The sequence below is a fragment of the Meles meles genome, chromosome 21, assembly GCF_922984935.1.
Source record: "Meles meles chromosome 21, mMelMel3.1 paternal haplotype, whole genome shotgun sequence".
Classification (NCBI taxonomy): Eukaryota; Metazoa; Chordata; class Mammalia; order Carnivora; family Mustelidae; genus Meles; species Meles meles.
Window position 1 is genome coordinate 19932087 of NC_060086.1, and position 119814 is coordinate 20051900.

The 119814-nt window shown below is 49.7% G+C and overlaps 6 protein-coding genes and 1 non-coding gene across 13 annotated transcripts; 2 read left to right on the plus strand and 5 right to left on the minus strand.

The window, feature by feature from the left end:
- Positions 1–19269: 19269 nt before the first annotated feature.
- On the plus strand, positions 19270–25991 carry ZNF629 (zinc finger protein 629). Of its 2 annotated transcripts, none has more exons than XM_045993724.1 (3): positions 19270–19425; positions 21974–22081; positions 22237–25991. In XM_045993724.1, exons 2-3 carry the CDS (start codon positions 22009–22011, stop codon positions 24768–24770), a joined length of 2607 nt encoding a protein of 868 aa, XP_045849680.1. In that variant the 5' UTR covers positions 19270–19425; positions 21974–22008; the 3' UTR covers positions 24771–25991. The 2 variants fall into 2 exon arrangements, with proteins under 2 accessions (XP_045849680.1, XP_045849679.1); XM_045993723.1 differs by lacking the exon at positions 19270–19425 and adding an exon at positions 19570–21180.
- Positions 25992–31199: 5208 nt separating this feature from the next.
- RNF40 (ring finger protein 40) lies at positions 31200–43129 on the minus strand. Its single transcript, XM_045993728.1, has 20 exons — positions 43077–43129; positions 42764–42967; positions 41940–42107; positions 41664–41805; positions 40784–40990; positions 40120–40241; positions 39872–40018; positions 39704–39778; positions 38666–38785; positions 38391–38570; positions 38063–38198; positions 37097–37218; positions 36587–37014; positions 36388–36505; positions 36116–36265; positions 35736–35948; positions 35530–35655; positions 34407–34547; positions 34196–34297; positions 31200–32473 (listed from the first exon to the last, which is right to left on the minus strand). The coding sequence occupies exons 2-20, from the start codon at positions 42893–42895 to the stop codon at positions 32297–32299; spliced, it is 3006 nt and encodes a 1001-aa protein (XP_045849684.1). The 5' UTR covers positions 42896–42967; positions 43077–43129; the 3' UTR covers positions 31200–32296.
- Positions 43130–43508: 379 nt separating this feature from the next.
- CFAP119 (cilia and flagella associated protein 119) lies at positions 43509–46920 on the plus strand. Its single transcript, XM_045993747.1, has 9 exons — positions 43509–43858; positions 44177–44208; positions 44737–44802; positions 44964–45133; positions 45692–45762; positions 45963–46079; positions 46159–46228; positions 46308–46400; positions 46740–46920. The coding sequence occupies exons 1-9, from the start codon at positions 43655–43657 to the stop codon at positions 46916–46918; spliced, it is 1002 nt and encodes a 333-aa protein (XP_045849703.1). The 5' UTR covers positions 43509–43654; the 3' UTR covers positions 46919–46920.
- A 113-nt stretch (positions 46921–47033) lies between these two features.
- Positions 47034–56417, minus strand: PHKG2 (phosphorylase kinase catalytic subunit gamma 2). Of its 2 annotated transcripts, none has more exons than XM_045993746.1 (10): positions 56300–56417; positions 55785–55897; positions 51255–51430; positions 50929–50983; positions 49847–49912; positions 49597–49760; positions 48158–48248; positions 47906–48059; positions 47708–47833; positions 47034–47601 (listed from the first exon to the last, which is right to left on the minus strand). In XM_045993746.1, the coding sequence occupies exons 2-10, from the start codon at positions 55877–55879 to the stop codon at positions 47308–47310; spliced, it is 1221 nt and encodes a 406-aa protein (XP_045849702.1). In that variant the 5' UTR covers positions 55880–55897; positions 56300–56417; the 3' UTR covers positions 47034–47307. The 2 variants fall into 2 exon arrangements, with proteins under 2 accessions (XP_045849702.1, XP_045849701.1); XM_045993745.1 differs by having other exon boundaries at positions 56227–56319.
- Positions 56418–60292: 3875 nt separating this feature from the next.
- TMEM265 (transmembrane protein 265) lies at positions 60293–64142 on the minus strand. 2 transcript variants are annotated; one of them, XM_045993748.1, is made up of 3 exons: positions 63711–64142; positions 62469–62639; positions 60296–60815 (listed from the first exon to the last, which is right to left on the minus strand). In XM_045993748.1, exons 2-3 carry the CDS (start codon positions 62634–62636, stop codon positions 60654–60656), a joined length of 330 nt encoding a protein of 109 aa, XP_045849704.1. In that variant the 5' UTR covers positions 62637–62639; positions 63711–64142; the 3' UTR covers positions 60296–60653. The 2 variants fall into 2 exon arrangements, with proteins under 2 accessions (XP_045849705.1, XP_045849704.1); XM_045993749.1 differs by lacking the exon at positions 63711–64142 and having other exon boundaries at positions 60293–60815; positions 62469–63702.
- Positions 64143–64288: 146 nt separating this feature from the next.
- On the minus strand, positions 64289–97350 carry LOC123933950 (Snf2 related CREBBP activator protein). Of its 4 annotated transcripts, none has more exons than XM_045993743.1 (34): positions 97025–97350; positions 95497–95570; positions 94418–94680; positions 92923–93174; positions 91068–91253; positions 90678–90818; positions 89642–89864; positions 89249–89526; positions 88527–88617; positions 88301–88390; positions 87619–87807; positions 87196–87533; positions 86915–87092; positions 86247–86383; positions 85836–86005; positions 85528–85720; positions 83824–83960; positions 83548–83734; positions 81943–82112; positions 81288–81553; positions 80794–81081; positions 80130–80291; positions 79666–79851; positions 79181–79447; positions 77328–78835; positions 73284–73549; positions 72945–73147; positions 70082–70251; positions 69739–69935; positions 69529–69643; positions 68985–69104; positions 67724–67918; positions 67485–67568; positions 64289–67372 (listed from the first exon to the last, which is right to left on the minus strand). In XM_045993743.1, the coding sequence occupies exons 3-34, from the start codon at positions 94469–94471 to the stop codon at positions 64682–64684; spliced, it is 9732 nt and encodes a 3243-aa protein (XP_045849699.1). In that variant the 5' UTR covers positions 94472–94680; positions 95497–95570; positions 97025–97350; the 3' UTR covers positions 64289–64681. The 4 variants fall into 4 exon arrangements, with proteins under 4 accessions (XP_045849699.1, XP_045849697.1, XP_045849698.1 ...); XM_045993741.1 differs by having other exon boundaries at positions 80130–80294; XM_045993742.1 differs by lacking the exon at positions 97025–97350 and adding an exon at positions 96731–96899 and having other exon boundaries at positions 80130–80294.
- On the minus strand, positions 88708–88836 carry LOC123934280. Its single transcript, XR_006816763.1, has one exon. It is a non-coding gene; the product is annotated as a small nucleolar RNA SNORA30/SNORA37 family (small nucleolar RNA).
- Positions 97351–119814: the final 22464 nt, after the last annotated feature.

A 119814-nucleotide genomic window follows, 5' to 3' on the forward strand; every position in this document is an offset into this window, starting at 1 on the left:
CCTCCTGGGCTACGTCAGAGATGACAGACAGTGTGTGAGTAGCTTTTATCCTCGTCTGGGCTGTCTCTCTCCTGGAGGAGCTCTTGGAGGGAGCACCATGTGGTGGTAGAGAAGTCCCCTCGGTCTCCCCATCTAACACTTCAGCACCTTCCCTGTCCTCCACACTCCCTAGCTCACTTTGTTTTTTCCTTCTTTTTTTTTTTTTTAGATTTTATTTATTTATTTGACAGACAGAGATCACAAGTAGGCAGGGAGGCAGGCAGAGAGAGAGAGGGAAGCAGCCTCCCTGCTGAGCAGAGAGCCCACCACGGGGCTGGATCCCACTGGGATCATGACCTGAGCCAAAGGTAGAGACTTAACCCACTGAGTCACCCAGGTGCCCCTGTTTTTATCTTCTTCTTAGTTGTCTGCCTTCCTTAGAATTTAACCTCTGTAAGGATAGCGATTTGGGGGTTTGGGTTTTAATTTGTAGCTGTTTTGTTCACAAGTGTATCTGCAGTGTCTTGAAGAGCCCCGAGTAAGCACTCAGTATTTACTGAATGAGTAGGTAAGTGACAGAATGAACTACAACATGCTGGGAAGGTCTCAAGCGTGTATATTATAGATCTGACAGCTTCATAGCTTCCAGGCAAGGGACAGAAAGAAGCCTTTTTTCCTCATTTGGACCCATCTTTAAGTGTGGGCAAGTACACACACACACACACACACACACACACACACACACACACCCCTCTAGAGTTCAAGGAGAGAGGTCCAGAATGACATCTGAGTGGTGAGGGACTAGCGTGATGAACTCGTAACTCATAAGTTAAGAGGTTTTTTTTTAAAAAAACTGGATCATTGGGACGCTTGGGTGGCTCAGTGGGTTAAAGCCTCTGCCTTCAGCTCAGGTCATGATCTCAGGATCCTGGGATCGAGCCCCACATCTGGCTCTCTGCTCAGTGGGGAGACTGCTCCCCCCGCCCCACCGCCAGCCTCTCTGCCTACTTACTTATGATCTCTGTCAAATAAATAAAATCTTTAAAAAAAAACCAACCTGGATCATCGATATAGAGACAGCAGAGAGGATGAACGCCAGACACCTTTTTTTCTTTTTCTTTTTCTATATTTTATTTTATTTTTTATTTTTTTTAAGATTTTATTTATTTATTTGACGGAGAGAGATCACAGGTAGATAGAGAGGCAGGCAGAGAGAGAGAGAGGGAAGCAGGCTCCCTGCTGAGCAGAGAGCCCGATGCAGGATTCGATCCCAGGACCTGAGATCATGACCTGAGCTGAAGTGCGGGACTCGATCCCAGGACCTGAGATCATGACCTGAGCTGAAGGCAGCGGCTTAACCCACTGAGCCACCCAGGCACCCCTCTATATTTTATTTTTTAAAGTGCTCTCTACACCCCATGTGGGGCTCAAACCCACAACTCTAAGATCGGGAGTCACATACCCCTCCAGTCACCTTTCTGACTACCGGCACTGGTTTCTGATCCAACTCCAGCTCTCAGAATCAGTTTAACGTTTGCAAAATTACGTAACATTCTAAAGCTTCACTTCCTTCTTCTGCACAATAGGAAAATACTTTCATAGTTGTAAGGATTCGGTGAGTTAAAATATGAAAGCAGGTGTCAGTCCCTGATATGCAGTAGGTGTTTGATTAATTGTTGCTTTGGGGGGGGGATAATTTCTCTCCTGTGACCTTCTCCTTGTGACTACAGGCTTATTCCTCAAGAGTGTAAAGCTACATTGTCAATTTGATTTTTTTTTAAAATCTGGTTGTCACTTTGGACTTTTAAAGAAGTTTGAAGGAGGCACCTGGGTGGCTCAGTGGGTTGGACCTCTGCCTTCGGCTCAGGTTATGATCTCAGGGTCCTGGGATCGACCCCCACATCAGGCTCTCTGCTTGGTGGTGAGCCTGCTTCCCCTCTCTCTCTGCCTGCCTCTCTGCCTACTTGTGACCTCTGTCAAATAAGTGAATACAATCTTTTTAAAAAAAATAAAGAGTTTTGAAGATATATATTAGTTCTAAAAGTGTACTTTTCAATTATTTAAGAAAGGACTTAAGGATGTGAGAGAAAGTTAGAGAATGGGGAACTGGGTTTGACTTTTGCTTCAGCTCTACCAAAGAATTGGAATGCTGAGTCCCTGGGCCCTGCCCCAAATCCCTCTTCAGCCTGAGTTTTGTTTTTGCTTTGCTCTTAAAAGATGGAATTGGTGCTCGCTTCGGCAGCACATATACTAAAAGATGGAATTGAAGGGCACCTGGTGGCTCAGTGGGTTAAGCCTCTGCCTTCGGCTTGGGTCACGATCTTGGGGTCCTGGGATTGAGTCCCACATCAGGCTCTCTGCTCAGGAAGCCTGCTTCCTCCTTTCTCTCTCTCTCTGCCTACTTGTGATCTCTGTCTGTCAAATAAATAAATCTTAAAAAAAAAAAAGTTAAAAAAAATGGTTCTCTGTTTGTCAAATAAATAAAATCTTAAAAAAAAAGAAAAGAGACACAGACACATAACGTAACATTTGCCCCCTTAATATTGTCCAGGGTCCAGTTCGGTGGTATTAGATACTGCCTCAGGTGTCTGGAAGGAGCACAGAGCTAAGCACAGGAGCGCGGGATTCAACCCACATGGACTTGAACTCCTGGCTCAGCCCATTACTACGTGGTCTCAGGCAAGGCACTGGTACTTCAGCCTTGACATCAGCAAAGAAGAGATATTCACAGTCTTGACTCCAACGTTGTAGGGCTGGATGGCGGCCACGGGGATGAAGCCGTTGGCAGTGCTTGGCTCAGAGAGTGCCTCAGTGCATGCGAACCATTGTTGTTATTCTAGAGCTTGGAATTCAGAATCAGAATCAGGCTGGGTTTCACGCACAAGGTCACACGGGCACAAGGTCACACGGATACAGCCGGGTCCTAGACACAGCTTCAGCTGAGTCCCGAGCAGAGCCTCCAGGTCGAAGGGTCTGTGCAGTGTTCCTGGCTCTCAGGACTGAGTAAGGCTTCTGTTCTCCATTCTCTTGGGGCTGCCTCTCTGTTCCACTCATCCACTCTGCATCACTCAGGATTGGGGGACGATGGCGGGGGTGCCGTCTCCAGCCACAGGATTGGACTGAAACTCAGGATCTATAGCCTGTCTGGGACCCCTCCTTATGGCACGTTTCCTTGGATCCTATGTGCCAGGCAGTGTGCTAGTCACTGGGGCAGTGCCAAGATGGATCCGATTCGGACCCCTCCCTCTGAGATCTTACAACTGCACTAGGGGGATAAAATGGGCGTGACTATGCCACTTACCCAGTTGATAAGTATTTATCAATCACCTACCATGTGTATGACATCGTATAAGATATTGAGTCACAGTTGCAAAAATCCCCAGGAGGGAGAAATGATGCTGGTTGGTTTGGTCCTGACCCAGCTAACCCAAGCCTGGCCTCCAGAAATGCTGCCGAGATGGATGGATGGACGGATGGATGGATGGATGGATGGGGGGGGGGGGGTGTGGATGGAAGTTGGTTAGATGGCTGGTCGTTAGGGAAGGTTCCACACGGTAGGAGATCAAGCCGCGGACCTTGCAGAATAGAGGTTACTCACTGGAAAAGATGGTACAAAGATACCGTGCTCAGGTTCATTCGAGAATCTGGGAGGCCATTAATCTGTGAGGGTTCCTTTAGGGCCTGAGTAGAAAATTCAAACAGCTATAGGGTCCAGGAAAGGACAGGAGGGCACGGAGGCTGGGTGCTTACTCTGGTGTCTTTACATCCGAATGCCTCTTGGCTTACCTTCCGTTTGTGCCCTTTTCATAGAGACACAGGAACCAAAACCTGCTTCCCTTACAGGAAAAACATCAGCGCGAGCAGAGCCGCTGTTCCTCAGGCTCAGACAGGGAGGGCTTGGGAGTGGAGGGTGAATCAGGGGGTGCAGTCCTGCTAAGCGGGGCGCCAACTCTGAACCAGTTTAGTGTAAGAACATGCAGTCCTGCTAAGGGGGGCGCCAACTCTGTTTGAATCAGTTTAGTGTAAGAACAAAAGGTAGAAATCTGGTTGTTACTGTTTTTAAGATGAAATCTCCCACTTCTAAAGTAAGTATCAACTCGAATTTTCTAAAGAAATTGCCCACCAGTTGAAACACACTTTGGAATTGTAGCTACTAGTCTCTAACTCAGGGCACCCAGAGACAGATCAGGTTAGAAGATGGGCCGAAGCTAAATTTTTAAGGGGCCTTGAATGCCGTGCTAAAGACTTTTGACTTGAGCTCAAAGTTTCAGTTTGGGGCCAAAAAGGTTTTTTGAACAAGGGTGTGGCATGAGGCAAGGGTCTGGGGGCCGGTGGAGTGTACAGTGGCATATGAACCAGCGGGGAAGCAGTCAGGTTTGAAGGTCACCGCAGTAAGGAAGGTTTGTGACAATGCGATCGAAAGATGGTGGCAGTGGGAACGGAGAGACGGAGCGGACAAGAATAAGATGAAGTGGAAAAGGGTCCGGAGAGGATGAGGGGAGTCGCGGGGAGCGGCGGGAGAAAAGAGAAGCGAGGTTCCACCGTGACCCACGTCTCCCGCAAGGGCCGGCCAGGTCGGGTGGAGGCCTACTGAGGTCCCAGAAGCCGGCCCGCATCCCGACGGGTCAGCGGCGCCAGGTCCAGCCTGCGCCGCGCACTCCGGCTCCGCTCCCCGCTCCGCCGAGCGTCTCCAACCAGCCCGAGTACAAAAGCGGCGGCTGCGGGGACTGAGGGGGCACCTGGGAGCGGGCGAAAGGAGCGGGCGCTCGCTGAGCCCGGGCTCTGGAAGGCTCGAGGTCCCTCGGGGGAGCACCGCCCGCCAGCCGTCCCCGTCCCCCGGACCGGCCCGCGGGGACAGGCCAGGGGCCCCCCGGCAGCCACGATCGGAGACACCTCCCGCCGCACGGCCGGGTGCGCCCGTGCCCCGCGCGCGGGGCTCGCTCTCTGGAGCTGGGGGCGCAGGAGCTCCTGGAGCCCCGCCCCATCCTGTGCGCCCCGAGGCAGCCGCCGAGCGCCCCGCGCCCGGATCCCGCCTGTGGGGCGCCCGCAGTCCGGCCGCGGCCGGAAGTGCGCGCTGCTCCCGCCGCCGGCAGGGCCTCTCTAGCCGCCGCGGGCGCCCGCGTCTCAGTGGGAATAACCCCTTCGGCCCCAGCGGGCCCCAGCCGCCGCTGGAGGGAGGGGTGGTGACGGGGGAGGGGGTGGGAGTCGTCCTCTTGTCCCTGCGGAGAGCCGACTTGGCTTGTGTCCTCCCCGGACGACGGGTGACCCTCGTGCCCATATGAAGAGGATAGCGCCCAGCTCGCTGGGTTCGTGCGCCCACTCAGCTAAGGCGCTGAGCTGCCTCGGGCGGGTTCTTGAACCTCTCTGAGCCTCGGCCTTCCGATCTGTAAAAATCACCGTGTTTACCTCAAAGGCTTGCTGTAGGGATTCGGTGAACATGTGAAGGATTTAGAAGAGGGCCTGTCGCCTAATAAGTGCTCAGGCAATGCTAGCCGTCACTGTCAACGATTTTTACTGCTACCTTTTGGTAAAAGGACAGGTGCCCGAGGGTCGGTTTTGTGACAGGACAATGAAGAACATGACAGACAGGCTTGTAAGAGCTGCTATCTCTTGACCGCAGCCTTTGCGCTGGGTTCCTGACACACCTATCTCTACAGCCTTAGGCCCATTCTGTGAAGGCAATACTACGGTTCCCATTTCATGGATGGGGTTAGGAACTGAGTGGATGTCCACGTGGGATTTGGGCTCAAGGTCCTCTGACCCCAGAGCGTATGTTTTTTCTTCTCCTCCACAGGGCAGCCCTGATTTGGTTTGATTTTATTTTTAAGAGTTTATTTGAGAGAGAGTGCCTGTGCGCAAGTAGGAGGGGCAGGGACAGAGGGAGAGGGAGAAGCCAACTCCCCGCTGAGCAGGGAGCCTGATGTGGGGATCCATCCCAGGACCCAGGATCATGACCTGAGCCAATGGCAGACAGATGCTAAACCGACTGAGCCACCCAGGCCCCCTGCAGCACTGATTTTAGGAACCTTTTCTGGGAATTCTGACCTGAAGCTTCAACACCAATAGGGCTGTCAGACAGGAATGTCCCGTCAGTCCTGGGCAAAAGTACCCAATTCCTACACCAGGCTAACACACGGTAATGAACAATGCTGGCCCAGCATGGACGCTATACTTGCTTAAAGACAAGGATCTTGTGACCTTCAAAAGAAGTAAGTTGCAGACATCCCAAGAGAGAAAGACAATGGGCACCTGGGTAGGTCAGTGGCTGAGCGTCTGCCTTTGGCTCAGGTCATGATCCCAGGGTCCTGGGATCGAGCCCTTCATTGGGCTCCCTGCTCTGCAGGAAGCCTGCTTTCCCTCTCCCACTCCCCCTGCTTGTTTTCCTGCTTTTGCTGTCACTCTGTCAAATAGATAAATAAAATCTTTTTTAAAAGAGAGCTAGAGGGGTGCCTGGGTGGCTCAGTGGGTTAAGCCACTGCCTTCGGCTCAGGTCATGATCTCAGGGTCCTGGGATCAAGTTCCACATTGGGCTCTCTGCTCAGCAGGGAGCCTGCTTCCCTCTCTCTCTCTGCCTGCCTGTCTGCTTGATCTCTCTCTCTCTGTCAAATAAATAAATAAATAATAAAATCTTTAAAAAAGAGAGAGCAAGAGAAAGACACTGAGTAAATATATATTTCAAAGTTTATTTTTTAGCAATCTCTACACCAACTTGGGGCTGGAACGCACCACCCCGAGATTGAGGGTCACATGCTCTTCCAAATGAGCTAGCCAGGCAACCCCCCCTTTTTTAAAGATTTATTTATTTTAGAGAGAGAGCGTGCCCAGGGGGAGGAGCGGAGGAAGAGAGAGACTCTCTAGCAGACTCCACGCTGAGCGTGGAGCCCCACGTAGTGCCTGATCTCACGACCCTGAGATCACGACGTGAGCCAAAACTGAGAGTCAGATACAATGGACTGAGCCCCCAGACACCCCTATTTGTTAAGGATAAAATATAACCATGTTTTCAGGTGAAAAACTGACTACCAACCAAGTCCAACCTTTGACATGACCCGTGGAAACCTGGGGGGCCGGTCCAGCCGGCCATTTCTCCCTGTTTCCACTCTCAGGGTCCCTCTGGACAGTTCCAACTGGGTTCCAGCGTTTATACTAAACTCCCTTTGTTAGACTTCGTGGAGCCTGGAGGATAGGGTCAGGCTGTGCCCTTGCCTTTCATTCCCTAGGCATTTAGCAACTTGACAATCATGCAGGAAGACATGGGGGAAAGCGAAGGCACGGCAGCTGTGAGGAGAAAGGGTGGGCGGCCATGAGAGATGGGGGACAAGAAACTTTCTCACCTTCACGCCGCTTGGCCATGCTGCTCCCTCTACCTGGTGTAAGCTTTGGGGCGGCAGGACCTTGTCCATCTTGTCTTCTGCACCCTAATGCCAAGAGAGTGTGAGGCTTTCCCTGAGTCACTCCACAAGTTACTGGTTTGTTAGAATAGGGCACTGGGGTGTCCCACGCCATGTACCCAAGGGCGGGATGAGGATTATGGCGCCACCCAGGTCTAATGACCACATTTGCTTTCTCCAGTGAGGAAAATCATGCCCTTACAACATAGGGTGGAGGTTTTCTAATAAGATTCCTTTTTACATTTTTCCTTTTCAATTCCTTTTATATTTGGGGGGGGGAAATTCATATGGTATAATAAGACAAAAAAGGGAAAGCAGGCTGCTCTCCTGCCTCTGCCTGTCCCCAGCCCCTGTCATCATCTCCAGAGCACTGTGACTGATTTCTTGTGTCGTTCTAAAGATAGTCTATCCATATGCAAGTGTCTCCTTCTAGAAAAACACAAATACGATAATGCACACTGTGGTCCCTTGCTTTTCCCCTCCTTTCATGTACAAACATATTGTGGAGACTGTCTCATGTCAGTGTGTAGGTATCTGCTTCCTTTTTTTCACAGCTGCTGAGTATCCTGTTATATGGATATGCCGTAATGTATTTAATCGACTTCCTTGTTAGTGGACTTGTAGGTTACATTCAGTCTTTTGCTGTAGAAGCAACACTTTGCCGAATAGCTTAGTACGCAGGTGCCCCCATGCCTGTAGGACCTTGAAGTGGAGTTGCTGGGTCAAAGGGTGTGCCCATGTTGAATTTTGACCCATGTTGCCAAATTTTCCTTCCTCCAAAGAGACAGTGCATATGTATGCTTTCACTAATGATGTTTGAGAGTTCCTGATTCCACGTAGTCTATAAGCAAATTATATTTGCAAACCTCTTAGGTTAAAACTTGTATTTCATGGTTTTTATTTGCATTATGAGATTTATTTGATAACAAACACTGGTAAGGGGAAATTGAAACCTGACGGTGGAGGTTAAAAAAAAATTTTTTTTTAAAGCATCGTGTGGTTTTGAATCAATCCTCACCTCCTGATCTGACTTGGAGAAGTAAAAAGAGAAAAATTGCCAGTGAGTGCTCTGAGCCACCTGACTCACTGGAGGAGAGATACCAAAATCTAGAGACAGACAAATTGAAGTCCCAGTTTTCCAAACAAGGGAAAGGTATTAATAACACAAGCCAAAGGCCAGAAAGCTTGATGCTTAACTCAATTGGGATCCTAAATCAGAGTATCAAACAGGTGATTTGCAAGATGGCTTGGTGCAGGGAGGAATAAGGGTCCTAAGTCCTACAGGAAGGCATTGAATCACAGCTCATACTAGCAGGGTGACCTTGGGCAAGGTACTTCCTATATCTCTGAACTTCTATTTTGTCAGCATAAAGCAGGGGCACCAATACCCACCTGCCAGAGTTATGGTAAAACTAAAATAACTCATGTCAATTGCTTGGCACAAAAGATATTAATTAAAATGGAAGAAGGTCAGATCCAAGCCCTCTAGGGTTACAGGCCCTAAACCCCTGAGAAAAAGGAAGGTGACCTGGAGACAGAACAGCTAGAAGCAGGCACAGCTTGATTGCCCCTTTAAAAAGCAGGCTTGCTCCAAACCTAGTGGTCAGATCTCAAGGGTGAAACACCAAACAACAAAAACTCCCTATATTATTCCTCTAACAATATGAAACAAAGCCATCTTCTTGCTCGTGTGTATTTCCAGGGCCACTCTCTTCCATTCTTGGTGATGGCTCTTAGAACTGGCAAGCTAGAGATACTGTGTATCTACTAAACCCCAGAGCCGAAAGATACATGTTGTAGCTAAGCCCCTTATTAGGATTGCTTAAGCCTGGGATGTGTGATTTGTAACAATGGCTTTCAAAGCAGACTGGCTGAACTTGCGAACCTAGCACAGGCATGGGCCATCTCCCACAGCACTGGGGCGTTGCCTGCCCATCTATCTCTGTGTTGGACCAGATTCCGAACTAGGGGGTAGGGTTGAAGACATGGTCCTCCGCCTCACGAAATGTCTTTTTTTTTTCTTTAATCAGAGAGAGACCGTGAGCACAAGCAAGGGGAATGGCAGGCAGAGGGAGAAGCAGGCTGCCCGCTGAGCAGGAAGCCTGATGCGGGAATCGATCCCAGGATGTTGGGATCATGACCTAAGCCAAAGGCCGATGCCTAACTGGCTGAGCCACCCAAGTGTCCCAAAATGTCATTTTGATGAGGACTCACAGAACTTCCTCCCGTGTCTCATATGAATTACATAACCAATATCTGCTCAGGCCTCTAGAAAGTTCACCAAAGGTGTGCCTCACTTTTAGCAATTGTTTTGGGGATCAACCCTGGATTCATGTTATCATTTCCCCCTATGTTTCACCTTTGCCTTTTCTGTTTTGGGTTTGTTTGGGTTTTTTAATGGTCTTGTTAATAACACTTTACTACTGCTGCTGTCATCAGTGATAATGGCCAGTGCTGAACAGCTGTGGGTCTTCCTAGATGCCAGGCACCTATTGTAGAATATGTGGCTCTGTAAATGCCCCAGGTCCTTTTTGAAACCAAGCAAGGTATAAATAAACAAACAAACAAGCCCAACTGCCAGCCTTGCTCTTAAAATTTTCTTTTTAATATCTGATTTAATATCTTTTTAATATCTATAATATCATACATGCTAGAGAAAGACTGCACATCTTTGACTTCATACTTCTCTTTCTGGACCTATATTTGGAAATGAACAAGTCCACACGGCAAAACAAAACCTCTCAGCAAACAGAAGCCATTTGTCAAGGGGCGCCTGGCTGGCTCCGTCGGTTAAGCCTTTGACTCTGGTCATGATCCTGGAGTTCAGGGATGGAGTCCCACATGGAGCTCCCTGCTCAGGGAGGAGTCTGCTTCTCCCTCTGCCTCTGCTGCTCCCTCTGCCCCTCTCCCTCTCCCCTACTCGTGCTTGCTCTTTCTCTCTCAAATAAATAAAATCCTTATTTAAAAAAAAAAGAGAGACCATTAGTCAAGGGATGATAACCTTACAAGAATCAAACCCTAAGAGCTTGGTAAGGAAAGCAGTGATCCCTAGAAGGCCACCCACAGAGTGCTGCAGTCCCAGGATACTCTCACATCCTTACAAGGATAAAACAAAATAGGGACTGACCAGTCAAGGGCTCACTCACACGGGGCCCTGGTCTGAACGGTCATGCCGTGATACCTTTAATCCTCACATCCACCCTATGAAGTAGGAATTATTTTCTATGGTTGCAAGGTTTCTTACTAGGTTCACAGACCAAGGAAATTTTCTAGATTTCATTTAGATGGATTTCAGCAAGACATGTAATCAAATCTTTCCTCACATCCTTTAGACAAGACAGACAGACAGAGACCGACTATCATGCACTTAGAGTTACAACTAATTACAAGGTAACACATCACCAAAGCCAGGGAAATGCTCCTAGATCTGGCCCAATATTTCTATTTCTGGAACTTTCTTTTAATAAAACAGTCAAAATTGCGGAGACATATACTCAGAGATGTTCACCGAAGTTTTATTTATAAGAACAAAAACGGAGGCAGTGTAGATATTCAGCAACAGGGAAATGACTCAACAAAATATGGTGTATGTAGAAAGAATTCTGCAGACAGCCTGTAAAATTATGGCCGTGAAGACAATGAAGCACCAAAAACATATAACTAAGTTTAAAAAAAAAAAAGTTTTGAAAAAAATTCAAGAAGGAAATACAACAAAAGGCAAAAATAGTTGAACTGGGAGAAGATGCAAAATGCATGATTTTATTTTTTTATATTTTCGTTGGTATGGTTATACTATTTTTCTGTGTAAAAAAAAAATGTATTTAAGCCAAAGATGAAAGCTGAAGCTAACTATGGGGGAAAAAACCAACGGTCAGTGTGAGCTCACACCTCATTCAATCCTCACACTCTGGAAGGGTTGTTTTCCTATTTTACAGATGAGGAAATGAAGAATCAGAGAAGGTCCAGGAATTAGAACAAGGTCTCACAACTGAATGTGATAGGAACAAGGACTGAAACAAAGTCTGACTTTGGTGGCCGCTTTGCAGGTGTCTCACAACTGAGGAGGGCTGCCAATCTGTGGATTGGCAATCTCCACAGGAATTTTAGCAATTTACGAGGAAGGTGCCCCCTCGGGGCAGACAAATTGCAGAAAGATCCCTTTTCTGGGCAGGCAGCCCCTGACCCATGGCCTTTGGCTGTGGGATTAAGCCTCGATTGAAGTGTCATCGTATGGGTCCCCGTGGCTGATTCCTTTGCATAGGATATAACCTGCACCAGCACCTGTATGGGGAGGCAAGGTGACATCCTGGTGATTGATGTCAAGGTCTTTGCCAGTGCGCTGAGATGGCACCAGGAGCAGGGCAGTCCTTTCTGTTCCCCTTCCCAGGAGAACCCTTTGAGGTCACCCAGGGGAGAGTCTCAGGTTGGTGCAGAGGACTTTATCTCTGCCTCTGTCTCTGTCACTCCTTCTCACGTACACACAAAACAAGCCCCTTAGGCCCTTATTGTGCAACAATATATCAATGGCACTTATTAGCATAATTTAATATTGGTTGAATTTTTTTGTTGAATTTTTTTAAAAGATTTTATTTGAGAGAGAGAGAGAGAGAGATTGAGCACGAGCAGGGCAGGGAGGGGCAGAGAGAGAAGCAAGGATTCCTATGAGGGGGCTAGAATCCAGGCCCCCTGGGATCATGACCTGTGCTGAAGGTGACAGGTGCTTAACCCACTGAGCCACCCAGGTGCCTCTGATGGAAGTTTTTATTGTAAAATTCACATAACAATAATTTCAACCATTTTGAAGTCTACGATTCAGTGATATGTAGTACATTTACAATGATGTGCAGCCATCACCCCTGTCTAGTTCCAGAACACTCTCATCACAACAGAAGTCTTGTACCCATTAAGCCGCCACTCCCCATTCCTCCCCGCCCCCCACCCCTGCCCCTAGCAACCATTCATCTGCTTTGTGTCTCTCTGGATTCACCTGTTCTGGATACTTCGTATAAACAGAATCATAAAATATGCAACCCCACATATCTAGTTCCTTGCACTTAACAGTGTTTTCAAGTTCAGGGGTGCCTGGGTGGCTCAGTCGGTTAAGTGTCTGCCTTCGACTCAGGTCATGATCTCAGGGTCCTGGGATCGAGCCCCTCATTGGGTTCCCTGCTCAGCCGGGAGTCTACTTCTCCCTCTCCCTCTTCCTCACCCCTCCCCTGCTTGTGTTCGCTCTCCTAATAAATAAAATCTTAAAAAAACAAAACAAAACAACGTTTTCAAGGCTCATCCACATTGTAGCACCTATCAGCAATCTATTCCTTTTTCTGACTTAATGATATTCCATTGTATGGATACACACCACGTTTTGTTTATCTCTTCATTCCTTGATGGACATCTGAGCTGTTCCCACTTTTGGGCTATTATGAAGAGTGCTGGTATGAGCATCTGTAAACAAGTTTTTGTGTGGACATATGTTTTCATTTCTCTTGCATGTACACCCGGAGTTGCTAGGTCATGGTTGGTCCTCTGTTTAGCTTTTTGAGGAACCACCAAATTGTTTTCCACAGTGGCCACAGCATTATCCATTCCCATCAGCAGCGCGTGAGGGTTGCGAGCTCTCCACATCCTCATCAACACGGGTTACTCTTGGGTTTTTAGAAAGTATTATTATTATAACTGTCCCTGTGGGTGCGAAATGGGATCTCACTGGGGTTTTGATCTGCATATCCCTCATGACCAATGATGCTGAGCATCTTTTCATGTGTTGTTGGCCATCTATAGATCGTCACTGGAGAAATGTCCAAGTCCTTTGCCCATGTTTTAATTGGGTTGTGTTTATTGTTGTGTTGTTACAGTGACTTTTTTTAAAGAGGGGGTTAGGCAGAGGCAGAGGGAGAATCTTAAGCAGGCTCCATGCTAAGTGGGGAGTTTGTCATGGGTTTGATCTCATGACACTGAGATCACGACCTGGGCTGAAATCAAGAGTGGGGCACTTACATAACTTGAGTCACCCAGGTGCCGCTACGGTTCTTTATATATGCTGGATACTAGTTTCTTATCAGATACATAGTTGGCTGAAGTTTCTTCTCCCATTCTGTGGTCGTCTTCACTTTCTTGACAGTTTCCTTTGATGTACGATATTTTTTAAATTTTATGAAGTCCAATTTACCTACTTTTTTTCTTTTGTTGCTTGTATTTTTGGTATCATATCTAAGAAACCATTGCCAAATTCAAGGTCATGAAGATTTACCCCTAAGTTTTCTTCTAAGTTTTGTAGTGCTAGGTCTTTGAACTATTTGGAGTTACTTTTGCCTAGTATTTATTTTTACACCTACAATTAGCAATTTTTTTTAAGTCTTATCTATTTAAGTACTCCCTACACCTGACAAATTCACAACCCCGAGATCAAGAGTTGGATGCTCTTCCGACTGAGCCAGCCGAGTGCCCCGGGAACAAGCAATTTTCTATGTATCACACTGACATTGAGTTTCTGTCTCAGATATGTTTTATTCCATGAAGAAACATGCGCTGAGGAAAAATATCAAATAACACTAGAGAGGGTACCCCGATGTGGCCAAGATGGCGAGTAAAACATAGGAATCCCCGCAGTCAGATTGTGACAAAAGAGGGCAGTTCTCTAGGAGACAATGTCGTCTGGGAAGGACGGGTTAGGATTCAGTGGGATTCTGAAGGAGGGAAGCCCCAGACCTGCGGTCAGCAAATCCAAGGCCCACAGACCCCAGGTTCTCAGGGTTGTTCTGTGACCTGAACATGTTACCTGTCCGAAGTCCTGTAACCCCAGGAGTAAAGAAGGTTGAGGATAACCGCCTTGTACCAAGAGACACAAATGTCCGAATGTGATTAAAGTATAGGTTCTTTTTTTATTTTTTACGATTTTATTTATTCATTTGACAGACAGAGATCACAAGTAGGCAGAGAGGCAGGCAGAGAGGGAGGGGGAAGCAGGATCCCTGCTGAGCAGAGAGCCCGATGCGGGGCTCGATCCCAGGACCCCGGATCATGACCTGAGCTGAAGGCAGAGGCTTTAACCCACTGAGCCACCCAGGCACCCCAAAAGTATAGGTTCTAAAGCACTTGCTCAGTGGGGCTGAGTGTCAGGGTCGAGACTTGCGATGACTGGGCTCTGAACAGGACCCTGAAGACAGGACTTGGCTGTGTGGAGAGGAGACAGGGAAGCATTCTAGAGGAGGCAAGGGGAGCCTTGCTTGGTGAAAGGCCCAAGGAGCAGGACAGACAGTCCTAGGTTGGGGGACCGAGTGGGCGTGGAGCCTGTGGCACTATGTGACAATGGGGATCACCTTGGGGGACACTGAGGAAAGAGGCAGAAAGGTAGGTTTCAGATGGGCCACTTCTCTGGCATTTACACGTCACTCCTCCAGCCACAAGTCCAGGGTCCTTGGGAGTGTGGTGACAGTGGACTCAGGCTTCAAGTCTCTGGGAGCTGCTGACTTTTTTTTTTTTTAAAGTATTGTAACCGTGTGTGACAATATAATCCTCTCTTCCATCTGTCTTCAATCTCCTTTCCCGTGCTTAGGGCGCAGTCAAGCATCTGTTCCAGGGGAACGGGGACCTCTCTCGAAGGTTACTCTACGTGTCACATGTGAGTAGGAAATCAGCTGAATATGATTTAATGTGACTTGGATCAGGACAAACCCAAAAGGAGATCAACCTGTTGTTTTAACCCACACTCTCCACTCCAACCTTATACTCTAAATATTTACCATTTAAAAAGTAGAAATTGGAAATTTCCAATTTACAAATTGGAAAGCATCAAACAGAACCAAAGAATCCCAAGTTAAGTCTTCCTCTTACCGCAAATCCTCAGTCTTTCTCCCCAGAAGTCACTGTCCTTTCCAGGCACTTATGTACCTCCCCAAAATGTCAAATATGTCGAAAAGCTTTCCATATGGCCAGACCCTTACTGTTGAGAACATCTGATCTGATGGGTCACTCTACGGGTAAGGAGATTGAGGCCCAGAATCGTGATGACTAGAGCTATTTTGGTTCACGCCTTTATGCAAATCCTGGTAACAAAACAGTATATGTATATTTTATTTACTTTCATGTTTTTTTTTTAATTTTAAAAGATTTTATTCATTTGTTTGACAGAGATCACAAGTAGGCAGAGAGGCAGGCGGGGGAGGGGGGAGGCAGGCTCCCTGCAGAGCAGAGAGCCCTATGCAGGGCTCCATCCCAGGACCCTGAGATCATGACCTGAGCTGAAGGCAGAGGCTTAACCCACTGAGCCACCCAGGTGCCCCGTGGCTTTCTATAGCTCAACCAAAGTTACTGTCAAAATATAAATGTATAAAAGTTCTTAATTTCCAAAAATTAAAAAAAAAACGAACAAACAAAAAAACTTCCCTATTGATGATGAGGTTGGAGGAGGTGTTCTGACAAACGGGGTGCGGAGGAGGGCCCTTCAGGCCTTGGGGAGCTGGATGACTGGGTATCAAGGAGAGAAATGGAGCTGGCAAACTCGGACAACCGTGATACACACAGGTCTGTCAGGCAAACGGACAGAAGGAACAAGGCCTCAAGGACAGGGACAAGGCTAAGTAGCTGACACGGAAGGATTTCTGGAACTGACCACATGGAGCAGGAAATGTTCAAGGAAGAGAATGTAAAGCAAGCATGTGGCTCTGAGCCTTAGGGACATGGTGGTTAGGAGGCAGCAGGAGGGTAGGACTTGATGTGAAAAGTCTTAGGGAGCCACTGCAGGTTCTTGAGCAGAGGAGTGACTGCTCCTGGACTCTCCAGAGGCACAAGGGATCTCCCAGTCTTGGGACTCTGCTCTTATTCCACACTTGAGGACCACATTCCTACAAAGCAGCCCCTAATACATCCTGTGGGCAGGCCCATCCCCAGGGAAGCGGGCCCAGCCTGTGCACCAGCTGGAGGCCCCGTGCCTGTGGGCGGGCAGCTGTCCTCGGGAGAGGGGTGGGGAGGAAGCAGCCCTCCCCACCCTTCTCTGGCTGTACCTTCTGAGCTCTCACATCCCGCCTGAGAGTGTCCTCCACAGAGCGGAGGGTTGGAGTCTCGGGTCACCGCCCCAGGTCCTCCCAAGTTACATACTCCCTGTGTCTCTCAGGACACGCTTTCCAGGCTCCTGGCTTGCCTGCCCACTGGGCCGAGGACTGTGCGCTCTGATGCGAAAAAATGAGACAGCCATTTCTAGAGCTGGTCCGCTCTGAATTCTCGTATCATCTCATTTTACCCTCCCATCCCTTTGGGAACCAAGGCCCATCCCCTTTCCAAAGAAGAAGCCAGATCTCCAAGTGGCAAAGTGAGTTAGGTGCCCAACACCACCCTGAGCAGTGAGGACAGAGCAGGGCCCACCTCCAGGACCTCACAGCCCTCACACAACCTGGGTCTTGGGACACGGAGGCCTGCGTTAAGGGGCCATGTGGAAGGCTGCTGAGCGGCAGCCAAGAAGAGCCTGACAGTGGGCCATCCATAAAAGGCAAGGGGGAGGGGGGACAGTCATCTTTCCAGGAGGGTCTCCTTTATGGCCACTGTGCCAGCTGACTGTGGGCAACAGGACAGTGCGCAGTCACCCACCAATGGCCTGGTCTGGGCAGGGGCACTCCACCCTTGCCCGCTCCTCTCTCCAGCTCCTGGAGCAAGTTGGGGGAGGGGATGGCGGGGCTGAGCGGCTCAGGGGCTGCCCCCAGACACACGTGAGCTATTCTGAGAGTTGTGGTTAGAGGCCGTGTGGCTCTAAAGGCAGCGTGTCTGGATGTGAACCCAGTTCTGTCACCCCGTTCAGTCGTGTACAAGGGACTTACCCTACCCTCGGGACAATAATATTGGTTTAGTGAGTTGTCATCAAGGTCTGTGGAGCCCTTGGAATAGCACAATAAACGGAACTCCTCAGAAGACATCCTCCTCATACCTGTTACTCTGACCTGGGGGACACACCAAGGGGTACAGAACTCTCATCAAGCGGGTATTGGAACACCAACAGTGAGTGATCACAGATACACTGAAACCACTTCTCAGCCTCCGGGTTGGAGACACAAGAGAGTGACAGAGACTGGCACACTGGAAAGCCAGTAGCCTTGTAATGAAGGAAGCTACTGCCCAACCAGAGGCTGCCACGTGAAAATTTGGGCCTTGCTGCCACATCTTTGGATTTTCCAAAGAAGCGGGAAATTTGGATCTGTATGTGAAATGGGCTGATTTTTTTTTAAGATTTTATTTATTTATTTGTCAGAAAGAGAGAGAGAGAGCGAGCACAAGCGGGCAAAGTGGCAGGCAGAGGCAGAGAGAGAAACAGGCTCCCCACTGAGCAAGGAGCCTGATGCAGGACTCAAATCCCAGGACTTTGGGATCATGACCTGAGAGGACGGCAGCGGCTTAACCGACTAAGCCACCCAGGCATCCCGAAATGGACTGATTTTTAAAGGTGCCGATTAATCTGGTTAAACACACGTGCACACAAACCCCACCCCCACCACCGAAAAGGGTGTAGGCCAAATTAAACCCTTCTGAGAGCCTCCAGGATGCAGTTTCCAACCCCCACCCCGAACCCCTCTCTCGACTTGTTGCCCCCAGGCCAAGTCAGGCTTTTGCAGGGAGGAGGCAATAGTGTGCTGTGAGAAACAGAGCAGAGAAAGGTAGACCAGGAGGGGCAAAGGCCCTGAGGTGGGATGGAGGTGTCAAAGGTGATGGGAGCCAGAGGTAAGACGGGGATGCACCTGGCTGGGAAGGTGGGTGAAGGAGACAGCGCAAAGACGTGAGCAGGGGCAGGGCCCAGCGGTGGGGGGGGGGGGGGGGGCTCTTCTGGTGGCCACACACTCTGCACCCCAGATGTAGGCCCAGAGGGGCTGCATCCTCTTGAATAATTTCTGACACACAGTTTGTTCCTGTGCTCGCTCCTTCACATCCCCGGACAAATAACCCTGTTCACCTTCTCCTGGGAATCTCCTGTGTCTGTCACTTACACACTGTCAAACTTCTTGAGTTCTTGAGGGTAGAAAGCCTGATTCTTGTTCCGCTCTGGGGTCTCTCCACCACTGTTCTCCCTGCAGCATCCAGGCTTCAAGAGACAAATGTGCGATGGAAATAATGACGACCGTGGCCTTAAGCACGTTGCCTCACTTCCCACAGCTCAGTTTCCTCTCCTGTAAAACGGGGATAATCACGAATTGTGGTGAGGAGGAATAGATAAAGGGTGTAAGAATTGAGAGTCCAGGTAACCTGGGACTTGGGAAGCCACCTGTGTTCTCAGGGGTTTAAAGGTTTCTCCTGCTATGAGCTGGGTACCCCCTGAGCGGCTGGGAAAGGGCCCTCCCTGGTCAGTGACCCCCCCGGCCCGCCCCCTAACTGACTTCCCTCCTGCCACCATGGCAGCTCAGAGGAGAGCCAACTGGGCAAGAAGCATGCTGCAAATCTCTCTTGGCTGCCAGGGTCCCCTCAGCCCAGACTCCTGCTGTCATGACTTATTTCATTTATGCCGTTTTCAGTCTGTAGGATGTTCCCTCTTGGCATCTGCCCAGCCAGTCCACGCTCCCACCCCACAACCCAGGCATCTGAGCCCCATCCCTGAGTCTGAGTCCCAACAAAGGCAGGCCCCAGGGGACGAGCAGCCACCAAATCCAAGCTCGGGGTTGCCGGGAGTGGCCGGCAGAACCCCCTTCAGATGGAGAGTGGCCAGCAATCCAGAGACCCCTCACTGGCATCTGGGCTTCCCCCTGAGGACCCGCTCCCGCTGGAGACCGAGAGAGGGGCGTCTCAGCCACCTCTCCCGCTCCCCGTCCTCTTTTTTTTCCCCAGGCTGCGGGCGGCAAAGGGTTAAATCCCATAGAGCTGATGCTCTGACTCCAGGCTAGAGGGGCCCGGGAAGCTGGGGTCACTTCCTGCTCCGTCCCAGTCACCCTGAACTGGTCCCCGGGTCCTCAGCCTGGGATCACCCCTTGAGAAGGACCCCAGAGTCCTCGGCGTCCAGCCCGCCCCCCGAGGCAGGGCATTCAAGGGGTTAAGTCCCCTGGGGCTGGATTCTGCCTTCCGGCCTTCCCCAGACCCCAGAGCCGTGAGTTGGGGACGCCTGGGTTCCTGGGGGGTGGCCCGGAGGGCCCGGGACGGCCGCCGGGAACAATGGGGCGCGGGAGGCGGGGGCGCGCGGGCCTGCGCCCCCTCCCCGCCCCGGGCGCCGGTGGGGTGGGGGCCGGGCAGGGGCCGAGAGGGGCCGAGGATTCTGGGAAGAGCGCGAGGGTCTGGCTGTGGGGGAGGGGAGGGAGGGCGTGAGCATTCTGGGAAGAAGGAATGGGGCCGCCGGCGGGGCCAGGGCGCAGCGGAGCGCCGCAATCCTGGGGGCCCGGCGGGCGGGGGTCTAGGATGCGGGGCTCCGGCCCGGGAGCCGGAAGAGGGTCGCGGGGACCCACGCGAGCACAAGTCCAGGGTTTGCGCTGGTGCGGGCGTTGGGGAGGGGGGAGGCCGGGGCCGGGTCGGCTGTATTCCCGCAGCTGCCTCCATGTCAGGGTCACCCTGGGCCGCTCTCCACCCGTTTCTGGGAGGCAGCCTCCTCCTCCTGTCCTTCCCTCCCACCTTCCCTCCGCGGTGGGGCCGCCCGAGGTCCAAGGCCTGTGCCCCGCGGCCTGTGCCTGGGTGGGCTCCCAGCACTTCTTGCCTCCCTCCGTCTTCCTACTTTCCTACTCCATGGCGGCCTTGGCTTTAACCCCTTCCCTTCTGCTCGGGACCGCTGAGTTTGAATTTCTTGGGACAATCAAGGTACCTGAGGTCCTACCTGCCCTAGGCAAGCCCAGCGGGCGTGTTCAGAATAGGCGGAGGCCCCTGCTCCGATCGCTCCAAAGACACTTACAGGTGGGGGAGGGGACATTTCATGGCCTAAGGAGCTGCAGAGATGAAGAAATTAAATTTACTTCCCAAAATCCAACTCCTGTCTCCCCTACCGCTGTTTGGCAGGGTGCAGCTCGCTCCTGCTACACTTTGGTTGCCTCCCAGCTGCCTCCTGAGTCCTGGCCCTGTCTTCTGCACCACTGCCCCCCTAGGCACTGTGCCCCTCCCACACAGCCTCTGGAAGCCAGGACCCTCCCCAGGAACTCTGTTTAGGCTCTAAACATTGTGGGAGCCTAGAATTTAGCTCCTGAGGACTTATTCTCTCAAGCTGGAATCCCGTCACCCTTTTTGGAGGGATAGCTAGCTGTAAAGTTTTACCAGGAGGCCACTCTGAACTCCTGCTCTTCTGGCGCCAACCCCGTTGCAAACTGACCTTTAAAGGCATTAGACCAGACAGGTTTTCCAGGAACGAGGGGCATCCCCCTCATTCACCTTCATTCATTCAACGAAATGTCTAAGGCACCTCTTATGTGTCAGGCACTGCCCTGGGCACAGGGTACAGCCACAACAAAACAGAACAAATGAAACAGAAGAAGGGGTGTTAGTGGGGCGGCCTTCAGCGGGGAGTACTGTTTTGAGGTCATCGGCGCAGACTGCCAGGCCTAGTCACCGGATCTGACAAGCCAAGGAAAGCGGATGGTCCTGGGAATTTCTCCGTGTCATGGCCCGCAGGTTCTGTCTGAGCTTTCCTCATCACCGGTCTCCTGCCAGCAGTCCACATTTATGAGTTTCACGTGACTCCCAAGGTCATCTCCCTCCCAGAGGCTGGGGCGAGCCAGACCTAGAACCTTGCATTTCTGGTCTGAGCTCTGGCACTTCCCAGCCTGTGACCTTGGAGAAATCTCCCTGAGTGTTGATTTCCTGATCTGTAAAATGGACAGCCTGACTCCTCGGTCCCCTCACGGGCCTGTGGGGAGGATCGGGAGAGGTAAGGACAGAACACAAGCCCGAGCAGCGACTAGGCAGCCTACACACATTTTTCCCTTCTCCGCTTTCCTTTTCATTTGCCTCTCAAGGTCATCTCTGCAGAAGTCCCCCATGGGTTCAGACTGCCCCCCCACCTCTGGCTTGAACTTTTTTATGTGCTTGGATAACGGGAAAGTGCTCCAGTCCTTTTGGAGGGCCCCCACCCCCTCAGGGAAATCTGATTGCTTTCATGCTTCCTTGCTTGCTTGCTTGCTTGCTTTCTTTCTTTCTTTCTTTTTTTTTTTTTTTTTTTTTTAACTCTTCAAGTGTTCCAGGCACTGTAAGTTCTCTGGGCTCATAAGGAAAGTTTATTGGTCCCAATTAGCAGCCCCATTAAGGAGGAAAATTAGAGTCTTAATGAGCTTCCTCTGATTAGCAAAATAACAGGTTTCCCAGCCTCTGGGCATCAGAGGGGTGGGGTGAGAGCCTCCTTCCCCCGTGGGTGTTAGATACTTCTCTAGCCCCCAGTCTGGGTTCAGAGGGTTATGACTGATGAGCTTTTAATTACACACTTAAATTCATCTACCGACTTAGTTGTGATCTTAAGAGCTGGAGCAGGAATCGGGCCTGCAGGGGTAGGGGGGCCGCTGTGAGAACAGAAGCCAGGAAAAATGGGGAGGTGGGAAACTGAAGTTCACCAAAGAGGAACACGGCCTGGGGCCAGCAGGTGAAGGAGTCGGGCTTGGGAAGTAAAGAAGCTTGCAGATCAGCTCCGATTGTGTGTTCCTATCTTCTCCCCTGTCTCCCTCCCCCAGGGTCCCTGGAACACTGGGCAGTCCTGAGCTCTGGGATGGAGCCTGAGACAGTGCTGTGGGGCCCCGATCTGCAGGGTCCTGAACAGAGCCCCAACGATGCTCACAGAGGTGAGGGGCACAAGAAGGGACTGCAGTCCTGACAAGACAGTGGCCCCAGTTCAGGGAGGGGCCCAGACTCTGGGGGACACCCAGGGGAGGGAAGAGAGCCCCGGCCCTGTGTTCTGAAAGGAAATGGGGGCTGGAGACTCCCTTTCTCTCTGTAGGTGCCGAGAGTGGGAACGAAGAGGAGAACCCTCAGCAGGAAAGTTCTGGGGAGGAGATCATCTTGGGAGATCCAGCTCAGAGTCCAGAATTCAAGGACCCATCAGAGATGCCCCCGGAGAGACCCTCCCAGGATCCGACAGTCCCTCAGGACTCCCCAACCCCACTGGGTCACCCCAACTCCTTGGACCAGCAGACGGCTCTGGATCCCCCTGCCCCTGAGGTAGTCCCTACGCCCTCGGACTGGACCAAGGCCTGTGAGGCCAGCTGGCAGTGGGGTACTCTGACCACGTGGAACAGCCCCCCGGTGGTCCCAGCCAATGAGCCCAGCCTCCGGGAGCTGGTGCAGGGCCGCCCTTCTGGGGCCGAGAAGCCCTACATCTGCAACGAGTGCGGCAAGAGCTTCAGCCAGTGGTCCAAGCTGCTGCGGCACCAGCGCATCCACACGGGCGAGCGGCCCAACACCTGCTCCGAGTGCGGCAAGAGCTTCACGCAGAGCTCGCACCTGGTGCAGCACCAGCGCACGCACACCGGCGAGAAGCCCTACAAGTGCCCGGACTGCGGCAAGTGCTTCAGCTGGAGCTCCAACCTCGTTCAGCACCAGCGCACGCACACGGGCGAGAAGCCCTACAAGTGCACGGAGTGCGAGAAGGCCTTCACCCAGAGCACCAACCTCATCAAGCACCAGCGCTCGCACACGGGCGAGAAGCCATACAAGTGCGGCGAGTGCCGGCGCGCCTTCTACCGCAGCTCGGACCTCATCCAGCACCAGGCCACGCACACGGGCGAGAAGCCCTACAAGTGCCCCGAGTGCGGCAAGCGCTTCGGCCAGAACCACAACCTCCTCAAGCACCAGAAGATCCACGCCGGCGAGAAGCCCTACCGCTGCACGGAGTGCGGCAAGAGCTTCATCCAGAGCTCGGAGCTGACCCAGCACCAGCGCACGCACACCGGCGAGAAGCCCTACGAGTGCCTGGAGTGCGGCAAGAGCTTCGGCCACAGCTCCACCCTCATCAAGCACCAGCGGACCCACCTGCGCGAGGACCCGTTCAAGTGCCCCGTGTGCGGCAAGACCTTCACGCTGAGCGCCACGCTGCTGCGGCACCAGCGCACGCACACGGGCGAGCGGCCCTACAAGTGCCCCGAGTGCGGCAAGAGCTTCAGCGTCAGCTCCAACCTCATCAACCACCAGCGCATCCACCGCGGCGAGCGGCCCTACATCTGCGCGGACTGCGGCAAGAGCTTCATCATGAGCTCCACCCTCATCCGCCACCAGCGCATCCACACGGGCGAGAAGCCCTACAAGTGCTCCGACTGCGGCAAGAGCTTCATCCGCAGCTCCCACCTCATCCAGCACCGGCGCACGCACACGGGCGAGAAGCCCTACAAGTGCCCCGAGTGCGGCAAGAGCTTCAGCCAGAGCTCCAACCTCATCACCCACGTGCGCACGCACATGGATGAGAACCTGTTCGTGTGCTCCGACTGCGGGAAGGCCTTCCTGGAGGCGCACGAGCTGGAGCAGCATCGGGTGGTCCACGAGAGGGGCAAGACCCCGGCGCGCAGAGCTCAGGGCGACAGCCTGCTGGGGCTGGGCGACTCCGCCCTGCTGACACCGCCCCCAGGAGCCAAACCACACAAGTGTCTTGTCTGCGGAAAGGGCTTCAACGACGAGGGCATCTTCATGCAGCATCAGCGGATTCACATCGGAGAAAACCCCTACAAAAACTCGGATGGCCTCATCGCACACCCAGCCCCCAAGGCGCCTCAGTTCCGATCCCCCAGGCTCCCCTTCGGAGGCAATTCCTACCCAGGAGCTGCGGAGGGCCGAGCTGAACCCCCCGGACAGCCCTTTAAAATGCCCGAGGGGCAGGAGAGTTTCAGCCAAAGGCTGGGCCTGCTCTCTTCCAAATCCTATATTTGTTCCCACTGTGGAGAAAGTTTTCTGGATCGGGCTGTGCTCCTCCAGCATCAGCTCACCCACGGCAACGAAAAGCCCTTTCTCTTCCCTGATTATAGGATTGGTCTAGGGGAAGGGGCCGGGCCCAGCCCCTTCCTAAGTGGAAAGCCCTTTAAATGCCCTGAATGCAAAAAGAGCTTTGGCCTCAGCTCTGAGCTGTTGCTGCACCAGAAAGTCCACGCAGGTGGGAAATCCCAGAAGAGTCCGGAGCTGGGGAAGAGCTCTTCTGTCCTCTTGGAGCACCTCAGGAGCCCCCTGGGGGCCAGGCCCTACAGCTGCTCAGATTGTGGGGCCTCCTTTCTCGATCGCCTGGCGCTCACCCGGCATCAGGAGACCCACACCCAAGAAAAGCCCCCCACACCTGAGGATCCCCCTCCAGAGCCAGGCACCCTGTCCACGGGCCAGGAAGGTGCGGAAGAGGCCCCCACCCCCACGGGGAGTGGCCACCATGGGGACGGGGAAAATCCCAAGACCCTCTTGGAAGAAAAGCCCTATTTGTGCCCTGAGTGTGGAGACGGCTTCACGGAAGTCGCAGCCCTCCTCCTCCATCGGAGCTGCCACCCCGGGGTCACCTTGTGAAATGGGTCTGGAGACCAAGGGCCTCTCTCTCCTGAGAGGAACACTGGCTCTCCCCAGAGATGGTGTGGGGGAAAGGAGGGAAACCCTATCAGGTTGTAGAGAAGCGGAGGATAAAGAACCCGGGGTAAAAATAGTTCCTTTACATCAGTGACGAGAAACCCTATAAAAATGTTGGTGGGAACCACTTAATAAGGCAGTAGAGAAAAACTGTTGGGTTAGAAACCCTATAAATATGTAGGAAAAAAAAAAGCCCTTTAAGTCGTAGCAGAAAAACCCTATAAACCATAGTGGATAAAAGCCCTATTAATTGTAGGAAGAGGTCCCAATACGTCTCTAGACAGCCCTATAAAACTGTATCAAAATCCTTGTGAAACTATAGGGTCGGGGAAGTGCAGGGAATCCAGTGGCATTGACTCAAAAGGAGTGATCCTCAGAAGGTGTAGCAGAGCCTTCCATGAACTCGTCCCACAGTGTTCCCTCCCCCTGGAGTTCGGAGGGGGCCCCTCTCTCAGAAGCCTTGGACAGTGACACTGAGGAAAACGCTCAGCTGGGGACTAGTATGGGGAGAGATGAAAAGGGAGGAGGAGCCCCCAGGCCCACAGAGAAGAAACAACCCAGGGAACTAGGAAGAGAAAGTTCAGCTCGCTGCCTCGGGGGATGAGGCCAATCTTAGGTGATCGCCTGTTAGAGGAAGAGGCCCACGGAATTCCTTAGGAGGAAGAACCCAAAAATGGGGAAGGAAAAAAAAAAGTGATGTCAAGGCTTTTTAAAGGCTTAAGTTTGGGGTGCATAGAAACCTCAAAGAATACTGGGAAACCACCACAATAGGGGGCAGGGAGGGATTTCTGTTAGGGTGCTTTGAGGAAAGCAAGCCAAGGTGAAGCAGTGTCCGGATGGAGGCCAGCAAACTCGGGGCTGCCCAGTGCTCCCCGTTTCCGGGAGCTTGTTAAGCTGCAAGTGCAAGCAGATCCCAGCTCCGGCCACCAGGGCTCTCCCCCCTTCTCATCCCCCGGGAAGGGGGACTTCGACTCCAAGAGGCCTCCCCGGATGGAGGGTCCCGCCTACCCATTCTCAGGTCTCACCGTCAGGAGCTGTCTCCTGCCATCTAACTGCCACCAGACTCGCTGCTGTGGCAGCTCGCGTCCTCGAATTCTGTCCTCAGTGGAGAGGGGGAACCGCTGCTAGTCGACCTCCAAAGAATAAAGCCCTTCAGAGACTCAAGGCTTGTGTGTGGTTAAATCCTCCCTAGACTTCTCTTCTCCGAGTCAAAGGAGCCACGTGTCGGTTCTCTGTGGCAACGAGGGACAGCCAGTCGACAGAACAGAGCGCTCGGATTGGCCGGCAACCTGCTTTTTTAAGCCTCACTCTTCCATCTGAGCTGTTAGCCAGGCTGCTGGCGGGATGAGCCAGCCGGCACGTAGTGGTGGGCCTCCAGACACCCCACAGATGGGGCCACGGGTCCCTGAAGAGCATCCGGAGGCCTGACCACCTTCCTCACCCTGGTACTTGGAACGCTCTGAGGTGGTGATGACCCAGCCCGATCGTGGCCTTGGAAGGGGGACAGATCCCACCCTCCTTGGCTCCTCTCCTCCTTAGCCAGAAACCTCCAGAGGGAAATGGAAGGATGAGAAACCCGCTCCCCTGCCAGGCCCATCTCCCGTCCTCGCACACACACAGTAACGCTCTTCCATTAACCCAGCCCAGCCCCCTAACATGACTGGGTGTGTGTGCGTGGCGGCAGGGGTTGGGGGAAATACAGAGACTGCTGCCCTAGGAAATGGTCGAGTGGAAACTCTCGCGACAACCTGTAACAAGAACCACCCTCTAACCCAGGAGACCCTTAAAGGAGAGGACTCCGTCCAGTGCTGGGTCCAAAGGAAGTGCCCATGGGCCCCACGCTGGCATTGTCCTCGACTCAGAGAACTGAGATGCTAGGTGAGGGGGCCTTTCCCTGGAGAGGGCGACCCGCGTTCCTCAGAGCTGTGGAAGAGACCTCTAATCCCGCGACCTAAAAGCCCAAAGGGTGAAAGCACTTCACCCTTCATCTCTCCTGCCTGCCCGAAGGGATGACCTTAAATTCAAAGGATCAAAATCTAGAACACTGTAGGGGGAAAAACCCAGGCCTGCTGGGGAGAAGGGAGAGGCAGGCCTTGGATAATTGTGGGGAGACACTTGTCACCATCTGCATAAAGCCCCAGCCCACCCAAGTGCCAGGTCAGAATGCACTACTGAGAGGGGAGAAGGAATCTGCCTGAATCTCTACTGACAGAGGCATCAGCAGAGGGGGTGTCCCTGTGAGACTAAGGAGGAGGAGACAGTCCTCCAAGTCAAAGCAGATTTGTTCTAAGATGGTAGTAGAAAGAAACCAGTTGTAGAGACAAACCCCTTGTAAAGCTAGAAACAGCTCCCCTTGGAAACAGGTGTGAGGACTCTGTCTTCGGAAGAGTCCTGGAGAGCAGCCTGTGGGGCTCCAGGGCCAGTCTGGTGCGGTAGCGGGGGAGGTGGTCAGTGTGGTGGAAGGCCCGCCGTCAGCCTGTTAAGGACTAGGGTGTAGCATACATAGCTTGCATGTGTAGGGATGGGTGAGGGCCAGCGGTCTTGGCCCCGGTACTGAATGGATGACGTGGGCATGACTAGTTGGGGTCCGGGGTTTTGTAGCAGGAAAGGGGCAGAATCGGAGACCTTTGGGGCATGACCTGTTCTCTCTGGCCCACCTCCCCAAACTTCTTTACCCAGGTGCCTCCCTCCCAGAGCGAGCTGCATCTTGGGAGGAACTAAGCAGGGAGCTGGCTTGGGGAGGTGGCAGTGTCCAGACTCCCTCTGGCCAGATGAGGCAAAGGCCCAGGGGACGGTCGTGGCACATGCCCACCAGAACTTAGTCCAAAAGGTGCAGCATAGCCAAACCCTCTTGTCCGGCTCCTCGCAGGCCTGGCTCCAGGCTTCAGAAGTGCCCTGGTGGAGGAGCCCAACAGACCAGTCGCAGGGTCACTGGCGAAAGCAGAGGGGAGAGTAGACGCTGATCTGAGCTTAGGGTGCAACTTGAAACCTCTATGGCTGTGGAGGTCACGTGGGAACTTGACAGAACTGGGCATGGATCCTGAATGGTGGGGACACTTGAAGCGGTCACAGCCAAGAGGGGAGATTCCATGACACCTGCTCCGGAGGCGAGCAGCCCCCAGACTCCTTTGCCCCCATTAGAGAAGCCCCACTCAACCTGACTTGTCCCTGTGGAGTGAAGAGAGGCCCCACTTTTGAATGTTGTGTGTCAATAACAGTGTTGTGTCACCGGTGGTCATGTTGATTAGTTGAAGAGAATAAAGGGAATAAGATTTCCCAGGTGTTTTCTGCCTTGTCTTTCAAGCCTGGAGCAAGCCGAAGGAGCTTGTCTTCTCCCAGAGCCAGGGTCTGTGTGTCTGCTCAAAAGCTCAGCCGGGCCCATTCGCACAGATGCCCTCAAATTCCCAAACACTGCTTACGGGTAGAAGCCAGACGATTTATGGATCGTTAAAATCCCCGTCCTAGAGAGAAACGCGCTGAGATGGCGGCAGAGCCAAGCAGCTCTTGTGGGTGTCTGGCTTTGACCACCAGCGAAATGACCGCTGGGCGGCTGCCTGGTGATTCTGGCACTCACTGGCTCTGGTCCAGCCATGTGGCCCCAGGGAAGCCTCTCCCGTCACAAAGAAAAGTCCGAAGATCTAGTTCCAAAAGCCGGCGGCACCTCCCCTGGTCCGTCTGGGGCCCAGTCAACCTACCTCTGGAACAGAGCCTCCTAGACCCTGAGGAGGCACGAGTGGAGATCTCCCCCCAGGAGGTAGCCCACAAGCCCTCACTGTGTGGAGAGGCTCGGAGAAGGGCACCACTTGCCCAAGATTCACAGGAAGGCAGTAAGGGAAACAGAACGGCCGGGAGCAGGCTCCGTACCCAGCCAAACCTGTCCCCCCCCAGCCTGGGACCTGCCTGGGCCTGGCCTGGGCTCCACACTGTCTGGCCAGGCGGGGCTGCTCTCGCTGAATCCTCAGTGCCAGGCTTGCCTCAGCTGCCATCTCCTGGGCCTAGGCCGGGCCATGGCCCCCTGAACAGCTACCCGAGATCCACACTTGCTTTAACCTGTAGCCTGCCTCTGCCCTGGCCTACGGGGAGCCTCCTGCCCCAGCCAGGAAGCTTTCTCTCCACTTTCTCTGCACCTCTCTGACCTAGACCTCCAGAGCAATCTTGCTGTCTCTCCTTCCCCTTCCCTATGGGGAAAGCAGGAAGTGGGGTAGTAAGTAAGGAAGAAGGGACTTGCCTTTCATGGGGAGGTGAGCAGGGAAGGTCATCCTGCATTCTGTGTTCGCCATCCTGATCCCAGCGCAGGAGTCTTCAGTCAAGTGAGGGGACTTCAGGGAAAGAACAGGCATTGGAGCACAGTGATCGGTTCAAAGACTTAGCAGAGAAGGCTGTGGACCCAGACATGGTGCCTGCCACAGCAGAGGGTCAGGAAACTGGCTGGAGGAAGTGACCTGAGGCAAAGGGCAAGGGCCAGGGGTGGGGTGGGGGAAAGAAAGTATGGAACATTACACTGGCTGGGCAGTAGCGCATAGACCAGTAGAGACTGAGGTAAGGCAGAGAACAGAAGCCAGAGTGTGGGGCATCTTGTCTGAGGAACTTGGGGGTAGGGCACCATCTGGAGGAGAGTGACGACCTTGCCCTCCGCCCTCCCCACCATGGTGGTGGTTTTGTAGGTCTGGAACTCAGGAAGGAGAACTGGACGGGAGAACTGGATCTCAGCAGCTTAGCTGTAGCCAAAGCCATGGATAAAGACACAGTGAAAGTAGTGAAAAAAGGAGAGGGTGTAGCTTAGAGTTGGAGGAGCAGGGCCAGCAGAAGACAGTATGAGAACTATCCGGAGAGTGTAGCACCACGGGCCAAGGAAGTTTCAAAGAGAGTGGGCAATGTCACATACTCCACTGGATTCTGCGGCCAGTCATACAGTAGTAGCTCTAGTTCTAGCTAAAACAGGCACATTCACCATGAGGCTTGCTAAGGTGGAACCTTGGCTTGCCCATTCTAGGGGCCCAGGGTATCAGACAGCCACTGAGGCCACTTGGGGTTACTGGGGGTTGTCAGGGGTCAGACCTCCTGAGTGAAGGAAACTGATCAGCCCCTAAGGCAGAGCCTCCCAGAAATTCTGGCATCTTTATCCCCTGCCCTTCAGCTTGAGAAAGTAGTTTGATGCCTACCAGACAACTAGACGTGAGTTTTTACTTCTCTGAATCCGGACACCAGCCAAACAGACATTTGGGGAGGTGATGTGCAGTTACTAATATTTACTGAAAGAGCACGAGTGGAGGACTCCCGAGAAAGACTGCTCACGGAGGACTGGCTGACCCTGACCCGCTCCGGGGGCAGCCCTCCTCTCAGAGCCGGCCCGCGTCTCTATGATGCAATATGCCACGTTTTCCCCAGCCTGACGTGCGCTGCGCTCCGGCGGTGGACACTTCCTCAACGGCCCGATGCCATCCCCGGCCGTGGCCCGGGTCTCGGTGAGCATGCCCACCGCGGCCAGCCCAGCGCCGGAAGTCACCGTAGCCCGCGTCTCCGCCTCTACTCCGACCTGGTCCAGCCGCCTCAACCCCGCCGAAATCCCGGACGCCAGGTTGAGCCCGAAGGCAGACAAGGCCACAGGGCCGCGCGAAGGCCCGACTGCTGCCAAGCCGGCGGCAGCCACCACAACCATGCGCCCGACTCCGGCCCCTAGCTCCGTCAGTACCGGCCCTGGCATGAGCCCCCAGACGACTGCAGTGAAGGCTCCACCCGTGGATCCGACAGATAGCTGAACCCACAGACACCAATCCACACGCGGTTCCCGAGAACGCGGGCAGGTGCCCGCACAAATTGCAATAAAGGAAGTCACCCGCTGCGCTGCTCTCATCTGTCCGCTCGCGAGGGAGGTGGGTGGTGAAGCCGGCGGGAAGGGACAGCTCGAAGATTGGGTCCAGGCCGGGAAGGCACAACCCGGGAACCCGCTAACCCCACGAAGGAGCCTTGTTGCCGGGTGCTAACAAAGGACTACATTTCCCGGGATCCAACCCGAGGCTCCCAGCATCCCTGCAGCCAATGACTGCGAGGGGCGTGGTGAGCCCGAGCGGAGGGGTTCCGGCAGGGTCGCCAGGATCCTCCCGGAGTGTCAACCCCACAGGATGGGAATCGGAGGGACCGGCTAGCGACAGTGGACGATGGGTGCTTTCTCCCAGCAGACATGCTCCTCCTGCGAGCAGTCTGGGATCCGAGGCAGCAGTTAGGTCCAAACGTAACTAGATGCTGGGTGGGAAGGATGAGGTCTCTGTGGAGGCCCTTGGGGGTTCAGGTGTCAGCCAGGGCAGCGATGGGAGAAGTGTAGCAGCTAAAACCTGGGACCACATTTAGGGCAGGAAGCCTGGCTACTCGGAGTGTAGGCTGAGGGTTGGACGTTTATTCGTAACAATTAACAGCCTGTACAAGACATCTCTAGAGCAGGGCCTGCGGGTCTGAATGGACCCTTCCACCTGTCAGCAGCTCCACCTTCCAGGCCCCTGCCTGCTGCCTTCACATCCCATGGGAGTTTGCCTGGGCAGGCAGCACAGGGAGCATCATGGGGACAGGCTCAGTCACAGGGTGTTAGATGAAGCTCCTCTACCTGGAATGATTGGAAGTTGGCCCAGCCACCAGTCTGTCCCTTCCCCTCCTGGGAAATTTCGCCTCCACTGCAGTTAAGGCCATCAAGATAAAAGCAGGGTCGGGCTGGGTACCCAGTGGAGTCTTGGGAAGCATGGGATGGGGGCAGGTAAGTGGGTTTGGAAAAGAAACAGAGATGGTGTGGGGGAGGCTGATTAGAAACTGATGATCTTGGTTCAGCACTCCTGAGATGAGGGCAAGGTGACCACAGCAGCCAAAATTCCCCCCCAAAAGAGGATAGTGCCCCCCCACCCAGGGGGTACCTCCTTAGGCCCTTAGCATTAAGAGCCAGACCAAAGAGCCCAGGGAACTCCACAGGAGGGGAGCCCCACCCAAGCATGGAAAGTCTCCCTGGGCCCTAGAGTTTAGGGGCTGGGGAAAGTGGCCCACCCTTGGTCCTCACTTATGGGTAAGCAGGTAGCGAATGAATCTTCTCTTGGGTAGGAGATCACAGCCTGGGGGATCGCACCCTTTGGACTAGATAGGCCCGCGGAGACAGAGGACTAGGAGTCAGCCTGTGGAGAAGGGGTAGGGCCAGCTTCCAGGAAGCTCAGGTGAGTGCTCCAGGCTCCGCAAGCTGCTCACAGAAGACCCCTCCTGCAGGGCAGCTGCGCCCCAGGCTACAGCTCTGACTGTGGGGAGAAGACGGAATGGAACGTGACGGATCTTACTCCCACCAGCATGCACTGGGACCCCCAAACCAATGAGGTGGAGAGGGGCTGGACCCACAGGGTCTGGAATGGAGCATAGGGGTCACTGAACGTGGGGTAGGGAGGGACTGGAGGCACAGCCCCCGGGTCCGTGGGTGTTCCGAAGTCCCCTGAGTTGCGGGTTCAGCTGATGTAGACACGGTGGAAGTCGTGGGCACCGAAGGCCGCGTTGCACTTGGGGCACTTCCTCTGGCGGGCTTCATAGCGGCCCCGCACACACTCGAAGCAGAAGACGTGGAAGCACTTGGTAAGGACCGCGTCCTTCTTGCGGGTGTTACAGCAGGGGCAGGTCAGCCGCGCCTAGGCCAGGCAAAGGCAGCAGCTTGGGCCCAGTCCTGATGGCACCCAGACCCTGAGCTAAGGGCAAGAGGTGGTCCAGGCCACGCCCACCACATACAGACTCCCTCTAACTCTCTCCAGAACCGAGAGGTGGGGCAGAGCACTCTGCATAAGGACTGAGCAAGCTCTCAAAACTTGACAAAAGCAGAGTCTGGATTCTACCCTGCTCACTGGTACCCGTGAACAACATGTCCCCCTCAAGGCTAATAATCTACAGGCTCAGCCTGGGCTCCTTTGCCCTGGGGCTCGATCTCTCACTCCTCTGGCTTTCTCTGGCAAAACCCCAATCTTAGCTGAAGCTTTCTGTCTACCTTCTCATCTGCACCTGCTAAGTCACAGCTGGGCAGAGCAGTGCCACTAGAAATCTGCCCTCTCTACCCTTAACTGAGCACACGCCTACTGCCATCCAGAGATCTGGCTGGGTCCCTGGACTCACTCTTCTCTACAAAGGTTTTACAAATCTCCTCCTATCCTGAAACCTCCCACTGGCCACCAGATCTCACCTCTAAGTTCAGGAATTCTGTCAACTCAGCATTCCCCAATATTCTTCCTCCACTCGCCCTCCTTGAAATCCCAGCCCAGCCTACTGCCCCAGCATCACGTCTGCCCTAGCTCTCAAACCACACCCATGCAAGCCCTCTCTTCTGGAGAAAACTTCCTCTCCCTCCCCATGGCTGCCTCCCAGCTGCCTCTGCTTCTTCAGGGCCAAACCACAGGCTTCTCTTCCTCTATCACTGAAGCTTTGAGGCTCCTACGGGAGGTCTGTGCCACAGACCCTCCCTGGGGGACCACAGTCGATGGAACACCCACTGCTGCCTCTACTCACGAGCCCACAAGCCCCTGTTGTCCAGACAGTCCTTCTGCTTCAAGTGCGTTCCCAGCCAGCTTCCCACAGGCACCTCATTTTCACCATCCTGGAGACACACTGTCCACCAAAACCTGCTTCTCCACAGTCTTCCTAATCCCATCATGTGCCACTTGTCACCCACCTCGTTTCTCCAATCAGGAATGCAGTTACTCTCGGTATCTCCCTCTTCCTCACTCCGCGCATCAATCCATCGCGGAGTCCAAGCACTTCTGCCTCCTGAGCTCCTCTACTTGTCTCTATCACCCAGGCTAGCTCCCTGTCCATTTTTTGCCTCAGTGACTCCAACAGCTTAACAGACTTCTCTGCCTCTAGTCTTCACCTCCTCTGTACCGCATCTAACAGCACATCAGACCACATCACTCTCTGGCTTAAAACCCTTTGATGTCTCCATGAGGCCTACAGGATAAGCCAAGCATCTCAGCCTCACTCACCACACCCTCTAGGATCTGACAGTTCAGGTTGTCCTTGGATGACATTCATTCCAGGAAGCCTACTAACGCCCGGAGCTGCCATGCGCCCTGGCCTCTGCCATCACAATGCTCATCACTCAGAATACTCCGCGGCCTCCTCTCGGTCAGCTTCAAGAGGTCTGACACTAAGTCGAGCCCCCAGCCCTCCCACGCCTAGCCGTGCACTGTGCCTGGCACAAGCACACACACAGTACCTGGTCAGTTGTTCGAGTCTCCACAACCAAGGTGCTGCCCACTTTTTGCTACGTATTTCTGGGGTCCCCAGACTATCCACTACAGCTCTCACCAACCCCCCATCTAGGATTTCCTGGGTTGATGGGGTGTAACTCAGCCCCATAGCCCCACCTTGTACTCCTTGATCTCCTCCTGGAGGATTTCATCGGCGTCCGCATACACCTCCACCTTCCGCTGCTTCTCCAGCTTGCGCCGCAGCCGTGAGATGTCCTCCTGGAGCAGGAGGAGAACTAGCTTAAGTGCAAGCATTCTCCTCTTGAACCACCCAGCCCAGCCCACATTAGTGACCCTGAGCCACACTGCCCCTGCCCCCCACACACACCTGAGCCCTCTTGAGATTGAAGCTCTCCTTCTCACGAGCAGCCCGGCTCTCCGCCAGGCAAGGCTGGATCTCTCGCAGCCGCGTCTGCACGTGCTCCAGCTGCACCTTCAGATCCTCGGCCAGCTGGGCCGCTTCCACAGCCTGAGAGGTGGGATGGGGGCGGGGGGGGGGGGCACCGATCACCTGAGCCTGGGGAGTCAAGTGTGTGGAGCCACGCTCCAGATGCCTGTGCCCAATGTTCCAGTGACTCCTGCTTTGGGGGATCAAGTCCAGTATCTTCACTAGAATTAGTCCTGCCTCCTGACCTCCCCACTTTCACCTCCTCCTGTTCTCCACAGCTCCTGACACACTCACTTCCTCACCCGCATAATGCGCCCATCCTTCAACCTCCACGGGGCTCTTCTCTCTGCTCCCCTCAACTCCCACAGCACACATACTTCTTCCCAGTGGCCCCCTCAAGCTGCAGCTTACATTCAGCTCCCGAGTCAGGATCCCCTATTTTTCTTTCACAGCACCTTAGTTTCCTTCACAAGACTTACTGGGATCAGCAACAGCCTATTTAACCTGTGGGATTATCGGCTGGTTATATGCCCCTCAAGACCAGAGGTTCCTACCCAGCACTCAGTGCCACGGGCTCATAGCAAGGACATGAAAACGACTGCTTTAATGAATGAATGAAATGGGGAAGAAAAAGCCCAATGAGGGGAAGAAAATGAAAACCAATATTGACCTTAAGCCTCTGCCACGACCTAGATGTTCCTGAGGTTTCATACAACTCTGTGACAAGGACCAGCATGTCTACTTTACAGCTAACCAACACAGTGCTCAAAACGTGGGTTCTGGAGCCAAGGAGACCCAGGGCCCAACTCCAGGTCCACTCTTTCTCAAGCAAGTCAGCTGCCCGCCCTAAACCTCAGTTTCCTCACTGAGAAAAGCAGATAATAAACACCATCTCACGACTGTTATGAGACCAAAACGCAACTGGGCACAGGTAAGGCTCAGCACCAGGATGGGAACACAGTAAGCAGTCAAGACGTGAGCTGGGCTGGGAGCGGAGGCACAGCAAGGCTTCAGCTGTGAGCCACCATCTTAGGCTGCTTTCTCCCCTTGGGCCCGGCCTCACCTTCCTCTTGTTGAGCTCCAGGGCCTGGCTGCGCAGCGTCAGCTCCTTCTCCACACCCCCAAGGCTGCCCTGCAAGGCCCGCTCTTTCTCCTCCAGCTTCTGCACGGTCAGCAGCTGGGCATCCACCTGAGGTCAGGGGTGCTGGCTCAGTGCTGGGGAGCCGCTGGCCCTTCCGGCTCCAGCCTGCAAGCCCCAATCAGCCTTACCTGGGACTTCAGCCCCAGAACTTGCTCGCCCAGCTCGTCCTTCTCCTCCCGCAGCAGCTTGTGAATCTGGTTGGCCTTGATCCGCTCGGACATCAGCTTGAAGTTGGCATCATCCTTCTCTCGAAGCTGCTGCAGCAGCCGCCCGTTTTGCTCCTGCATGTCTTCAAAAGCCTGGCCGGTCACATCCATCTCGGACAGCAGAGCCTCCTCTTCCTGCAGCAAACAGGCAGAGATGACACCGAATACGGGTGATGATTGCAAGGAAACCATGGGAGAACAGGGCTGAACAGCGTGGGCCCGGACCATCTGTTGGAAGCACTCAACAAGGAGTTAAGGGAATCCCAACATTCAGAAGCAAGGGGACCGCAAGAGGGTCTCACCTGCTTGGTAGCACCCAGCTTGCGCTGCAGGTGCTCGATCTGCTCCTCCGCCTGCCGAATGCGCCTCAGGGCGTCCTCATCCGCGATTTTTTTGCTCTCCCGCCTGTCCCTCTCCTCCAATTCCCGAATACGGTTCCGCAGTTCATCAACCTACAGCCACCAGAAAGAGAGTGAGTGCTGGTCATAGCCTGCTGCTGACCTAGGGCTCTGCTTTGGTCAGAACTCCCCAGGGCAGCCTCTGTGTAGGCCCTGCAGGCCCTACCTGTCCTCACCTCAGCCTTGGCCTTGCGTTCAGCTGCCATGAGCTGCACCTTATCCCGCTGTTCCTTGGGTGCGGACTTGTACATGTCCAGCAGCAGCTTCATCTCCTTCTGGCTTTCTTGGGCCTTCCTGGGGAGCCACAGGAGGAAGGCTTGGTGACTGGGAGGCCACTTTGATAGGGGTGGGAGGGAAACAAGAATAGGGGCTCACTTGAGCTCTGCTCGGAGACCTTTGAGGAGCTCTGACTCCTTCCTCTTGGCCTCCTCCACCTTGGCCTTCTCCCGATCAGCCCTTGAGAGAGCTGAGGCTACAGATGGGGGTCCCAGGCCAGGCCCTTCCCGCTCCCGAAGCTCCCGCTTGGGCCTGGGCTCAGGTTCTCGGCCCCGAGAGGAGGTGCCCTGGGACCCAGGAGTTAGGGCCTGGGCATCCTCCTCAGAGGGGACCAGCTCCTCCTTCTTCGCTGAAGAGGCCGTGGTGGTGGCACCAGGCACTGAAGCCATCTCCTTTCTGCCATCGGGGGCAGTGACAGGGCCTGGCCCACCCTCTTCTTTCCCTGGGGCTGGGGCACTGAGGCTAGAATCCTCTGGGTGGCCCAGGCTGGGGATGGAGTGGGTTGAGCCGCTGGCCTGGGCCCGGAGCTGCAAAGACAGAGAACAGGGCTGAGGTGTGACAGTGCTCACCCGGGTCCAGCCAAGCGTTTTCCCAGGCAGCCCCCCTCACCTTGCCAATCTCAGCCTGCACTTCCCGCAGCTTCCGCTTGTACCTCTGGGCATCCCCCTTCAGCTGGTGGTTGTGGTTCTGGAGGCTGCTGATCAGGTGGCGCATCTCCCGGTTGATGGGCCCTAGGAGAGGGTTGGGAAGGAAGGAGTTCGACTGGCCTCTGCACGAAGGGCCCAAGCCCTCAGTGGGGGAAGAAAGGGAGCCGCAGCCATCACTCCCATTGCGGACAACAAGGAAACTGAGGCCTTATATATACAGTGTGATCACCTCCTCAAAGGAAACACCCAAAACTAACCTGAGACTGCCTCCTTGGGTTATTTCTGTTAATGTAGATTTTTTTTAGTATTTCCAAATGTTCTTTAAAGGAACATATGACTAATAGTCACCAAAGTAAATTAGCCCACTTTCTTTGTATTTTTAAACAAATGTCTCTAGCCTCCCGATCTAAGACCACAACCCCTTTCTCCCCACACTTCCTATCTTTCTTCCCTGCTTTCTTTTTCTGGATATATTTGCCACTACCTAAGGTCTGGTTCGGCAGGTTTATTTTTTACTTTGTTGTCTTCCTTCACTACAATACTGTTCCACAGTACCAGGGATTGTCTGTGTTTTGTTCATGGACATAATCCCAAAGCCTGGAAAAGAGCCCGGCTCATAAGTCGTGTTCAAAAATCTTCGTAAAATGAACGAATACCTCTAAGAGAGAGAGACACCGTAAGGCCAGAGAACCACAGGCGGGGCCAAGAGCTCATGTTTTGGTTGTGCCTGCTCTGTCAGCCACCTCAGCTGGCTGTAACCCTCATCGTGCCTTTGAGTCAGGTGGGAGGAGCCCCGTTTTGGCCAGAGAGAGGAGGCTCTGTGAAAGGAAGGGGCTTAACCCCCTTGCATCTGGATAAGCGACAACCCCACACCAGGGACAAGCAATCCCAGATAAGGTCCCCCCTCCACCCTGTCCTCACCACATACCCGCCTGCTCGTTGGCCGCCAGGTTCTGTTCGAACTCGATGCGCAGCATCTCATACTCCTTGCGTACCTGGGCCAGCGTGTCCTCCAGCTGGATGACCTCCGTGCGCAGCTTCTTCTGCAGCCCCAGCTCATCGCTCTGTAGGTTGAAGCGTTAAGGACCCACACGACCCCTCAGCCCCCTAGCAAACTCCTCTCCTCGCATCCCCCCACTCCCCACCTTGGGCCTCTGTGGCTTGGGGCAAACTTATTCCCAAGGGACCACTGGCAGCACGCAGGTGCTGCAAAGGCCAGCAACACCTTGACCCTAAGGTCTGCTCCAAGGCCGTACCTCCATGTGCTCAATATGTCTCAGGTGGGAATTCTTGGTAGCCAGCAGCAGCCCCCGGGCCTCATCAAGCTGCGTCTTCACTTGCAGAGACTCGTTGTAGAGCAGCGAGAACTGGGCCTGCAGCATTCGGTACTCCCCCGTTTCCCGCACCACCTCCTCGGGAAGGCTCCGCAGGGCCACCTAGGGCCAGGGTGCCCACGAGTGATCAGCAACAGGATTCAAGACCTGGCCACTACCTTGTAGGTTCAGGCCTCCCGGTCCCAAACAGAGCCCACCTTGAGGCGCTCGTTGGTCCGCACAGCCCCCTGAAGTTCGGCCTGCAGCTTCTCCAGCTCTGCCATCCGGCTATTGGCCAATTCCTGGTTCTCCTCCAACTCTGCATTCAGCATCTCAAACTGTGGAATGGGAGAAGCTGTGGGAGGCAGGGCCGGGCCAGGATGCATGCTTCCCTCACATCCCCACCGAAGGTGGGCAGTAATGGATTCTGAAGCCCCAAGGACGAGCCAAACCTAAGCATTTTCCTAAGGGCTTCCAAAGAAGTTGGAGAAAACACTACATGGTCAGTGCTGGGAACCAAGGCTCATAACTGACAGAGAATCAGAAAAACCTTCTTGAAAGACCTGAAAAGGAACCTGAATTAAAGCTTAACAGGGAACAATGATCCTCACAGGACCAAAAAATATGTTCAATGAACAAGAAGTGAGACAGCCCTCTCTGTGAGACACCTCTTTCAGCCTGCCAGCTAAGAATGCCAGTCAACTCCAACATACTTCCATTTCCCTCTCCCTTTTTTCTGAAGATTATTTACTTTCATGTGTGAGAGAAACAGTGTGCACGTGCATGAGTGGGGTAGGGACAGAGGGAGAAGCAGACTCTCCGCTGAGCAGGGAGCCTGACATGGGACTCAATCCCAGGACCTGGTGATCATGACTAGGGCCGAAGGCAGACATTTAACCTATTAAGCCACCCAAGTGCCCTCGTTTGTCTCTTTTCTATGCTTTTCCTTTGGGGCACCTTTAACCACCTGATGAACTATCTTACTTCTTGTTTATTCCCCCAACTAGAATCTAAGCTCCATGAAAGCTTTGCTTTTTGTCTCTTTTGTCCTCGCATGTGCCTGCTTCCAAGCACCATGCGTAGGATTTAATGTCAACGATTACTTACTCAATACATAAATGAATAAAACAGAGCAGCATGAATGACAGGGAAGGGACTCAGAGCATGCAGACATCTGTCCTAAATTCTGAGGGGACTTCCATGGGTGGGGCAGAGAAAAGGTTGTGGGAGGGACTGGAAGAATGGTGCCTACTCACCTTCTGCATGCTGAGTGTGATCTGGCCTCCCTGGAAGCCGGAGGAGCTCCCAGACACATAGTAGCCAGAATTGAGCTGTGGAGAGACAGACCCATGGGGGTGGAGGAAAGAAGCAAGGGCTCCAAGTGCCCAGCCGTGGCTCCGTCTGACCCAGCACCCAAGCCTCACCTGCTCTAAGGCTTCCGCCAGGTGCTTATTGAGCTTCTGCTCACGCTTGCGCAGCTTCTCAATGTCCCACTGCAGGTCCTCCACTGTCGTCTCCATCTCCAGCACCTTGGTCTCTGCTGATGTCACTTTATCTTGGAGCTCAGAGTACTGAAGACAATGACAGGGTCAGATGCTTAGAGCAAGGAACTTGGGTCCCAGAGAGCCTTCATATGTGTCTAATCCAAACCCTGCCCTGGTTTTAATCCCACCTCCAATGAGATGCGGTGGTGCTTCTCTTGTAGCTGGGTGGCCAAGTCCTGCAGCCGCCGGTTCTCACGACCCAGCTCCCGGGTGCGTGCCCGAGCCACCTCACCGGGGGGCTCACTGTCCCCTGAGAAGGCAGGGCTCGGGTAAGAGCCAAATCCAGGGCCATGGGGCAAAGTACTAACTCATTCTGGAGTCTGCTATGTGCCCAGTGTGATCCACCAGCTGTCTTGCCAATTTCTCATGACAAAGCCCGGAGTCTTTTATCTCCACTGCACAAAGGAGGAAACCAGCTCAGAGAGGAGAACCATCTGCCCAGAATGACAGGACTAGGGCTGGGAGAGCCTGTCAGCCTACAAAGCCTAGACACTTGCTACTACGCCTTGTGGATCAGCAACTGCAACTAAAATCTGTGCAAAGTGTTCCAAAGCAGTCTCCAGCTGGAAGGCAGTGGCCCCAGAAGCATCAACAACTCCTCCCACCTGGCTGTCTAGAGCTCAACCCCATGAACCAAAGGCAGAGCCCCATCTACTAACTACCACTTTCCCAAGAACATGGCTGATTTATTCCCTGGAGAATTATGGCTGCCCCTGGACTCAGGCATTGCGGGGACACAACCAGGACACAAATGGAGACAGACACCTCTGTGGTGGGACACAGAGAACTAACCTCGGCTGTATACTCGCTGACAGAGTTCCTCCACCCGGCGCTGCAGGCGGTCTGAGGCCTCTACGACGCGGGACACGGCTGCCTTGGAGAACTCCATCCGGCCCTGCAGCTGCAGCTCCACCTCCTCACTACTGCTGGCACCCAGCGCCACCACAAAAGCCAAGGCTGGCTCACTGAGCGGGGGCCGCAGCTGCATGGGCAGGAGCTCTGTGGGGGGTGGACAGACCCTCATGAGGATCTCATGAGGTTAAGAGCAGCAGTTACCGCCACTCCATACCAAGTTCCAGACTGAGCCCTTTGACACCCTGTGGCTCACTGATTCAACACACGCAGTGCCCGTTAATACACCAGTGTCCCCATCATCAAAGTGAAACTACGGAGGCTCAGGAAACTAAAGTAATTTCAAGGCCACGGAGCTTCCAAATCATTCCTCAGGGAAGCCTTCTCTTGCCTTCGCAATCTCAACGAGACCCACACTCAAGTGCACATACACTAATTCCCTTTCATGGGCTCCTATTCTTTTTACTTGTGGTTTATAATCACTTACTCCCTGATGGCAAAGGCAATATTTCTTTTTTGGCTCATCTTTGTCTCATCCAAGGCTGTTACAGTATGAACTCACAATTATCACTCGATATTAATATTTTCTGAATTAAATGAGTGTCAAACCTGACATGCACTATGAACCAAGTCACTCAGATTCCAAAGCCTGGGGCCTGAGTCCTTAACCACTACTTTTTGCTATCCAAACATGAAGTCAAGTGTGTGCCTGTGTGAAGGGTGGTGGGGAACTCAGGAGACTAATATAAAAGTTCCCTCTTCACCAGGACCGTTCCCAGGACTTAATCAAGCTCCCCAGATCCTAGGGCTCTGGCCCTACCCCTCAGGTCCGATGTCCCTGGCTCTGTGAGAGGGGTCTCATCACGTGTCGGCCCTTCCTGGGTCCCAGGCGCCTCTGTCCCTCCAGACAGCTCCCCCTGGCTCTCATGGTGTCGGAGAAGGGCTTCCACAGTTTCATCCAGCTGAAGGGAGAAAGCACCAAAAATGTTATGAATTCCTCAGGTGCTTCCCAGCATGATACTCCTTTCCCAGGAGAGTAGTCAGAGGACTGGCAGCTGGATCAAGGCCAGGTCTTGGAAAGCAGAGGGGCATCCACCTGGGCCCAGTAGCGATTGACAATGAGGAGCGTGGCATCATCTGTGGCCTGCCGCTTCTCCAGCTTCTCAATTCGTTCTCGGAGTTCATCTTCACAAGCTTGTCGCTGTTCCAACCGCTCTGCTAGTTTCTTGTTCTTGAACTGCAGAACTTTCAGGTCCATCTCCTCCTACCAAAGGAAAACAAAGGAGTGAGGAGAGGGTCAAGCAGGGCCCAAGACACCAATCACAGAGAGAGACAAGAGAGCAACTGGAACGGAGAAGACAGTACCCCCACACTAACCACTAGCAGGATTTTAAGAGATTTAGGAAGGGGGCACCTGGGTGGCTCAGTGGGTTAAGAGATTTAGGCACCCATAGAGAAAGCATCTTTTTTTTTTTTTTAAAGATTTTATTTATTTGACAGAGATCACAAGTAGGCAGAGAGAGAGAGAGGAAGGGAAGCAGGCTCCCCACTGCGCAGAGAGCCTGACGCGGGGCTCGATCCCAGGACCCTGAAATCATGACCTGAGCCGAAGGCAGAGGCTTTAACCCACCGAGCCACCCAGGCGCCCCGAGAAAGCATCTTAATTGTGAGAAGGGTCAAGTTCTGCTTCTACCTCTTTCTAATTATCAGGTCTTTGACAAGTCACATGCCCTCTGGGAACCTGTTTCCCTATCTGTAAAAGGAAGGCAGACGTCATGTCCTCGGTTTCCTTCAAAAGAGTGTTCTGTAAAGTGGATCCTGCTAAGCTTGGGGGAACAGGGAGTAAAGGCTCTGGACGATTCGGGCGAACAGAGATGGGAGTCTGGCAAGTTGTGAGGACTGGGGTAGAGGCCCACGAACCGTGGAAGAGATGCCCCCAAGACGAATGGGCTCTATAAGCGTGGTCGTGGTCTTCTCCTCGCGGCTCAGCTTCTTCTCCGGGGGCCCCGAGCCGCCGTCGCCGGCGGCGCGTTTGTTGCCGGGTCCAGACATGGCCGCGGCTGCGAGGAGTGGCGCAGGGTCTCCCGAGGGACGTCAAGAGGGCGTAGGCGGCACTTCCGTCACCTGTAGAAGACAGAGAGCAGAGGTGGAGAGGCGGCCAGTGCTCCGCAGCCTCAAGCCTTCCCCGCACAACACCTGCTGGATCCCGCCCCCACCTGCCCGGGACCCTCACCCGCGGCAGACTCAGCCTAGCGCCATCTTGGACTTCACCGGACGTCACCGGCCTCCTCAGCCCACAGCGCAAGCGCCGCAGGCAATGCCGGATGTGGCGAAACTTCATTTCCTGTTTCTATTGGTCGCGCTTTGTCCCGCCTCTCGGGTCCGGTTTGGTCTCTTCCTGAACACCTCCTCTTTCTCCCGGTGATTGGCCAGCAGACAGTTCCCGTGGCAACTGACACCACACTCACATCCTCCAGCCCTAAGGGCATCGCCTACCTCCTGTTAGCCACTTTGAAGCTAGGGCACGGGGGCGGCGCTTGAAACTTATTGCGCATGCGCTTTCCTCTTCTCACGGATTGGTGAGCGTCCTACACTTGCTTCCCCCGCCTCCACAAACTCCCTTAGCAACGGTCGCCGTTGAGACGGAGGGAGACGCTCCCTGCGGATTGGCTGCACCCGGCCTCTCTGCGGCGTAGATTGGCTGAGGCGTCGCAGGAGGGAGGACTTGACAATCGCAGCCCGAGAACCGGCGTTTCCAGGACCTGGGCGGGACACAGCCTGTGGCGACCCGCGCCTAGGAAGAACCCCGAGATGATCCGCCAGAAGTCCAGCCAATTCACGGCCCTGAAGATACAGTCGGAGCGTAAACAGCCCTCAGAGCTGCAGCGGGAATCCCAGAAGGACCTCAGCTCAGTGGATGGGTCCGTCACGCGGATGGTAACAGGTGTGCGGACCGAGTCCAGAACCACGGCCTCGGTAGAAGCGGATGAAGATCCTGCAGCCAACTTGTTCCCGGTGAGGGCGGGACAGAGTGGTCCGCTCATGAATGTTTGTAAAAGGGCTCTCCGGCAGGGCGTCACCCGTCGTTATGTTTATTAACGTTCCAGACGTTTTCTGGGTGCCTTGGTGAAGAGGCAGGGGTACGTGACTCCGATTCTTTAATGTTCATGAATAGTACTTAGGGCCTACCGAAGCCTGGCCTGTCAGCGTTGCTCGTACACAAAGGATTGGCAAGTTAGCAGGTTCTTAGGCCCGCTGGAGATTCCAGATGGGTCAGGGACTGGGGCCAGGAAGGGCAAGGCTCCGCCTGCCCAATCCGTTTTCTCTCTGCAGCCCCCGTTGCCCCAGCCCCGGATCTGCATGTGGTGAGTGTGAAGAATCTTGGGGAAAAGTTACACTTTACGCTTGCATTATTCCTCCCCAACAGTCCTGTCAGACAGCTGGGGCATTCCCCATTTGATAGATGAGGAAACTACAATTATCCAAGATGACTAGATCTCCAGTCTTCCTGCCTCCCCAGTCCAAAGAGGGAGGGTGGGAAGAAGACGAAGAAGACTACAGATGTAAATGCAATACCGACTGCTACAGAGCATTGTATAAACGAAGACACTGACGCCATGGGGAGTGGCAGAGACAAGAACTCAAGTTACCTAATCCTCAGCTTTATAAATGAAAAGAATCCTAAGAGTTCCTTTACACCATATCCCTCATTTAAAGAAGGAGAAAGTTACACCCAGAGAGGAAGTGACTTGCCCAGTGAGGGTAGTAGAAGGGCAAACCCTCAAGCTGAGAGGTCTCCTGGTTCCCAGTCCAATGCTCTAGCCATCACAGCCCTGTCATGAGACTAATGCCTGATGGCCACCAACACCTATTCTCCTCTTTTCTTACGACAGGAAGTACCTGGATATCCATTCCATGCACAGGCTGGAGAAGACAGCCAACACTGAGGAGATGAGGGAGTATGGGGATGGGACAAGGAAGAGCAGAAGAGCTGGCTCCTGGGGAAGGCTAAGGGGGCTGGGCTGGGACGGCATGGATGCCCACCCCCTGAGCACATGGTGCACCAGTGTGGGGTGGTGAAGGGGTTGGCTCAGTCCTTCCTTCCTGTCTCCCTCCCAAGGGTGCTAGCTGAGCTCTTGGGGCTAAGCTATCCTGAGCAAAGCCTGAAGGAGGCCATCACCCTAGACCTCTTTTCCCACGCACTCATCTTCTGCCGTCAGCAGGGCTTCTCACTGGAACAGACATCGACAGCTTGTGCCCTGCTCCAAGATCTTCATAAGGCCTGTGTTGGTGAGAGGAGGAGGCTACTGAAGGGTTTGAGCCCAGGGGACTGTGGAGACTGGGATGGCACAAGGGACCACGGGAAGCAGTAGTGGATTACCACCTGGAATCTTTGTTCTGTCATTACAAGCAGTGTTATCATGCACAAGTTATTTCAGCTTTGAAACCATCCATTTCCTTATAGACAGCACCAACTTTACGAGACTGTTCTGAGGAATACTGTAGGTAACACACACAAATATGGAGACAATGGTTAGTAAAATAGCTCCTCCTTCACCTCCCACTTTATTCCTGGAACTGATATCCTGCGGGATGTTTAACAAGAGCTGAAATTCCGTATTTTTTGTTTTATTGTATGTTACTTAAGGGCAGGATCTCGTCTGTGTTGTTCAGTGCCTAGAACAGTGCATTGTGGGTGCTATCTATTGAGTGAGTTAATGAAACAAGGACTTCACCTTAGAGCTGTTCACTTCCAAAGCTCATGCTCAGTAAGGTAGCTGTTGAGTGAGTGAAATGAATGACTATTCGGGAAGGGACTCACTTGTTACATCTTGCTTTCCCTCCCAGCAACCCCCTTGGGCAACGTGGAGGAATGTTACCGCTACTTCATCAGTGTCCTTTTTTGCCATGGAGTCAGGGTCAGTTCCCCTGAAACGCGATCTTCGGTCTCCCACAGATAAGGTCTAGCCCAGTCTCCTGTCCTCTTACACACTCATCACCCTCATCTTCCTCTGAAGGCTGCAGGGGGCTCTCCCTGCTCCTCCACGGCTGGGCACCTGGAGAAAATGTCAGGGTTCCTGGAGGTGGTCAGTCCTCTCACTCCCAATCATCCCCACAGCGGCCCCCCTTCAGTATCAACCTCTTTAGGGAGGAACAACTGCTGGCCCTGGCAGATTATGTGGTCAACACCTACTTTCGCCACTTTAAGCTCTACAAATACGTCTTCACGCCCCAGGTACGGAGGCCGCCCTTCACCTCCCCCTTTCACTTGGTGCAGATGTCCTCCTCTCAGCCTCGCTCCTCCTCCTTCCCAGGTGCAACTGGATCTGTCTTTGACTTACATGGGGCTACAGCCCCCCAAGCTCTTGCCAGAGGAGGAGACAGGTAAGGAAGAATGCTGGGGCTGGGGTTGCGGCTGGGACTGGGGCTGGGGCTGAAGGCTCTCCCTGCTTCTGGCCTGCAGAGAAAGGTGGTGAGGAGGTGGAGCAGGGCGTCAGCCCGCAAGAGGAACCAGAAACAGGGGTCCAGCCAGAGCCGGAGCCAGAGCCAGAGCCAAGTGAGGATGGGTTAGGGTCCCCCGTGACTTCGGGCAGGTACAAAATGAAGGGTTTAGACCACATCAGGACTTCAAGTCTGTTTTAGGCACAGTGTCCTTCCTCCAAATGCTCCCTTATGCAGAAGCCCAAGGTGACAAACAGGTAATAAGAGTGCAGCTGCTGGGGGTGAGGCAGGAGCTATCTGCTGATCAGCAACCCAGAGGATCCAGGCTGGCCAGCTCCCCCACCTCTCTCCGCGGAAGGGTTATAGCTGGCCTTCCCTGAAATAAAGCTACACTGCCACCTGTGTAGCGGCACAGCACCTCTGCTGACCTGCCCCTTCTTCCCTGTCCCGGCAGGCCAGGTCTCCAGCCTGCAAGCCTACATCAGGACCCAGATGAACAAGGAGCTGAAGCAGCTCCAACAGCTGATGGAGGAGCAGCTCCAGGCCAGCGAGGAACGGCTTAGCAGCAAGCTGACCACCCTAGAGCGGCCCTCCCAGCCACCTTCTGGCAAAGGCAAGAACAAGACCAAGTGACCCCCAGCATTTTCCCCAATAAAGGCCTGGGGCAGGGCAGCCCCATCCCCGCCCTGCTCCCGAGCACCTTCTGGGCTCCCGTGCCAAAGCCAGACACCAGACACGGCACCGGCTCCCCCTGGCGTGCAGATTTTATTGCAAATGCGGCAGAAGCAGCACAGACGAGGCCAGGCATGGTGTTGCCAGTGGCTGCCTTCCCCCTCCGCTCCGACCCCAAAGCCCCAGCTGGTGGGGGCAGGGGTACATGGCTGCTCTTCATGGTAGTACAAGCAGTGGTGGGCCCGGCCAGCCTAAGGGGCAAGGCCCGAGGCCAAAGCCCAGAAGGGCTGGAATGATAAAAATCCTCCTCCTGGAGAGTCCTACACTCTGGGGTCCCCGGAGCCAAAGTGCTAGCCCAGCACCAGCACAGCGTCCTCCTCGGGGATAGCAGCAGAGTCCCCCTCCTCTTCAGGGCCCGTGATGGGAAAAGGCCCAGGGGGCTGGTGCTGGAAGAGGGCGGCGCGATTCTGTTGCTCCCCCTTCTTCACCCAGTGCCCATAGAGCCGGAAGGCACAGCTGTCGATGAGGCGCCGCACGGGCCGCAGCGCGTAAGGGTCCCTCAGCAGTGCGCTCTTGGTCAGTGGCCGGACACGCTGGGTGCTTAAGGCCACGCGTCCCGCAGCAAGCACAGTCCACACTGCCACCTGGTGAGGGGGGTGAGGGGCCGTGTGAGCTCCAGTGCAGTAGCCACCATAGGAGAAAGATCACGGCGCAGAGGAGCCGGCGCAACCCCGAAGCTCGCAGGCTTACCCGGAACCGCTGGCGGGGCGTGAGGTTCCAGGGCTGGCTGCCTTCACAGCGCTCAAAGAACGGGTGCTGCAAGGCCTGCTCCGCTGTCAGGCGCTCCTCAGGGTCCACCTGGAGCAGCTTGGAGATCTAGGGGGAACCCCAGCGCGTGAGAGGCAGCACTTGGGCCTCCTCCCCAGCCCACTCACAGCCTTGGCTCACCAGGTCTTTGACCGTGTTGGAACGGTCATCCCACTCGGGCGAGCTAAACTGGTACTGGCCCTCCATGATCATGCGTAACATCAGGATCTGGCGGCGGTGCCAGAATGGTGGTGAGCCAGCCAGGAGTGTGAACAAGATCACCCCGCAGGCCCAGCTGGGGAAGAGAGCAGAGTCAGGCAGAACTAGGTGCCAGGCAGGCGTGTGAACGATGGGACACAGAGGAGGGTGGAGGTGGGGAGACCAGAAACTCACAGGTCGACCTCCTTGCCGTAGCCGGGGTGGGTCTCATCCATGGAGCATTTAAGGATCTCTGGTGCTAGGTACCCTGGGGTCCCACACAACTCTGGGGAGAGAAGGCGGAGATTGACAGATGCCACCAGCTCCTTCAAGGGCCCCTAACTCCAGACCTCTGCTTGAGCCCCAACACTTCCAGGGCCGTAAGGGTTCCCATTCTGCTCCTGCCTGCCCTCCACTGAGGGCTCACCTAACCCCATCCCTGCTGAACAACTCAAGTGCCCACCAAGGTTCTTTGTGGCCTTCCTGGGAAAATCTGATTTTTGGACTGACTCCAAGGTCCTACTCCACCATACCTTTTGGCACCTCCAACCCACCCACCCACCCCTTACACAGCCTTTTATCACGTTTTTACCTACATAATACACACGGAAAACAAATCTTCACTCTTTTCTATGTTCCTTTCTGCCCAAATTGATTCCTCCTCCTATGACTGCTATTCTGTATAGTGGAATCAGCACTCAAAACCAAGGAGAATGAGTGGGACTATGGGATTTCTTAAGGCACACACTAGGTAAGTCCCTCATTTAAAATCCTTCCCTGGCTGTCTGCCCCTCCCCTCCATACGGCCTTGGGCTCAAGTCTAGACTCCTGCAACACAGAGCCCTCCACGACTTGATCCAAGCCTGTTATATGTAGCTGCTTCTGCTTCAGGCACCAAATTTTCCATCTTGGCAACTGCCCTACTGTGTTCTGTGCCATACTTCCAGGAGAGCTTAATAGGCCTGACTCTTCTGGGTAATTCATTCCCACCAAAAGTACTGAAGAATGCCCACCATGTACCAGGCACCATACTAGACACTGGTGAAATTAGATGTGCCCTTACCAAGCTGTCTACCCGAAAGCAAACCAAGAAATAATAGAGTAAGAGGTGTGTCCTGAAGGGAGAAGAAGAGAAAGCAGGGGATCTAACCTAACCTGGAGCTTTAAAGGGAAACCTGAATTCTTAAAGCCAAGGGCAAGGGTGGTATGGGGCAGGAGCAAAGATGGTTCCAGAATAGGAAAAACCCAAACACACAGCTGAGGCCTGTTATCCACCCCCACCCCCAACCCTCCACCGCCTTCTTCCTCAGGCAACAGGCCCAGCTCTGGAGACCCCTCCTTCCATAGGTACCTCCAGCTGAATCAGGCGCTCCTCCATCCTGGCTTCCCCTGCATGGTCCCTTGCCTGGCTGTGTCCCACGACCTGCACACCTGTCTCTGTCCCCTCCCCCACACAGATCGGGAAGCCCACTCAGATGCACACGAGGCTTTGCACACAGAAGGTACTTGGCAAGTGCTCACTGACTTCTCCCTTTTTCTTGATACCTGGGTACTCGGTTGTCAGAGCCAGCTAACCAGCCTCAGGCCTGGGTCTCCTTCCCTCCCAAGCCTCTTAGGGCGCCAGGCCCCCTCACCTCGGAGCTTCTCGCCAGGTTCCAAGTGGCAGGAGAACCCAAAATCTGAAAGTCGGATCTGCATATTGTCATCTAGGAGAATATTCTCAGGCTTCAGGTCTCGGTGCACAATGTTGTTGGCATGGAGAAAGCTCACTGCTTCCAGCAGAGACCTCATGATGGACCTGGGGGAGGCGCAGTCTCCTCGTCTGCTTCTCCCTACCCCACCCTGCCCCCTGGTCACCCCACGGGCCACAGGCTCAGTCATTACCTGGTTTCCTTTTCGGAAAGGGCCACCTTCTCTGTGAGATAGTCAAACAGCTCTCCCTTCCGCATCCTAAGGGACAGGAGGGGTTGGGAGGTAGGTGTACCTTACATGGGGGCTGGGAAAAATAAGCCAGTGCTCATAGAAAATACCATGGAAGAGACCAGGGGAGACAGAGTCCTCTTTGGTTTTTTTTGAGCAATCAGAGTGCCCCAAGAGTGAAATGGATGCCAGGGGCAGTTTGGCCCAGGGGTTGGCAGTCAAAATACATGCGCCATGCCATGGCTGCTGTGTTAGCAAGAATAAGAAACTTTTTGCGGCAGCAATTTACAGGAGGTCCTCATTATATGAGACTCATTATATTCAAAGAGGACCCTCTAAAGTGAATCTACTTAGATCATGGACCAAAATTTCACAGGTAATAATGGCAAAAAAGTTGGGCAGGATCTTATTTTTACCTTTCAAAAACCAAATTTATAACTGCAACTCTGTGTTGACCCTCGAAGTCAGGTGTTGTCTGGGGGCATGCAACTGTTCTGCAAAGCTGCATGATGAGGGGACAGACGCTTCCTACCTCCCCCCGCCCCTTTTGCAGAGGGTCATTTCTGTATGAAGACTTTGTGAAATTTTTCCAGGGGTCTCTCTTAATTATTTGCTATTCAAAGCATTCTTCTGAAGTGCCTTTGCACTGGTTTACACTGTATTGTAGAACATCTCACACTCGGAGTCAGACTGCCCAGGGAATGACCCCATGGGCAGAGACAAACACCAAGCAGGGTGTTCATAGCGAGAGAGACAGGGGAGCAAGAACCTGTCGATAAGTATTCGGCTCTTCAGTCTTCCCTGCTGATCTTATAGCCATGGGGGACTGGGACAATGAGCCCGGAGTCAGGGAAACCCTTTTTCAATGGCTGGTCATGAGCACTCTGGAAGAACTCGCCTCCTCAGGGCACCCAGGGAGAGGGGCCTGGGCCACGGGCCCATGGGAAGGTGTGAGCAGGGTAATCTTAGCCCGCTGCGCCGTCAGGCTGGGGTCATGCACGGAGGGGAGGAGGATGCTTCTCAGATCAGGGCAGGGAGATACTCACAGGTCAAACACCAGGAACATGAAGCTAGAAGACTCGTAGGAATCGATGAGAGTGACTGGGAAAGAGGCAGAAAGGCAGAGATACGGAGATGGAAAGGAGCAGGTGCAAGTTAAAGGGGCGTTCCACCCCGAGGTGGCAGTGGGCTGTTACTGGGAAGGAAGGAGAACCAAAAGGAGGCAGTAGGGACCCAAAGGCTGGCCACACTGTGAGGTGGAGCAGAGCCATGATGAAGGGAGCAGGTGGAGGCAGTGCTGGGGGGAATGGGCTGTGGGCAGGGCCGGCAGGAGGTGGCTGTCGGCTAATGGGAGCGGGGAACGCAGCCTCACTGATGTGGGGGTGGCCGGCGACCTGGCGAAGGATGTGCGTCTCTCGCCGCGTGGCTTCTCGCACCTCCTCTAGCTGTTCAGGACTCAGCCGCTCAGCTGTCACCTCCATGATCTTCACGGCAAACTCGTGGCCAGTGGCTCGATGAACACAACGGCGCACCACGGAGCTCACTCCTCTGCCAGAATCAGACCGCACCTGCGTCAGGGCCTCCTGCTCTCTCATTTCCACACAGAGTGGAGCCTCGCCATCCTTGTACCCACTGCACCGTATTCTGAAGCCCCATCTGGACAATAAGGCAGCCTGCCACGGCTCACCCTGGCCTACGGCAGCTTCACAGTAGCCTCAGCAAGCCATGTGAGTACCCAGCAAGATGCAACACAAAGCTCACAGGGAAGGCAGGCGGGGTGCTGGGTTCGAATCCAGCCTCAGCCACTCCCTGCATGGAGAAGCTTAGGGAGGTCCTTTCCACACTGAGCCCCAGAACCTGCCCCTTCTCCCGGAACCCCACAAGGAGAAAGCAAGAAGAAATGATCTAAGGCTCCCTCCAATTTTTACTCACACTTCCCCTGATTACCCCTTCCAAATCCCAAAGTTCTCCTACAATACCTCAAGTGTAAGAGGCTCCAAATAAACAGCAGACCATTAACTGGAGAACAAAGTTGTGAATCAGGAGACCTTGGTATAGGTCCCAAATGTGCCACTAATTAACCTCCAAGTGACTCACTGACATCAGGTCTCTAGACTTCCACTTTGCAGGCTCTGAAGTGTGGACAATGTCAACTTGAAGAGGTGTCAAATGCCACAAGGTAGAAGAAGAAAAGTCCATTTGGCATGGTGAAGAGAAAGTCCTAGACATGTATTTCCTGGCTTGGAATCTGTCGCCAATTCCTTATGATCCTACAAGTACCTCAGGCTAAGTATGAATCTCTCCAAGGCCGGACTTCACACCACATTTCCCGTGCTCATTCCCTGGCTGCCCTTCATGGCTTCCTTTGCTCTTACATAACTCCTTTTGCTTAGAATGCCTGTCACCCACATCTCTGGTTCCATCAAGAGATCTAAACCACTGACCCTCCAGCCAAACACAGCCCACAGATGTGTTATGTTTGGTCAGTGAGCTGTTCTTTTCCAATCTGAATTCCCATCTTTTTTTTTTTTTTAAAGATTTATTTATTTGACAGAGATTACAAGTAGGGAAGTAAGCAGAAAGGCAGGCAGAGAGAGAGAGAGAGGAGGAAGCAGGCTCCCAGCCAAGCAGAGAGCCCGATGCGGGGCTCGATCCCAGGGCCCTGGGATCATGACCTGAGCCAAAGGCAGAGGCTTTAACCCGCTGAGCCACCCAGGCGCCCCCTGAATTCCCATCTTAAGTGGGACAAGAACCTTCCAGCTGCTCCAGTGCTCCCCACTTCCTACTGTCTTACTCTTTGCCACTTGACAGTTTTAATTCCCCCATTAACAGTAATGCCATTCAATCAGACTCCCGAACTAGAAATCTTAGTAGGATTCTTGGCATTCCCCTTTCTTTCACAATCCACCACATCCAACCAGTCCACTCCCTCTGGTGTGTTTCTCAAATCTGCTTCCTAGTACTCCATCCCCATAGCCATAACGGCCTCCTCACTAATCTCCCTGCTGCCAACCTTGGCCATGCAACCCATCCACCACACTGCTTCCAGCGTGACCGCCCCAATTATGTCATTCCTGCTTAAAACGTTTCCAGCTTAAATTCTCAACTAAGCTCTAAGCGTACCCTCATTCCTTAGCAGGACCCCTAGAGCAACTGTGCTCTTAAGTGAGCCCTAATAATTTCAACCTTATACAGTTAACTACGGAGGATACTTAACATTGTATTCTCTCCATACTACCTCCCTATTACATGCAAGATAGAAGTAAATTCCCAGTTCCTTCACCTGTCATTCTAGGCCTTCACCAAATGGTCTCAGTTTCTTTGCAGCCTCATTTTTGGCTATGTCCCTGCTATTCAATCTTTGCTTCAGTGACTTAGAATTTATCACCAATTTCTAGAATGCAGCAAGCTCTTTTAAGGCTTCAGACATGAAGATTTCATACATGAAGAAACTGGCACTCTGGGAACTCATTTAGTGAGAGTGTGCAGGTAATTTACTGTGCAGGAGAAACACAGGGAAAAGACAGAGACCAAGGATGCTGCTGCTACAGTAATGCTGGAATGAGAGGCTAACGAACCCTATTCCCTGACCTGTTTCTCCGAAACTGATCTCTCTGCACCCCATGGCAGAGAACCATTGTTCTGCCCTAAAGGCTCTCCTAGCCTCAGTGAATCCTCCCTTACCTGGTCCTAAAACCCCGCATCAGCTTAGGACTTGGATATCAGCTCTCTTCTTTTCCAGATACCCTTTCCCCCTGATGACCGTCCTGTCCTGGGCAATTTAAGTACCAGTTGTGCAAATGGCTCCCACTGCACTGCCTCAAGTCTTGATTCCTTTCCAGAATTCCTGATCCCAAAGGCCTTTCTAACATCTGCATGTGATATCTGAAAGGAGTCTGAACAAATCGAATAGTCAGCCCTTTCTGCTTCCCTGGCCTCAGAAGCACTGATCACAGCAGACATGCCAGCCTTCTAGAAGCACATTCTTTTCCTGTTTTTATTTCTAACTCAAAGATGCTATCTCCTTAGTCTCCCTTGCTGACTCCCGCTTTTCTAACTCTTTAATGGTGACATGCCCCAAGGCCTGAGTTTGGCCCCTTTCACTTCTTTCCATACATTTTCTTGCCAGCTACTATGTATATGCTACTGCCTCTCAAACTGATTGCTCTATCACAGCTCTGTCTCGAGCTGCAGAGACATGTACCCACTTGACAGCTCCAGCTGGATATCTCAAACTTCACGTTTCCAAAGCTGAACTCTTGACTTGTGCGGCCCTCCCGGCAATCCGATCCTCCTTGGCCTTCCTCATTTCAGAAAATGGTACTCGGGCATTCAAACCCAAACCTTAGACATTATTCCTATTTCCTTCTCTTCTTCTTATGGCCCATATCTGGTCTCTCATGAAACTGTATCAGTCTCTCTTCAAATCATCACCTCAATCTACCCACTTCTCTCCATCTCTACCACCACCATTCAAATCTAAACCACCACGGTCTCTTGCCTGAATCAATCAACAGCTTCCTAACTGGCCTCCACACATCCATTCTTGTTCCCCTCCTATCCATTTTCTACACAAGAGTCAGAATGATTTTTTTTTTTTTTTCAGAATGATCTTTTTTAAATGTAGTAACATACTCGTGTTGAGCACTTACCATGTGCCAGAAGTGTCTAAGACTATCATATTAATTCTTCCCATCCTCACAGCAACCTACAAGGTAGGGCCTATTTTTATTCCCAATCTAAATGGCAAAAGTGAGGCACAGAAAGGCTGAGTTCCTGGCCCCCTGATCACAGAAATGTAAATGAGACCATGTTAATTTAACTACCCTGTTTGAAATCATCAGTTTCACTAGAATAAAATCAAAATTCTTTATCATGGCATAAGGCTTCTACTTACCTCTCCAACTTCATCTCCTCCACCTTGTTCCACTCTTACTATATCCCAGTCACCATGATCATCTGCCTATTGCTTTAGAATAGGCCTTTTCTTGCCTGTGCCTTTGTACGTGCTGTTCCCTCTGCCCCAAATATATCCTCCTGTTCATGCCCATCCTTCAAGCATCAGCGCCGTTAATTACTCTCATCCCCTCACCTGAGCAGATGATGACCATTGTCTTGTTTTTGTGGTTACTGTCTGTCTCTACCACTGGAATACAAGCTCCAGGAGAACAGAAAACATGTGAGACTTGTATCCCCAGCGCCTCACACAGTGCACCTAGCACACTGTACGTGCTTAGGAAACCTTGGATGAATAAGTGTACCTGCCACTGTCTCTACAGGTGAGGCCTTCCTTCTATTTTCTGCATGCTGAACCACTACTCATCCTTCAAGACCCAAAGATCAACTCTTGTGGAAAGCTGTGGTTTTCTGAGCCCCATCCCACAACCTGATACTACTTGAATGCTCATGTGTCTCTTTCAGGAACTTCTTCTCCAAGGCATAAATATCTCTTCTATGCTCCCTGTGTTTAGCTTTGTGTCTGGCAGACCTTCGTGGCTTTAACTACGTCTGTTGAACACATAAAATGAGTGTGAAAGAAATGGGGATTGACCCAGACAAAGACTTAAGTCCCCAAATAGTACTCCACTAACCACTGTTCGTTCCCATTTAGAACTATCCAGGGACGCCTGGGTGGCTTAGTGGGTTAAGCCTCTGCCTCAGGCTCAGGTCACGATCTCAGGGTCCTAAGATCGAGTCCTGCATCGGGCTCTCCGCTTGGCGGGGAGCCTGTTTCCCCCTCTGTCTCTGCCTACCTGTGATCTCTCTCTCTTTCTCTGTCAAATAAATAAATAATCTAAAAAAAATAAAAATAAAAAAGAATTATCCAGCCCTCAGATGGAACCGTGTGTTCTGGCCAGGGCCCGACCTCTCCGGACCTCTGTTGCCCTGGCTTAAGCCTCACCTGCCAATGACGTCCTTAGGGTCGTACTTCTGGTAAAACTCCTTGGCTGCGGCCCAGTCGGGCAGCTCATCCTCCGGCCCCACGTCCAGTGTCATTCTGAAGGTGGTGGGGGCCTGTGTGCGGGAAACGGAGGGCAGTGAGGGCAGTGAGGCCCACAGGCTCTGGGAGGACGCACATCGCGGCTCGCGGAGGCGCAGCCCTTGCGGCTGGGGCGCCAGGATCCTCGGGGATGGGGACGGGGTGGGGGACGGATCAGGGCTTGGGAGACCCCACGCAAGGGCCTAGGGGGCGGGAGGGGTGTCAGGGCAGGGAGGGGGACGGGGGAGGGGAAGGGAAAAGGTGCGGAGGAAAAAGGGAAGGGGCACACTGGGAGGTGGCTGTTGCTGCGCAGGCGCACTTGGGCGGGCACTGGAAGGGGGCGCGGGGTCTCGCGCAGGCTCACCCGCGGGGGAGGAGAGAGAAGCCAGGGTCGACGCGGAGCCGCGCTATCGCGGGGTTCGCCTCTAGTCCCTTACCTTACACCCGGGCGGCGCCGGCAACGACCCCAAGCCCCGCCCCCATCCTGTCCGCCAATGGCCAGCGGCGCTTGAAAACTGTGGTTCAAAAACCCTTCCGATTGGGAATTTGCAGTCCAATAGGAAGCGGAGAGTCTCATGGTTGGCGCGGGCGTTAGAGCTAGGAGTTACCAAAGGCAGAGACGCTGGGGCGGGGCTTCAGATGCAGCCAATTAGCGCACAGCATCTGCAAGGCACGACGGGGGCGGAGGGCTTGTTGTCTAGTGGGGTTGGAGGCCCGGAACGGGACCCGGAAGTTAGGTTTATCCGGAAGCGTGGCTTCTGGGTATGTAGGACGCGGGAGTTGCTGAACCTCGCGTTCGCTGACTTGGGCATGACTCCCTCATTCCCTTCCTAGCATCACTGTCCAAATCCGCTCTTTTTTAAATTGGCAGCCTAGTCCAAAGTGTATGCTTTCAGGGGCCGCCTCCAGCTCTTAAAACGCTCGGAGCTCGCAGCTTGGACCCCAACTTGCCACCTGGTGTGGACTTGGACGAACCACGGCCCGTCAACCAGAAGTGGCTTCTTAGTCCTCCGGCTGCTCGGATTCTTGAATACCTCCAAAGCCCTCGTGCTCACCATCTGGGGTTATACATTTTCCCAGTCTTCTACCACCGCCTCCCATAAGCCTTGGGGAGTATCACACTCTGTTCTAAGCCTGGCGAGTTGAGATATTGCCAGGAGCGACTGACTTCTTAAGACTTTTCAGTGCATTCACCTACTCATTCAATAAATATTTGTCGGGCGTCTAAACGCTAAACTATCAGCGGCGGGGGGGGGGGGGGGAAGGCGGGGGCGGAGGGAGTCCTTACCGTGTGGAGATCCTGTTCCAGCAAAAGAGGCACAGGATGAATTCATTTACTCTTGTAACAACTATCTTAGAAATGTCACTTTGGGGGGCGCCTGGGTGGCTCAGTGGGTTAAAGCCTCTGCTTCGGCTCAGGTCATGATCCCAGGGTCCTGGGATCGAGCCCCGCATCGGGCTCTCTGCTCAGCAGGGAGCCTGCTTCCCTCTCTCTCTCTCTGCCTGCCTCTCTGCCTACTTGCGATCTCTGTCTATCAAATAAATAAAATATTTAAAGGAAAAAAAAAAGAAATGTCACTTTGGGATCACAACCATGTAAGAGAAAAACGAATCCAAGTAACTTTTTAACAGTACTTTGACTTTATACCACCAATCTAAAGACAAAATAATTGCAAAGAAAACTTGAACTTTACTTAGTAGGCTTATCGTTTGGTATTATAATAGGATTATTCAGAAATTGAGCAAGTGAATTTTTTTTATATTTATATATATTTGCAAATGAATAAACATATTGATGTATTTGGCAGCCAAGGTTCTTAATATGAGACTATGGAATTTGAGATATTTTCTAGCTCTAACCTCTGAAAGGGCCTAGAAGCAGTCACATCTCAGGAGAATGAGCACTGCTAGTCTAGATACTGATTTCAAAGTGACAGGCCCCAATTCAAGGAACCAGGACTCCTTGGGAGAAATGACCAATTCCCAGGCTGGAGCAGAGAAAGTGTAAGATGAGCATGGAATAATTTGTGCCAGAAAGCAAGTGAAGAAATGTGGGGCTTATCAGGACAAAAGAACCAGGCTGATGCAATTTCCACTGGTCAAAATCAGAAACAAAAAGAATAATGAGACCGAGAGAGCCACGAGGGAGCCTTCTAATGTGCTAGAAATATTCTATTCACCTAGGTGGTGATTATACAGATGGGTTTATATGTAACATTCACCAAGCCGCACACTTAAGATCTGTGCACTTCACTTTATGTAAATTATACCTCAACCAAGTATTTTAAGAAGGATGACAGTAATGGATAAAACAAATTGAACTAAAAAACAATCTGAGACCATACTGACAATAAAAACTGTAAATAAGAATTTAGGAATTGGGCGCCTGGGTGGCTCAGTGGGTTAAGGCCTCTGCCTTCGGCTCAGGTCATGATCTCAGGGTCCTGGGATGCAGCCCTGCGTCGGGGTCTCTGCTTGGTAGGGAGCCTGCTTCCCTTCCTCTCTCTCTGCCTGCTTGTGATCTGTCTGTCAAATAAGTAAAATCTTAAAAAAAAAAAATTTAGGAATGATAGGCCTTCTGCTTATTCTCAAATGGCTCCGCAATAACAATATGTGTATTTATTTTTTAATTTTTTTAGAAGATTTTATTTATTTATTTGACAGGCAGAGATCACAAGTAAGCAGAAGAGGCAGGCAGAGAGAGGGGGGAGCAGGTTCCCTGCTGAGGAGAGAGCCCTATGTGGGGCTCTATCCCAGAACCCTGGAATCATGACCTGAGCCGAAGGCAGAGGCTTTAACCCACTGAGCCACCCAGGTGCCCCAACAATATGCGTAGTTAGAAAGAGCTTAAAACAAATGTGGTGAAACACATGGTAAACGTGAAACGTGGTAAAACAAGCGTGTGAAAAATTATAAACCTAGGTGAAGAGCACACATGAGTTCATTGTACTATTCTTTTATTGTTCAGTAGGTTTGAAATTTTTTTCAAAATTGAGTTTAAAAATAGCAAGACCTAAAAAAAAAAAAAATAAAGCTCTCTAAAATGTGCCCAGGCAGGCAGCACTTTACACCGATTCAATCGACATCTGTAGGGCTGAAGTCCAGGCATAAGTACTTTTTAATAAAGCTCCCCAAGTGGTTCTACTATGAAGCTGATTGAGAGTCACTGCCCTAGGTATGGCTTGTACCCAGTGTTGTAACTCTAACCGCTGGGACCAGCAATGGATACTCTTCACTTTTCTTTCCTGGCGCACTTTGGAACATTGAAGACAATCATCTTCCCCTTTAAACCTCTCTCTCCAGTGTGCAACAAATACCTTTAATTTCTTTAGGTGCTCTGCTGGTCTCTGAATTATGGTGAAATAACCCCAAAATTCAGTTCTCAGGGCACATGTACTCCAAGAGACATGTATAAGAATGTCCATAGTAGCAAGATTCTTAATATCCCCCAAATGGAATCATCCCAAAAGTTCACCAACAAATAATGGCTAAACCGTTAACAAAGTCATATAATGGAATACTCTACAGTATGACAGCTACAGCTATACCAAATATTGATGAATCTCACCAACAATATTAAGTCATAGAAGTCAAACATAAAAAGAATACATAGGACTCCATTTATATAGTGTTCAAATGCAGGCAAAACTAAACTCCACTGTTAGAAGTCAGAATGCTAGGTATCTGTGGGAAGAAAGGAAGGAGTAGAGATTGGGAGGGGTCTAAAGGAGGTTTTGGAGTGCTCTCAATGTTCAATTTCTTGACTGAATGATGGTTTTCAGATGTTGGCTTTGTGTTAACTTAAAAGCTATGTATTCCTTTTAGATATTTTCCTGTATATATGATATGCTTCACAATTTGAAATATGTTTAATTGCTTCTCGGCCTTTTGGCTAAGATCAGGTGTAAAATGTGTTTAAAATATTACCGGGAGGGCCCAAGATAAAGGATATAAAAATTCATATAATCCTACAGAGTTTCACATCCAGGGCAGAAATTCACCTGCTGCCGCCATCCCTTTCATTCCTCTCTCAACTCTGGAACCAAAGCCTCTGAGTTCAATGCCAGCTCAGCATCTCACTAGCTCTAAGACCTTGGGTGCCGGCTTCCTCAACTATAAAATGAAAAGAGTGAAAACACTCTTACTGAGTGGCTGTGAGGGGTGAAGGAGTTAAGTAACAGAAAGTGCTTAAGAACACAGCTTAGAATACAGGAAGCACTCCATAAATACAGGAGCAGCTGCTCCTCTTCCTATCTGGCCGCAGGGGCTCTCTGTTGATGTGCAAGGGAGAAGCTGGGGTCTTTCCAAGAAGGGAAACTTCCAGGAGAAGGAAAAAAGAAGAAAAATCCTCTTGCAGCTCCTAAGTAAAGGAAAATGCAGACTTTTGCCATCAATCAGATGTCGGTCTGGCTCTCGCCATGGGCGAGGGGGAAGTAGGGGAACAACAATTAGACAGGAGCATTTCACCACTAAAAAAGATTTTTATTACAAAACAAACTCTAATAAAATCAGGCCTGGTCTTCAACCCCACTTCTGGGTCGAGGCCCCTAGGATGTAGCAGGCTAGGGGAAATAGGGGATGGTGGGCACTGAAAGAACAGAGCAGGCTGGCCTCCCCTCAAGTTTTAGCTGCTGCCTCCTTTTAGAAAGGTCTAGAAGAGCTCTTCCAAAGCCTTTTGAGAGAGGCATCATCCTTCCAGCCAGGAAGGACCACTGCTGGCCTCAGACGCTAGCAATGCCGCACTGCAGGATTCAGGAGGTCTTGCTGACTCTCAGCAGAGGCCACCCAGGGTCACTCAGCCTGGGCGATGGCATAGGAGAGCAGCCACAGAAGCAGGGGGCCCAGAATGAGGACAGCAAACCAGACGGCAAAGCTGGCCAGGATGAAGTTCCGGGCCCGGGCCCCCCAGTGCACTGCCTCCTCGAACCGGCCTGCCTTATGCCGCTCTTCCGCCTGCGGGGGCAGGTTTTTGGTTAGGTTCTCCCCCTGCTTCTTCCCCAAAGTGCCCACTGCCCCACACCAATCCTCCATCCTTGTCATGGCTCAAAACCTGACACCCAAACCCCCTGAAATAAAATGTCTTTTCCCTTTCCAATGTCTATTTCTCATGCCTCATCTACAAAATAAGGTTTCTACTCAGCTCTGTGTACTTTTCCAAGTAGCCGTTGTTGGCTCACAGGATCACATATGGGAAAGTACTTTTCAAACCTTTTATCCCCAATCCTTTTCTATTCATCCCACATTCATTCAGAATTTGGAATCCTTGGCAAGAAACTGTGAAATATCTTGGAGTCCTTCCCTCCCATCCAGCCAAACACTACCCCCTTCTTATTAGCCCAATGGGCCTCCTCGTTTTATTAAGGATTCTTTTTATGATTTTGATCTGATGAAGCCAGAAAGTCTCAAGATCATAAGAATACAGTTTCTGATTATTAAAATAAAACCAGGATTGAAAAAATTCCCAATGTGACATTTAAATTAGCCTGTGTGGCCTTTCAAAAGGTACATGTGGGGGCGCCTGGGTGGCTCAGTCATTAAGCGCCTGCCTTCGGCTCAGGTCATGATTCCAGAGTCCTAGGATCCAGCCCCACTCCAGGCTCCCTGCTCAGTGGGAAGCCTGCTTCTCCCTCTCCCATTCCCCCTGCTTGTGTTCCCTCTCTCGCTGTCTCTGTCAAATAAATAAATAAAATCTTCAAAAAAAAAAAAAGGGTAAATGTGTAGTTTCGGTTAGGTGTTTGGAAATGGTGCAGCCCTCTCAAAAACCTCGCAGCTTCTTCCCGACTGCTATAGATTGCTCTAATCACTGCTCAACTGCCTTCAGTCCTGCCCCTTCCAACCCACTCTCCATGTAGGCCTTAGAACACAAACCTGATCATGTCACTCTCCTCTGCAAACTCTTTAAAGTACTCCCCAGTACTTTCTTTTTTTAAAGATTTTATTTATTTGACAGAGATCACAAGTAGATCACAAGAGAGAGAGAGGAGGAAGCAGGCTCCCCACTGAGCAGAGAGCCTAATTCAGGGCTTGATCCCAGGACCCTGAGATCATGACCTGAGCTGAGGGCAGAGGCTTAACTCACTGAGCCACCCAAGTGCCCCCACCCCGGACTTTCAAGATAAAGTTTAAACTCGAAGCACAGCATTGGGAGGCCCTTGGGAATCTAGGCCCTCTGGCTTCATCTGTCACTATTCCTCACTGGTCCAGTCATGGGGAACTAAGAGCCCAGGCCTTTGTACACACTGCTCCCTTTATCCTTTCAACCCTTAGTCACTCATCCTTTAAGGTTACTTTCCTATCACCTACTCTACATACACAGGTATGTAATCACACATATATATCCTCCCTTGCTTCCAGAATACCTTGTGTTTCCTCCATCACAATACTGATGAGCTACATTTCGTCAGTTACCCATTTTCACAGCTCTCTCTTTCATTAGACTGTGGGCACTTTGAGGGCCAGAAGCATGTCTTATTTCTGACACCAGGCCCAGAGCCAAGCTGTGACAAGTACTTAGCAGCTGTGTGATCAGTGTACATAGATCAAATACACTAAACCATCACCTAACTACACCCACCCCTCTGCTCCCATAGAAATTGCACTCCTCACCTTGATGGCAAACACAAGGGCCACGACTCCCAGGCAAGAGCAGCCACAGATAATGCTAGTAGCTGCCAAGTAGCGGAGGCGGAGCCAGCAGCAGCGGACGGGGGATGGAGGATGAGCAGCTTCCATGTTGCTCACCAAGGTGTCCACTGCCTTCTCCTCGTCCTCCATCACCTGTGGGCGACAGTCAAGGTACTTGTAAGCCCAACAACTGAGCCATTGGCCTGGGCTGGTCAGACTCCGCCCCTCTCTCTGATGTGTCCTTGTGACCTAGCCCAACTCTCAGGAATGCTGCCTTACTGGGGAATTCCTCTCATGACTCACAGACCCAACAGAGGAAACGTTCGGCCGGAATCCTTTTTTCTCAGCCTGAGATTCTGAGTGTTTAAAGGCAAGCCGGCGCAAACGCGCAAACGTAGCATTATCTGTATTACTTAACTGTTTTGACAAGTAGGGAAAAACAAAATGACAGGTGCACGCTGACAAGCTGGAGAAACACATAATCTCAAAAGCTGGTAGGAATCAGACTCCACAAATCAGTGATTTTAAACCGTATTTCAAAGGGTCTTAACATTCTCTGAAGTCCCTCAGAAGCTGCTCGTGAATATTAAGGAGGGTTCATGAAATGGCACCCTGAGCCCTGCTACCCCACTTCAAGCACAGCAGCTGTCTCATGTGAAAACAGAGTGGATGAGAACACAAAGATGGGAGAAAGCAGAGGGAAAGGACCCATCTAAGCCCTCTTCTTAGCTGAGGAAGCGGAACATCAGAAAAACCATACCTCCCCAAATTGGGCCTTCTTTGCTATGCTGACTCCCTGCTACCTCTTTTCTCCATTTTAACCCAGGCCACCCAATATATTCAGAGTAACACCATGACCTCATAACCCACACAGAAACCTGCATAATGATGCCCTGCTTAATCTTATCTCTCATCTCCCTAACTTCTCAGCTCCTCTGAGCTGGGGCATCAAACCACCTTTCCACCCTCATTTCCAACCATCCCCCTACATCCTATACAAAATGGAGCCATTTGCAGTTCTCTGAACACAAGCAACAAGGGTTAGAGTGAAAGGAGGCAAGGTAAGCAGAGCACAAAGACTCTGCCACAAAGCTGCAGGAGAGGGGATATGAGGAAAGAACTGATAATGTGGTGACCATAGACACAGTCATTAGGGGGAGAATGCAAGGAGAGGGTCTAGGGAGTTGAGACCAAAGAAATGTAAAAATGAACAGGGGCTCTTACCTGGCTATGGGCCTCGAGGGACGGCGAGTTTCGGCTCCTGCTTCTGGTTTGATTTGGCTTGGGTGGAGATGGAGCTGACTCAGGTCTCCAAGCCAAGCCCGGGGGTGGGGTTGGGTGGCCAGCCACCACCCAAAAGGCCCCAGGAGCTCCGAAAGGGGTGTGGCTGACTCAAACTAGTTTGGCTAGATGGAGGAAAGGGGGGAATGGAGCGACTGAAGGTAGGATGCCTGCCTTCTGGAAAAGGAGTGAAAGCACCTGAACAAGAGGAGCGAAAGCAGGGAAAAGTCTGAGGCATCAGAGAGCTCTGAGTGAAAATCCAGGAACTAAGGGAACAGGAGGAGAGAAAAAATATGAGTTGGAGTGACTCAAAACTGAAAATTTAGGGAAAGGCACCCTACCAGATCAGATTTGCCAATCTTTCCTCCTCTTGCAGGATTTCTGCCTCAAAGACACATAATTCTGGGTTAGATATCAGGTACTAGGGTTTTGGCAAGAACGAGTGGAAGAAAACGGTGCCCAAGTTCCCACCCAACCCTCCACCAGACCAGGAAATCAGAAGCCTCCTTACGCGGATGCTCATACAGAAACTAAGTTTATTATTTTTTCTTCTTAAAAAAAAAGAAAAAAAAAAAAAACTCATGGTAGAGAGAAGCCCCTCCCCCTTCCCCTAAGGGTGGGGGGCTGTGAAAGATAGCTGGGGAATCAAGTACAAGGGGGTGGGGACAGAGACTATCTTGCCACCCTTAACACTGCCCAGCCATGTGGGGTGGAAGGGAAGGGGGTATGTGAAGAGCCCCGTTTCCATGACAACCAGTTGCCTACCCCCTACTTTGGTGGAAAGAAGGGAGAGGGCCCCTATGTCTCCCTGGAGGCTTTCCCCCTCAAGACTTCAAGTAGTGGTTAACAGAGTCAGGCCTGGTTGTGGAGGGAGAGGGGCCATGGCGGAAAGCCTAGGTGAAGGGGCAGCCCACTCACGTCTTGGCCTTGCGGCCTCTGTGACTAATGGTAGGGCCAGCCAGATGGGGAGGGGCACTGCTACGCAGGATGCGCTGGTCCCCTTGGTTGGTGGCCCCACCAAGTCGGCGGGGGCCAGGCCGGCGTCGTGGGGTCCCATCCCCTTCCTCCTCCTCACCTGAGGCTTCAGCCTCAGACTCCTCTACTGAACCCTCAGGTCCGAGGGGACTTGGAGGCTGTAGGCGGCCCCGCTTTGCCAGCCCAGGACCCCCGCCAACTGGGGCCCCTGCCCGTTTGCGAGGCACCTTCTCAGTCTCTAGTGGGGGGACTAGAGACCCTGGACGCAGGCGGGTGGAGCGCAGTTTTGGAGCTAGCGAGACCACGGGAGTTGTCAATTCTAACCCGCCTGGCCCACTATCTGCTAAATCCAGGTCATCCTGAATTACAGCCACCACCATGGACCCTTCGCTCTTTCGTCCCCGCATTCCCTCTGCTTCAAGCCGCAAGCGGGCCAGGCGGGTGAGGGGGCGGCTTCCGTCCTCATCAGAGGAACTGCCCTCACTCTCCCCCTGGCCCTGGGGTTGCCGCCGCCTCCCCAATCCACAGCTCTCAAGGACAGAAGAGCTATCACGGTCCAAGACAGGGAGCTGGCTGGGCCGAGGTGATGGTGGATTCTTGGGAGGTCGGCCCCGCTTCCGCTTGGGTGGGGATGTTGAAATGGTGAGATTGGTGACAGTGTTGGCGACAGTAGCAGTGGGACAGGCTAGGAGTGGTGGGAGTGGTGGCAGGGGAGGTGGTAGCGGGAGTGGCTGTGTCCGGCTCTCTAAGTTGCCATCCCCTGGAGAGGAAATGGTCCCAGGAATGGGCAAATCTCGTGCCTTAGGGGGCCGCCCACGCCTTCTTTTCTCCACAGGTGATAGGATGATGGGCTCTGGTCTGTGAACTGGCTGGGCTCCAAGAGCCTGGGGCCCAGGACTAAGCTGGGGTCCCAGGACAGGCTCCGCCACAATAAGGGTCTCAGCCCCAGGGACGGGGTCAGCCCCGTTGGTTTTTCCCTTAGAGGTGGATGAAGGTACCTCATCCACCCCTCGCCCAACATCTGCTGGAGACCTGTTCTTCTTGGGGGGCCTCCCCCTCCGACGTTTCACAGCTGGAGGGGTGATGGCAAGCAGTGCCCCGTCTCCATTCTCTGGGCTGCCCCCACCAGTCACCCCCAGCTCAATGCGACGGCGAGCTATGAAGGGCTGCTGGGTTGGGGTGGGCAGTGTGGATGGGGGAGCAGCTTCACAGGGCCCACTGGCGGGAGGTGAGGATTCTGGCCCCGACATGCTGCGGGCAGATGGGCTTCCCGGGCTGGCACCAGTCTCAGACACCCCAGGCACTAGGGTGCTGGCAGTTCCCCGCTGCTGTCGCCGTCGCCTCACCAATTCCTTCTCCTCAACCACGGTCACCAGCCGTCCCGGTAGCTTGCGGAGCACTTTGGGGCCTGGAGGCTGCCCTGGCCGACCAGCACCCTGACCCCTAATTTCTACATCGGCACTGGTGCGACGCCGAGGGGGCCGGGCAGGTGAAGGACTCTCAGGAGAGGAGGTGGCGGAGGATGAGGTTGATGGGGCTGCGACCTCTGATGAAACAAGTTCCTGTGGCTTCTCTGGGCTGGAGGTTGGGGTCTGGGCCTCCATCAGCTCTTCTGAGCTCTTGTCAGCCTCCACTGGCTCCGGAAGTAGCTCATCAGATGCTCCTGAAGGTGGGAGATCCAGCCCATTGCTCTCACTCAGACACGAGGGCACCTCCTCACCGTCAGGCAGCACTGTGAGGACGGTCCCCTCAGCAGGCTCTGGCACTTCCTGCTCTTGACCGTTGGGGACGCTGTCAGCCTCCAGGGTTGGGCTAGGTGCAGAAGAGGCGAGAGAAAGGTTCTTCTCTGATATAGGCAGGATCTCAACAGCAACTGGCAACAGATCCTTAGGGGGCACAAGAGTAAGCGGGGACGTCTCGGAACTGGCCAAATCAGCCAGCTCCGGGGACTCGGTAGATGCCAATGCTTGTGCACACAGCTCTGTCTCAGGCCCCAAGCCCAAGGAGAGGTTGGTGACTGGGGGGGAGACGGGCACAGAAGGTAGACCAAGCAGGAGAGGGGAGGAAGGAGTTGAGAGAGAAATTTGGGTGGGAGGTGGTGTATGAGCTGGTGGAGGGGTACAGGCAGGAGGAGGGGTACAGGCAGAAGAACAAGAGGGAGGAATCTGTGAAGGAGGCAGTGGGGGAGAAGGCAAGATATGAACAGGAAGCATGGTTATTGGATTTGGGGCTGAAATGGGGATCGGGGCAGGAATTGGAACAGGGATTGGGGCAGGAATTACAGCAGGAGCTGAAGCTGGAGTGGGTCGAGGCCTAGATGCTGGCCGGGGAATTCTCTCCCTGGCAGGGCTGCAGCGTGGGGTTGTGGAAGTGCTGCGGGTATGATGGGTGGATGTGACAGGAGTGTGGTTTGCCCCTTGAGTCTCGGCCCGGGCTCCACGAAGACGCTCACTGACGCGAGTCCCTGGCCTTTCAGGGGCCTTGGCCTTCTTACTGCGCCGGTGACTGCCTCCACCAGTCCCACAGGAAACCTCATCCCCAGCCCCTGGCCCCTCCTCCTCCTCTTGGGGTAGGCGGAACACCTCCTCCTTGGCTTGGTCCAGATCCTTGCGGGCAGCTTCCACTTGTTCCTGCCAACAAGAGAGCCCAAATGGTGGGCGGTCAGAGGGAGGCAAGCAAGGTCGGGAATGGGCAGACAGCAGCCACTTCTCACTTTCATCCCCACCTCCTAGAAATACTCACTTCTGCTTGCTTGAGCTCCTCTCGGCTCACCTCCTCCAGTGAAGCTTCCAGGAATTTCATGGCGTAGCGCTCAATGGGGGTCAGCTGTGGGAAGGAACAGTGGTAATCAACAACATAGGGACTTGATAACCAGGGCCCAATATCCTTATTTTCACCAGAGAAGACAGGAGGAAGATCACAAGGCCCAGAGGAAGAAGCTGTGAAGGGTGAGGTTGAGAACTAGTGGGTCCAACACTGACCTGTTCTACAAGGGCAGCGATTTCTTGCTCAGCTCGGGACATCTCTTCATCCTCAGCCCCAGGCCGGCTGGCCTCCTCTCCCTCACCAGCAGGAAACCCATCATTCTCATTGAATTCTGCAAGCTCAGCCACCTGTTCAGCCTTGGCCTGGGTGGCTGCACGGATATCCTCTTCATCCTCTGCCCGACACAGTGCCTGCAAAGATGTGGGGAAGAAAAACCAGGAGAATTAAAGAATTCTACATCCTGTGGTTTGATTCAGACAAAAATCCGAGGCCACATTTATACCAAACCAGGTATATAACTGAACTCAACTCTCTTCTGAGCCCTTGAAGTTATCAACGCAATGCAGTATTCCACATAGGATAAACTAGGTCTCACTTGGAAGCCCACTAGTGAGAAAGCATCTGTTTTTAAAACCTCTAGCTCCGCTTCCTTTTCCATTCAAGTCCGCCTTCTGTCTCCTTAAGAGAGCAGTCCCAGAAAGCGGTAATTACAAAAAATCCCTAACTCTTTTTTGCACTGAGATACCTCTTGACAACAGACTGACCACCTCTGGTTTTTTCCCGTGATGAATAGCCAGAAAGCGCACACTGAAGTCACCAAGGGACGCAACCTAGAGTGTGCGCAGGGAAAAGCACTGTACCTTTTAGTTCCCAACATCTACCTCTGAAAAAATACCAATGCCCAGCCTTTGCCCCCCACAAATCACAATTTAGTAGATTCTCAAATGGCGTCCCAGGAATCAATCCTTTAAAAAGCTCTTTAGGGTCACCTGGCTGGCTCAGTCAGTAGAGCACACGACTCTTAATCTCAAGGTTGGGAGTTCATCGAGCCCCACTTTGGGCATGCAGCCTACTTAAATTAAAATAAAAAGCCAAAGGTTCCCCAAATGATTCTATTATGTATCAATCAGTATTTGGAAAACAAGAGGTCACACCACACACAAAGCACTTCTTACTTCCACTATTTCATTTCATACTCAGTTACTTCCTTCCCATTAGCAGTTCAGAAAGGACTCCGAAGATGAAGCAGACTTGGCTTAACAAACACAGCTAATAAGACATACTATTAGAATTCAAACAAGTAACCGAGGATTCCAAATCCTTTCTTCTATGAAATCTTATGAGCCAATAAGCAATCTACTCACGATTCCTAAAGGCCAACAGTCATTCGGGAAGCAGCAGAAATGTTCTTTCGCCCCAGACAGCCCACACTGTAACTATTAGCTCTACTCTAGAGAGTGCCTGCTCTTTTCTCACCTGCTCCAGGATATGGGTCTGCTTGCTGGCTACAGTCTCTTCCTCCTCTTCAGGGGCAGAGGGTACAGATGAGCCAGATGGCTCTTCCAGGGGCATATCAAACAGCTCTCGGATGGTCTGCTTTGGAGAGAAGAGAGGGAAGTGTCAGAGCCAATGGAATGCTGGGCCCAAGTCTACTATGAAATAAAAGCTCTTAGAAATAATCAGGAATGCCACTAGTTGAAGAGGCAGATCTGTGGAGACCAAAGCATCTTATTTACTTATTTTTGTTAAAGATTTACTTATTTATCTCAGAGAAAAAGAAAGAGAGAGCTCAGGCACTTGAGGGGAGGGGCACAAGGAGAGAATCTTTCAAGCAGACTCCCTGCTGAGTATGGAGCCCAGTGCACAGCTCAATCCCCTGAGATCACAGCCTGAGCTGAAACCAAGAGTGGATGCTTAACAGACTGAGCCACCCAGGTGCCCCAGAATTGACTTTAATGAGCAGAAGCAACCCCTATGGGCACAGCAGTTGTCTCCTGTGTAGACTGGAAGATCTTAGTACCTGTTTAAAATAGGCTGTGGTGAAGTTGCCTCCCTCAATGGCCATGTCTCCCAACATTCTCTTCTGATTTGCCTTTTTTAAGATGTTCTCCTCCACTGTCCGTTCACTGATAAGTCTAGGGAGTGACGAAGGCCATGTGTAAACAGCCAAATAGATTAATAAAACTCTACCAGTAAAGAGGATGCAAAATGAGGGGAGAGCAGGCAATACCTGTAGATGTGGACATCTCGGGTCTGGCCAATTCGGTGACAGCGATCCTGGGCCTGAGCATCCATGGTGGGATTCCAGTCGCTGTCATAAAAAACAACAGTGTCTGCTCCTGTCAGGTTCACACCCACACCCCCACTCCGAGTTGAAAGGATGAAGCAGAATATGCGTTTGTCCGCATTGAATCGTTCCATCAAAGCCTAGAGAGAAAGAAAAAAGACTGTATCAGGAGACACGGCCATCCACACAGACCCAAGGCTCAGTGGGGCCCCTTTTGGACTCTGAGGTCTGGAAAATGGAGACAGTAGCTGAGGTGAGCCTCAAAGGGCTGCGATGTCTGGGTTACCTGTCTCTGTTCAACTCTAGTAGACCCATCCAGACGCAAGTAGAGGTGGCCATGGTAGGTGAGAAACTGTTCTAATACATCCAGCATCCGGGTCATCTGGGTGAATATGAGCACCCGGTGGCCCTCCGCCTTGAGCTGTCGCAACAGCACTGCCAATGTTTGCAACTTTCCTGACGAAAAATGAGAGTGTGGGGAGCTTGTTATAAGCTGGGATAAGGAGAACACTTAGCACTGAGAGACTCTAGTTGAAAAATAATAAAAGCTTTAGCTGAGGGTTTCAGTTAGCCTAAGAGATCAAAAATATTTAACTTTAGGGGTGCCTGGGTGGCTCAGTGGGTTAAAGCCTCTGCCTTCAGCTCAGGTCATGATCTCAGGGTCCTGGGATCAAGCCCCACATCAAGCTCTCTACTCAGCAGGGAGCCTGCTTCCTCTTCTCTCTCTGCCTGCCTCTGTCTACTTGTGATCTCTGTCTGTCAAATAAATAAAAATATCTTAAAAAAAAATTAACTTTAGGAGGGCCTGGGTGGCTCAGTGTCTGACTCTTGGTTTCGGCTCAGGTTATGATCTCAGGGTTGTGAGACTGAGCCCCGTGTTGGGCTCTACGCTCAGTGCAGAGTCCGCTTCAGATTCTCTTTTCCTCTCCCTCCCCATCCCATCCCCATACACATGCTCTCTAAAATAAGTTAATTAATTTTTTTTAAAGATTTTATTTATTTGTCAGAGAGAGGGAGCACAAGCAGGCAAAGTGGCAGGCAGAGGCAGAGAGAGAAGCAGGCTCCCCACTGAGCAAGAAGCCCCATGTGGGACTCGATCCCAGGACCCTGGGATCATGACCTGAGCCGAAGGCAGCGGCTTAACTGACTGAGCCACCCAGGAATCCCTAATTAAATATTTTTTAAAAATATATTTAACTTTATTTTCTTCTTTTATGGGATCCCCCTCTTCAGTCTGCTCCTGTCTAGGATCTACCTTCTATGTCTAATCAGGGGTAGGATAACATATAGACCCTCAAGGGAAAAAAGAAAACCCTCAATAGTATATGAGCAGGAAGGAAATCTTTAAGGAGCTACTCTGAGTTATGCCAGCTAAAACACACCACAGAGTCACAGGACAGACATCAACATCATCCACTGGATATTATGACTTACATACAAGCATTGAAGATCCCTAAGATCATAACCACGGAGAGAGGATCTTATGAGGTTACCTAGTTCAAGCTCCCATAAAACACAGAAATACCTTCTATAATGTTTCTGATGAATCAGTTTAAATGCTTTTTTTTTTTTAAAGATTTTGTCAGAGAAAGCGAGCGAGCGAGCACAGGCAGACAGAGTGGCAGGCAGAGGCAGAGGGAGAAGCAGGCTCCCAGGTGAGCAAGGAGCCCGATGTGGGACTCGATCCCAGGATGCTGGGATCATGACCTGAGCCGAAGGCAGCCGCGTAACCGACTGAGCCACCCAGGCGTCCCTCAGTTTAAATGCTTTTAACAAAGATTTTCAATTTGCCTACTTACTCTAAATGGTTTCAAATGTTACAAAATTGTTTTTTAACTAAAATATTTATTGAACATACATTAATAAAAATTTTGCTGTCTTACATTCTAAGGCCATTTACAAAATCTCCAAACATGTTACTTAAGAAACATCTCTGCTGGGTTGTGGCAGAAACAATTCACTACTGTCCAAAAGATACTCTTGCATAATAGAACCTGATTTACACTGTAGACACCCTGGCAGAGATCCCTTGATCCAGGGATGATAAGCCCCAATTCAACCCCAAAAGATAAATCATGACTGGTCTAAAAAAGCCATAGTTGGGGTGCCTGGGTGGCTCAGTCGGTTAAGCCTCTGCCTTTGGCTCAGGTCATGATCCCAGAGTCCTGGGATCGAGCCCCACATCTAGCTCCTTGTTCAGCCGGAAGCCTGCTTCCCCCCCTCTCTCTCTGCTTGCCTCTCTGCCTACTTGTGATCTTCCTCTGTCAAATAAATAAAATCTTTAAAAAACAATAATAAAAATAAAAATAAAAAAGCCATAGTTCCTCTTTGCCATTTTCCTTTGTCAGAGATTATTCTAGGGATGGGCATATGGCTCAAATTAAAGCAGTGAGCTATGAAGCATCGTCCATGAGGAGAACTTTCTTCCCAACCCCCCAAAAGAGAAACTTGCTGAGAATATCTCAAGCCCTGTTTCCTGCTCAGAGCACTGCTGTGCTCCCTGGAGTTGTGGCAGCCATGACAGAACCATCAAGAAATAAACACGAGAGTAAGAAGATAAAAACTAAGGATGGGAGAAAGACCAGAAGGTCCTGGGTCCATGAAAACATCAGTAAGCTGAACCAGTCTTATACCACTATTCTCAGAATTTCTCATTAAGGACACAATAAATGCTCTTGTGGTTCAAGCCACTATTCAGTTTTCCATTACTTGCAGCCAAATGCATTCTAACCAAAAAGATTCTAACCAAAGACAGGAAGATCCTTGTGTTTTCCTAAAACACAACTTACTATTTACTGTGCAGTCTTGTACCACCTTGCACCTTTCCCCATGAATCTGAAAACTCTCTGCTGTGCTATCTTATTTGCCACCGTATCCCAAGTGTAAAACACAACAGATACTCGCAAAATAACTACCAAATGCACGAGTTAACACACATTTTCAAATTTCATCAAAGTCAAATCCATGAATGCCAAGAATCCATCATAAGGTCTACATTTCTCCATCCTGCCTATAAGCATAGCCTGAAAAACTGGCTGATGTTTAATGAAATTCACAAAAATCAAGCTATAGCATCCCTTTGATATAGTCTTGCTACTAACAGAGTGGGGAAAAAAGGTCTAGGGATCCTTACTGACCAATGAACTTACCACAGTCATACTGGATGAGCCTCAAGTCAGGGAACTGGGTGCGCATGTTACACACAATACGGTGCAAAGGACGAGCCCGGGGCCAGAGCTCACAGGCCAATTGCTCTTGGAAGGCTGCCTGACGTGGGGCCAGCCAAGGAGGTGGGTGGCAGGCATGCAGGGAAGGGGGAGGTGCCTCCACAGGAGGCATGACAAAGATGAACCTGTGAAGGAAGAAGGCAAGCAGTATAAAAGATGGAACTCTGAAAGGCCCCAAAAGTGCACCTTCACCAGCCCTAACCACTATATCCACTCAGAGGCCCCAAGACCCGGTTCCCATTAGCACTTAGCCCTGCCAACCTCTCAATGATTTCTGACAGCTGGTCTAGTCGTTGCTGGGGAAACAGTACAGCCTGGCGGGCAGCCTCGGTATAAGTCCAAAAGGTGGGGTGGCTGGGGCCAGGAGAACGAGGGCCGATGGGGCTGGCAACAGGTTGGGGCAGGGTACAGAAATCCAGGACTTCAGTCCCATACACAGGTGCCAGGGCCCCATGAGCCTCACTAAGTTGGAAAATCCGTTCCAGGCGTTCAGACCGCTGCCGCTTCCGCTTTTCCTCCAGAGAGTCCTGGGGATGAGAGGGAAACACACACACACACACAGACACACACACACACACACACACACACACACAGAAAAAGTGATCAGTGTCCTCATAGAAAACCTGACCATTCATCCCAGAATTAAACATAACCGATGGAAACCACAGGATTCAAAACTACATTATGCTTTTAGTGGTTTTTTCCAAGCTGTCAATAACGAGAGTTACTCTTTTCATAATGTTATATAGAATAACTTCTCTACCAAAAAATCCTGATCTTCATTTATATACTACCAAAACAGAATGCTTGAATATTCAAATCTAAGATCTGTATATTTAATAAGCTTATAAAATGGATGATTTCTGGAAATTTTCTTAAATAATACTTAAACTCCACAACATTCAAGTTAATTCGGCTTTTAGAAGTGGATCCAAAACAATTATCGAAAGCCTTCCTCCAATCACTGACCAGGACAGAGTGGCTAATCAAATCCATGGGGAGGTTTCTGCTAAGGGCCATACTAGAATGGGGTAGAATTGGGAAAAGCTAATCAGATGTCTGCGTTTCATCGCCCTACGAGAAAAGGGGAGGGTCCTGGCAGACAGGAAATTTGTAGGACTTTGACCCAGTCCTTCCCCATCATTAGCACTTTAAGTTTCACAGGCTAAAAACTACCTCTTTTTTTGCAGCACTCATCACATTGGTAGTTTTATATCTGTATGAGTCTTTGACTAATGTCTTCTATCCACAAAACTGCAACCATAACACAAACTGTATCTTACCTTGCTCACTATAATTGCCCACTATCTACCTCAGTTATCTGGTACCAAGCAGGCTCTCAATAAACAACTGCTATGAGAATGAACAAATGAAGGAGATGAACCCTAGGAGATGATCCTGAAAAAAAACAATGTTCCAAATCTCCCTTCCTGTCTGCTCCCTTAAACTTGAGGCTCCTGGGGATCAAAGTAAAAAAGGAAAGCATCCTAGCAGAGCAGGTCAGCTCTCAAAAGCAGTAGCAAAGGAGAAAATATCTGCAAATCATGTATCTGAAAAGGTATTCGTATCCAGAATGTATATTTCGAATCAGTAAAATAACCCAATTAAAAAGGGCAGGCGTGCCTGGCTGGCTCAGTTGGTAGAGCACAGTTTTGAAGAGATTTTATTTATTTATTTATTTCTGAGAGAGAGAGAGAGAGAGAGAGAGAGAGAGAGAGAGAGAGCACGCGCCCATGCACCTGGGCGTGCAAACAAAGGCAGAGAAAGAGGCAGACTCCCTGGGGAACAAGAAGCCTGATGAAGGACTTGATTCCAGGACCCTGGGATCATGACCTGAACAGTGGCTTAACTGACTGAGCCACCCAGGTGTCCCAAGAGCAAGATTTTGATCTTGATCTCAGAGTTGCGAATTCAAGCCCCACAGTGGGCATAGAATTTACTCAGAAAAAATAATAATAAAAATAAATTAAAAACACAAAGGATCTGAGTACCTAACATTTCTTCAATTAGATACACAAATTGCAAACCACCAAAAAGATGCTCAAAATGACTGGCCATTAGGAAAACAAATCAAAACCACAAGATAACACTTCACACCCACTAGCATAGCTATAATCATAAAGACATAACAGCAAGTGTTGGCAAAGATGTGGAGAACCTGGAACCCTTCTGTGCTGCCTGTGGGAACGTAAAGTGGTATCAATGGTTATCGCCACTTTGGAAAATAGTTTGGTAACTCCTCGGTTAAACATAGTTACTATCCGACTCAGTAATTCTGCTCCTAGGCATACGTCCAATATGACCGGAAACATATGAAGACAAAAAAATCTCACAAGTGAATGTTCAGGGCAGCATTATTCATAGGAGCCAAAAAGTAGAAATATTCCAAATGTGTCCACCTACTGCTGAATAGATATATAAAATGTACTGCCACACAATGGAATGTTATTCAACAATAAAAAAAACAAAATGCCAACATAGGCTACAACATGGATGAACCTCAAAGACATTTCGCTAAATGAACAAAGCCAGTCACAAAAGACCATATGCCATGACTCCATGGCAAAATCTAAAGAAACAGAAAAATTAGTGCTTGTCTAAAGTTAGGAGAGATGGAAGGGTTGGAAGATGATGGCTAAGGGTGTGGGGTTTCTTTTCAGGACCATGAAAATGTTTTCAAGTCGACAGCAGTGATGGTTGCAATCTATATGAATATAGTAAAAGCCACTGAATTATACTCTTTACATGGGTAAACTGTGCAGTATGTGATCTTTATGACAAACTGCTTAAACAAAAAAAGTGTTAAAAAAAAAAAAAAGTGTTGAGAAACTTCTACAGGGGGTCATTAAGCATCTGCCTTCGGCTCAGGTCATGATCCCAGGGTCCTGGTAGGACCTGCTTGGTGGGAGGCCTGCTTCTTCGTCTCCCACTCCCCTTGCTTGTGTTCCCTCTCTTGCTGTGTCTCTGTCAAATAAACAAATAAAATCTTAAAAAAAAAAAGAAGCTTCCACATACTTGCAGAGCAACCAAAATTTAGCACAGACCATGTAGCTGCCACTCTTGGGCTGGGATCTAGCTCTCTCTCTCTCCTTGCAGCAAGCCAGACCAACCTGGCAGCATTAGAAAAAGACCAAAAGGCGGAGTCAACGGCACTGATGGAGTGGGGGCCTGGGGCTGAGGAAAAAAATAAGAGGCAGCTCTGAATAAGCAGCAGCTCCCTTTATTTTAAAGGGACAGAAAGACACAGAGGACCCGGAACAATTCACTAGATCTTTCTCCCTATTAGCTCTTGGATTATTTACTCTAATTTGAGCTGTAAGTTTAACTTAACCAAACATATATGGAACCATACACGTAACAAAAAAAAAAAAAAAACAAACGGTTACCACAAAATTCATGGAAGGACAAGAAACAAAGCTCCTTTTACACCGTGGAGGTAAAAAAACAAAAACAAAAACAAAACAAACCAACAAACCTACAAGAGATAACCATCAGTCAGAAGCTTGTGATCTTTAGGGAACTGTATTCCATGGTGCCACCCCCTTCCCCCAGAAGCTCAAATACTTGACAACTGCGATGGTTTTAGCAACTGAAAAAAAGTTTTCCTATCTCTGAGGAATGCCTCTTTTTTTTTTTTTTTTAAATATTTTATTCATTTATTTGACAGAGAGAGAGAGATCACAAGTAGGCAGAGAGGCAGGCAGAGAGAGAGGAGGAAGCAGGCTCCCTGCGGAGCAGAGAGCCCGATGCGGGGCTCGATCCCAGGACCCTGAGATCATGACCTGAGCGGAAGGCAGCGGCTTAATCCACTGAGCCACCCAGGCGCCCCTGAGGAATGCCTCTTGTGTGGAAGAGGAGAAAGCAATGGAGTCAACGCATCTGAGTTCTCACAAGTTGTCCTACCTTTATAACATCACTTAGTGGGCTAGTTTTTCCATCTGTAAAATGAGGCAATCAGATGCTAACACTGACTCAAGAATAAGCAAGTACCAAAAAGACCAACAGTAACAAGGCAGCCTTGAATGTATCAGTAATTCTTCATAGTTTTAAAAAGCACATTAGGTCCTCAATTACTCCTCTGAGAAAAGCAGAATACAGATTATCATTCCCATTACACAGAAAAAAGGAAAGGGCCAGGAAAGAGAAGGGACTTGGCCAACTGCACACTCTAAGCATCAGGTCCACAAAACTAGGCTGTGTAATCTACCAGGATAAAAAATAACATCGTTCTGTTCCATTCACTCTACCAAAACTCCAAAGAAACCCCAAGTTCCTGTTCCCTCTCCCTGAGGGAGTAAAACTTACCAGATAGAAAGGGGAACGAGGTGGTGGTGGGGGCTGGCGTCGAGGCCGGGGACCACTGAACGAGGTAGCAGTGGAGGGAGGGCTGGGGGGACCAGGGCGCAATGTCAGTGTCTCAGGCTCATCCTTGGAAACAGGCAGCCGGGATACCATGGTCACAGGCAAGGGAGCAGTGCCAGATGCCGAAACCACAAGGGAGGATGTCTGGGAAGCTGGGGTGTGTGTTGAGATTGGGGCCAGCGCCAGAGTCTGGGCTGCAGCTGGACCCAAGGTGGACACCGGAACTGGGGCAGGGCTCAAGGTCAATGTTTGCACTGAAGCTGGGGGCAGGAGTGAAGCAGACGACGATACTGGAGCCAAAGTCAGCGTGTGAGCTGGGGCTGGGCCCATCGGAGAAGCTGGAGTCAAAGGGGGTGCTGGAGCCAGAGACAGCGTCTGCGATGGACCCAGTGGTGGTCCTGGCGCCAAAGACAATGTCTGGGCTGGAGCTGGTACTAGGGAGGACGCTGGAGTCAATGACAATGTCTGAGCTGAAAAAGGCCCCTGAGGGTTCCCCGTTCCCAACGAGAGGGTTTGAGATGGAGATGAGCCACCAAGAGTGGATGCTAAAGCTGGGGCTAAGGCCAGTGTCTGTGTAGAAGCTGGACTTGGAAGAGGTGATGGAACTGGGGCTGGTACCATGGTCTGAGTTGATGATGGAGCCAACACAGGAGCTGGGGCTGGCACCACTGAAGAAGCTGAAGCTAAAGAGGTTCCTGGAGTAGACGATGAAGCCAGAACTGGAACCGGAGTCTGTGATGGAGCCAGGAGGGGAGCAGGACCTGGCGATGGAGCCAGGACTGGAAGAGGAGCCAGAGAAGGAGCTGGAGAAGGAGCCAGGATTGCTGTCTGTGGAGCCACCATGGGAGCCAGAGAGGTGGCTAGAGCCTGAGATGCAGAAGGTGCTGGAGCCAGGAGGGAAGCCTGAGCTGGAGCTGGATTTGGTGCTGCCGGAAAAGGACTGGCCAGAGCAGAAGCTGGTACCAGGACAGGTGAACATGCTGGGGCCACAGCTGAGTTCAAGCCTGGAACATGTGAAGAGGCTGGAGCCAACAACAGAGGGTGACCAGGTGCCTGAGATGAAGACAGGGATGGAGTTGTGGCCAAACCTAGAGTCAAAGCTGACGCTGATGGGGAAGCCCCAGCTGGTGCCAAAGAGGAAGGTCCAGGAGCCGCTGAGACAACAGGTGCCAGTGTTGGAGTCACATTGGTCAACAGAGCTGGGCCGGAAGCCGAAACAGGCAGGGGGGCTGAGATAGGGATGGTGAGTGGAGCTGACACTGGGGCAGGAGGCGTGGTGGAGACAGAGATGGGAAGTGAAGATGACACTGGAATGGAGACTGTAGAGGACACGGGACTAGCAAGGGGGGAGGAGTTGGGAATTGGCATTGGAGAAGAGGCTGGTCCAGGGAGTGAGGACTGCACAGGGAGAGGAGAAGAGATGGTCAAAGGAGCAGCTCCGGGTGCTGAAGCTGTGGAGACAGAGGATGAGTTAGCCCCACAATTCTTTTCTTGCTCTATTACCCTGTCCCACCCTTTCCCTTAACCCCACTTCATCCCTTTCCCAGAAAACCTTCACTCCTACCCCATGACATCAAAGATTCAAGGACTTTGACAATTTAACATTTCCTTTCCCTCCCAAGATTCTAAGAAGTATATTCTAAAATAAGGCAAGACCTCAGCAGCCTAGTTCTGGGGCCCACTACAAAGCAAGTCAGTATGCTGATAAACAAGAAACTTATGCAACTAAGAAATCCTCTGGACCACCCTATGTCTATTCCTGGAAAAAACATCTGCTCTTAGCCACCTGGACTCACCGCTGACTTCGGGCGAAGGACTGTGGACCAGCTTGAGAAGGGGCCTCACCAGAGTGGACGTGGGAATGGGGGCCCGGGCAGTACCCAGAGTAGGTGCGGGTAGCCGGCCAGGGGCTAATGTGGGGCGTGGAGTCAACACAGCCGGAAGCCCAGAACTCGGAGGCCGGGGTGCTGGGGCCAATGGAGGAACAGGAGTCAGTCCATCCCGAGGGGCCTGTCTCACTACAATCTTCACCACGCCTGTATTATTCACCATGGTTGGTGGCACTGCAAGAGGAAGCTACATTGAGGGGAAGGTAGAAAAGAAACAAGAGACCCAAAGGATGGAAATAGTCCAGGGGCACGAGAGGGTAGCAGACAGATATTGGAGATACTGGCAAGGGAAAACAACACTGAGGGAAGGCTGGACAGACAGTAATCCAGGGCATGCCTGAAGGGACCAAGGCCAGCAAGGGCTAAGTAAGTAGGAAGGCCAGGAGCCTCACCCTGGTTAGCAGCAAGCGGAAGGCTGAGGCCAGTGGGGGCAAGGGTGGTGCTGGGGGTCGAAGAAGGCAGCACAGAGACAGGGGTGGGGCCAGGGGTCGGGGCCACGGCCTGGATGAGAGCCACATGGGCAGGCTGGCTGATGAGGTGGTGCTGCCCCCCTGCTGACACCAGGTGCACCACATTCCCTGGGTTAAGGGAAGAGAGAGAGAAAGAGAAGCAGCTATCAGCCGGAGGAGGACAGAGGCAAGGGCAAGAGGAAATGGAAAGAACAGAGAGGGGATAACTTCTCTAGAATGATGTCAACCCTATCTTTTTCAAAAGACCCCCTCCAAACGTTCCCTTTGGCCCCACCCTCCAAAAGCTAGGGAAAGAAACATTAAGACTGACGTCTGAAAAGAGCAACAAAAACAAAGAGACAAAGAAGAGGAGGAAAAAGGCAGGACAGGGGGTGGGTTTTACCTACTTTGCAGCGGGCGGGGCTGCCCCACAGCAAGCTGGCGCACCTGCGCACCAGTCAGAGTCAGCTTGTTGCCCTGGATCTGGAAGGTGAGAGGCTTGCTCCCCCCTGTGCTAGCCACTGGACGTTGTGCCAGTGAGGCCAACTGCCCGATGCTGACCACTTCACCTGCTGGGAACAAAGAAAGGGCCGAATATACCCAGGGATGATTTGAACACCACTTCGCCCCACGAAGCACAGGTCTCCACTTCCTCCAACCCTCCCCTTCAATTTACCAAATTCCAGTAAATTCAGCCTTTGAGCCTTCAATGTGCTGCTACTTTCAATCCCACTTGTTTGCCTAACAATCTCCTTTGTATCTTCTAATGGGCTGCCATCATACTGAGCTAATCACCACCCCCAACTCCATGCTGCCCTTTAACCCCAAATAAACTTTCCACTGCTAGGTTTACCATTATTCACTCATCTCTGGATCATCTCCCACACTAGCCTGAGAACTCCTTGACAGTTCTTACTTGATTATGAATTTGCAGCATACAGCAAGATATTTCATGTACATTAGCTACCCAGAATTTTACACTTTTACACTCCTGAGCTTTTCTCCAGCGCTGTAGCATATAAACCTTCTTCTCATCTCAAAACTTTCACTCACAGACCACTGAGAACTTACAGGGCAGGCGAGCCTGCATGTCAGGAGACAAGATGAGGCGCTGCGGTGCAGGAGTAGGAGCTGGCGCAGCTGTGCTGGGAGCAGTAGCCGTGGTGGCAGAGGTGGTGGTGGCAGCAGCGGAAGGGAAAGTGTAGCCTGGTGGCACTGTCAGGGGCTTCAACAGGCTGGAGGAGCCTGGAGGCGGGGCAGGGCTTAGGCGAACAGGAGCAGGTGGGGCCGGTTTCAGGGACAGGGTTGGCGTAGGAGGCCGTGAGGTCCCACTAAGGACCCCCAGGGGGGATGGCAACACTGCAGACACAAAGCAAACATCTGTCAGATATACCGACTGGAGCCTTAGCCTGCTCCCAGCAATCTCCACATACGCTCCCAAGCCAACCACCACCACAACTCTGTCTCCAACTTAGCTCCCTCGACACTAATTTCATTACTCCTTCCCCAACCTGAACAATCTGCCTGAGGTAACCCCCCAGCAGGTTGGCCCCCTTGTAACTCACCCTGGGGCAGAGGCCCACTGTTTGGCTGCAGTGGGGGCAACAGAACAGGGCCAGGAGGCCGGGATGCCGGAATAAGCGGGGGCCCAACAGGCGAGGCCGACACCATCAGTGGTGCTGGCAGCACTGGGGGAGCTGGGCCAGGGACGGGCTGGGTGGAGAGCTCAGGGCCTGGAGGGGGTCGGACAGGAACAGGGCCCATGGGGGTCCGTGGGTTGTTCACCACCACCACTGTACGGCCTTCCTGCTTGGGCACTGGCTGCAGCATCCTATAAGGACAAAATCAAAAGGGTGGGTAGGGAGGGAAGGAGAATAGGAACAGGAAAAGAAAAGAATAAGGAAGATGAAGCAAAAACATAAGACAAACATTACAAAAGCAAAGGAGATAAAGGCAAAGGACACAAAGGAAAAAGAGGGAAAGAAATCCAAGATAACCAAAAAGCACCAAGCAGAAAAAGGGGGCAACAAATCAGTGACAATCACAAGGGCGCCTCCCAGGACCCTCTTCTCTCCCCAACTTCCTCCAGTACTTTGCATCCATCCCATACACACATTTAGCCTAGTCTCCAACTCTCTCCTTTCCACCCCAATTTTTGCCCCCAGCCAGCTGTAGCCACTTTTTCTAGGAACCCATCCCTTTATCCCTCAGCCCTGGTACCTGTTGACCTTCATCTTGACTGGCTTGGGCCGGGGTGGGGGATCAGGAGCAGTGGCCACCTCTAGTAGTACCCGGCGGGAGAGGCGGTGCCGGGGTAGAAATATGTCAGCTTCATATCTAGACACACGACCCTCCAGGCCAATAAGATCAAACCGACCCATGTCTATCCGCTGATAGAAGAAACACAAAAGCATGGTGTCAGATGGACCAACATGGCAATGATTTCCTGGATATGACACCAATACCACAGGCAACAAAAGAAAAAAACTGATCACAGGAGGGCATCAAAAGATACTACCAACAAAATGAAAAGATAAGCCATAGGATGGGACAAAACATTTGCAAATCATGTATCTGATAAGAGGATAATATCCAGAACATATAAAAACCTCCTACAACTCAACAAAAGCCACCCAATTAAAAAAATCAGGCAGATATGCCAAATAAACATTTCTCCTAAGGAAATACACAATAAGTACAGGAAAGATGCTCTGCATCACTAAGCATTAGGGAAACGCAAATCAAAATCACAATGAGGTACTTATGACGGCTATTAGAATAAAACAAAAAAAACATCAAGTGCTGGCAATGATGTGGAGAAATCAGAACGCCTGTGCACTGCTGGTGGCAATGTGAAATGCAGCAGCCACTAAGGAAAATACTACAGCGGTTTACCTCAAAAAATTAAAAATCAAACTATTGTATGATCCAGCAATTCTATGTCCCCAACAGAATTGAGAGCAGGGACTCAAACTGGTATTTGTACACCCATGTTCACTGTAGCATTATTTGTAATAGCCAGAAAACGAAAATAACCCAAAGTGTCCACTGATGGGTAAAGAGATGAACAAAATGCAGGACATACACATGTGTAAGCATGGATGTATACAGACATGTAAACACATGTATGAAACGGCATCGCCCACTTAAGGAAATTCTGGCACATGCTGCAACATGGATGAGCCTGGAAGACAATCTGCTAATAAGTCAGTCAAAAAAGGACAAATACATATGATCCTATTCATATGAGTACCCAGAAGAGTCAAACTTAGAAAAAGCAGTGGTGGTTGCCAAGGGCTGGGGGAAAGGGTAGAATGAGGAATTACTATTTCGTGTGCATGGCGTTTCAATTAGGAAAGATGAAAAAAGTTTTGGAGATGCATGGTGATGGTGGTCGCACGACGTGAATATACTCATGCCACTAAAATATACACTTAAAAAAGGTTAACGTGGTAAACTTTGTGTATTTTACCACAACAAAATCAAAAGTTTGGGGCGGGGGGAGTGTCCAAAAAGAGGGAAGGAACAGGAAAACAAAATAGTATTTAAGTATCACTAACATGCCAGGCACTTTCAAAAATATTAACACAGTTTTCACAAACATATTGCAGATAATAGACCTTTATAATCCTTACTTTCAAGGGCAACCAAACTTAGGGTTAGAGATCAATTAAAAATTAGCTTGCCCTAAGTCACACAGATAGAAAATGATGAAACTAGGGGAATAGTGCTCAATTTATAGGGGAAGGATGCAATAATTGGACTCTAGCCTAAAAAAAAGGATACAGGGTTGGGCTAGGGCCAATAACTTTGGGAACGACTTACCTGGAGGGGGTGGACATCAGTGGCCCTTAGCACCAGAGAGGCGGTGCTGAAGCAGATTCCTGGGGTGATGAAGGGGGAGGTAACAGGTCGAGGGTCAAACAGGTTTGGATGATTGCAGACTTTTCGCAGCTGCATCAAAATGTTGATGACACTCATGAAATGGCCTGTGGCTAGTGTCTCCTTAGTTCTGGGAAAGAAGAAAAATAAATGGGGCATCCTGAAAATCACATCTGTTCCAATATAGGGCCCCAGGGTCCACCCTCTGTCCTCCCTTACGTGGTCTGTGCCATGAAGTCATCATAGAGACAACGCTGACGCTTGGAGAGCCGGCAGCGGATAACGTGCTCATATTTTTTAGGCATCTGCTTCTCAACATCCACCTTAACCCGGCGCAGCAAAAAAGGCCGCAAAACCTAAAAGCAAATATGCAGGAGGCTAAGAGGAGAACGATGGGCACTGAGCCCCAACCACCCCCTCTAGCTGGGTCTTGGCCTAATGACCAGCAGAACCCTAGCTTAGCCCTTCTGTAAATACTTATAAAGCCATAAAGTATGCCACGAATCAATCACACAAAGAAGAATCAAATGTAAGCTCTCCTCTCAGGACTTTATGGTCTGTTGAAGGAGATCCACATAAAGATGGTAACACCACTCCTTAAGAAATGCTTAAAAAAAAAAAGAGAGAGAAAGACACCGAGGGCAGAGTAACTATGCAGAAGAGATGACTCAAATTACATCTCAAGAAGGAACTGTAAATTTATAATACTATGTAAGTAAATCCAGGAAAGAAGCTGAGAACAAAAATTGTGGCAGTGACAGACAGCAGAGAAAACAAAAGACGAATCTGAAATCCGAAGAGGTAAAATCTGATAGGATAGTCTTTAAATAGACAAGGAAGAAACGAAAAATAGAAATATAATGAAGAAATATAATGAAAACATAGCTAAAAAAGATTCTGGTTTCTAGCTTGTCACCGAAGTGACAGTGTGAACAAAACAGAGTAGAAACAGTAGGCTATAAAATTTGAGATGTTTGGCTTAAATACAGTGTATTCAAGACTCAAATTCAGTAACTCTGAATTAAAGATACCAAGTCAGAAATTTAAAGATTTTATTTATTTATTTGACAGAGAGAGATCAAAAGTAGATAGAGGGGCAGGCAGAGAGAGAGAGAGAGGGAAGCAGGCTCCCCGCTGAGCAGAGAGCCTGATGCGGGACTCGATCCCAGGACCCCGAGATCATGACCTGAGCTGAAGGCAGCGGCTTAACCCACTGAGCCACCCAGGCACCCCCAGAAATTTAAATACATATTGGTCAGGAGAGTAAAAATACAAATCAGAAAGTCTTTAACGCCTTAAGACATATAAACTGAGACAAAGAGTTGTCTCACCAGAATGCTGAGAGATGTTACTTAGAAGCTGGACAAAGCAGTAGAGCATCTGACTCTTGACTTTGGCTTGGGTCATGATCTCAGCATCATGGGATGGAGCCCCACATCATGCTCTGCACTCACTGCAGAATCTGCTTGTCCCTCTCCCTCTGCTCCTCCCCCTCCCCTTCTCTAAAATAAATAAAATCTTTAAATTAAAAAAAAAAAAAGGCTGGACAAAAGGAGCCAGAGAAAACAAAAGGAAAAAAAAGAGAGAGAGAGAGAGAGAGAAGGGGGGGGGACCCCACAGAAAAAGAGAAAGAACCCAAAAGTTGAGGAAAGCCTGGTAAGAAGAAATCTAAGCAAGGACCAATCAGCAGTACCATTCTACTCAGAGAATAAAGACAAGTGTCACTACCGGCGGGGGGAAAACAAGTAAAATGATGACTAAGATGAAGTCACTCAATTTGGCAATGGGTCAGTCACCAGAACACTGCCACCTGACAACTGAGCAAATTCAGCCCAGCACTGATTTCCCTCTCCCTAAAGGTCTTCCAGGTACTGCCCCTGGTTTGCCACTCCCAACACCCTGCCAAACTGTTTCAGGCCCTACCTTGTGCAGGCGTTTGACCAGACCTTCATTGTACTCTTGGCTGCCCTCAATCATGCCAGTCAGGGGGTTAGAGAACCATTCTTTAAACTCGCGATGAGACTGGAAGACATGGGGCATCAGAAAGTGCATCAAGGACCACAGCTCCATGAGGCTGTTCTGCAATGGAGTTCCTGTGAGGAGCAGGCGTCTCTGGCTGCAAAGCAATAGAGGGAATTGGAAGACGGATGATCAGCAAAGACCCAACCTTCTAAGCATCCCACTCTTCAAGTCAAGTCAACCCTCCTCCAAATGTCCATTTGCATCCCCACCTGTTGAAGTTGAGCAGGGACTGCCAGCGCTGGGACTTGAAGTTCTTGATGTTCTGAGCCTCATCCAGAATGAGATAACGCCAGTTCTTGCGACGGAAGGCCTGGTGGTCCTGCAGCACCAGCTTGTAAGATGTGATACACACGTGGAAGGCATTGGGCTTGGTCCAGCCCTGAGGTATCAGGAGAAAGCAGCAGATGGTGGGGTGAAAAGAAAAGAAAGGATAAAGAAAAGGTATGCTAAGGTCCTCAAAGGACATAATCAGGTATGGAGAAAACAGCCAAGTCCCAGAAGAAGTCAGCAAACAGAAAGGGAAGGAAAAGAACTTCTTTGAGAAAAGGGCCTAAGAGTAAAAGAGGCATCAGTGCGGGGCAAAGGAGGCACGGGAATGATCAATCACACGGAGAGCGAACCTGCCGCTTGAGCTTCCTCTCTTTCTGGGCTCCATAGTAAGTGAGGATTTTAAAGCTGGGACACCACCGTTTCAGCTCCATCTCCCAGTTCAGCATCACACTGGTGGGGACAATGATCAAATGGGGACCCCAGTTACCTGTTTAGCAAAAGAATGAGATATGTACAGCATGGTGACTATAGTTAATAATACTGGACTGCATATTCAAAAGTCATTAAAAGAGAGGTTAAAAATTCTCAGTACAAGAGAAAAAAAGTTTTTGCAACTGTGTGGTAGTGGACATTAATTAAACCTGCTGTGCTAATCATTTTGCAACACATACTAGTATCAGAACGTTACACTAGACACCTAAAGTCGTATAATGTTATATGTCAACTACATCTCAACTTAAAAAAACAAAACAGAAAGCAGAATTAAAAAGAGAGATAGTAAGGAAATACAAACTTTAGGGCTCTGTTCTGGTTCCTCAGGTATAACCCTGATAACTCTACATAATGGCCCCTCCTAAGAATCCTACGCTGGCATCTCCAGTTACTGACCGGAGTCAATAAAGCTATCAAGACAGCACAAAACAGGGAGTGGTTCACCATCCTGCGGTTAGTCCCCATTAAATAGTCTTTGCAGGGAGCTGGCCAAAGAGACCCAAATGGGAGGCCCCTGCCTCGTTACCTTTTTCACAGGCCAAGTGAGCAAGCAGGGAGATGGTCTGGATTGTCTTGCCTAGCCCCATCTCATCAGCAAGAATACCATTAAGTTTCTTCTCATACATAGTAACCAGCCAGTCCAGCCCAATGTGTTGGTACTCCCGGAGCTGGCCCCGCAGGAGCAGGGGGATAGGCGTCTTTACCTGGTAGGGAAAAACAGAGGCAGCACAGTAGAAATGAGGCACGAGTCACTGGGAAACAAAAAAGTCAAGATACGAGAAAGTAGAAGCCGGGTTCTGGGGTTACCTGCGTGGTGGCCAAGGTATAACCCTTGGGCTGAAGACTTTCAGCTGCCGCAGCAATGTCAGTAATTTCCTTCTTAGGGCCTAGAGTAGTGGCAGGTCCTGGGGTGGGAGGTCCACTCCCCCCATCTGCCTCACTCTGCTCCTCATCCCTGGCAAGCAAGTATTCCACCCCAAAGTCATCATCATCTTCCTCCTCCTCCTCCTCCTCATCTGCCTGGCTCTGTGATGGAGACTCCTCAGACTCATCAGACTCAGATTCCTCTGATTCGGAACTGCCGCTTGTTTCTTCCTCCTCTGAATGCTCATCTTCCTCTTCCTCGCTCTGCTCCTCAGCAGATTCTAAAGCACAAGATCAAGGCTTAGTGCTCACCATACCTACTCCTCCAGTATCTCCCCTCCAGGGTGCCCATGGCCACACAGTCACCTGACTGACTGCTACTATCCTCTTGAGGAGCCTCTTCGGCTTCTGTGGCCCCCTCTGGTTCACAGTCAGAGCTGTTAGCCTCAACCTCATCTTCATCTTCCTCTTCACTACTCCCAGAGCCTGGGACAGAGGCGTCAGAAGCATAGGCTCCTGAGTACTGCTGCAGTAGCTCCTCCATTGAGAGCTCACCTGGAAAAGAAATAACAGCTAAGCTTCTGGGTGCTTTGAGGGAAAAGGGGTAAAAACGAAAGACAGATCTGAGTGGTGCCCGTTCATTTTATCTGGGTTTCTATAGACACTACTGGGCTCAGGTCTGAAGGGACACAGAAAAGTGTGCTTTCAGCACCAGCTACAAAGCCAAGCCCCACAGCCTGGGCTAGAACTATGGATGCTGCTGCCTTCCACTGGGAAGGACGGCATCAAACTAAACCTCTCTTTAAGGTTCAGGTCAAATGTGGCCAACATGCTCTTACATTAGCTCTACTAAGTGGTCATGTCACTTTGTTCAAACTTCCATCATAACCGGTCGTCATATTCTATTTATAATTAATTTGTTTACATCTCTCTTTGTCATTAGACCTGTAGTTCCTCCAAGGGGGATAAAAAGTGTCTTTCTTATTCATCTCTCTATCCCTGGCATTCTGCACAAGCAGATGCTCATGAAACGTCTGGGGAATGTCACCTTCTCGAGCCAACTCGCTCAGCTCCATGGCATGGTCCACGTCCCCTTCCAACTGCTCCTCAGCTGCTATGGTATCCTCTTCATCCTCCCCTGAGAGAATGAACCAAAATCAATGGGAACAGAATCATAGGACCCAGTTCAAGCCGAAGAGAGGAGAAAGCATGAAATGTTAGGTCCAGATAATTCAAAGGGCAAGGGGCAATAAGATAAAGAGAACATGCCTGACCTTCATCCTCATTGGCAGTAAACTCTTCGTCATCCTCATCTGGATGCCAAGGCTGTTTGTTGCGCTGTGTGACAGAGGGTGGAGGCTTCACCTGAATGGCAAAGCATGAAAAGGGACAAGACCTAAGGTTAGAACAGCAGGAGAAAGGTGCAATGTTGAATATGACATCACAGGACAGTCTCTCTGTCCCACTGAGTGACAGCTGCCACTGGCACCGTCCCAGGGCAAGGATGCAATCAAGGGTTTTCTTTTAGCACCAGCTACCAAATCCTGGCCCCACTGTCCAGAGGAGGATCTGTGAAAGTGCTAGATAAGAAACACAGGCCCCCAGCACCAACCCCACACACTCAGACTTATGAGAAAGAGACAGCTTAGGTCCAGAAAAGACTTCAGGATTATCATCTAGCTCCAAACCTACAAACCAATAGGGAGTATTAGGACCATTTCACAAAAGTGGCAAGAACTAGATTAAGTATTTTTTTCAACGTCACCTAACAGTTGTAGAGTACAGTACTCTTCCACTACAGCACTGGAAACTTCTCATCTCAGAATGCAACTTGCCCCAAACCCAGATTCTTCCCTATCCATCCCTCAATGAGAGCCAAATGTCCTTAACCAGGGAGAACTCCTGAAAACCATAATGACCTTATAAACCAGAACTCAGTCCTTGAACCTCTAGCTCTGCTCCCACTGAGTCCTCCCTCTACCCATTCTCGCCATACCTGTAACACCCGAGAGGGCTCTTCTTCACCACCTTCTTCAGGCCCATCTCGGGTGTCACTGTCACGAGATGAGGGGGTTCTTGAGGGGCTGGAAGGCCCTCCTAGCAGCTGAGGGGGGAGGGAACGGAGCAGCTCTTCCAATGGCAATTCTCCCTCACGTCGAAGCAGCTCAATCTCACGCCTCTGGGTCTCTGCATCATTGCCTTCCTGTTGTTCTTCAACCTCAATCGTCTCCTCATCATCCTCTTCCTCCTCCTCTTGGGGTTGGAAGTCCCCATCTATAGCAGGAGAACAAGGTCACAAAGTCCACGGGGCCCTGCAAGCCACAGGGTGGGTTTTCAGCTCTGGAAAGGGTACATGAGGAAGAGTAACAGAGCTAAAGAGGACACACACCTTCATCATCCAGCCGGGAAACCGGGGGTGGAGGACTAGAGGCAGCTGAGGAAGAGCCAAGGCAAGGGGAAGAGCCAGCTTTGCTGGATGCTAGTGGCTGGTTGAGGCTCTGAGATAAAAGGTCTGAGTACTTTTCAGTTTGCCCCACAATGAAGTCCAGGTGCAGATCCAGAGCTTTTTTACGTTTTTCCTCAAGCCGGGACTGTTGCTTGAATTGCACCACCTACCACAGCATGAAATGGACAGGTCACTAATACAATCTTTTATTCATGTAATCCTTAACCCAACATTTAGGAAAACTTCCTCTGTGCTAGTCTCTGGACTTGCTTTTCAAGAGAGAAAAACTAAATGTCCTTAAAAGTGCTTTGGAAGAAAACAAAACAAAACATAACAAAACAAAAAAGTGCTTTTGAAAAAAAGCACAAAGGGAGCACAGGAAAGAGAAAAGCCAATTTAACTTCAGGCAGCAGAGAAAGATTTACAAATGTATCTGGGGCTGAATCTTAAAGACTAAGTAGGTGTTCCCTAAGTGGGCAAGAGGAGAAAGGCATTCCTGGCAGCAGAAAGAACATGGGTAAGTTACCAGGGATGTGCAAAAAAAGAATATTTGAAGTAGAGAAGAAAAGAAACCGGCAGGAGACAAGACTGAATATATAGACAGAAACCAGGCAGTACTTGAGAAACAAAACTTCATATATGAGAACAATTTGATTACTGAAAACTTCGATAATGTTTAAACAGGTAAACGGCATTAAGAGGTTTTAGGAAAAGCATGCTGAATGCCCTGCAGATGACGGATGGCCTAGAGGGATCCAGGAATCTTGTTAACAATCCCCAAAGGCAGGACCATATTTTCCACATTATTTCTTTCTTCCTCACAGCACTCAATGCTAGAGAGATCCAATGCACAACAGAAATGTCACCAGAGTTGCCTGAAGTTAGAACAGTCACTCTCAAGAAGTTTTGGTCATTCCTGCTTCCATGCTACCACTAAGCAAACCTGCGGCATTTCCCTTTCGTAATCCCTGTTGCCTACCTTCTCCACATTGCTCCAGAACTGCCTGACGTCCTTAGCCATGGTGGAGGCAATTCGGCGTAGCTTGGCTTGCTCTTCTCTCCGAGCCCTTTCCTCTTTCTGCCGTTGCTCCTCGTGGTGCCGGATGACCATGCGCACAACCTGTGGGAATAAGGAACCAGAGTGAAAACACTCCAAGGCCAGTCTCCTACTCCCTCCTCAAACCAACAGCAATGAGAATAATCAAGGCCAAGAAATCTGGGAAGTCAGAGCCTGCCTCCTGAAACTGTGGGCATTAACAAGCACCCTATACTGTTTATTCTGCTTAGTTCCCTTCAAACCAACCCACTTATCAAGGAAAAGGAAATCTGGAAAAGAAATAACAGAAGGTACGCCCAGCTGATGACCTACCTTACGGGCCACACCCCGTTTCCAACGACGCTCCTGAGCAAAGTCGGCAGAGAGCCACTGCATCTCCTCACAAAGATAGTCCCAGTGCCCTTTGGGGCGGGGAGGCTCGGGCACCTTAGGCAGCCTCTTCAATGACCAGAAACCCTCCTTCCGCAGCTCAGCAATCCGAGTCTCAATCTCAGCCTCCTAACAAGGAAGAGCTAGGTCAATCAAGTTACTGCACATACATGCTACCTCATGAAGACAACTGAATTCCTGGGCACTGATTAAATATAGGCACTGTCTGGACTGAATGTTTTATGTGTCTTAAAGTCCGCATACCAATCCTGCAAGTAAGTAGGTATTATAACCTTTTCAAGTGGGGGGAGGTGGGGAAGATGAGAGATTAAGTGATTTACTTGAGATCACACAACCAGGAAGTGATAAGAACTGGGAATTAAAAATAGGTCTAATGACTCCAGACACAGATTTCATGTTCCTTCCATTATTTCACTCAATCTCCATGCCCCACGAGCATAGGAAAACAGATTTCAAGGGAAGCCTCCAGGGAAGCAGGGGGCGTACCCTTCCTTATAGACTGAAAACAAAGGATCTTCATCGCTGTTGAATTCCGCTTAAGTTCATGCTTAGGTATATAAAGCCCAACGTACACAATCTGATTTGTTTTTATAAAAATACTTTTATAAAAATATACATTTTGGTGAAAATACTAAAAGTTATATGTAAAAAGATTAAACAATACTATGATAAAAAGGTAACATGTTTCTACAATGGTTAAATTTCACACGCAAAAAAGTGAAAGCATTTGAAATCAACAAAAGTGACTTAAAAACTCAAGACAGGGGCACCTGGGTGGCTCAGTGGGTTAAAGCCTCTGCCTTCGGCTCAGGTCATGATCCCAGGGTCCTGGGATCGAGTCCCGCATCGGGCTCTCTGCTCAGTGGGGAGCCTGCTTCCTCCTCTCTCTGCCTGCCTCTCTGCCTACTTGTAATCTCTGTCAAATAAATAAATAAAATCTTAAAAAAAAAACAACAAAAAAAACTCAAGACAACTGGGAGCCCTAGTGGCTCAGTCAGTTGAGCACTGGACTCTTGATTTCAGCTCAGGTCATGGTCTCAGGCTTGTAGGATCCGTCAGACTCCCCTCTCAGCTTTTCTCCCTGTCCCTGTCCTTCTGCCTCCCCCTGAACAACTTACTCTCTAAAATAAAGAAATAAATCTTTAAAAACAAACTCAAGACAACTGCTTTCATTATTCTTGTCTTTTCCTGACAAAAACTAAATCATAGGAAATAACAGCCAGAGAGGACAGGGAACTAAATGGCCTGATGGTGAAGAAAAAAATCAAGAAAGACAAGGGTATTGTTAGACCATAGCTCTTATATTTAAGCATGCATCAGAATCACGTGGAGTGCTTTTTAAGACAGATTGCTGGGCCCCCACCCTCGAGCTTTAAATGGATAGATATAAGAGGGGTACCAACAAACTTGAATTTGTAACAAATCTGCCAGGTGATGCCAATGCTACTGGTCCAGGGACCACACTTACCACTGGGTAAAGCAGCAGAGACTAGAGGATAGAAATGAGCAATAGAAACCAGTAAATCTTAAGAACCTCACAGTTTAAAAAGCATTCCAAGTCTATTTCCTCCTTTAACTTAGAGCTCACAACAGTTTATAGACTACTACGCCACCTCTAACTTACAGAAGAGGAGGTTCAGAAACCAAGCAGCTTGCTCAAAATTTGCAATTTAAGGCAGAGCCCACACTCTAAATCCACAAGGAAAGAAATGTAAAATGTTCATAGGACATAGAAGTTGAGGAAAGAAGAATTCTCATGGGCCTTCTCAATACGTACATGCTTGGCCTGCTCTGCAATCTCAGCATGGCTCTTCTCCCACTTTGGGCCCTTGTTAGCCAGGTCAGCAGCCTGGGGTAAGTTAAGCCCCTCCAGGGGCACTGTGGCACCATCTGGGGGCCCTGGAGGTCCATCCAGAGAGGAATCTTGAGCTATATGCTGGGGGGAGATGCCGCCTGCCCCACTAGAGGCTGGGGAACTGGATGAGGCAGGGGACACAGGATTGCTGCCTGTCATGCCGTCCGACACCATCTAGAAATAAACAGAAAATGATAGATAAAATGAATGCTTAGCAAGATACTGGAAGTTCTCATCATATTATTTCATTCTATCTTACAAGAAAAAAACTCAAGTAAATAACCAGCCTCGTTTTTATAAACATAAATATGTAAGATAATGTTTTGGTAAGGTGTTCAAGATAGCAAACCCAAGTTTATAGATGCCTGGCATGCAAAAGGAGTTACAGCCAGACATTTACAGTTCCCAAATTCAAGAATAATACTGTAGCATATAATTTCAGATTATGAGACTGACGCGCTGCCTACTGCGCTAAGGAGGCACCTCCGTAGCATATAATTTCAAACACTAATGATCCTTTCAGAACCTTAAGAATTTCATTCACATACACAACTCCCTATTTTTCCTTCCTTTACACAGAATGGCAGATTCACCTATTAGAATAAATCTGAGTTACCACCAAATTCAAAAAGCAACAATGACCACCTCCAAAATTACTTAAACCTCTTTATGTTCTTCATCAATCTTGGTAGTTTCCTTTACTAGGAAGGTGGAAGGGAAGGGGAGCGGGGCTGGTCACTGTTCTCAAACACTCAACTACTACTTTATAAGGTAGTGCACAAAAAATAATTAAGTAGAGAACAAAGTTTCACTTTAATGTGGACCTGAGCAAACTCATAAAAATCACTCCAGCACACTAGCCTCACGGGTGTGCCACTGAAATTCCTACCTCAGTTAAATGACAAAAGACTGTGTATCACAAAATTCCCCAGCTGCTCAGGGAAATTTTAAGTATCAAATCCATACCCATCAAAAGCCTACTCTATGTAAACCTATGTATGTCTACTCTCAAAAGCCACATTTTTCCTACTCTTACATTTCCTTAGTATGAGAAAAGTATAAACACTATACACCATCCATAATACTTATGTTTTTCCAATTCCTAAGGAAACTGAGCTATTCTCAAAGCTCAGTCTTAGGAAGCATGTTGTTCCAACCTCCATTTCCAACCTGGCCTAATTCCACCCTTTTCAGGTAACAATGAGTTTCTACACTCTTAGCGATCAATATCATATTATTGTCAAAAAGCAAGTTTGAGTATCTAATCACATTGATGGTCAACCTGAGCACCAAAAATTTTCCAAATACAGATAGCTAGGATCATGGAAATGTGGCTAAAACTTGCCATATTTCTTCTGCTTCAGATCCAACAGCCCACAAAGCAGAACCAGAGAAGGAACCCTCCCCACGTTCAAACCTGTGTCTGCAGGATTGGGAGCTGAGGGTGAGCAGGGGAGGGGCTGCTCTGCATGGTCCCACTCCCAGGCTCCTCTTTGGACGCCTGAAGAATGACTGGGTCGTTATCACCACTGCTGCTGGCCGAGGGGCTGGCGTCCGGCTGCAGGGCATGCTGGGAGCTGGCCTCATTCTGGGCCACCGGCCACCGGGACCCGCCTTCCAGGGCCCGGGGCCCACTAGGGCGTCCCAGCCTCCGCTCAGGTCCACCGGCCTCTGGAGCACCTAAAATAGGGTAAAAAGAATAAAAATGGGATTTAAAAACATTAATGAATCTTAAAAAAACAAACACAAACAAAAACCAAGAACAATGTTAAAGAATAAAGATAGTGGGGGCGCCTGGGTGGCTCAGTGGGTTAAGCCTCTGCCTTCAGACGAGGTCATGATCTCAGTGTCCTGGGCTTGAGCCCCACATTGGGCTCTCAGCGGGGAGCCTGCTTCCCCCCCCACCCGCCTGCTGCTCTGCCTACTTGTGATCTCTCCCTGTCAAATAAATAAATATCTTTAAAAAAAAGAAAAAGAATAAAGATAATGAACAATGATTATAGCCTATGTTTCCTGAGCTTCCACTATGTGTCATACTTTACTAAGCACCGACTTGATATGTTCTATAATCCTCACACCTACCTTGCAAGTCAGGTACCTTGCAAGCCAGGTACCTTTCACACCTTAATGAAAATTTAGTTCCTTCTATGTAGTAAAGATAGAGACACATAGAGAATATCCCTGACCTAAATGAACCATGCATTCTAGTGCTTTCCCCATTTTATGTTAGAAAGTCATCACACACAGAGACATAAATGGAATTGACAGGAAGACTGAAACTGAGGTAGTTTCATGCCAAAACCATGGAGAATGTGCTACTCTCCTTGGGAAAAAAAGGATGATCAGATCTTTCTCTAACCACGTGTCCAGTTTTATTCTTGTACCACTATCATCAAACCGAAAACACTGAGAAAACATGAGAAAAATAATTTTTCTCATTATCTCAAACATCTCTCCCATTAGCATCAGTACAAAAAACGGTATCTGAACCCTCACCTGTGTGAGCTGAGACCACACCCCCTGTGAAAGTCTGTACTTCCACGGTGCCGCCGTACTGAGGGGAATCACGCCTGAAACAAACAGAAGGGTTGGAAAACAGCAGTGAGTAACCAATCCACATTTAACAATATCTATCAAAGTCTTTTTTACAACAACTTTTGAGGTTTTAAAATACACCTAAATCAAAGGCTGAAAAGAGAGTTACAATAGTAAGAAAAGCTCACATTTCAGAAAAATAAAAGCAAATCACGTAATCATGTTTTGCGAAAAAGGAATTCCCTAAAGACCAAAGATTCTGGCTGGTGAAGCAAAAAAAAAAAAAAAAAAAAAAAAAAAAAAAAGTTTAAAAAGCTTAAGTGTAAAAGGCTCCAACCACTGAATGGAGAGCATATAACAAAGCAAAAAGAGCTGTCACATCCAGAAGCTCAGAAAGATGTTGGCTCTCCTCTGCAGTGAGTGTTGAACAGAATCACAGGAGAATCCACCGTTCCTGGGGACAGGGCCCTATAACTCCTCTACCTGCAGCATGAGACACTTCCCCAAACACAAGAACTGCAGCAGGAAACATTAGAGGAGAAGTCAGAAGCGAGAAAGACCGCTTGGCAAAGAACCATGCCCCGGAAACAGGTGGGGTAAACCCACCGAAGGCCCGGAAGTGTTTCCCCAGTGTTTAAGGAAATTCCTTCACCAGGGTGCAGCCTTTGATTCACTCCTTCCTCCACAACAGATTCGCAGGACCCGAGCTAACCAGAATCCAAGACGCCTGAACTCTTGACCCCCGGCTTCACTGCTCTCTCCCAACTCCTTCCAACAGACTGACCCGGCGTGACCCCTGACCTCTGCCCCCAGTTGCCACTAACCCTAAGCTAGCCCCGCCCCCTCCTAGACTCCCACCCCACCCAACGTGCGCGACAGACTGGGGGAGGGGCCCGCGCGTGCGCGCCTGGAGGTGGAGAGAACCGGCTGCGCGCACCGCCCGGGGGCTCCCGCCAGAGCCCAAACCCACGCACACAAGGGTCGCAGGCTGGGAAGTCTCTCATCCCTACCCGTCAGGGAGCCCCCCACCACCTGACCGCGAAGGGCTGACATAAGGGAGGGTTCGTGCCGCCAGGTCCTGGTTACTGACTGGATATGGTGGGCGCGCGCCCCGACTCCTCGTCCCACGCCCCCCTTCCTCTTCCCGCGCGCCCCTGGGGGGGGGGCTGGGGTTGGTGGGCGGGCAGGAGCGCACCTGGGTCCGTCCTCTCAGGGCTCGCTCGCTCGCTCAGGCACGCGTGCGCAGACGGGCGGGAGGGGAGAGGAGATGCGCCCGGGCCCTGTGCTGGCCGGCCTGGCCCCCCTCAGCCTGTCTCTATGGGCGCGCGCCGACAGCCTCGCGCACCGGCCCCGGGGCCCCGGCCGAAGGTGCGCGCGCAGCACCCCGGGAAGGTGGGAGGAGAGGCGGTGGCGGAAAGATGCGCGCGCAGTCACCCGTCAGGGGAGGGGGAACTGTGGAGCGTCCGCCATCTTGTCTCCCTCTCCTTACCTGCGTCCTCGGGGGCGTGCGCTCCACCCCCCCTCCCGCCGAGGAGGGGGGAGGGCCCCCTCTTGGCTGCCGCCTTCGCGGCCTTTAAATTCCCCTGGGGCCCGCGGCTACTTTCACCGCCTTGCTTCCACTGCCTCCTCTCGCGGCACAGAGATGCGGGCGGTGGGTGGGAAAAATGGAAGACGCTACTCTCAGCGAACCGCCGCCGCCGCTTCCGAGGCCCCACCAAAATGGCCGCCGCCGTCTCGGCCGCCACCACCACCACCAGCACCACCACCACAGCTCACTATCGCTACCGCCGGCGCGGCCCGTCCTCTCGCGAGAGACAGTAACTGGAGGTTGGGGGAACGGGGAGGCTCGCGTGCTAGCGTGGGGCGCTGTCTGTAGCGCAAAGCAGGCTGGGTGATGTAGTCGTCTTGGAGACTCCGCGCTTGCCCCACGGCGAAGCGTTTTTATCCTCCACCAGAGAAAGTGCCAGTGAAGCTGCATTGCGGCTTCCAATTCGGACCAGTCCCCCGTTTTTTAATAGCTCACCCAGAGAGCTGAAGCTGTTTGTCAGGTACTTTCAGCAAGTTAGTAGTAGAGCCTGGGCCTCTGGATTCCCCACGGCAGTGCACTTTAACAGAGAACGGCTTCGTTTTACGCAAGGGTGTTATTCCCGGTAGCTTCCAATCACCTCCATCCCATTTGTTGGCCAACTTTCTAGGTTAAGAACTCCTTTGAGATGCCCTCACCCCAGAATAGAATAACAGTTACCTTCTACTGAGACCACTTTGTGCACTGATTCTCTCTTTTAATCCCAACAAACTATTCTACAAATGAACTGAAGCTCATAGATTAACCAGTGATAGAGCCCAAAGCCAGGATTCATAGCCAAGCAGTCTAAAACACAAGGATCCACATACAAAATTTACCGACTAAAGCCCACGTTGGGAGCCAGGTTAGGGAGCCCTGATGAAGTTCTCATTCAAAACTCTTCACTCAGATTAGTTCTTACCTATTTTACTCAGAGAGTTGATCCTTCTCTCTGTGTCATTTACTTCAAGATCTGTTTTTCTTACAGCAAAGATCAGGGGTTGAAAACTGAAAAACGTATGCCCGTGAAGCTAGCATAACACTGTATGCGAATTATACTTCAATAAGAAAATAAATAAGAAAAAAGAAAGAAAACTAAAATACTTAAAAGAGCCACGAAAGTACTATAAGTAAAGTGAAGAGGGTCAGGTGAGGAATGCGAGGGACTGGAGACTATATGCTCTGTTTCGCAAGAATAGCCACTATTTAAACCACTATTTTCCAGTGGTCGCCCAACAGGCCAAAATACATCTAAGGGTCAAATTCAGCCACAGGTTGCCCATTTGTTACCTCTGGCCTATGCTGGAGGCTCAAGGCATACAGAAGGACCCAGGACAGATGATTTGATTGAAAAAGTGGATGAATGTCCGTCCATTTAGGCCCAGGTCGGGGGGGGGGGGGGTGGGGGGGGGGGGTGGGGTGGTGGTGGGGTGTGTGTGTGTGTGTGTGTGTGTGTGTGTGTTTCCATACCAAGCTTACATATTTCTGAGACCCCATCATAGAACCACACTGAGCTCCCAAGAGATCTCACATTTCTTGGCCTTCCCATAACCATTTCATCCTTTTTCAGCTATTCTTCCTTCAAAATTCAGCTCAAGGGTGACAACCCCCAGGTGATCCCATTTGACCACACCTAGGCTGCTGTCCTTACTGTTGGTTCCCATAGCCTCCTGGGTTTTTTCTTTTTCTTTTTTTTTTTTAATGTTTTATTTATTTATTTGTTTATTTGACAGACAGAGACCACAAGTAGGCAGAGAGGCAGGCAGAGAGAGAGGGGGAAGCAGGCTCCCCGCTGAGCAGAGCGCCCAATGCGGGGCTTGATCCCAGGACCCTAAGACCACGACCTGAGCCGAAGGCAGAGGCTTTAATCCACTGAGCCACCCAGGCGCCCCCCTCCTGGGTTTCTTAAAGCACTGATTGCATTATATCTGGATTCGTGTCTGTCCACCCCACCCCAAAATGTATTAACCCCTTGAGGATAGGAACATGGTTTATAAATGAAAATCCGCGAAACCAGTCTCAGAAAGATTATTCAGGAAACTTATTTGTGTGAACTACTTGTATTGTAATACTTGGTTAAAAACAAAAATAACTGGTATTGGATTCATGAGCTCAAACTAAAAATAAACCCCAAATCTCTCTTCTGTTTCTATGACTATCACCCTAGAGCCAGCCACCATTATCTCTTGCTTGGATTACTCCTGACTGGCTTTCCCACATCCACTGCTGTTTCTCTTTACTCGATTCTCCACATAGCAACCAGAGTGACCTTTACATATAAATAAGATCATATTGCTCTCATACTTATGACCCCCGAGTGGCATCTTAATTCACTTAAATTATGTATCTTAAAATCTCCATAGGACAGACATTATGTTGAGTTGAAGAAGCCAGACACAAGAGAATTGATATATGATCCCATTTATATAAAGTTCAAGAGCAGGCGAAACTAACTGATGGTGGGGCTCCTGGGTGGCTCAGTTGTTAAACGTCTACCTTTGGCTTGAGTCATGGTCCCGGGGTCCTGGGATCGAGCTCTGCATCGGACTCCCTGCTCCATGGGAGGCCTGCTTCTCCCTCTCCCACCCCGCCCCTCTGCTTGTGTTCCTTCTCTCACTGTGTCTCTCTCTGTCAAATAAATAAATAAAAATCTTTAAAAAAAATAACTGATGGTGATAAAAATAATACCCATTGAGAAAGAGGGCTTTTACCTGGGAAGAGACACAAGGAGGATACTAGAAATGTGTATCAGGAGCTGGTAAATTATGGCCCAGAGGGCAAGTCTTGTACAGCCACAGCTTTCATACAGCCTGCAAGCTAAGAATGTTAACAAGTATAAGTGACAAGTCTTCTATTTACAAATGGTTGAGGAACAAAGGAAGAAAACTCTTGTGACACATGAAAAGCAAATGTAAATCAAATTTCACTGTAACTAAAGATTTCTTGGAATCCCACCATACCCACTGACTAACATGGCATCTATGTCTGCTTTCCTATTACAGTACTATAGCTGAGTAGTTGCAAGAAAGGCCCTCGGCCCACAAAGCCCAAACAATTTTCTGTCTGGTACTTTACCGAAAATGTCTGCCGACCGCTGTCCTCTATCTTGATCTGGAGGAGGTCATTTCCAGATCGAGATAGATGCAAACATTCATTGAGCTGTGTACTAACATTTGTATATTTTGTGTACCTCAAAGCATGCATTTTATACTTTAATTTTAAGAATAAATATCCTACAGGATATGACCCTTGTCTACTTATTTTTTAAAACTTCATTTACGCCTTGTTCAGTACACTGAAGCCACCATGTCCTTCTCCAAACCATCAAGTTCATTTCTGCTTCCAGAGCCTTCATTTTTGTTGTTTCTTCTGTCTGAAAGTTTTTCTTCATGGCTAGCTCTCCCTTTTCATGAAAGTCTCAATTTAAATGTTGCCTCCTCAGAGAAGTTCCCTGACATTGAACAGCCCTTTCACTGCCAGTCACTCCCTATTCCATGCTTTCTTCACAACACTTACTTGGAAATTACTAATTTATCTTATGCTTGTTTATTGTCTGCCCCACTCCCATCTAAAAGATAAGCTTCCTGAGAGCAGGGACATTGTGCTAGGGTTTACAGAACTCTGGATAACATTTCAGACAACCCTGTAAAAAGGAGATTATTCCATTTGACAAATGAAATTTCAGTTGAATGGAAAGTGAGTGTTGAAGACAGAATATTGTCAAGATGTCCATTCTTCCCAACTTGATCTATAGATTTGGGGTGATCCTTATAAAAATCCCAGCAAGTTATTTTGTGAATATCAACAAACTGATTTTGAAAGTTTATACCTAAAACTTTAGAGGCAGAAGAGCCAGAATAGCCAAGATATTATTGAATGAAAACAAAGTTGAAAGACTTCAAGACTTGGGGCGCCTGGGTGGCTCAGTTGGTTAAGTGACTGCCTTCGGCTCATCTCATAATCCCAGAGTCCTGGGATCGAGTCCCACATCAGGCTCCCAGCTCCATGGGGGTAGTCTGCTTCTCCCTCTGACCTCCCCTCTCATGCTCTCTCACTCTGTCTCTCCCTCTCTCAAATAAATAAAATAAAATAAAAAAGACTTCAAGACTTACTGTAAAGCTGCAGTAATCAAGAAAGCATGATATTGGCAAAAGTATAGACGAATAGATCAAAAGAACAAATAGATCAATAGAGAGCCGAGAAGTAGACCCACATTGATATGGGCAACTGATCTTGACAAAGGAGTACAGGTAACACAATGGAGCCAAAATACTCTTTAGCAAGTGAAGCCAGAACAGCTGAACATGCATAAGCAAAAATATTAATCTAGACACAGACCCTACACCCTTCACAAAGATTAACTCAAAATGGATTTCAGACCTAAATGTACAGCGCAAAACTGTGAAACATCTAGAAGATAACGTAGAAAACCTAAATGGGGGGCGCCTGGGTGGCTCAGTGGTTTAAGCCACTGCCTTCGGCTCAGGTCATGATCTCAGGGTCCTGGGATCGAGACCCGCATAGGGCTCTCTGCTCAGCAGGGAGCCTGCTTCCCTCTCACTCTCTCTGCCTGCCTCTCTGCCTACTTGTGATCTATCTCTCTCTCTGTCAAATAAATAAATAAAAATTCTTAAAAAAAAAAAAAGAAAAGAAAACCTAGATGACCTTGACTGTGGTATTGATGCCTTTTAGAAACAATAAGAAAAGGATAATCCATATAAGAAATAATTGGTAATCTGGACTTCATTAAAATTAAAAATGTCCCGGGCGCCTGGGTGGCTCAGTGGTTTAAGCCACTGCCTTCGGCTCAGGTCATGATCTCGGGATCCTGGGATCGAGTCCCGCATCGGGCTCTCTGCTTGGCAGGGAGCCTGCTTCCTTCTCACTCTCTCTGCCTACCTCTCTGCCTACTTGTGATCTCTCTCTGTCAAATAAATAAATAAAATCTTTAAAAAAATTTAAAAATGTCCCTGTGAGTGCTCGCTTCGGCAGTACATATACTAAAAATGTCCCTGTGAAAGTCAATGTGAAGAGAATGAAAAGACAAGCCACAGATGGGGAGAGAGTATTTACAAAAGACATCTGATAAAGGACTGTTACTCAAAATATTCAAAGAACTCTTAAAACTCAATAAGAAAATATTAAAAATGGGCCAAAGACCTTAGCAAAGAAGACATAAAGACAACAAATGAATGTATGAAAAGATGTTCCACATCATGTGGCATCAGGGAAATGTTAACTAAAACAACAGTGAGATACCACTACATATCTATCAGAATGACTCAAATTCGGAATATTGATGACACCAAATGCCAACAAGAATGTGGAACAATGGGAACTTTCAGTCACTGCTTTTGGGAATGGTATAGCCAGTTTGGAAGATGGTTTGTTGGTTTCTTACAAAAGTAAACATACTCTAACCATACAATCCAGTAATCACACTACTTTTAATTCCCAAAGGAATTTTTTAAAAAACCTACATCCACACAAAAAACTGCAAATGGATGTTTATAATGTTATTCATAATTGCCAGAACTTGGGAGAAACCAAAGTGGCTTTCAGTAGATGAATGGATAAACCGTGATATATCCAGACACTGAAATATTATTCAACATGAAAAGGAAGTGAGCTATTGAGACATAGAGAAACATGGAAGAGGGGTTCCTGGTTGGCTCAGTCAGTTAAGCATCCAACTCTTGAGTTTGGCTCAGGTCATGATCTCAGGGTTATGAGATCAAGCCCTGCATTGGGCTCTGCACTGGGCATGGAGCCTGCTTAAGATTCTTTCTCCCCCTCTCCTTCTGCCCCTTCTCCCCCACAATTCCCTCTCTAAAAAGTAAAGAAAGAGAGAGAGAAAGAGAAACATGGAGGAAACTTAAATGCATGTTATCGAGTGAAAGAAGCCAATCTGAAAAGGCTACACACTGTATCATTCCAACTGTATGACATTCTGGAAAAGGCAGAACTATGGAGACTAAAATGATCAGTGATTGCCAGGGGTCAGTGGGGGAGGGATGAATAGGAGGCGAGAACAGAGGATTTTTGGGGAAGAAAATACTCTCTCTTTGATACTGTACTGGTGGATACATGTCGTTATATATTTGTTTAAACTCATAAAATGTACAACACCAAGAGTTAACTCTAAGGTAAATCATGGACTTTGGGTGATTAGACTGTGTCAGTGTCGGTTCATCAGTTGTAACAAATGTCCCACTATCATGAAGGATGTTGGTAATAGAGAGACTCTGCATGTGTGGGGACCGGGTGTGTCTAAGAAGTCTCTGTGCCTTTCCCTCAATGCTATCAATGTAATATTGTTCTAAAAGTTAGACTTAATTTGTATTCATTTTTTATTTTAAAATATTTTATTTATTTGACAGAGAAAGACACAGCAAGAGAGAGAATACAAGCAAGGGGAGTGCAAGAGGGAGAAGCAGGCTCCCCACGGAGCAAGGAGTCTGATGTGGAGCTCTATCCCACCACCCTGGGATCATGACCTGAGCCAAAGGCAGACACTTAACGACTGAGCCACCCAGGTGCCCCCTAAAATAGCCTTAATTTTTAAAAATTAAATGGTGCCCATCTTTTTAGACCTTCTTCCCATCACCTTCAGAAGACTGGAAGCCAGGCCAGAGTCTGAAAGTTTTGGACCTAGCCTTGTGCTACTAATTCCTTGCCATGTCATCTTAAGAAGCACCTCACGTTTCTGAGCCTCACTTTTCTCACACGTATAAGGGAGATAGAGTTACTGATGTAAAATTGCTTTGAAAGCTCCAAAGAGAGGGGTGTACTTTGGATCCATATTTCAGAGTCTCAAACTCATGACTCTTCAGGTCCAGTTAGTTTTAAGATATGATTTACAGGGTGTTTTAATGTTCCCAGTGTTATTAATACTTTAGGCAGAAGCTTCTACTTGCCACAGACCCCACTATTCCTAATTGTCTTGCTCTGGGTAACTTCATGCTCTTATCTTACCTGTCTGGCTCCTGAGGGTAGTTGAATCTGCAACTTCTTGTTCCTACATTTGGGTGGTAGTGGGTGTGCTCTCTTGACCAGCATTTTCTCTCCTGAGCGTCAGGGCCTATACTGGGTTAAATGGGAGAGACAGGAGAGATGATGACACAGTCTCTACTCCCAAGAACTTAGTCTCCTTGGGAGTGATCTGTGAGCTTGGTGAAAATCAGGGCGGTGTTTTGCTGTCACAAGAGAAGGTGGTCAAGGGTCAGATCAGATCAAGTCGGTATCAGGGAGGGCTTTCCAGATAAGATGTCATTTGAGACTGACCTTGAAAAATTTAGGCACGAAGGGTAGGCAATTCAAGAAGATGACACAGCGGCAACAAGGCTGAGGGTTGTGGGGATGGCGAATAGATCAGCTTAGCTTCTTTATGAGGGAGCAGATCGAGAGAGACAAGTCACCTGGAACCAGGCGGCCAAAGGTCCGGCATTCTAGGCTAGGTAGTGGGATTAGTTTGGAGGTGACAGGGAGCTAGTGAAATTCGTGGAGGTGGGATGGGCATGGTCCAGGCTCCACTAGAGGCTGGAAATAGAGAAACCAGAGCAGTCACCCAGTTGTAATGGGGTCTATTGGCCAGGAGGTGGCAGTGGAGTTAGAGGGCGAGACATTGCGGAGGCTGCCTTAGCAGAACTTGGCAGACGGTTGATTGCTAGTGATAATGATCCTCTAAACAGCCATTCTTCTTGCCTTCTGTGGAGCCTTTCCCAGTCTCCTCCTACCTCCTACCTCCCTGGACGCCCCTTCTCAGTCTCCCTCACAGGCCGCTTCTTCTGGACCCGTCCATCAACTGTATGCGTTCCTCAAGATTCTGCCCTCAATTGCTTTCTCTTATCCAATACATCCACAAGGGCAGAGGCAGATACCCTGAAGCTAAGAAGTTTGAGCTTCTGGACCCCTTCTTTACAGGGGCCCTCCATTGCTAGAAGTGTCTGGGAGCTATAGAACAGTCTAGATGAAGTGGAGGAGGCCATTTGCAACCAGAAAGCATTTACATGTAAGCTTTTCTGGTGGTAACTTGCCTAAAGAGGTTTCAGAAGAAAAAGGCATTTTGTCATGATTTCATTGTGCATTCCAATCACCATCTCTTAAGCCAGACATTTCCCCCAGCTCAGAATTTGTGTTCCCATCTGTCTAACGCCTGGATTCCTCCAGGCCTCCCAGCTGAACCACAGAATCTGCTCTGAGGAAATGGCACTACCATCCCCCCAGTTGCTTAAACTAGAAACGAAGACATCACCCTCCCTTTCCCTTATGTTTCACATCCGGCCATCAAGTCTTGTCCATTACATCTTAAAGATTTTTATATTCTTGGGGCACCTGCGCGGCTCAGTCGGTTGAGCATCTGCCTTCAGCTTGGGTCATGATCCCAGGATCCTGAGGTCGAGGCCTGTCGGGCTCCCTGCTCATCAGGGAGTCTGCTTCTCCCTCTCTCTCTCGCCTTCCCCCTGCTTGTTCTCTCTCTCTCTGTGTCAAATAAATCTTCTAAAAAGATTTTTAGAATGTATTTCTATATTCCCTTTTTATTTTTTAAAAAGATTTTAAAATTTATTTTATTTATTTGACAGAGATCCCAAGTAGGCAGAGAGAGAGAGAGAGGGAGAAGCAGGCTCCCCGCTGAGCAGAGAGCCCGACGTGGGGCTCGATCCCAGGACCCTGAGACCATGACCCGAGCCAAAGGCAAAGGCTTAACCCACTGAGCCACCCAGGCACCCCTCTATATTCTCTTTTTAAAAAAGATTTTCTTTATTTATTTGACAGAAAGAACATGAGCAGGGGGAGCCGCAGGCAGCGGGAGAGGGAGAAGCAGGCTCCTTGCTGAGCAGAGAGCCTGACGGGGCTCCATCCCAAGGTCCTGGGATCATGACCGGAGCCAAAGGCAGAGGCTTAACCGACTGAGCCACTCAAGCGCCCCCAAATTTCTATATTCTATTTCTCTCCCACCCCACACTTGATCCTTAGCCCTTGATGACTCACAATCTGTGACAGTACCAAGAACTGGGTTGTTGGGACTGCTGGCACTTTATGTACTGACTGAGCCAGCCAGGCGCCCTGAGCCTGCTGGGACTTTAGTCCCCCTTCCTCACTACCACTATCTCACCACCTCCCTACTCCATTCTTTGATATGGACAATTGCTCTTTTCTCGGTCTGGCATCAAGTGCTATGCAAATGAAGCTTCAAGCTGTCAAGTCCTCTAGCCTCCCGCTCTCTACCAGCCAGCCAGCTGCTCCTAACCCTCCTAGCAAATCAAAGCTCCAGAACTCCGGCCATCCACACCAACCTCCTAATCGGTCTTCCTGTGGCCAGTCTCTCTCCCGCTCCCCAAAGTCCCAGCTCTTTTGGAGGTTCCGTTTCAATGGGGGTGACATGAGAGCACGCATAAGAGAGAGTGATAGAGACTGACTGGGTGACTCAAGTCCCGCATCGGGCTCCCTGCTGGGCGGGGAGCCTGCTTCTCCCTCTACCAAATAAGTAAATAAATAAATAAATAAAATCTTAAATAAATAAAATCTTCGAAAAAGGAGAGAGTGATAGAATGTCAAGGCTCATGATATACTAAAGCAGGTGAAGAGGGGCAGAGATGGGGGGCAGGGGAAATGCCATTTTATTTTACTTTTTAAAGATTTTATTTATTTATTTGATGGACAGAGAGAGAATACAAACTGGGGGAGTGGGAAAGGGAGAAGCAGGCTCTCTGCAAAGCAGGGAGCCCTATGTGGGGCTCAATCCCAGGTCCCTGGGATCATGACCTGAGCCAAAGACAGACACTTAATGATTGAGCCACCCAGGCGCCCTGGGAGATGCCATTTAAGCAAGGTGGTCTCTGGTGGCTGTTGAACAGAGACCTAAAGCAACAGCCAGGGAAGACTTGGCTAACTGCTAAGTGGACAGAGTCAGTCTCCAACTCCTAGTCCCTCTTTTCACGGCTCCTGTGGAAGTCTTTTCTGAGACCACGAAAGCCCCGCCTGGTGGTCCCTGCCAGACTCTCCCACCTCATCTTTCCCAGTCCCTGCACTTCCAGCCACACCGGCCTTCCCCCTGTACAGGCTCTTTCACCGCACTGAGCTTTCCCACACGTGGGTCTCTCTTTCCTCTCCATCAGCTCAGAACTTACAGAAGAAGTTTCCAGGACCTCTTGCTGACCCTCAGACTAAGTTATATCTCCTGAAAAATTTGGTGCTTTGTTGTCTCTCAACACTTTTAACTCTAGGAACAATTATTTGAGTTTCTGAAGACTCACAGTAAGAGAGGGGTCACATCTGTCTTGTTAATTTCTGTGTCCGGGTCATGTTTAACTCCCTCAAAAACTGTAATAGTGACAAACACCAGGCTATGTTTTCACATGGATTAACTCACTTAACTCTCAAAACAACCTAATGAGAGTAGATTATCATCTCTGTTTTATAGACGGTAGAAAGGATAGTTAAGTAACTTGCCCCAGTGACGCAGCTGGAAAGCAGCAAGAAGATCCGGGGCTTGAACCCAGAGAGACTGACTCGTGGCTGTGCCCTCAACTGTGGTGCGGGACAGACGGTCAGATCCAGCTCTGAGACATGCCAGGCATTATCCTAGGCCCAGGGGAGATAATCCTGGGAAAACAAACCAGTAAAACACTTGAAGTTCCAGCTTTTATCAAGCTTACATTCCTGGTGAGGGAAGACCAAGAACAAACACACTAAGACACACTAAGTAGACGTATAAAATAATGACAGGTAATGTGTGTTAGGGAAATAAAAAGCAGGGTTCGGGCAGGGGAGGTACTGTTTTAGACAAAGGTGGCCTGGCAAGGCCTCTCTGATGTGGTGACATTTGAGCAGAGAATGCTTGGGGGAGAGAGCATTCCAAGTAGAGGTAAGTAAGTACAAATACTCGGAGGCTGGCCCAGCTTATCCTAACAGGAAACAACCAGGAGGCCCAGGGGACTGCAGGGGACTGAGGGACTGTTGGCAATGAGATGGAGAGAAGGGCCGGGCCTGGATTTGGCAGGGCTCTGAAGGCCAAGCTCAGGCGTTCAGATGGGACGCCAAGTGTAGCAGGAAGGCTGTGAGCAGAGGCTAGTGTCGAGAAGGACTGTAGGGGTGAGGCCCCGGGGGCAACTGCTGCAGTCTAGGTGAGAGGAGTAGAACGGCAAGCTGGGAGTAGAGTTGCCAGATTTAGCAAATAGCTCTTCCGCGGGGGGACCTCTGAGAGGACCCTCTGGAAGGCGGCTATCAAGTGGCTGAGATCCCAGGAGGCTAGGAGAGGGTGGTGAGCTACTAGAACCCCTCTCTCCTCTCTAAGAGGACTGGGAACTTTTTTTAAGAAAAGATTTTTATTTATTTGTCAGAGAGAGAGTGAGAGAGCACAAGCAGGGGAAGAGGCAGGCAGAGCGGGCAGAGGGAGAAGCAGGCTCCCCGCTGAGCAGAGAACCCGATGCAGGGGCTCAATCCCAACCTGACCCAAAGGCAGGACCACCTAACCAACTGGACCACCCAGGCATCCCTAGACTGGGAACTTTTGAGAACACAGCCAACACAGTGCGGGCACTTTGCAGGTGGAATCCAGTACTTCTTAAGCAAGCGTGCCAATCCAAAACATCTGCAACCTTCCAAGAAGGCAACTAAAATCGGGAAGGGTGTGGAAAGACAGGCACTCACACGCTGCTGCTGGGGGGAGGGGAGTGTACATGTACACAGTATTTTTTTATTTGGATTTTTAATGAAATTTTGTGTATTTATTTGAAAGAGAGATAACACAAGTGATGGTGAAGAGGGAGAGGGAGAAGCAGATTTCTCGCTGAGCAGGAAGCCCAACTTGGGACTCGATCCTAGGATCCCGGGATCATGACCTGAGCCAAATGCAGACGCTTAAACTATGGAGCCATCCAGGTGCCCCGGATTTGTTTTTTTTAAACGATTGTTTCTTAAAAAGAAAAAAAAGTTGTTAATTTAAAATATATCCTTTAGGGGCGCCTGGGTGGCTCAGTGTGGTAAGTCTCTGCCTTCAGGTCAGGTCATGATCTCAGGGTCCTGGGATCGAGACCCACATCAGGCTCTCTGCTCAGCGGGGAGCCTGCTTCCTCCTCTCTCTCTGCCTGCCTCTCTGCCTACTTGTGATCTCTGTCTGTCAAATAAATAAAGAAAATCTTTTTTAAAAAATTAAAAAAATAAAATATATCCTTTGTCCCAGACATTCCAGTTTTAGAAACTAATGCTAAGGAACGAATCAGAAAAATGAGCAAACGTGCATGTGTGAAGATGTCCATCACAGCATTATTTATAAAAGCAAAACTATTTGGACATGCCATAGAAGTTTTAACAACAGAAAAACGGGCAAAGAAGCAGCAGTTGGGAGGCAAGGAAACTCAAATGACCAGTAAGTATGTTGAAAAGATGGTCTACCTCCTGAATAATGGGAAATGGGAGAGTGATAACTACTATTTCACAGAGCAAACAGGACTTCACCTGTATCTGTAAAGTTGCATGTATTTTGACAATTCTGCATCCTAAAAAAGCATCTTAGTGTTCAGACCATAGTCTTTAAAAGGAAGTAGGTAGGGCTGGTTGCCGAAAAGGCCGAGTCTGTGACTACGGCTGGAAGGTACAAGGTAAGCCTGCAGTATCTCGTTGAGCCAGGAAACCAGGGGTTTTTCAAAGATTAATGAGGTTTTGTTGGAAAGACACAAGAATCTTCACGCAGGGCCAGCTCTAAGACTACTGAAACCTCAAAAGGAGAATATCAACCTGTCAATATTGGCCTTGGTCCGTTGAACTTTTCACAAGAGAGTAAACCTAAAGTACTATATTCTAAAACAGGGTGTTAGGATATAACACATTCTATTTTTTTGTTGTCTTCTTAACTAACAACAAGGAACCAAAAAATTAACAGAACACGTGTTTATTAATTCTAGGAATACATACACAGGTGTTTGTTTTAGTTTTCTTATTTTTTTAAAACTTAAAAACAATTTTATTTTCTTTAAGGTTTTTTTTAAAAATTTATTTGTCAGAGAGAGAGAGTGCACAAGAAGGGGGAGAGGCAGGCAGAGGGAGAAGCAGGGTCCCCACTGATCAAGGAGCCCCATGTGTGGCTCGATCCCAGGACACTGAAATCATGACCTGAGCCGAAGGCAGCCCCCCTTTTTTTTTGTATTTTTTTTATTTCTTGTTTTTTCTATAAACATACAATGTATTTTTATCCTCAGGGGTACAGTTCTGTGAATCGCCAGGCTTACACACTTCACAGCACTCTCCATAGCACACACCCTCCCCAATGTCCATAACCCCCCTCCCCCTCGCCCAACCCCACCTCCCCCCAGCAACCCCCAGTTTGTTTTGTGAGATTAAGAGTCACTTACAGTTTGTCTCCCTCCCAATCCCATCTTGTTTCATTTATTCTTCTGAAGGCAGCCACTTTTAACCAACTGAGCCGCCCAGGCGTCCCAAAAACAATTTAAAAATAATGTTTCTAGGGTAGAGGTCACATAAATGTTTGCTTTATAATTATTTTTTTTTAAAATACATGTACTTAGGGTTGCCTGGGTGACTCGGTTGGTTAAGCTTCTGCCTTTGGCTCAGGTCATGATCCCGGGGTCCTGTAATCGAGCCCCGAATCGGGTTCCCTGCTCAGTGGGGAGTCTGCTTCTCCTTCTGCTCCTCCTCCTGCTCATGCTTTCTCTCTCTCTCTTTCTCAAATGAATAAATAAAATATTTAGAACAATACATGTACTTACACATTCTTCTCATGTGTGTTATACTTTACAATTAAAAAGTTAAAAAAAAGGACCACAGCAAGGGATGGCATGATTAAATTATGGGATAGTCGCTATAATGGCAAAATGTGCAGTCACTAATACGTGCAACATACTGAAAACAGTGGGGCGTAGTGTAGTGTCTTCTGTATGATTCTGGTTTATCAACTGAGAGGATGAGTATGTTTCTTTAGGTAGAGAAGGAAAGAAGTAAGAACATGTACTCATATGCTGACTGGGGTTATCTCTGAGTGGCAGGATTTGGGGATGATCTCAACTTTTTGTATGCTTGTCTGAATTTTCAAAAATTATGATCACATGCATGTATCATTATTATGAAAACAATGCACTACAAAAATCCCAAACCCCCTCAATCCAATCTCCCACATATAACTACTCTGAACAGAGTTTAGTGGCTATCCTCATAGACCATCTTTTCAGACCCTCACACATACATTTTCTTTTTTCTTTCTTATTTAAACAAAAATGAGATAATACTGTACGTATGGTTCTACAACTTGCATTTCTTATTTAGCAACACAACTATAGAGATATTTTCTTTGTGAATCACACCGTCCAATCAGGAAAAAAAAGGTAGTTATTTCTGGTTTTGGAAACAACCAATATTGTACCAATTGATATAATAGTAATAATAATAATAATATTTAATTTATTTAACTGATTATTACCAACTGAGCCACCCAGACACCCCGATGATTCTGTTTTGTAAAAAAATAAATGTATCTAGGGACGTCTGGGTGGTTCAGTCTGTTAAGAGTCTGCCTTCGGCTCAGGTCATGGTCCCAGGGTCCTGGGATTGAGCCCCACATTGGGTTCCCTGCTCAGCGGGAAGCCTGCTGCTCCCCCTGCTTGTTCTCTCTCTCTGATAAATAAATAAATATGAAAAATAATAGATATATCTAAATAAGCAAATAAAAAGACAGACAAAATTTTTAAAAGAATATACCCCAAACTATTAAATACGACATTTTGTTAAGGGTAAGAAGGCAAAAACTGTCATCTTTTCTTACTTATGTGCTTCTATATTTTCTTTAAAAATTTTTTTGCAGTAAGCAAAAAATTGCTTCTTTTTACATTGCTTCTCTCTTTTTTTTAAAAGATTTCTTTATTTAGGGGTGCCTGGGTGGCTCAGTGGGTTAAAAGCCTCTGCCTTCGGCTCAGGTCATGATCCCAGAATCCTGGGATCGAGCTCCGCATCGGGCTCTCTGCTTGGCAGGGAGCCTGCTTCCCTTCCTCTCTCTCTCTGCCTGCCTCTCTGCCTACTTCTGATCTCTGTCTGTCAAATAAATAAAATCTTAAAAAAAAGATTTATTTATTTATCTGAGAGAGAGCATGAGTGGGAGGGACAGAGGGAGAGGGAGGGAGAATCTCAAGCAGACTTCCCGGCTGAGTGCAAAGTCAAAGTGGGGCTTGATCTCATGACCTTGAGATCACAACCTAAAGTGAAACCGAGAGCTGGATGTTCAACAGACTGTGGCCTCCAGGTGCCCATGGTGCTTCTTTTTTCAAGAAAGATTTTATTTATGGGGCACCTGGCGGTTAAGTCGGTTAAGGTTAAGCGTCTGCCTTCGGATCAGGTCATGATCTCAGTCAGGGTCCTGAGATCAAGTCCTGCAGTGGGGCGGGGAGTCCCCAGCTCAGCGGGGAGTTTGGTTCTCCGTCTACCCTTACTTACCCCTGCTCATGATCTCTCTTTCTCACTCTCTATCTCTTTCCCTCTCTCAAATAAATGAGTAAAATCTTTTTTAAAAAATATTTTTTTGAAGATTATTTGAGAGAGAAAGAGCATACACAGGCCTGCACCAGTTGGGGGAAGGGCAGAAGAAGAGACTCTTCAGGCAGACTCCCCACTGAGAGCAGAGCCTGATTTGGGGAGGTGGGGGTGGGGCTCGATCTCACAACCCATGAGATCATGACCTGAGCAAAAACCCAAGAGTCAGATGCTCAACTGACTGAGCCACCCAGGCGCCCCTTAGGATTTTATTTTAAGTAATCTCTACATCCGGGCACTTCTAAGGCATCTGCCTTTGGCTTAGGTCATGATCCTCGGGTCCTAGGATTGAGCCCCAGGGCCTGCTTCTCCCTCTCCTGCTGCTTCAGCGGGCCTGCTTCTCCCTCTCCTGTTGGCTGGTGCTTTCTCTCTCTTACTGTCCCACAATAAATAAATAAAATCTTTATTTAAAAAAAAAGTAATCTCTATATCCAACTTGGGGCTCAAACTCACAATCCCAAAATCAAGAGTCACATGCTCTATGGACTGAGCCAGCCAGGTGCCCCACATTGCTTCTTTTTAATTTATGAACTACCCTCCAGCTTCACTGAGATGTAATTGACATGTAATACTTTGTTTTGAAGTTCTAAAATACATTTTTAATTTAATTTTTTAAAAAGTAAGCTCTACGCCCAGCATGGGGCTTGAACTCAAGTTCCTGAGATCAAGACCTGAGCTGAAATCCAGAGTCAGGCACTTAACCAACTGAGCCACCCAGGAACCCCTAAAATAGATTTCTTTTATTACAACAGTAGTAAGTGTTTGCTCTTTATAAAAAAAATAAAATCCAGTATTAAATATAAACCAGAAAGTATGTCCTTCCCTTTACCCTTTCAATTTCACTCCCGAGAAGTAACTGGTGTTAACAGCTGTCTGCATTTGCTCAGGAATTTTCCATGCATATGTGTATCTTTTATGCCTGCAAATGATATCATTCTATATATATTGTTCTGCATTTGTCTTTTTACACTTAGTGCATGTGCAACATCTTTCCAGGTTAATACATACAGACTTATCTCTTACTTTTATTTTTTAATATTTTATTTATTTATTTGACAGAGATCACAAGTAGGCAGAGAGGCAGGCAGAGAGAGGGGAGGAAACAGGCTTCCCGCAGAGCAGAGAGCCCCATGCGGGGCTCAATCTCAGGACCCTGGGATCATGAGCTGAGCCGAAGGCAGAGGCTTTAACCCACTGAGCCACCCAGGCGCCACAGTCTCTTATGTTTAAATAGCGGTTGAGTACTCACTTTGTGGCTATACCATGGTGGGTAGCTAATTTTGTGTTGTGCTGTGATGGCAATCTTGTACACTTATATCTTGGGTGGTATGGTGAATCTATAAATTCTTTTTCCTTTTTAAAAAAAGTAATCCTTATGCCCATAGTGGGGCTCAAACTCATGACCCTGAGATCAAGAGTCTCATGCTCTACTGACTAAGCCAGCCAGGCGCCCATAAAGTAAATTCTTGAACTGGAAGAGACTTGCTGGATCAGAATATGTGCACTTAAGATTTTCATAGATACTACGAAATATTGCCTTCCAACGTAGCTGCACCAGTTTCTGCCACTAACAGTGTATGAAGGGTGTCTGCTCACCCCTGCCTCGTCAATACCACCAGTTAGCGAGGTCTTAAAACATCTGCGACAAATCAACCTGTACTGAATTTAAAAACTCTGTTTTTGGGGCGCCTGGGTGGCTCAGTGGGTCAAACCCTCTGCCTTCAGCTCAGGTCAGGATCCCAGGGTGCTGGGATCGAGTCCCACATCAGGCTCTCTGCTCAGCAGAGAGCTTCCCTTCTTCTCTCTCTGCCTGCCTCTCTGCCTAATTGTGATCTCTGTCAAATAAATGAAATCTTTTAAAAAAACCCCTCTGTTTTTATTCTGATTTCTTTTTTTAAAGGTTTTATTCATTTATTTGACAGAGAGATAGAGAAAGCCAGAGAGAACAAGCAGGGGGAATGGCAGAGAAAGTGGGGGAAGCAGGCTCCCCGCTGAGGAGGGAGCCCGCAGCAGGGCTCAATCCCAGGCCCTTGGGATCATGACTTGAGCCAAAGGCAGATGCTTAACCGACTGAGCAACCCAAGCGCCATATTTTAATTTCTTTTGATACTACTCTTGCTGAAAAGATAGTCTATGCACAGGGTGAAAAAATAAATAAAACAAAAATTCCAATAGTATGCAAGGTATAAAGTAAGAAGAAACTCTCCCTATCCATGACTTCCCATCCCACCCAATCCCCGATTACCTTGTGAAAGACTGTTGTTCTATGAATAACATTTTATATGTATGGATAATGGATAGTCCCCCCTAATTTTTTTACACAAGTAGTAGCGTATGGTCCATGCTCATTTTTTTTTAAAAGAAAGGACTTCAGGTATAAAGAATTAGTTTAATTAAAATCCTTAATCTGTGACACACTGTTACTTTCTGTTCATGACCCTCTTTTATTTATTTACTTGCTTTATGTTTTTATTTGTTCATTTATTTATATACTTAGGTTTTTTTTGAGTGAGAGAGTGTGTGTGTACACGCAGGAGTGAGAGAAGGGACAGAGGGAGAGAGAAGCCCAAACAGCCTCCATACCTAGTGTGGAGACTGACTGGGGCTTGATCTCATGACACTGAGATCATGACCTGAGCCGAAGTCAAGAGTCGAATGCATAACCGACTGAGCCACCCAGGTACCCCTATATATTTACTTATTAATATTAAGATCATATTGACAGTAATTCACATCTTCTGATGACCTCTACCTCTATCCTATTCAAGCTGCTTCTCCCCTCTACAAACCAGGAAGCCACAATCTTGAATTTAGTGTTAATTGGTTTTTGCCTTTAGTTTTGTAGCTTTGTCCCCGATGTGATGATTAAACAATATATTGTTTAGTTGTAGTGTTTCTGAGTTTTAGAAAAAGGATATCATGGTGTAAGTAGTCCTTGGCTTCCTGTTTTCTTTTTTTACACTCAGTATCATATTAATAAAAATCTTGGTTTTGGCTCAGGTCATAATCTCAGGCTCATAATCTCATATTTTCAGGCTCTGCGCTCAGCACGGAGTCTGCTTGAGTTTCTCACCCTCTCTCTCTGCCCCTCCCCTCCCCCCATATGCACTCTCACTCTCTCTCAAATAAATAAGTTTTAAAAAATCATCCATATGGTGTGTGTGGCTGTGGCTCATTCAAATTTCACTCTGTAGTATTTCATTTGGTCTATGTACCTTCATGTACTTTTCATTCTCCTGTTGAAGGGCAGTTGGAGTTCTTTCTGTTGTTGTCGGGGTTTTCTTTTTGCCATTTATTCACAATTGTTATGAATATTCATACATCCATGTGAATATATGTTAATGTATTCATATATTCATAGGAGCACATGCATAAGACTTGCTCCTGGATATTTGCCCAAGAGTAGAACTGCCATGTTTCAAGGTATGTGAGTGTTCAATTTTACAGGAAAATGATAAACTGCTTTCCAAATGGCTTTATGGATATGCAGTCCCGCCAGCTATGGACAGGAGACCCACTGCTCTTCTCCAGCACTTAGTGTTACCTGACTTCTTAACTGTCGCCACAGACTGCATATAAATCAATGTGGCATCTCATTGTTCTCTTGATTTGTATTTCCTTGATTACTGGTGATGTTGAGCATCGATCCCTTCATGAGATTTTCAGCCACATTTCCTTTCATGTGCATTTTCAAGTCTTTTATCTATTTTGTTTTACTGGTTTGTTGTTCTTTATTGATTTGCACGTGTTTAGAGTATTTCGATAAGTATCCCTGAATGGTTATATGTGTTTGCATGTTTCTTCTGCAAATTTGTACCTTATCATTTCATTTTCTTTTCTTGTATATTAAAATATAACTCGTGTATTAATATTTTCTTTTATGATTACTCTTTTGTGTTTTGTTTAATTAAGAGATTCTTTTGGGGCGCCTGGCTGGCTCAGGCAGTAGAGCATGTGACTCTTGATCTCGGGATCGTAAGTTTGTGCCCCATGTTGGGCGTAGAAATTACTTAAAAATAAAATCTTTAAGGGGTGTCTGGGTGGCTCAGTTGGTTGAACGTCTGACTCTTGAGTTTGGCTCAGGTTGTGATCTCAGGGTCGTAGGATCAAGCCCTGTGTTGGCCTCTGTGCCAAGCATGGAGTCTGTCTCAGAGTCTCTCTCCTCCCTCTGTCCCTCCCTGCTCACACACTCTCTGTAAAAACAAATACATAAATTTTTTAAAAATTAAAACAATAAAATCTTTAAAATAAGTAAATAAATCTTTAAAAAGAGGGATTCTTTGTTACCCCAAGTCCAGAAAGAAATTCCCTTAGATTTTCTTCTAGAAATTTTAAAGTTTTGCTTTTGATAATTAAGTTCTTACATCTGGAGCTGGGTTTTGTGGAGAGTGTCAGGCAATGATCTAATTTCATTTTTTCCCATATGGATGACAATTTTTGTTACAGTTCCATTTATCGAACAGTTCCTCCTTTGATGAGCTCTACCACCCCGGTCATGTATCAGAATTTTTTGTACTCATGAGCAGGTTTTGGGGACTCTTATCGCTACCAACACCACCTTGACTTCATTACTACAGCCTTTAAACAATCCTGGTACAGCAAACCTTTTTTCTTTATTCTTCCTCTTCTTGCCCCTTACTTCTCTCTACGTATATAAAAATAAATATTTATTAGAGAGAGAGAGGGAGCATAAGCAGGGGGAGCGGCAGAGGGAGATGGAGAAGCAGACTTCCTGCTGAGCAGGGAGACTGATGAGGGGTTCAATCCCAAGATCCCAGGATAGTGCCCTGAACCAAAGGCAGACACTTAACAGACTGAGCTACCCAGGCGTGTGTGTGTGTGTGTGTGTGTGTGTGTGTGTGTGTAAAGTTTACTTCTTCAAATAATCTCTACACCCAATATGGGGCTTGAACTCACGACCCAGAGATCAAGAGTCATATGCTCTTCTGACTGAGCCAGCCAGGCACCCCTTCCCTATGTATTTCTTAACTGACTTGTTGAATTTCATTTAGAAAAAATCCTGTTGTCCCATTTGCAGCACTGGTTTTGTCTCCTTAATAAATTTTTAGTTATGAAAAAAAAAATCCTGTTGTGGGTTTTATTAGCATTGTATTGACTCTTACCAACCAATTTGGAGAAAATTGTATCTTTGCAATCCTGAGTCTCCCTCTCCATGAACATAAGATATTTCTACTTACTTATTAAAAATAAATCTTGAAGATTAGCCCAGAAATTCATAGATCTACCTTATACTTTAAAAAGCCATACTGGGGGTGCCTGGATGGCTCAGTGGGTTAAGTGTCTGCCTTCGGCTCAGGTCATGATCCTGGGGTCCTGGGATTGAGCCCGCATCAGGCTCTCTGCTCGGCAGGAAGTCTTCTCTCTTTCCCACTCCCCTGTTGTGTTTCCTCTCTTGCTGTGTCTCTCTCTGTCAAATAAATTTAAAAATCTTAAAAATATATATCTTTAAAAAGCCGTATTGGTCCATTCACTGTGTGAATGTCAAATGATTTATTTACTGTCTCTTATTTTGGACACTGGAATTGTTTTCGTTCCCTTCGTTCTAGAAACAATACTTCAGTGAGTATCTTCACGTATATGAAAAACAGTATTTTTTTTCATATCTCTCTATTGCGTACCCTCATAGGTGCCCTCATTCCTTATTCCTCACCGTGTTCCTCCCCCATGTCTTCCCCAGGAGACCGACAGCAGCTCCATGATCCCCCAAAGGTTGTAGTCAGCGTCCCGAAGTTAAGGTTGGGGTGGGGAGGTTTGGGGTAAAATAAACTGATTTCCTTAGACGAGAAAAATTGCTTCGCTTCTAAGTTGTTCCCGGCTCTTCATACACATTTCATTAAAGTCCCCCTCCACCGCCCCCAGCCCTAGGGGTTAGCGTCCTTCAGCCTGAAACACTATGAGGCTTCAGTTCACACAGAATTTTAGAGACCTCAATGGGGGGTCCAACCTTGGGTTATCCCAGCAGGCCTTGGGAAATCTTTATTGACGAGTAGAGGCGGGTGTGAGTACATCAACAAACACGTGTGAACCGATTTTTCTCCTTTCAAAGTTTTAAACATTTCCACCGCAGGTGTCAATGAGCTCATTGTTTTGTTAATGAAAAAAGTCAACATTCATTTGCATCACTGAGGGCCTCTCCTCCTCATTCACAGTGGGGCTCCAGAGGGCAGGAGCCCGTATTAGGGAAAGAGTTAGAGACAGCAAGACCTAGTCTGTCATCTGACCTCCGCACCTAGCACAGCGACACCTCGGTCCATACATATTATCATGCAGAACCTTTCCAGAATAATTACCCTAATAGCAGCTATTTCCTGGACAGCTGCCATGCTCCAAGCACTATGGGAGGCCTTTTCTTTTTCAGCAGCTTTGAATCCTTGAAGTCCTGTGAGGTCTGAGGCCTTGTCCCTTTTTTTTCCCTTGTCCCTTTTTGATAGGTTGTGGTTAACTCTCGGACTCAGAGAGCTAACTAGCCTAAAGTCATGAGGCGATAAGGCTGCAAAGCACGGATTCAAACTCCGATTTTGTACGACCCTAAACCCTGCCTGTCTTGAATTTTTCACCAAGTTTGAAAGCCCTTTACATCTTCGTGCCTCGCTGTACTTACGTACAAAATGGGTGTAGTCATACCAGCCTTGCCTGTCTCTCTGTATAATTGGGAGAATAATTATACTCTTTTTATTCAATAGGCAACCCAAGTAGTCAGTGCTGAAGGCAGACTAATATTCACAGTAATTCTAACTACTTTTATTTGTTTATTTTTAAAGATTTTATTTATTTATTTGACAGAGAGAGACACAGCGAGAGAGGGAACACAAGCAGGGGGAGTGGGAGAGGGAGAAGCAGGCTCCCTGCTGAGCAGGAAGCCCAAGGTGGGGCTTGATCCCACGACCCTGGGATCATGACCTGAGCTGAAGGCAGACGCTTATTGGCTGAGCCACCCAGGCGCCCCAATTCTAACTACTTTTAGAACATCGATAATTCTCACGACAGTTCCACGGAGACAGGCTTATATCGTTATTCCCATTTTGCAGATGGGGAGACTAAGGTTCAGGAAGGTGAAGTCCTTTGCTCAAGAGTCATTGCGGACTCCGGACTTGATGGGTCCTGGAGAAAGGATGGGAGGGCGTGAAAGAAGGCAAGAGAGGACTCCCTCCAAGACC

Excerpts from the sequence above, each read along its gene's own strand:
- LOC123933950 (XM_045993741.1), bottom strand. The coding sequence starts at position 94,471 with ATGCAGAGCAGCCCCTCCCCTGCTCACCCTCAGCTCCCAATCCTGCAG. Across the intron at positions 89,527-89,641 it reads TTCCCGGCTGGATGATGAAG|ATGGGGACTTCCAACCCCAA; the intron begins GTGTGTGTCCTC and ends CTCCTGCTATAG. Across the intron at positions 73,550-77,327 it reads CTCGTTCCCCTTTCTATCTG|GACTCTCTGGAGGAAAAGCG; the intron begins GTAAGTTTTACT and ends TCTCATCCCCAG.
- RNF40 (XM_045993728.1), bottom strand. The coding sequence starts at position 42,895 with ATGTCTGGACCCGGCAACAAACGCGCCGCCGGCGACGGCGGCTCGGGG. Across the intron at positions 39,779-39,871 it reads TGGCGGAAGCCTTAGAGCAG|CTCAATTCTGGCTACTATGT; the intron begins GTGAGGCTTGGG and ends GTCTCTCCACAG. Across the intron at positions 35,949-36,115 it reads AGCTGGGTGCTACCAAGCAG|GAAGAGGAGGCTCTGCTGTC; the intron begins GTGAGACCCTCT and ends TGTTTGCTGCAG.
- ZNF629 (XM_045993723.1), top strand. The coding sequence starts at position 21,126 with ATGGACAGCCTGACTCCTCGGTCCCCTCACGGGCCTGTGGGGAGGATC. Across the intron at positions 21,181-21,973 it reads TGTGGGGAGGATCGGGAGAG|GGTCCCTGGAACACTGGGCA; the intron begins GTAAGGACAGAA and ends TCCCTCCCCCAG. Across the intron at positions 22,082-22,236 it reads CCCCAACGATGCTCACAGAG|GTGCCGAGAGTGGGAACGAA; the intron begins GTGAGGGGCACA and ends TTCTCTCTGTAG.
- TMEM265 (XM_045993749.1), bottom strand. The coding sequence starts at position 62,636 with ATGGAGGACGAGGAGAAGGCAGTGGACACCTTGGTGAGCAACATGGAA. Across the intron at positions 60,816-62,468 it reads CCCTTGTGTTTGCCATCAAG|GCGGAAGAGCGGCATAAGGC; the intron begins GTGAGGAGTGCA and ends CTGCCCCCGCAG.
- PHKG2 (XM_045993746.1), bottom strand. The coding sequence starts at position 55,879 with ATGACACTGGACGTGGGGCCGGAGGATGAGCTGCCCGACTGGGCCGCA. Across the intron at positions 49,761-49,846 it reads CTTTCCGAAAAGGAAACCAG|GTCCATCATGAGGTCTCTGC; the intron begins GTAATGACTGAG and ends CGCCTCCCCCAG. Across the intron at positions 47,834-47,905 it reads CCAACACGGTCAAAGACCTG|ATCTCCAAGCTGCTCCAGGT; the intron begins GTGAGCCAAGGC and ends GGTTCCCCCTAG.
- CFAP119 (XM_045993747.1), top strand. The coding sequence starts at position 43,655 with ATGATCCGCCAGAAGTCCAGCCAATTCACGGCCCTGAAGATACAGTCG. Across the intron at positions 44,803-44,963 it reads AACACTGAGGAGATGAGGGA|GGTGCTAGCTGAGCTCTTGG; the intron begins GTATGGGGATGG and ends CTCCCTCCCAAG. Across the intron at positions 46,229-46,307 it reads CTTGCCAGAGGAGGAGACAG|AGAAAGGTGGTGAGGAGGTG; the intron begins GTAAGGAAGAAT and ends TCTGGCCTGCAG.